This window comes from Saccopteryx bilineata, chromosome 1, assembly GCF_036850765.1.
Source record: "Saccopteryx bilineata isolate mSacBil1 chromosome 1, mSacBil1_pri_phased_curated, whole genome shotgun sequence".
NCBI lineage: Eukaryota > Metazoa > Chordata > Mammalia > Chiroptera > Emballonuridae > Saccopteryx > Saccopteryx bilineata.
This window is the reverse complement of record NC_089490.1, coordinates 98429625-98543919: the sequence shown is the minus strand read 5'-3', so window position 1 is coordinate 98543919 and position 114295 is coordinate 98429625. Positions and strand designations below refer to the sequence as shown.

General features: G+C 37.6%; 1 protein-coding gene, 1 non-coding gene and 1 pseudogene across 2 annotated transcripts; 1 reads left to right on the top strand and 2 right to left on the bottom strand.

Moving 5' to 3' along the window:
* LOC136319271 (pumilio homolog 1-like) overlaps nt 1-6204 on the bottom strand; it is a 7913-nt pseudogene extending 1709 nt beyond the window's left edge.
* Nucleotides 6205-7299: 1095 nt separating this feature from the next.
* Nucleotides 7300-110305, top strand: CDK17 (cyclin dependent kinase 17). Its single transcript, XM_066262072.1, has 17 exons — nt 7300-7568; nt 60128-60274; nt 69139-69303; nt 73191-73324; nt 77946-78071; nt 90516-90572; nt 91987-92101; nt 92830-92924; nt 93174-93236; nt 95729-95852; nt 99328-99448; nt 101811-101908; nt 102436-102541; nt 105191-105233; nt 106225-106315; nt 107993-108070; nt 108597-110305. Exons 2-17 carry the CDS (start codon nt 60157-60159, stop codon nt 108632-108634), a joined length of 1572 nt encoding a protein of 523 aa, XP_066118169.1. The 5' UTR covers nt 7300-7568; nt 60128-60156; the 3' UTR covers nt 108635-110305.
* Nucleotides 91296-91371, bottom strand: TRNAS-GCU (transfer RNA serine (anticodon GCU)). The gene has a single exon. It is a non-coding gene; the product is annotated as a tRNA-Ser (tRNA).
* Nucleotides 110306-114295: the final 3990 nt, after the last annotated feature.

Below are 114295 nucleotides of genomic sequence, written 5' to 3'. Positions count from 1 at the left end.
CAATACTACTGCCGGGCTAGAACTCTGACCTGCTTAGCTCTGTGTATTTCTACACTTTCTTTTTATTACTGTACCTGACACTTAATACTATTAACATCTGTGGCTTCATTGTTGCTGAAATAAAAATATATTTGCAGGGCTTAATTTTTCTCCTTCTCCTCTGCCCCTGCATTTTACCTTACCTTTCTTCTTGTTTTTTTCCTCTTCTCATTTTTTCATTTTTCCAATGTTCAATACCAAATATTTGCTCTAGTCTCTTCTTCACAGGTCCTGTCAACTCGAAAATGATCCTGGGGTGATGATGGCTTTGGCAAAGCAAAGTTAGTTTACTGAAAAACTTGCCCTTCTGATTAATAGCTAAAGACTAGAAAGAAGGATTACATCTATAAATCAGTCTGATAAATTTCCCTAAAAACAAATTACTGGGCCAGATTTCAAAGATGACAAAACCAGAGGGCCACTGTTCCTCTCTTCCTTCTCTCACGAAGGATGAAAAGAGTGCAATGATCATTTCAACAAGCCCCTGGGAAAATGGCTAATTGCTGCATCTTTTTCCTTAAGAAATTTAAAAACCCTTACTGCCTTAGCTCCCACTTTTTAGCACTATTTTCTTAAAAAGGGAGGAATAAATCTTAAAGTTGGCTTCATGTTGAGCTTCATTTTTCAGGATGCTCAAATAAGCTTTAAATGTATTTTATTTGATTAAGAGCCTACCACTGCTTTTTTCTTTTTCAATAGACAGAACATTAATCTAGTTAAGAGCAGTTAATATCACAAGGTTTAAAAGAAAAGAAAGAAAAATGATTTAATCCCTTCTTAGTCTCTTAATAGAGCCTTGTGTGGAGGCTTCCTGGAAGCCAGGAGACTAACTAGAAAACAACTTCATTTTTAAATGAAATGTTTGAAAATTATGTCTTCCTTAACTGCCAAGGCTGAGTTTGGTTCCTGGATTCATTTCCTTTGTAAGGACACATGACATAGTTTCCTGAAATCTTCTTACAATGCTCCCTGGACTGTACCAAAATCTCACATGTTATCAGCCCTCTCAGTTAAATCCAATCCTGCAAATTGAAATTTGATATGCACACAAGGAAGAAATTTCCCTCCCCAAATTTGTAGCTAGTATGTCTCTGAAAATATTGATTTTCAATATATCTGGCTTATGTAAAATCTCTATAGTTTAACCTTTAAAGTGATGGGCAACAACTGTATCGTGCAATGGTATAAAACTAAACTATTCTATGTTGGTCAAATAAGTTTGTAATAATATATATGTTTGCTCACTTATAGTTTGCGTTGACAGGCTATAAGCAGGCAGGGTCGTTATAGCCTAAGGCTTAGTTTTAAGACTAAGCCTTTCCCACCCTTTTGAGGAATCCCATTTTGCCTCAGATAAGTGACTTTGTATCAGAGACTTCTTTGTTTGAATATTGGATTAAAGGTTTTGATTTCTACACTATAAAATGGGGCACAGAAGCCCATGCTAGAGGAGAGCAGAGAAAGGCCATGTGGAGGAGAGGAGAAGCAGCCAAGATGGCGGAGTGCTGAGGGAGAAGCCAGTTTGTGTAGAGTTTGTGCAGAGAGAAGGAGATGAGAAGTGAATAAGGCTGGTGAGGTACAAACCTTTGATTCTAGGAAACTCGGATAAGTCAGTGGCTTTGAGAGCCCTGAATAGAAAGGGAAGTGTTTTCCCACTGTGTGTATTTCTTGCCCGCCAGGTGCAAGCTAGGATTAAAGCTAATGGCCCACCAGTTCTTGACTCTGTTGTTTCATTACCGTCTGTTCAAATCAGATTCGAACCTGCATGGGCCAGGTGGTTATAATGGTGGCCATGGCCAGCAAATGTTGGAATGGCATAAAATATTTATTAAAAAAATAAATGTTAGGGTGAGACTAGCTGTTTTGTTTATAAAGAAGGTTTAAAAAATCCTTTGACAATACTTTTTTTATTACTATATAGGCATACGCCATTTTATTGTGTATCAATTCATTGCACTCCACAGAGTTTTTTACAAACGGAAGGCAAGACCCTCCACCAACAAAAAGATTACAACTCGCTTTATTGCTGTGGTCTGTAACCAAACCCACAAAATCTCCGAGGTATGCCTGTCATTTTTACCAAATGTAAAATTATTTATTCAAGTAACATTAGGGGAAATATAGCTGATTGTTGCCTTCAACCTTGAAATTTTTGTTGCAAAAAAAAAAAAAATAGTTATTACATGATTTGGCTTAGCAAAATAGAGAATAAAGCCAGACAAAAAGCCTTTTTTATTTTCAATTTGGTAAGTTAACTAATTTCTTTGAGAATATTCTTATGATTACTAATAATTGAAAATGGTTCAGAAATTCAGACACATGGAAAATTGTTTTGTAAAATGGTAAAGCTATGTATTGATGCTGTGTGGGCAGTGGTTCTCAAATTTTATTGTGCTACAGAATCCTAGGGGACTTGTTAAAAAAGTTCGCTAAACTCCATCCCAGGGTTTCTGATTCAGTTCATCTAGGGTGGGGTCTGAGAATTTGCAATTCTAAGAATCCCCACATGACATTGCTGCTGCTGGTTCAGGGAACTTCACTTGAGAACCACTGATACAGAGAACTGAAAACCAGCCCAGTGTCTCTTTCCTCTGTCTTATTCATTTTTGTTTCACATTTGTTTCCTAAGCTATGTCAATTTCAAAGTGTAATCACAGCAAAGACTGTCTGATTTCATTCCCTTTTATTCTCTCTGTCCAAAGTTTAATGACCTTCAAATTCTTCCCTTCAAGGGTTGCCTTTCCTCAGGCTAAAGAGTAAAATGCCTAAAACTCCAAGAGAAGTTTCCCGAACTGTCCTCATCAGCACACGTGTGTCCCTCAATATTCTCATATATGTCCTGTGATAAAGCTATTCTGTGGTCAAAACATTTTGGGATATACTGACTTAACTGGAAAAAATTATACTTATGAAAACTTTTTTTTTTTTCTGAAGCTGGAAACCGGGAGAGACAGTCAGACAGACTCCCACATGCACCCGACCGGGATCCACCCAGCACGCCCACCAGGGGTCGACGCTCTACCCACCAGGGGGCGATGCTCTGCCCCTCTGGGGAGTTGCTCTGCCGCCACCAGAGCCACTCTAGCACCTGGGGCAGAGGCCAAGGAGCCATCCCCAGCGCCCGGTCCATCTTTGCTCTAATGGAGCCTTGGCTGCGGGAGGGGAAGAGAGAGACAGAGAGGAAGGAGAGGGGGAGAGGTGGAGAAGCAGATGGGCGCTTCTCCTGTGTGCCCTGGCCGGGAATTGAACCCGGGACTTCTGCACACCAGGCCGACACTCTACCACTGAGCCAACCTGCCAGGGCCGTTGTGGCACTTTAGTTGTTCATTGATAGCTTTCTCATATGTGCCTTGACCGTGGGCCTTCAGCAGACCGAGTAACCCCTTGCTCAAGCCAGCGACCTTGGGTCCAAGCTGGTGAGCTTTAGCTCAAACCAGATGAACCCGCGCTCAAGCTGGCGACCTCGGAGTCTCGAACCTGGGTCCTCTGAATCCCAGTCCGATGTTCTATCCACTGCGCCACCGCCTGGTCAGGCTATAAAGGCTTTTCCACTTGTGAATTTGATTCCTTTTTTTGGAGATGGTAATCCTGGTGCAACCATTTACTTATTACAGATACGACACTAGAACATTTTTGGTCGCTGGTTAGATTCACCAGAGGGCTAGTGAGAACCGTGGAAATGAGGAGAAAGGGTGACATTGCCTCAGATAATAGCATTTAGTGGAGCTACAGGTGAACCCTATGTAAGTACCATTCTCCATGTAGTATTCCTCCAACTTGGGCAGAATGTGCTTGCCATGGGTAGTGGTACTTGCAAAGAGTTGCAATATGGAACCAGATTATACACATGACTATCTTCCGCTGGGTTGGCTCTGCCACATTGGTCATCTTCTGGACTGTGTAGTTGCTGTAGTGGTCCTTCATCATAGTGTAGAAGGCACTGTGCAGACCGCTGTTCATGGTGCATAGCTCATTGATAAGCACAGCACACTCTCTAAGGGAGGCGCGAGTACACACTGCTCCACAGCATTGCTTGCAAATTTATGCTGACTCAATACAAGTCCATTGCCTTGAATTTCTGCTACACTTTTATCCTCAGGATAACCATGCTCCAATACATATTAGATTATATAATTTCCATATTGATCCTGCATACGTTGCTTTGTGTGCTTGCTGGTGAAGCTCCTCTAAAATAGGGAGTGCATAATTAGGGAGGCAGTGCTCCAGGATCCTCTGAATCACTCGGCAGCCATAAAGATGCATGGACAAAACAAACACTCGTCCCTTAAATACATCGATGATAACTGCAAAGATTGAGACTGCACACGTTCAGTGAATTTCTGAACCATGTAATTGCCATTCTGGCCTTTCACACATGTTAGGAGATGGCCATCTAGTTCCTAAACCATCTCAATCTGCTGATCTGAGGGAATAAATTCAAGAGTTTTCTGGATAACACCACAGCCATACATCTGCAGTGCCAATGACAGGACATGACCTCGATTCTGTTCCAGCAATGCTGGCTTCTGTTCAAGGCTGCCAAATTCAAAGAACTTCTGAATGATGTAATTTCCAAATACATCCACCATTAGCTGGTTAGGTGCCTTGGAGGATTTCATTGAAGTCAAGCCGTCACTCAGCTGGTGTGGCACGCTCTAGCTTCAGCTGAATGAATCTGGACCCATGCTAGTCTTGGGAAAATTCCATTCTATGCCCAGCAATTTCCTACATTTGTAAATTAGGATATCAGTTATTTCAGGGGTCCCCAAACTTTTTACACAGGGGGTAAAAGGTTCACTGTCCCTCAGACCATTGGAGGGCCGGACTATAAAAAAAACTATGAACAAATCCCTATGCACACTGCACATATCTTATTTTAAAGTAAAAAAACAAAATGGGAAGAAATATAACATTTAAAATAAAGAACAAGTAAATTTAAATCAACAAACTGACCAGTATTTCAATGGGAACTATGTTCCTCTCACTGACCACCGGTGAAAGAGGTGCCCCTTCTGGAAGTGCGGTGGGGGCTGGATAAATGACCTCAGGGGGCCGCATGTGGCCCGCGGGCCGTAGTTTGGGGACCCCTGAGTTATTTCAAAAATCTTCAAAAAGTCTGTTTCTGACAGAGGATGTGACATTAAACACTCCCTCCTGCAAATGGGCGACAGAGAGAGACACAAGAATGCTGCTGAGGCTGAAGAGGCTGGAGGCTCTGCTTGCACTGTGATACTTGGCTTCAGCCCCTGGAGCAGCAGAGATATATCTTCCACTGCCACCTGTGAGTGCTCCTGATGTTCCCCAGGCATTGTCCTCCCATTCATCACCCAGGAATAAACTTTTTGGTTCATCTTTGCTGGATTCATCTGTTTCCCAAAACTTTTTACCTGGCAAGAGTAAAAACGCACATGGTAGACAGCCAGGGTAGTAGTGGCCATGCGACCATTGTAACAGCAGCAAGTCTGGTGGGCCATGATACTGCTGTCCCTTCTTCTGAGCCGCTCTCGCTAGTGTTTCTTCCTGCTATATCATAGGATGCTTCTTCTTGCTATATTGTAAAGTTCTTTGACCTAGACATATTTCAGAAGCATCATTAAGTGCTTTTTAAAAAGAGCACACTTCTTCTAAAGGAAAGCTTGTGCTAACATTTGCATTCTTGTATGATAAGCAATTGTTAAATATGGGTAGAGAATAAATGTTGCTAATTTATGGATCTTAGTAATTTTAGAGGCATGGTAGAAGTCTGATTGAAATGTATAACTGTTGGATATTACAGTAGATACATTCAACTTTGCCCAACAAAATAGGAGAAGTCAGCAGGCATTATTTTAGTGGGAAAGGATTCGTCTAAGAACCCAAGAATATAACGGTCAGGTCTTTAGAATATAATGTGATTGGAAATTACATTAAAATTTACTAAGTCTATTTTCTGTTATTAAAATGGAAAAATATTTATATCTCATTTCACCAGGCCCTTTATATGGTTAATTTTTTTTTTCTTGTTTAGGTTATCTACATCCGGTCCCCATTCTCTTCTTTTCAGTTTTCTCATTATCTCCTCCTAGGCGTTTATGTTTGTTTTTACTTTATGTTTTCATCCTAATTAGTGGGAAAAAGTGGGTCGGTATTACTTTGGTTTGTCTTCACTTTCAATCTGCTGTTCATTGCTGAGCTAGCTTTTAGCCTCTTTAAAAGAAGAAAGTAAAAACATTTACAGAAACTGGGGCAACCTCTCCCCAGACTTCTTCCTTCAAGAAAACAAAACCTAACCAACCACAGCAGTAGTTCCTCTGTTCTCATAGCACCTTGTACTTCCCTTCTCATAAGGCTCAGATTTTTATTTTAATCGTTTATTGAATATCTTTCATCCCAGCAGGACTCTCAGTCCTTGAGGACCTAGTATATTGCCAAGAATAAACTATAAAGAAATTTGTAGTTTAAATTAATAAATGCTGCGTGCGGGAATGACTGCTGCATTGGTACCCACACATAATAAAGGAGAAAAGTTGCAGCAATCAATATACTCAAGTGTGGGTCCTCGACAGCAACTCTATAGAAAGTCAGTGGTGAACTGTGGCACGGGTATCTTAATTACATAATTACTAGGATAATTTAGTCAAGTTTTTGTTTTGTTGGGGGTGGGGTGGGAGGAAGATGAAGGGGTTGAAGTGTTCCGATAACTTCTTCCCCAGCCTCTGTCGCTGCGGACAGACACTGCCTGAGCTTCCTAGTCCTGTGGGGCCTCCTCACCCCTCCTACCCACCTCCACCTCTCCAGAAGGCAGGCCTGGGAAGAGGAGGCCCCCGTCTCCCGGCTGGGGTTTCCCGGGGATACCCCGCCCCGCCCCCAGGCTCCGCCCCTGGCCCGCCAGCCCCGCCTCCCCCCGCCGCCGCCAGCAGGGGTCGCGCTGCCCCCAGCGAGCGGCTCAGGCGGGGGTGGGGAAAGCTCCGCGGCCGGTCGCTTTTCTCCGCCGCCGCTGGTTGGATCGTTTCAATAAAAGTCTTTTTTCCCCCCTCTCTCTTGCTCTCGCTCTCCTCCGGGAAACAGGCGGAGGCGTCAATCCGCAGCCGCCGAGAGAGCAAGCGACGCTCACGCAGCGAGCGAAAGCGCCAGCCCGCGGTCTCCTCGGCTCCTCACCGTCGGGCCCCGGAGAGGAAGGAGCCCGCGTTCGGCCGGGCCGTCTCAGCCGGGCGTCGGCGCCAACCTGCCCGCCTCGCTCCCGCCCCGGGTCCTCCGAGGGGATTAGTGGGCCGCCCGCGCGGCTCGGCGGCCCGGGAGCCATGTTGACCCGGGGACTTGGCAACGCGTGAGGGACCCGAGCGGCCCCTCCCGAGGCTCCGGACACTTCAGCGAGAGTCGGAAGGCGGCTGCGGCGGGGAGGCCTGCGCCTCGGAGACGCCGCGGGTCGTCCAGCCGCTGGGACCCGGACCTGCATCCGGTCGCCGCGGGCGTCGGCGGAGCCGCTTTCCCTGGGCGCCGCGCTTCGCCTCGCCTCGCCTCGCCGCGGGACGCGGCCCCCGCACTTGCTGGTGAGTTGGCGGCGGCGCGGGGCTCGCCCTGCTGCCCGGCCCACCCGGGCTGAGGGGCGGGCGGCTGGCGGGGGCGCTGGAGTCTCAGGCCGGGCTGGCAAGTTGCGAGAGGGAGGCGCGGCGCAGGGGGCTCGCGGGTGCCCGTCGCCTCTGGGGTCCAGCGAGGACCCCGGGTCGCCGACCCATTTCGGGGGGTGGGATGTCTTGTCGCCGCCGCCGCCTCCGCCTCCGCCTCCGGTGCTTGCTGCCGTTTTGGTCTCCGGGGGAGGCCGGTGTCGCCGCGAGGCCGAGGAGGGGGAAGAGGTTGAAAGTCCCCCGAGACACAAAGGTCCCCTGGGCGAGGGTGGAGCTGCGGGCGCGGGCGGCCAGCTCCGAGGCAAAGGAAGGGACGCGGGTCCCCGGGAGGTGAGCGACGAGGCGGCGACCGCGGTGCTTCCAGCTCCTTGGAGACGCCGGGGGTGTGCGCGGGTGGGAGCGCGGGGGAGGAGGGGGAGGAGCAGCCCGCGCGTGGGCGCGGGGCGAGACAAAGATCAGGGCAAGCTCCCGCCGGTGGGCACACCCCTGAGTGTTGGTGTCTAGAGCAGGGCTGGAGGGAATGTGGGAAACCCAGGGAACCGATCAGGAGAGGGAAATGGGGGGCTGCCAACTATTGTCTCCGGCGCAGTCGCTTTTCTCGGCGTTTTGTGCCTGATGCGTTTGCTCCCCAACTCAGCTGGAGAGCTCCAGATTGTCTTCCTCCCTTCACCCCCTCACTGCCACATTGACTCTCCCTTGGTTTTCCCCTCATTCTCCCTCTACTTTTCACCCATTCCTTTTCGGGTAAGCAGTATTTTGCCTTCAGCTCGAGGAACGTTTGCTAATGACAGGATGCCTGCGCTTGTTCTGACCCTGAACTGCCTTGAACTCCTTTCTTCCTCCCACCCTTTCCTTTCTGGGATCTTGTAATGTCACATGGCCACTAACAATTAGCTTTTCTTCTGCAAAAATGGCAAAAGCATTTAGCTGAAATCTGTGGCGCTCGTCCTTTATGTGTCCACCAAAGACACGTCGTTGGTCCTGGCTTAGCACCTCTTTAGTTAGCAAGTTCATTTCCTAGATACAGAAGTGGCCAATTTCGCTTGGAGTTTTGGCTATTTCTAGGGTCAGCTAGAAGCCAGACCTGTCATTTATCAGGAAATGCTTGAGACAATTCTTTCCTCAAACTTTGTTTTCTTTCTTTCTTCAAGGTTTCTTTAAGAGAAGCTTGTGTAAGAAGGTCAGAGTAACAAATCTGAATTACTGTATGTTAGACTTATTTGGTTAACCATTGGGCAGAAGAAAATGAATGGGATCTTAGACCTTTGATGCCTTGAGTAGAAGGAAATCTTCCCTTGAAGCTAGAAATAAGGTTCAACCGAATTTTAAGGGAAAAAATTAGCTAGTTGTAATATCACTGGTTTTGTTCTTTTATGAGACTAGGTAGGTAGCTTATTAAATGTTGGGATGTTGTTTGGTTAATGAAGACATTTTAGTCTTTGTAATTCTACCATCTGTAACTCTAACATTGTTTCATAAACAACAGTTGGAACAAAAGAAAAATCTGTGGCTAGATTTAAGGAATATTCTTGTTTTATGTTATGAGAGAGAATATTGGAATATAAAAAAGTGCTGTTTTGTCTGGTAAACTATATTATAGGCCAGAAACATTAACAGTTTAAGTGCTGGACTTCAAAGAAAATAGCTGAGTCTTTAAATTTATCTGTTTTAGAATTACTATGCAAATATATTATTGATTTGTTTACAGCAAAAAACCCCCAAAACAACTCATTGAAATATGGAGAGGAAATAAAAGTAAAGCCTGTTTGATGTAGGAACTTTTAGCATTAGTTATTTGAAATAGTGTAGCCTGCCAAATGTATTCCGGTTACTAGTAGGAAAAAGAGATACCAAGTAAGGAGGGATGAAATTGGAAGAATTGACTCAACGTAGCTTTGTATACCAGTAATCTAAATAAGTCATTGGCTTTACAAAAAATAGAGAAATTAAATTTTATTTTGTCAATAGCAGATAGCTGTGTTGACTAAGCAGATTTTAATGTATATATTTGCTAATCTCTTTACTTTTCAGATATTGACTCATTCCAACAATTAATAGTGGAAAGAGGTGGCATATAAAATACTTTATTATGTCAAGGCTTTTGTTTTTTTCTTAATTTTCAGTGATGTTAACCTTTCCCTTACTGGTGAAATAAATAACTAAAAAGCTGCAAATATTTTGTGAACAATGGAAGCTATAACAGCATAAGAGCAACTGCGTTAAATATTCTGCAATGAAGATGTTCGTGGCCCTTAATATTAAAAAAAAAAAATCTGTGAACGTAAAATTTTTTTTCTGATATTTTCTTTGTTATTGCTTAATAGTGCTGAATATTTATAAGGCACTACATTTTGAATCATTATTACTATTCTCTAGTCTTTATAAAAAGTATTGCATCATGTCATGGCATTCTTTAAATAGCTTTTATACTTCCTCACCATGGATAATTACTTAATGAATTTATTGCTGTAAAAAACGGGGGGGGGGGAGGCATGTTAAATACAGCTTAAGACTATTCTTTAGAGTGTTTTATCTGTTTTAAAAATTGCCTCGTTTCATACGTTCAAAGGAAGAATAATTTTATGTTTTTTGAATTTTGAATGTGTTAAGTTTTCACATGGGAAAGTTATTTAAAGTGCATTTTACAGATTATGGCATTTTGCATTTTAAATAAAGATAAAAAACAGGTTTATGGCATTTAAAAATTAGCTTTATATAGCATCTGTGAAATTAAAAAAAAAAAGTCTTCAATAGAACCTGATATAGCTTACTAGCATTTGACATATAATGTTGGTAATTTCTTTGAACTGGTGGGAAGAGGACCTGTTAGGGTCACTTTAAAAAAAGAATTGTGAGATGTTTGTGATATTAAGCCAAGAATTCTGTCATGAGTGGATTCTTTGTTATTATTTTGTTCCCAGGCTTTTTAGTTAGTAATTGCTTTGATATCTGCAAAATATTGACCTGGAAAGAGGAATTGCCAAGGCCCAGCAAAATGTATTGGATATATCTGAGTGTAGCTTACCTTTCCTAATCTGTTTTTCTTTCTCTGTTGGCCAATTTGGAAGATCAATAAACATCTACCTCTAAGTCTAATGGGGGGATGCTACTATAAATGTTATATTCTGTAGCGACATATGATACTAAATACTGTGTTTGAGGTGGTTTACAGACCCATGGCATATTGAGATGAGTGAAAATTATCTTGCTCTCCTAAGTCTCCTTTTAAACATATATTTTGATATAAGCTATGTGAAAGTAATGAACCTTATTTCATACCTTTTGTTGGGTTACTATGCCTAGTGTTACTTTGTTAAATCCTCACGATAAGCCCATCCTAACAGATATTGTGCCACCTTTTTTTTTTAACCCTTTGAGCAGTGGATTTTTTTCATGCTTGCTGACCCCTGGGAGTGAGTTTTTTTTTTTCAAAAAATGAAATTAGTTCCAGTTCCAGTTTTATTTAACTTAAAATCATGTTTGTTTGATAACCAATTTATAGAAACGAGAAGAACATACATTTACTACTCCAGCTTTTACTTTTACTGCTCCAGCTCAAAGTTTAAGGACGTACATGTACGGTGGTACTCTGGATGGTCAGGAGGCACGAGGACATACACGAACATTTGTACTAAATTACTGCCAAATACTTTAAATTTCTTAGTAAGAAGCAAAATACATTCTTTTAAAGCTGTGCTTTAGGTCCTTCGTCCTCCATTGATTGTGCCTCTTTTTCAAATGAGGAAACAGGAGCTTTAGGTTAAGTAATTGTCTCCAGGGTGAAGGCTTCTGTTTAGGCATTCAAACCATGTCACAGTGCCTGCGTAGGGATGAGATGTTAAAAATTCAGTGTTGAGTGCTGTAGAGTTCATCAAAATTAGATTTAAAGTCCATTGAATCAGTTTTACTTCCTAAAAAATAGATTTATACAGAATGTATAAAGGAGGATATATTTATAATTCAAAATGAATTGAAACCAAGATGTGAAAATGATATTTCAAGTATTTGTAGATTTATTTTTAATTATGAATTTATCAATTAGTCTTTGGGCATAAAATGAATATGGGTGCTGAATACACCTGGTTTTGTGATACAAATATGTTTATTTTCATTTTTACTTATATGTTTACTTCTTTTGATTTTTCATGTGTTAAAATTATTTTACATTCTTTGAGCATATGCTATAAAAAGGAAGACAGCCCAGATGCATGCTGTGTAGGTTGCTTCAGAATTGGGTGAAAATTTTGCATTAAAGTAGATAAATTCTATGTCGATCTAAAGATGTATAATTGCCTATTGGTTTTGGTATTGCTTAAGTATTAAATTGTAAATTTTGATCTTGTATTTTTATTGATATGTAGCTACCACTGAAAACTGGAAATATCAAAGCAGGTTGTACATTTTAGGGCATAACTTTTTATATTGCAAACCAACCCTTATGATCCAAAATTGCAAATTAGTTTTGTTGATATGTATCTTATTGTTCAAATTTAAAGAACAGAACATTTTATTGACTTGACCTGATAGTCCATTAAAGTGAAAAACAATGGAAGATCTGGGTTCTTTTTTGTGTGTACATTAAAGAAAAGTTGATTAAAGCCTTACCAGGTGGTAGCGCAATGAAGAGAGCATCTGACTGGGACACAGAGGACTCAGGCTCGAAACCCTGAGGTCGCTGGCTTGAGCACAGGGTAGCTGACTTGAGCATGGAATCATAGACATGACCCTATGGTCTCTGGCTTGAACAAGGGGTCGCTCGCTCTGCTTTAGCTGCCCTGCCCCCCCATCAAGGCATATATGAGAAAGCAATCACTGAACAATTAAGGAGCTGCAATGAAGAATTGATGCTTCTCATCTTTTTCCCTACCTGTCTGTCTGTCCCTATCTGTCCGTCTCTCTGACTCTCTGTTTCTGAAATAAATAAATAAATAAGCAACAAGCTTATTAACAAAAAAAAAAGTTAATTAAAAGGATCTGATGGCCCTGCTGGTTGGCTCAGTGGTAGAGCATTGGCTCGGTGTGTGGAAGTCCCAAGTTCGATTTCTAGCCAGGGCACACAGGAGAAGCGCCCATATGCTTCTCCACCCTTTTCCCTCTCCTTTCTCTCTCTCTCTTCCCCTCCCGCAGCAAGTCTCCATTGCAACAAAGTTGGCCCAGGTACTGAGGATAGTTCCATGGCCTCCACTTCAGGAGCTAGAATGGCTCCAGTTGCAAGGAGCAGCGCCCTAGATTGGATGGGCAGAGCATTGCCCCCTAGTGGGCTTGCCGGGTGGATCTCCATCAGACATATGCAGGAGTCTGTCTCTCTGCCTCCCAGCTTCTCACTTCAGAAAAATACAAAAAAAAAATTGTCAATCTTTGAATAGCACAGGCTTGTTTTCTTTTATGTAACTTGTTAGTGTAAATATTTATACTTTCAAGAATACTCTAAGTCTTGTATGGATATTTGTAAAGAATTGGAAAGGACTCAAGAATAATTTATCTTTTACTATATTCTAGGTTAGTTACTAATTCACTTTGTTCTTCTTAAATGGTAAATGAGATACAGCCATTCTTACAATGGGTGGTTAATATTTGTTATTAGTGTGTATTAATGTCAAAAATAACATAAAGTTTGGTAAGAATTGATAATATTTGTGAAAAATTACCCAGTAATAACATTGAGACTCTAAACATTTCAAATTTAGAGGCATTGTCCTTTAAATTAGTTAATATTTAAGTGTTATTTTAAAAATAGACTTTAAAAAAATGTAACATAATTTTCAGATTTTACTATTTTAACAGATTTGTATTGCTATTTTTGACGAGGAGGCGAACTTTTCATTGATTTTTTGAAGTAAATTTTGGATTCCTTAAGCAGTCTTTAGCCTCTTGAGTGTTTTTGCTGAATTATATTTAAGACTTGATATTTTATGGCTTTATTTTTCTTAATAAATTTGATTTTCTAATTAGGGGTATAATCAGTACTTTTAAAGTATTTGCTGTGTCCATGGCATTGTGTTTAGTCATTGTAAATGTTATAAAATAAAATTTAATGTGGTGGTAATGTAACATGAAATAACAGCAATATTGATTGTCTGGATTGTTCTGTAGTTAACCCAACTCTTTTGTTTTACATGTTCCTTGGACAGTCTCATCCATACTTAGTGCTTTGTTCTTTCTACTTCCCAGATATCACCTCTTAGTGCTCCCTTACCTGAGCTAAACTTTTTATTTTCTGAAGTTGGAAACGGGGAGGCAGTCGGACAGACTCCCACATGTGCCCGACTGGGATCCACCCGGCACGCCCACCAGGGGGCGATGCTCTGCCCATCTGGAGCATTGCTCTGTTGCAACCAGAGCCATTCTAGCGCCTGAGGCAGAGGCCATGGAGCCATCCTCAGCGCCCAGGCCAACTTTTTACTCCAATGGAGCCTTGGCTGCAGGAGGGGAAGAGAGAGACAGAGAGGAAGGAGAGGGGGAGGGGGAGAGAAGCAGATGGGCACTTCTCCTGTGTGCCCTGGCTAGGAATCGAACCCGGGACTCGTGCACACCAGGCTGACGCTCTACCACTGAGCCAACTGGCCAGGGCCCTGAGCTAAACTTTTATTAGCCTCGATCTCCATTTCCTAATCACAGTGAATGCACCACAGTCAGCCTGACCGTTCGTAGCTTCTTATGTTTTTCCTGCCACTACCTAGTCCATTTAGTCATGCCAAATCCTGTTAATTTTATTTTCTAAATATCTTTTAGATTTATCTTTTCTTATTGTCATTTTCATATGTGAGGATTTTGGAATGCTTCATCTGAATTACTGCTTCCAATTTTGCCCCATTTTAAACTAAAAATTATTTAGTCTTTCTGTATATTTAGATGTCTTTTTATCCCTCTGTCCTTCCTAGATATTCATCCATCCATCCACCCACCCAGCCATCTATCTACCCACCTGTCTGCCCACCTGTCCATCCATCCGTCCATCCATGCATTCGTCTGTCCATGCATGCATATGCATGCATCCATCCATCCATGTATGTCTCAAGTGCCCTCCATATTTGGACTGGCACTGGTCAGTGCTAGAATGCGAAGACGAGGAAATGTTGATACTATAGTGCTGTGACAGTTGGAGAGAAATTATTAGTTTTTTTTTGTTTTTTGTTTTGTATTTTTCTGAAGTTGGAAACGGGGAGGCAGTCAGACTCCCACATGTGCCCAACTGGGATCCACCTGGCACGCCCACCAGGGGGCGATGCTCTGCCCATCTGGGGCCTTGCTCTGTTGCAACCAGAGCCATTCTAGTGCCTGAGGCAGAGGCCATGGAGCCATCCTCAGCGCCCAGGCCAACTTTGCTCCAATGGAGCCTTGACTGCGGGAGGGGAAGAGAGAGACAGAGAGGAAGGAGAGGGGGCGGGGTGTAGAAGCAGATGGGCGCTTCTCCTGTGTGCCCTGGCTGGGAATCGAACCTGGGACTCCCGCACACCAGGCCGACGCTCTACCACTGAGCCAACCGGCCAGGACCGAAATTCTCAATTTTAAGGATAAATGTCACTTCCTTCAAACTCTTCCTTGACCCATTTTGGCAGAGTTTTGGTGTTTATTGCTATAGCATTTATGTTTACTATAGTACTTAACACATTGCATTGTAATTAATTATACATCTCTCCCACTCTCCCATTTGGCTGGTTTTGTGCTTCACAGAGACCATGCTGTTTTTACTTTCAGTATGTCCCCCAAATTATTTTGTATTTAATTGTATTAATGAATTGATGCAATTAGGAGAAACAACAATGTATTAGTAAATTAGGGTTAGATTAATCATATCTTATAAAATCCCAAGAATTAATTTCGATAGTAGAATAAAAAGCCATCAAGAATTGGGGGGTATTGGAGCTACTCATACATGTTGTTTTAGAGTAGACTGGAAACAGTTTGTGAGCCAACTTAGAGGTAGAGGGTCAATAAGTTGGCATTATTGGACCTTTTTACATGTGAGCTGTACTAACTTGTTATTATATTTTTAGTTTTTAATTGTTGATTTAGCAAGATAATAAGGGAGAGATTAAAGAGACAGGAACATCAATCTGTTACTGTATGTGCCCTGACCAGGGATCACACTGGCAACCTCTGCACTTCTGGGCGATGCTCTAACTGAGCTATCCAGCCAGGACTAACTTGTTATTTTTTGACAAATTGGAAATATAAAATTACAAATTCCATGTAAAACCGATTTCCAAAGGTCTGAAAACATTGGTCAGTAATCAAAAGTTAAAATTTGGTGTAATTGATAAAATTTTATTCTTTTCATATAAATTTTTTATTTTTATTTATTTATTTTTATTTGGTGAGAGGAGGGGAGGCAGAGACAGACTCCTGCGTGCACCCTGACCTAGATTCACCTGGCAAGCCCACTAGAAGACTATGCTGTGCCCATCTGAGGCCCTTGCTCTGTTGCAACCAGAGCCATTTCTTAGTGCCCAAGGCAGAGGCCATGGAGCCATCATCAGCGCCTGGGGCCAACTTGCTCTAATCCAGCCATGGCTGTGGGAGGAGAGGAGAAGAGAGAGAGAGAGCACAGGTGAGAAGCAAGGGGGGAGGGGTTGAGAAGCAGATGGGCGCTTCTATGTTCCTTGACCAGGAGTTGGACCCGGAACATCCACACACCAGGCCAACATTCTACCAACTGAGCCAACTGGCCAGGGCCAAGATAAAATTTCATTCTTAATGAAATCTAGCTGTTTATCTGTATAGTACCAGACTTAATTGTGGACTTGACAATTGCACTCAAACGAATAGAACAATGTATTTAATGTTTTCCTGTTATCCTGATTGTTTATATATACAGTTGACTGGGAGCCTTGTTTTTATTAGGGTTAATTAAATAAAAACTCATCTACTTTTTAAATTGAAGATGTTTTATTGAGGTTTATAATTGAATTTTAAATTATACCCATGTTTAGGTTATTACAGAACTAGATTTATTTTAGAAATCAGATAGTATGGCTTAATAACATTTAAGATGTGATATTTAAAAGTGACTTTTTATAATTTGTGAGATTTGGTGCTTTAAAAAATATTCTTCGGCCCTGGCCGGTTGGCTCAGTGGTAGAGCATCGGCCTGGCATGCAGAGGTCCCAGGTTCGATTCTCGGCCAGGGCACACAGGAGAAGCGCCCATCTGCTTCTCCACCCCTCCCCCTCTCCTTCCTCTCTGTCTCTCTCTTTCCCCTCCCGCAGCTGAGGCTCCATTGGAGCAAAGATGGCCTGGGCGCTGGGGATGGCTCCTTGGCCTCTGCCCCAGGCGCTAGAGTGGCTCTGGTCGCGGCAGAGCGACCCCCCCCCCCAGGGGCAGAGCATCGCCCCCTGGTGGGCGTGCCGGGTGGATCCCAGTTGGGCGCATGTGGGAGTCTGACTGTCTCTCCCTGTTTCTAGCTTCAGAAAAAAATACAAAAAAAAATATTCTTCAACTTTTGTATGGTCTTAAAACATTACAATCTTTTATATTGGTTAAATTTTCAAGGTCAGGATTTATTTACCCACCTTTTATCATTTCAGGAACAGTGGAGTCAGCTTTGTATTTTGCAATATTTTGTTCATAAGTTTGTAAGCATGGATTTTTGCCCCCCCTACTTTCTCCAGATACTCTTATTATTTACATTTACATTTTCCTCCAATTCCTTGTTTTCTTAAATCTGTAACTCATTTTTATTATATAGTTATGTTTTCATTTTTTCCCTATAAGGACTACTGTAATAAGTGATATCCATGTGAACTTGAGCTATTTACTTCAATTCTTAAGGGTCAGATTCTTCTATAAAATTGAGAAATGTCAGAATCTGCTTCATAGGATTGTGGGAATTAAATGAAATGGTAACAGGTAAAGCACTTTGCAAAGTACTTGGCACCTAGTAAGCACTCACCATTAGCAACTATTTTTATTGCTCTTGAATATAATGGAATGAACTGTTGGTGATAGAACTGGAATTGTTTAGCTGATCCATTCTTCAGGTTGATAATTGTCTAAATAAGTGGCTCACAAGGACAACTGAGTCAATATAAAAACAATTTCTCTGGCTTTTTAAACTACATACTTCCTAGCATTTCTAATATGCCTCCCTACTCTCACCAAATTTGAGAATCAATGTATTAGTGTTATTAATAGGTGGATATTTCATCCTTTAGGTATATTGGGGGGAGGGGATAGTATAGGCCAGTGAGCTAAATAATGTAGGCTATTTATTGCTTCTTACCTAATGACCAATTAGAAATAAAATTGTCATAATCTTCCTGATTACACTTTTCCTCGGGCTAACCAAATTTTCTTTGTAACTGTTTGCCGTCTCTACCGCTTCCTTAGGCCTGTACTGTGCCACTTTTTTGACATCTTCACAGCCTAGGCAGTATTTGCTTTCCTTAATGACTTTTGCTTGTGACTCAGGGTTTTCTGAAGTCAAAGCAGAATAACACATCATATAATGTATCCATCAAAAGAAGAAACTGGTTTTGCATTTTATCCTTTTGTCATAAAATCTATTTGGATGCTTACTGTTTATTATCTTACATTTTTGTTTGTTTTTCTAGGTCAGTGCCTTGAACTTCAGAGGTACTCTTGTTGATTTTAAAATAAAGAAAAATAGCTAGGTGTGTTTGTGTAAAATCTCAAGCTTTGCTCCAGTACAACTGAATTGGAATCTCTTGAGTTTGGATTTTTTTAAATATTCCAGGCAATTCTTAGGTTTTAGAAATACTTCTAGGGTTTAGCAGTCTCAAGGGGAGGAACCACTTACATATAAATTAATTTTAAAGTATGGCTAATTGAGTAGACCTTTATCATTCCATCTTATTTTTTCTTTTTCTATTTTGAATTTTCTAGTTTTATTATGTTTTGGGGGAGCTGTTCTTAGATTTATGTATAAAAGTCGAATTAGGAAGTGCCAAGCCAAAGTTTGTTAAGAGTAATACATCAATAGGAGATGGGAGGAGGTTTTTATATAGAAGTAGAAGCAAAGCAAGGATATTATTTGATTGGCTCCATAGCTTAAGCAGTTGCCCTATTTGTGAAAGCATACCTGGCTGTTTGTGATTGGTTGTTTCATTTTCTCAGATTCAAGTGGCTTAGATTTTGGTTTGCTTAGATAGGCTCCTAAGGCAACAGAGCCACCTGACTCTCATACCTTCTTGTTTAGTTACTTCAAAAGTTTCTTACTAGAGTCTTACTGTTTTCTACTGCATGGTCTCCATTATGTTTTTGAAAATTACTTTTAAAATATAAGAATGTATAATAATGTAGAAAAAGGACCATATTCTAAGTACCCTAGCAGTGATTATCACCTTCAAATACTCCATTTATCTCTTTTTCATATATAGAGTTTAGTATTTTTGTTTAAGAGCCTTTTTATACATTAAAACATAGCAAATCTTTAAAATGTGAAGAGACCTTTTGAAGACAATGCTGAAACTAAATTCTTAATTCTTTTATATTTTCTATGTATACAGTTATATCATCTGCAAGCAGTAAGTTTTATTTCAGACATAATTCTTTTTATATATCGCTGTTTTCAGTTTGGTTGTACTTTGGAATTTTTACATCTAAATTCATGGATGGAATTACCCTATAATTTTTTTCTTATAGTACTGTTATCTGGTTTTGATATCAAAGGTTATGCTAACCTAGTAAAATTAATCAAGCGATGTCCCCTGTTATATTCTCTTAAAGAAATTGATAGGAAATTCTTGGTTTTTTAAAGTTTGATGGAACTCACCAGTAGAATCATCTGACCCTGTTGTTCACTTTGTGAGAATATAGTTGACTACCAATTAAGTTTTTCAATGGTTATATTTAGTTTTTGATTTAGTATTAGTTAGATACTTATTTTTAAGGATTTGACCAGTAAAGCTGAAGGTCAAGTCATGAAGGATATGAAGGATCTTGAACAGATCCTTTTTTTTTTAAGATTTTCAGAAAAAACAGGAACTGCATTATTCCATACGTAGGTGGGACATAAAAGTAAAACTAAGAGACATTGATAAGAGTGTGGTGGTTAGGGGGGGAGGGAGAGGGAAAGGGGGAGGGGGAGGGGCACAAAGAAAACTAGATAAAGGGTGACAGAGGACAATCTGACTTTGGGTGATGGGTATGCAACATAAGTGAACGACAAGATAACCTGGACTTGTTATCTTTGAATATATGTATCCTGATTTATTGATGTCGCCCCATTAAAAAATAAAATTATTAAAAAAAAGATTTTATTTATGAGTTTAGGGAGAGGAGAGAGAGAAGTGGGGAGGAGAGGGAAGCATCAACTCATAGTAGTTTTTTCTCGTATGAGCCTTGACCTGGCAAGCCCAGGGTTTCTGACTGGCAACCTCAGCATTCCAGATTGACACTTTATCCACTATGCTACCACAGGTCAGGCTTGAAGGGGAATACGTGGTCATATTTTCATTTTTAAGAATTACTGTGTACCAAAAAACAAAACAATAAAAAAATGTGATAGCACTGATAAAGTTGATGAAAAGGTTCTCCACCCTTGGGAAACTCACAATATAGTGAGAAAGGCAGTCATAGAAACAAATTACTATACAGCATAATAAAGAAACAAAGTTTATGAGGACAGGAAAATAATCCTTTTTATAAAATGGAACACAAGTTTTTTATGGTACCAAATAATTCTTCTGGTTATCATTCTCATTGGGCTACATCAATCCATCAAAAGAAGTTTAATCATTTTATAGTGGTTGATAATTGTTAAATTATTACTTTTCACAATTTTAGGTTGTGCTGGGACAAACTCTAGCATGTGACACACCATCTTCCTACTTCCATTTTACATTTCCTTGGGTACAAAGACTTACAGACAAGAATTCCCAAATCAAAGCTTATGAACCTTTTCTGGTAAGGTCTGTTGTACCAGTGCCACTAGTGATGTGCCACATTTATTTTTAGTAACACTAATATTTAAGATATTTGCTTTTGATAATTTACTTGTAGAAAGATATCATTGCTTATACAGTGTGTCTGTAAAGTCATGGTATACTTTTGACCAGTCACAGGAAAACAACAAAAGATGATAGAAATGAGAAATCTGCACCAAATAAAAGGAAAACTCTCCCAGTTTCATAGCTATGCAGTGCCATTCGATGTGGGTTCACGCACAGATTTTTTTAGGGCTCCTTAGGTAGCTATCCCGTATAGCCTTTACAGACTCGTCACTGACTGATGGCCTACCAGAACGGGGTTTCTCCACCAAACTGCCGGTTTCCTTCAACTGCTTAGCCCACTGAGTAATGTTATTCCTATGTGGTGGCACTTCGTTATAAACGCGCCGATATTCACATTGCACTTTGGTCACGGATTTGAATTTAGCGAGCCACAGAACACACTGAACTTTCCTCTGTACCGTCCACTCCCCAACTGGCATGGCCGTGGGCTGCTTCAATGTATACATGGTGTTACGTTATCATCTGTGCATGCGCACAGCACATGCTGCCACATCATCCTACAGAAACTGGGAGGGTTTTCCTTTTATTTGATGCAGATTTCACATTTCTGTTGTCTTTTGTTGCTTTCCTGTGACCAGTCAAAAGTGCACCATGACTTTATGGACACACTGTATTTGAATTTCTTGGATTTTTCTCTCTGCATTTTTCCCTCAAATTGCTGAGGAAGAGACTGTTATTCTCGGAATCTTGACAGTCTTATTATTGTCATTATTTTGTTTGTTTTATATCAAATTGATATATAAGGTTTTATTTTTTCTTTTTTTTTAATTTTTATTTTATTTATTCATTTTAGAGAGGAGAGAGAGAGAGAGAGAGAGAGAGAGGCGAGAAAGACAGGTGGGAGGAGCTGGAAGCATCAACTCCCATATGTGCCTTGACCAGGCAAGCCCAGGGTTTCGAACCAGCGACCTCAGCATTTCCAGGTCGACGCTTTATCCACTGTGCCACCACAGGTCAGGCAAGGTTTTATTTTTTTAAATCTGAGAATTTGTTTTGGTGATCCATATACTTTTACATTAGCTCTAGTTTCTTTTAATTTTCACTACTTTATGATATACCTTAATATCTGGCATGGCAAGACACTCAGTTTTTTCTCCCAATAATTTTGATATTTTATACATACTTATACATATATATTATATATAGTCTCTTGACAATAAAACTTCAATCCTAAATATGTCAGCATATCTATAAGAGTTGCATCAAGAACCAGGATAGCCTTATATTTATTTACTCATTGTTCAGGTTGTACTATGTGAATAGCATCTCTGTAAAAATTAGGTAAATTGTGATAGGTTTTATAATTTATTTATGCATTCTGTCATCAAGGGTGAACATTATAGTTGCCCTGTGAAGGCAAGTGACATTTAGCCAGGTAGTTTTCTCAGAGGAGGTGAGGCTAAAGATAATTAGCTTTACAAGTATTCGGAAAGAGAAGAAAGGAAGTAATTCCTACAAACGAAGAGAAGTATGTAAAAAGGAGGAATGAAAAGAGATTTTACATTCTTTTAAAACAATTTCTATTCTTCACCAGCCTATTAAGTATTTTCATATAGTAGGAATAGAGAAATAAAGGTTGCTTGTAGAAGGTAGTGATAGAAGCTGAGATAAACAAGGAAGATACACTAGTAAAGAGTTTGTGTTTTATTCATCTATAGAATTGAGCTTTTGAACATTTAAAGGCAGAATATAATCTTTTCTACAGTGAAGCCATTGGAAAAGTTTTATAAGCATCTACAAAGGAGCTACTTCTGAATATTGAGTGGGCAACCATTTGTGATATGTTAATGTTTCAGATGTGGCTTCAAAGGATTGCTTTCCTACATTGGGAATCTAAAAAGAGCTACTTGTGTCTTTTTCTCTCTGGTTTGGTTCACCTCAGAGACATAAAAATGATTTTACTGTCTCTTAGGAGCACTCAGAAATAACATACTTAATTTGCAGACTCTCTGCCATTTTTCTCTCTCAATAAGGAAATGTTTCCACATGCTAGAAATTGGTTTTACTATTTTGTTGGGAAAATAAGAGGTAAAACTGGTAAATTTATAGTGTATTAAAATAATAGATCTTTTAGCTTAACTGTGTCAGCATACTAATCAAGAAGACAAATAATAATTGTGCCTCTACAAATGATTTTGTACTTATTTACCTCTGCAGGTAGTCATGCAATACTATATAGATTTAATAATAATTCAGTTATTATAAGTTCTGAGAATAGTCCTGTGGTGGTACAGTGGGTAAAGGGTGGAGCTGGAATTCTGAGGTCACTGGTTCAAAACCCTGGGCTTGCCCTGGTCAAGGCACATACAAGAAGCAACTACTATGAGTTGGAGCTTCCCAGTCCTTCCCTTACCCCCATCTCTTTGTCTCTCTCTTTCTGTCTTTCCTCTCCCCAAAATCAATACCTAGAATATTTGGGGAATAGACTAATTTTAGCATCTACAGTGCATTTCAGTACTTTAAAGTCAACTAAGTTCCATTTTACTGAAGTTTTGGTATGTAATTGCCCTTAAGCTAGAGCTACCTTATTTCATAATATATTTACTCTTCAGAAATTATCTCCCCTCCCCTTTTGTAATCTGAACCCTTCAACTCTTAACACTTTTGTAGGCATTTTAGATTCTTTTTAAAAATTAAACTTCAGTTTTTGAAAAGGTAATAATGATTAAAAACTCCAAAGTATGTAGAGAGAGGTACACAAAGAAGTCTTTGTTTATTCCTTTTCTCTCCTTTCAGTGTTTCCTCCCATACCGTTTATAGGTAAACATTTCTTCTGTATATTCTTTCAATGTTTCTGTCTGCATATGTAAAGAAAATTATATTTTATTTTGGAGTTTTTTTTCATATCTAGATAAAGATCTTTATTTTTACTCTCTGAATAGTACTTCCATGGATATACCATTGTTATTCACTCAGTCCTGTGTGGACATTTGGGTTGTTTCCTATGTTTTGTTATTACACTGTTGAATGAATAACAAACATGTAACATTTTGTACTTGCATAAAGAAATTGGATTATATGAACAAGGATCTCTAAGTCAAAGGGTAAATGTTTCTATACACACATGTATTTCCTTGCTCTCATTGCTGAACAGGCCTAGAAGAAATGACACCCCAAGTAACAATGAGCATACCTAGTGCGGGTCTCTGATACCATTCTCCTATGCTGTGTGAACTAAATTTCCCTTGTTGATAAGCCATCCAGTCTAAGGTATATTGTTATAGCTGCCTGAACAGTTTCATTTCTAATACCATTCTCCCATAAAGGAACAGGGCTCCTTAAAGAAATGGCTGACTCCAGGACTGGGACAGGTAGTAAATGTACAAGGTGAACCGAGAGCACCATATAAGGCTGGAAAGTAAGGAAGTACTCAAAAACAATGAATGAGGTTTGTAAAAGGAACACGGGAGCCAACTGAAAGAGCTCCCCATAGCTCATAGCAGAATAATTTGAGCAACAAAATAAGATAGTGTTGGGTTGTGATTCAAATACAAAATAATATTCATGAACCTATACTGTAATAAATAAATGAGTAAGTAAGTAAGTAAATAAATAAATAGATAAGGGAGAATAGGCAAATCTCCTGTGCAGGATAATTCCAAATAATTTATGTAGATAGTCCTCAAGGAAGTATGATAGACTCCCCATTTAAGGAATGGAAAATGGGGAAAAGAGTAACTTGGCATAAGCAATTCCTGACAAGTACTATATCAGCCATGTGACCAAGGTTTAATCCTATAAATATTGTACTTTATATTCTTTTTATATATATTATAAATATTATATACAATAGGTACTATAAATATAAATATGTACTATTAGTATCTAATGTTTGTCCATTCATATGTTGAAACTTAATTTCCAATAAGATGATATTTGGAGGTGTGGCCTTTGGGAGGTTATTGTGCTGTATGAGGGTGGTACCCTCATGAATGGGATTAGATCCCTTATAAAAGACCCCAAAATCTGCAGGGGCCTTGAGTTTAGACTTCTTAGTCTCTGGAACTGTGTGAAATGAATTTCTCTTGTTGATAAGCCATCCAGTCTAAGGTATATTGTTATAGCAGCCTGAACAATCTAAGAGAGTTAATATTAACAGTCATAAATAAATCATTCTGCTAGGATGAAGTGATGAGAATGGCACTTCACCTCTGTGGTCTTCCTTCCAAAAAACTGTTACCCCAGTCTAATCACGAGAAAAAGAAGACAAATCCCAATTGAGGGATAGTCTACAAAATGATGAACAGGGCTCCCCTAAACTGTCAAGGTCATCTACAATAAGGGAAGTCTGAGAAACTGTCACAGCTAAGATCAGCCAAGAAGACATAACGATTATATTGTAATGGGGTATACATATTAAAGGGCATTGGGTAAAAACTAATAAAATCTAAAGAATGTGTTTTAGTTTTGGTTCATTAATTGCTGCAAGATTTTAATAGCAGAAACTAGGTGTGTGGTGTACTATCTGTGCAGTTCTGCAAATTTAAACTTTTATTTTTTATTATTAATAAAAAATAAAAGTTATTTAGAAAAAGTAGATGCTTCTGTATTTCTTTAGCTATATAGCCACATTGTCACTTTGTACTACTACCTGTATGTATGAGAAGCTTGTTTTCCCATAGCCTCAATAGCTGAATGTGTTGTCAAACTTTTGGAATTTTGCCAGATTGATAGATGAGAGCTGGTATAGCTCAGACTATTATACTGCTCTTATCATGAGTGACATTGAGTATTTTTTATGTTTAATGGGCATTTTACTATCCTCTGCCCCTTCTGGGAACTCTCATGTTCTTTATTTTTCTATAGGTTGTTGGTCATTTTCTTCTTGGTTTCAGTTCTCTCTGTAGGGAGACTAGTCCTTTATATGTGATGTACGTGTATTTATTAGATCATTTATGATTTTTCAGTGTAAAATTTTTTCCTTTTTATATAATGGTATAATTTTTTCTTCTGTTTCTGTATTTTGAAATATAGTTAGAAAAGTCTTCACTACTCCAAGATTATATTTTTATTCATATTTTCTTCCACTAGTTGTGGTTTCCTTTTTTACATTTAGATCTTAATATTTGAATCCTCCCTTCCAATCATTGAGACATTTTGAATGCTTAACCCTTTCTTTCAAATTACTATTCTGGAAACATGCCTGTGGCTTGATAGGTGCTTTAAATCAGTGGTGCCCAACCTTTTTTGGGCCACAGACCAGTTTAATGTCAGAAAATATTTTCACGGACCGGCCTTTAGGGTGGACGGATAAATGTATCACATGACCGAGACAAGCATCAAGAGTGAGTCTTGGATGTAACAGAGGGAATCTGGTCATTTTTAAAACATAAAACATTGTTCAGATTTAAATATAAATAAAACGGAAATAATGTAGGTTATTTATTCTTTGTCTGTGGACCAGTACCGGTCCGTGGCCTGGGGGTTGGGGACCACTGCTTTAAATGATTTATTTATAGGAAAATAAGTGCTTATATATTTATTGTTGGTGGATTAGAAGTCTCAACTTTCTTTTTTTAAAATTTATTATTTATTGGCTCTTTAGAGAGAGGAGGGGAGAGAGACAGAGAGAAACATGGATTTGTTGTTCCACTTATTTGTACATTCATTGGTTGATTCTAGTATGTGCCCTGACTCGGGATTGAACCTACAACTTGGTGTATGGGGATGATGCTCTAACAAACTGAACTATCCATAGGGCAGAGTTAGAAGTCTTTTTTTTTTTTAATAAAGACTTTTTTTTTAATTTAACTAATTTTTTTTTTTACAGAGACATAAAGAGTCAGAGAGAGGGATAGATAGGGACAGACAGACAGGAACGGAGAGAGATGAGAAGCATCAATTATCAGTTTTTCGAAGCGACACCTTAGTTGTTTATTGATTGCTTTCTTATATGTGCCTTGACCGCGGGCCTTCAGCAGACCGAGTAACCCCTTACTCGAGCCAGCGACCTTGGGTCCAAGCTAGCGAGCTTTGCTCTAATCTGATGAGCCCGCGCTCAAGCTGGTGACCTCGGGGTCTTGAACCTGGGTCCTCTGCATCCCATTCCGATGCTCTATCCACTGCGCCACCACCTGGTCAAGCAGAGAGAAGTCTTAACTTTCTAGAAAATGTTTTCAGCATATCATGTCTTAATTTCAAATCATGGTTTACAAATAATTTTATAGTAATGAAAACTTTAAAGTTTTTTTCATTAACTAACTTAAAGTATATTTAACAGTACTTTTTTCTTCTAATTATTAGTGTTGTGGATTATTCATAGATCAATTCAATTTCCCCCTATCCTATTTCTCCTAAGATTACTGCTTAGATTAGTAAACTTGTCTGTAATTTATCTCCCATCTTCCTTAGCTAGCACCTCTCACTGATTAATGGCCCCTCTGATGTTATTACTCATTACGAATCTGGAACCAATAGCGTCAGTGGATGCTGCCTAATGTTTGGTGAAGATTTCTTATAACTTTTTATAAAGATATTAATTTTTTCCTCACACTACTTGTGATGAAACTGGTAGTGCTGAATGAATTCTACCAAACATTTGGGAAAATATGTGGTTTGCTGTGGAATGTTGGTTCCTGGAAAATACCACCAAAAATAACCCGATGAGCTTATTGCTTAGCATAGTAAGGAAAATACCAGCTTTACAGAGTTGATAGGCTCTGTTGGGTGAAGGGTGTGTGTGTATGTGTTTGTGTATGGATGAAAGAATAGCAAAGTAGGAAGAGAGAGCAAAGTTGGGACATTTATTGAGGATTTGGAGTCTTTAAGGCAGATACTACAATGCAGGAGCTTGATTAGAATTAGTAATGGCCATGAGATCATAGTTTAGGATTGATAGACATAGCAAAGCAATGGTTTTCTTTCTTTTCTTTTTTTTTAGTGAGAGGAAGGGAGGCAGAGAGACAGACTCCCACATGCACCCTGACTGGGATCCACCCAGCAAGCCCACTAGGGAGTGATGCTCTGCCCATCTGGGGCATTGCTCAACTGAGCCATGTTTTTAGTGCCTGAGGCAGAGGCCAGGGAGCACCTCCTGGGGCCAGCTTGCTTGAACCAATCAAGTCATGGCTACAGGAGGAGGAGAGAGAGAGAGAAGGAGGAGGGGTGAAGAAGCAGATGGTCGCTTCTCCTGTGTGCCCTGACCAGGAATCGAACCCAGGACATCCACACGCTGGGCTGATGCTTTACCACTGAGCAAACTGGCCAGGGCCCAAATCAATGGTTTTGAGGTGAGATTTTCAAAGTCTTGGAAAGTGAACAGTCATTTACTGCTATTTATTGAAAAGTTGATGTTGGTTTATATGGGTTTTTTGGGGAAGTTCCTGGAATGAACAATGAAGTTATTTGCAACTCTTATCTGCCTGGGCAACGGTTTCCTGGAATAGTAGAGCCATGTTGTTGAAGACAGCTGAATAGTGATGTTAACGTAGATGTAAACCCTGGGTGCAGACTGTTTCAGTTCTCAGTGCCCTTTCAGTACCACAGTAAACCTGAAAATGTATTATTGAGAAGTCTAATTCTTAGGCCCGTCTACACAGACAGTACATTCTCTTGATGTAAGCAGTTTGACATTGAATTTTTTCCCCTAAAGAATGAATCTTAGCTTTGATAATTAAGGAGTCTGAGATACCCAAATAGGCAGTTGGTTGGATACAGGCATCTGCAGCTCAGAAAAAGAGTTACAAAGGGTCAGAAATAGAAATTTGGGAGTTGTTTAGATTGAATTCATGTACCTAGGTGAGTTTGCCAAAGGAGGAAAATAGAGTGAGAAGAAAAATACTTGGGCTTTAAGAGTTCTATCTAGTACTTTTAACAGGTATACTGACTGGTGTCTGTCTCTTTGTCTCTGTCTCTGCCCCCTCCCTACCTCTCTCCCCTCCTAACCTCTTTCCCCTCCCCCCCCTTAACCTCTCCCATCTCTCTCCCCCATCCCTTCTCCTCCCCACACCCTTTCTCCCCCCCCCCCATGTGTATATGTGTGTGTGTGAGAGAGAGAGGGGGGGGAGAGAGAGAGAGAAAGAGAGAGTGTGTGTGTGTTTGTGAATAAACCAGCGAAAGAGTGGCCAGAGTGGCTGGAAGAAAACCAGGAATATATGATTACTGGAGATGTGGCTGAAAAGTAGTAGTAGGTTTAGAACACAAAGGCCTTATATGCCTAGGTAGAGAAAGATCTATTGGCTTTAATGTTGATTTTCACTCAATGGTTCTGTGCATGTACAAAATATAGGGTATTTATAGAGCTATTCAGTCTTTCATGACATTCTTCACATAAGAATTGCCTAGTAGGAAATTCTGTTTGCGAGATTGTTATATGAAATTAAGAATATTTTCTTAGAAGTAATTTTACCGACTTGTTCCCACATTACTCCATAAAACTTATTTACTCTCATTTTTATTGTGATTGAGGAAAGGTCAGTGGCATGTAGTCTTCAATTTTATATACAGTACATATATTTGCTGTTCACAGTTTGGAACTGTCCAGTAGAAGTAACATTTGTTGAATGCATTCAGTGTGCTAGGTATAGTACATACATTCTAATTTAGATCTCACTTTAGTTTGAGGTATTGTTTTGTCTCTTTCAAAGAGAAAAGATACTGTTGGCTCTCTCAAAGTCATACTTCTCACTCTCCCCAATGTATATATGAAAGAACCAGGATTTGTACCTGTGTTAGGCTCACTCTCAATTTTGGCTATATCAAATGAATCTTCCATGTGCTGTAAATTCTTTATCAACCAGTTCTAAAGTTGTGTGTAATTAGCATTTCACCATAGGTGTTAATTAAATATAGGAATATATTACCTTAGCTTCTGAGGATTAAGAGTGAACAGATAGTAGTAATAAAGCAAAGAGAGAGACTCTAGGCCCACATACTCAATCTTTGATTAATTAGAATCCACTTAATTCCACTTAAGGGAGACATTCAGATCACAGAACAGTATCTTGTTTGTCAGAATTCTGGGTAATTCAGGTATTATTCTTTTAAAATACTTTTCTCTATCATAGGAAACGCTTGAATATTTTTTTTTAAAGTTTGTCATTTGTAGTGTGTATTCACATTTTACCCTCTTTTTTCTTTGTGTTAATCTAATTTAGTACTTAAATTTTTCTATTTCTAATATGCCAAGTTTTCCTAAATAAGGAATCAGCTGAATAGGAAATCCTAGAAGTAAAAGTGAAAAAATTTGAAAAAACCAGTGTGGCTATGAAGTTTAGTCAGGCACACATTTTCTTAATCTTTTGATTGAAATCTTATACCTTGTCTTCTACTGTAGATCTTATAAAAGTCAATTAAGTGGATTTGTTAATAGGCTCATTGTTATGCCCCCTTCCCTCTTAGATTGGTATGTGAGCCATTTCTAATTTTCCATTTAGCCAATAATGTGGAAAAGGATTAATTTTTTTTTTTCTCCTTCAAAATTGCAAGAGGGCTTTTCTGAAGGTGATGATAGTGTAACATATTTTAGGTAAACTGATAAATGATTCAGCTCTAGAAGACATTTTCTGTGGGAATATTTCCAGATCTTCAAAACTAACTGACCACTTTTTAAGAGTGATTTTCTTTTTCTTTTTTTTTTTGTGACAGGGACAGAGAGGGACAGACAGGAAGGGAGAGAGATGAGAAACAACAGTTCTTCATTGCGGCACCTTAGTTATTCATTGACTACTTTCTCATATGTGCCTTGACAGGGGGGCTATAGTAGACTGAGTGACCTCTTGCTTAAGCCAGTGACCTTGAGCTCAAGCTAGTGAGCCTTGCTCAAACCACATGAGCCTACGCTCAAGCTGGCAACCTCAGAGTTTCAGGCCTGGGCCCTCTGCATCCCAGTCCGACGCTCTATCCACTGCGCCACCACCTGGTCAGGCTACAGTGATTTTCTTTTTCTTAAACAGCCCTTCCCTAACCCAAATAAAAACAGTATCAGAAGGTAGATGAGTGCTGGCATTTTTAACATGTTGCCAAAAGTTGTCCCATGTTGCCAGGGAAAAATTGGCCGCCATCCAAATTTGTGTTATGAAAGCTTTTGATAAAGTGTTAGTTTTTTTTTAATGTGGCAAACTATTATTGTCATAAATTACAGAATGACAAAATAGCATATTCAGTTGTACAGTTCAGAGGTCTACTGGAGTGAAAGTCTAGAAGGTTGCCTACATACTTACTTTCTCTAAACATGAAGAGCAAATTTATATTCTCCATGTGCCACGTGTGCTAAGAACATTCTCAATGTAAACCTGCACGAATATTTAGAAAGTAGATTTTGTGAGACTTGTATTTTAAAAACATGAAAGACAGTGCATAATGCGTAATCCTTTATTTGCTCATAACTGAAAATGTGTCATGTGATATAGGATTAGATTATTTTTGAAGGGAATTGAAGTTTCATTCTTACAGTAGCTATGAGAATGTGACCTTTTAAATATCTATCTAAAATGCTTTTTAAATTTCTTATTGTTGGAGGTAGGAGGTAGTTAAAAGAGTGAATGAGCCTGACCTGTGGTGGTGCAGTGGATAAAGCGTTGACCTGGAACACTGAGAACACTGGTTTGAAACCCTAGGCTTGCCCAGTCAAGGCACATATGGGAGTTGAAGCTTCTTGCTCCTCTCCCCCACCCTTTCTCTAAAGTGAATAATAAAAAATAAAAATTAAATTAAAACAAAAAATGAATAATTAGCTGAGCCTCACAGGATATCTTTACATCACTGGAGTTATCATGGGCCACCATGTGCTGAAGTGTGATCCTTTCAGTTTTGTAGATTGACATTCCTCTTTAGTTCATTTTGAGGTGATGTGGTATAGTAGAATGTTTTATGTAATTTAGGAATAAAGTATAGTGTTAGTTTAGAAATACACAATGAGAAATAATTTGGCTTGATGTATTGATAACAATTTTTTGGGTTAAGTGATGTGATGGGTTTAGGGAAGGACAAAGTTTTTTGGTTATCTTAAAATTTTACTTATTGATATTATCAAGAGAGGAAGGGAGAGAGAGACAGGAACATTAATCCTTTCCTGTATGTGCCCTGACTGGGGATTGAGCCAGCAATCTCTGTGCTTTAGGATGACACTCATACCAACTGAGTTATCTGGCAAGGGCGTAAAATTTTTTTTAAATGTTTCTGTCCTTGAGTTTATGTGTTGAAACTCAGGAACTTTTCATTTGCATAGCTCACTTAATTTTGGTGTATGAACCAAGAAGACCAGATGTTAGATTTGAGGATTGTTTGAAGGATGGCTTTAGAGTAGTGGCTTTTCAGCCTTTTTGGACAGAGGACCTCTTTATAGTCTTAAAAATAACTTATTTAAGAATAACAAGTAGTAAAAATTAACAAATACTTTTAAATGAAAAATAACTATAGATATTTTGAAAGAAATATGGTGAGAAGAGTAGCATTGTTTTACCTATTTGCAAATCTCTTTAATGTCTAGCTTAATAAGAAGACAGCTGGATTTCTCACATCAGTTTTTACATGTCAGTCTGTTGCAATATTCTGTGCACTGCAGTGTCTGGAAAACTCCACTGTACTCTCATGAGAGGAAAGTGAAAAGGCAAATAACTTCTTAGTATTATTATAAAAATAGTTTTGACTTCGGGACCCTTCTGCAAAGGTTCTGTGGACCACACAAGGAGAACCTCTGCTTTAGAGCAAAATGAAATTGGATCCTAATCCTGTCCTTGATCTTCCCCTCTCAACTGGATAGTTTTAGGCTGTTTCTGTTAAGCTGTAGTAACTCATAGAATTCCATTTTTTGAATCTACTCCTCAGTATCTTCTGCTCTGGATAGCCTTGGAGCTGTTCTCTTCCCTCTGATTTTTCTTCCCTACCCTCCTTTTTCTGTCACTTAGTCACCACCAGCTGTGAAAGATAATGCTTAGTGAAATGTGTACACAGAAGGTAAGTACACATTAGGGTTCCAGAAAAAGTTTAATTGTAGTGATATGCTTAAATCAAGAGACTTATGCTGCCATTTAAAAATTTCTAGGTAAAAAAATCAAATGTGTCAAAAAAAAAAAAAAAAAAAAAGGTTTTTCTCCTTGGTAAAAGAACTCATATTTTTGGAAAGAGTTGAAACTACAAAAAGTGGGGAGGATCTATTGGACTCCATGAGAAGCATTTTAAAACCTTAGAAACTTTATTAAATTGAACAATCTCACTCTCTGTAATTAAATGATAGTTTTTCATTCCTCTCAATATATGAGTAATGTTGATTAGAGTAAAATACATTCTGGAATTCAGTAATAATGAATTTATACCCATTTTTACTATATCTTACTACTCATAGTTTTGGAGAGCCTTGTTGAGTACCATTAGGTTTTCTTTCCTGTTGATTGTTTGCATCCCTAATACTTGTATTTTTATCAGATTTTCAGCCTGCTATTATGAAAGCAGTCATATACTGTATTTCCCCATGTATAAGACGCTCCCGTAAATAAGATGTACCTTAATTCTGGGGCCCAAAATTTGAGAAAAAAAATGTGTTACATGAAGTTATTGAATTCAAGTTTATTCATCATAAAATTCATATAACTCCTCATCACTGTCAAAATTCCCATCCATTAGCTTGTCCTCATCTGTGTCTGATAATGAGTCACTGTCTTCAACAATGAGTGCAAAAACAAGCACAAAAAAAGCAGGAAATGCAAGTAAAAAACTACAACCACTGTATAAGACACATCCAGTTTTTTAGACCCCAAATTTTTAGAAATGAGGTGCGTCTTATACATGGGGAAATATAGTAGTAGTATGTACTTAAGTTGCTAGGAGCTTACTATAAACTTTGTCCCAAAGCATAAAAACAAATTGATTTTCTAGCAACAGATCAAATTCTATAATATATATTTATTTTTAATATCTATGGAAGATAATCATCAAATCTTAACTGTTACCACATACTTTATAAGGTATTTAGTATAAGAATTAAATAAGAAAATACTTTTTTGTAATAAAATTTAGGCTTATTTTTTTAAAAAGAAATCACCACAGTCACAGAGGTGAGCTGAGTTTGTCTTTTTCTGTTATCTTTTTGTTTAACTTTTTTCCAGTGTGAGAATATTAATTAAAATTGCTTAGAGCTTTTATCACAGTCCATCAGCAGTCCATGTATTGTGAAGGGAAAATTCAAATTATCTGCTAAACTGTACTATAGTTAAGAAATCTGTTTCATATTTCAAGTATTTTTAAGACAGGGTTGGTGCTTGCAGAGACTACTGTGTATAGGATTTAAGAAAGGCAAATGAGGTATAGTAGAAGCTCTAATTAGTTTGTGCTCTTCATTCTCTCTGTAAGACTACTGATTGATAGCCATGGCATGTTTAATACTAACTGATGGATGGTAGGCTTTTCTTTAGTTTGACCTTTCCAACCAGTTGTTGTATACCAGTTTTGTTATTGTAATTACATAATTTAATTAAATATTACCTAACCAATAAAATATCGGTGCAGAAGGAGAGTTATTCTTGTTAAAACTTTGGGAAGAGGCCTGACCTGTGGTGGCGCAGTGGATAAAGCGTCGACCTGGAAATGCTGAGGTCGCCGGTTCAAAACCCTGGGCTTGCCTGGTCAAGGCACATATGGGAGTTGATGCTTCCAGCTCCTCCCCTCTGTCTCTCTCTCTCCCTCTCTCTCTCCTCTCTAAAATGAATAAATAAAATAAAAATTAAAAAAAAAATAAACTAAAAAAAAAAACTTTGGGAAGATTCAGTAAAGAAGGATTGCTAAAAAAATCTTATGGAGTTAGATGTAAGGAAGACAACTAAAATCCCGGAAAGGTCATACAAATCTAGGAGAGTTTGGCATTCAGCTCTTTATAGGTGTTTTCAAATTTTACCTTTTCTTTAAAGAAATGCATAAGAAATTGTGGCGTGTACTGGCACCTGGTTTATGTGAGGAACTCATACATTTTGTATTCAGGCCATTTCCTTTAAGAAGACTTTGTAGTTAACTAACTTTTGGACTCTCTTATGATCCTTTCTAGCCTTGTTTGCCCTCTTTTAAAAACAGTTTCTTTTAAATTTCTTCTTCCAAGGAATCAGCTGATGTTTCTAAGGCAGACTCATGAGTCAGTAAAATGGTTTCATATATAGGTGTCAGAATATTTCATTTTCTAGTAAATGTTAGGCTAAAATGTGGAACGGAACATTTCAACTTTTAAGAATTAGTGGCCCTGGCCTGTTGGCTCAGTGGTAGAGCGTCGGCCTGGCGTGCAGGAGTCCCAGGTTCAATTCCTGGCCAGGGCACACAGGAGAAGCGCCCATCTGCTTCTCCAGACCCCTCCCCCTCTCTTTCCTCTCTGTCTCTCTCTTCCCCTCCTGCAGCCGAGGCTCCATTGGAGCAAAGATGGCCCAGGCGCTGAGGATGGCTCCATGGCCTCTGCCTCAGGCGCTAGAATGGCTCTGGTCACAACAGAGCGATGCCCCAGATGGGCAGAGCATCGCCCCCTGGTGGGCATGCCAGGTGGATCCCGGTGGGGCGCATGCAGAGTCTGTCTGACTGCCTCCCCATTTCCAGCTTCGGAAAAATACAAAAAAAAAAAAAAAAAAAAGAAAGAAAGAAAAAAGAATTAGTAGCGAAAGGGTTGGCCTGAAGCAGAATCTTACGGGGCATGATGCCCAGAGAGGGCCCCAGAGCTTTTTCCTGGCTGCCTACTCTGGGGCAGCTGATTAACCAGCTGCAGAGCACATTGATCTGGTCATAATTGCTTCCATCCTGGAGCACAGCAAGTTAACACAGTTTAAATCAAGAGCCACATTGGAAGATCCTGACCTGAGGATAACCTCTCATTTCCTTTGAAAGAAGGAACAATTCCAATCATTTCCTAACTTCTAACTTTGGCTTCAAGAACAGTAACAGTTGCCATCGATTAGACCTCAGTACTTGAGTTCTGGCTAAGAACAAATTCAGAATCAAGACTCAAACTATAAGAGACAATTTGGAAAGGTACAGAGGTAGAAGAAGTGAGTCAGCTGGGCTCTGTGTGATCAGGGAACAAGTTACAGAGGCAAAAGAAGAGCTCTTGATACTAAGGAGAGAGAAGCAAGGAAAACATGCCTGAGGGAGAGAAGGGGGTGAAGAGAGGTGCAGGTGTACTTTATAGAGCCCTATTAGGTTCTCTGTCTTGAGCGTATTTATCTGGAGGTCTCGGGAGAATCCTGATAGAATACTCATCAACTTTCCAGCTGTTCATTCAGGGTCATGGTCTTTACTGATTGGTTAGTGCATCACTTCTGGGACCTTTGGCTAAGATCAAGGGTAGTATCTGATTGGTTAGAGCAGGGGGTTATTAGTCAATACAGCTGGTCCTCATGTTAGCCTTGGCCTTGTTTGTCTAGTTTTGCTGTTCTGGGCCTGGAGCTGAAACAACTGAGGCCTAGCTGTATTTCATGCAGTTCAGAACCTCATTGTCTTAGGGACATAATACTTAATGGCTGTTCTCCAGCCCCATTGCTCATTCCTTCTCTAAGAGGATCTAGTGTGCATGGCTAGCAACATGCCAAGGCAGGAAAGGTCAGGGGAGGGTCCAAACTGAATGACTAGTGAAATGAAAGGTCAGGGGTTCTAAACCACATGACCAGTGATATGCTTAGGGAGGAAAGGTCACCCTGAGGGTGAGGTCACAGATTTGCCCTTTGCTAGGCACCTGGGGCTTTCTACCCTGGTGGCTGGCCTTCTATACCCGACCCATTTTTGTTCTGCTCCTGTCTGTGTAACTGCCTGCCGTGTAACCATAAAATTGCATGGTAACATGTAGCCACATCTAAAGATGGTGTCCTCTCACCCTGGCCAGATAGCTCGTAGCTCGGTTGTTCAGAGCATTGTCCTGAGGCCTAGGGGTCACCAGTTTGATTCCTAGTCAGGGCACATACAGGAACAGCTTGGTGTTCCTCCCTCTCCCTCTCCCTCTCCCTCTCCCTCTCCCTCTCCCTCTCCCTCTCCCTCTCCCTCTCCCTCTCCCTCTCCCTCTCCCTCTCCCTCTCCCTCTCCCTCTCCCTCTCCCTCTCCCTCTCCCTCTCCCTCTCCCTCTCCCTCTCCCTCTCCCTCTCCCTCTCCCTCTCCCTCTCCCTCTCCCTCTCCCTCTCCCTCTCCCTCTCCCTCTCCCTCTCCCTCTCCCTCTCCCTCTCCCTCTCCCTCTCCCTCTCCCTCTCCCTCTCCCTCTCCCTCTCCCTCTCCCTCTCCCTCTCCCTCTCCCTCTCCCTCTCCCTCTCCCTCTCCCTCTCCCCCTTCTTCTCTCGCTGAAATTAGTACATTAAAATTTTTTTTTTTAATTAAAGATCGTATCGTGTTAACTTTCTTTCTACAGGTGAATATGCAGGGTCTTTCCAGTTTTTCTTTGGAGTAAAAGGAACAATAGCCTTAATTTACTGTTCTTTGTCTAGTACAGAAATAACTCCTCCCTTCCTCTACTTATTTTTTTTTTTCTATTGAAATCTTCCTAGACCATTCCTATAGATGCAGCATACCCAGGACTGTGTTTGTAACCTCACCCATTTCCTAAAACGCACACCAGAGTGTGACAACTCTTGTCTGTGTTAAATGGTAGACCAGTGTGTCTTGATATATGTATTTTTAGCCCATTGCTTTCTTTTGATAAATCTAGGCCTCCCATTACTCTCTGAATAGTACTAGACACAGAAAGGTTTTATTGAGCATTAGTTTCTAGAGATTTCAATTTTGTTTCTGCTATGACTCGCATGACAGCATAATTTCACATATGGAAAGCCGTAAGTAACTATAGATGAGAGAGACTGAGAATTATGAGCAATGGCTAACTCAAGCTGTAAATCCACTCTTCTGTCCCATTCATTATTGGTGTTATGTTAGTATAGAAATAACACTGAATCTGCTGTCATGCATTAAGTATAATTCAGATGTTTTTTATTTCAATGATTAGTATGAAATTCAGATGTTTACTATTTGAGCACAAAATATTAATTGCAAAAATTCATCACAGAATTGAGAACTGCTCTTTTACGTTGTAAGTCTAGCTGCTACCAAAGGAATTATCACTATGATAGAAGTCTGTTATTGATCTTGGAGGACATTGAGTTAGAACAAAATACGAAGAAGAGCAGAAATCATTAAAAATAACACGAAATGAGAAAAATAAAGTAAAAATATGTGTAGGTGTTTTGCAAGTATTAAAATTTTGTTGACTTATGATTTTAATATTTCTACTCAGAAAAAAGAAAAGGACCCGGATAATTTACCAAATCACCTCCTTTGGCGTTGTGTACCTTCCTGATAATTAATGGCATTGATCTGCCTATAATCTGAGGTAAATCTTCTTAAGACCACTGATACATATTTACCATTTCTGAATGTCCAGAGTTATGGGTACATTATATTCCTGGTATTATAAAGCTCATTTATACAGATCAAATTATAGGTTTAAATCTTAGCCAAATACTTCAAACAAGCATAAGTTGCTTTGTTGTTGTTGTTGTTAGTGCAATTTAAATAGCAGCTCATAATTTCATTTATTTTTCAGAGATGATTTTTACTTTCTTTTTTTGTTGTTGTTATTTTTCTGAAGCTGGAAACGGGGAGAGACAGACAGACTCCTGCATGCGCCCGACCGGGATCCACCCGGCACGCCCACCAGGGGGCGATGCTCTGCCCCTCCGGGGCATCGCTCTGCTGGGACCAGAGCCACTCTAGCGCCTGGGGCAGAGGCCAAGGAGCCATCCCCAGTGCCCAGGCCATCTTTGCTTCAATGGAGCCTAGGCTGCGGGAGGGGAAGAGAGAGACAGAGAGGAAGGAGAAGGGGAGGGGTGGAGAAGCAGATGGACGCTTCTCCTGTGTGCCCTGGCCGGGAATTGAACCCGGGACTTCTGCACGCCAGGCCAACGCTCTACCACTGAGCCAACCGGCCAGGGCCGATTTTTACTTTCTTCATGTCTGTTTATCCTATATATTGTAATGCACTAGATATAATGTTTCAGGTATTATATGTATTATACACAATATAATAAATCAGGGAATGGTGTGGTTTATAGGAACTAAGGGAGCTTTTTGTATGGATATTTATTTTACTTTCCCTTATATGAAGGACTGGGTCATACTGCCCATAATGACAAAAATGGTTTGCTGTGTAGAAAGGGTAACATCCATGCTTATATTGATAGAATGTCTAACACTTGACAACGCTGTTCTCAAAAAGAGTTTATTAATAATTTTGTTTAAAACTACATTGGCTAGTCTAGGAAGGCTGGGTAGCGGTGGAAGGTTTGCTGGAGGCTTTCTGTCCTTCCCTTTGTGTCTGAAAAATCGTCTTAGAAGTATAATTCAACCAGGAGTAATTATTATAAAAATTATTTTGAACCATTTGTAGAATTGAGTTTGGAATTTTTTTTACGATTCTTCCCAAGAAGGAATGTTTATAGGTCTGTTGCAGAGGTATTATCTATTTTGTATAAATACCGTACAGTTTTAAAAATACAAACAAAAAACTATCTGATAAGATACCCTTATTAGGAAATAATTTGTTCTGCACATTTTGGTTAGATGATAAGTGAAATTTGTTAACTTTCAGTTAATTTGATATCACTAAAATTGCTTATAAAGTGTTGAGTTTTCTTTTGAAAAAGATTATCATGAATGCTTTGACTTATTTTACTCAAGAATATAACCCGAGTTCTCAAAAATTAAAAGGAAAGGCAGTTTGTGTTTCACTCCTGTAGGTTAATGGAAAGAAAGAACACATGGGGTTTGAATTTTGGCTTTATCAGGATTTGCTTAGTAGCTTAATGATACTGGTGAGTCACTTATGTTTTGAACTTCTGTTTTCTTATTTGTATAATAGGACAGGCAAATAATAATATCTTTATTATTTATTTATTTATTTATTTTACCTCACTAAATTCTAAGAATCAAATAAGATGATAGATATGAAGATGAGGACTATTCAAAACTGCACAGGGCTAGGAACATAGTGGTGTTATTCATGTTTTGGGTTTTTTTTTTAACGGTATATTGGTAAATTCTCTACGTTGTGGCTATTAATACATATCTCATCTTCAAGGAGGAAAACAGTTTTGTTTTTATTTAACATTGATATATTTAAGGACAATTTTCATGCTTTTTAAGTTTTATAAATACATAAATATTAATACAATACACAGTCTGACCAGGTGTTGGTACAGTGGATAGAGCGTCAGACTGGGATGCAGAGGACCCAGGTTTGAGACCCCGAGCTCACCGGCTTGAGCGTGGGGTTGCTGGCTTGAGCCTGGGATCATAGACATGATCCCATGGTCACTGGCTTGAAGTCCAGGGTTGCAGGATTGAGCAAGTGGTCACTTGCTCTTCTGTAGCCCCCTGGTCAAGGCACAAATTAGAAAGCAATCAATGAACAACTAAGGAGCCACAACAAAGAATTGATGTTTCTCATCTCTCTCTCTTCCTGTCTGTCCCTATCTGTCCCTCTCTCTTTCTATCTCTGTCTAAAAAAAGAAAAAAAAAAGAATACATAAACATTTAGAGGTTTATTACATTGGCAGAGCATATTTGTGATAAAGAGACAAAGGTTTGGTATCTGAAAAAGATTTCATTGTAGCTGCTGCTTTCGCAATTTAACATGTTCCTTATATATCTTGTTCTTTCTTAAATTTTGTGATGACTTCTAAGCCTTTGAACATTGCTTTTTCCTGGATGAGACTGACCGTAGGGCTGAATTTCCAGCCTTCTCACTAAAAGGGAGGAGTAATTTTTACTAATCTTAAATTATTTTTTCAAGGTAGTTTTTTAAGTACATTTGTGAAATATAGAGGAAAATATTTTCATTTCCTCATTTTAGGAGTAAAATAAAAGACCAAGCATACTGAAAGGATTTACCCTAATCTTGCCATTTTTCTTGTTAGTACCCAATGAGAGGGTTGTTGTGAGCATAAGAGAGAAAACAAGATGAATGGAAACAGAACAGCATAAAAAAGAAATGGAACACAGCCAGGTGATTTAACATGTATATTTCAGCAGTACATCTGGACTTAGAAAAATTTTAAGGAAATTGACCAGGCTAATGAAAAAAACTCTCAAATGGAAGCATGATGGAATGAAGAGCACAGAAAAATATGGTGGGTGAGTGTATAAACAATGTCCAGTATGGCAGTGTTATATTGAAACACAATGTATAATGTATTTAGAAGTAATTATATGACAGCAGTAGCAAATGTCTAAAATTTAAAAGATAGTACCAAAGTTTATGAGGATGTGGAACACCTGGAAGGTAAACTTGCTGGTGGGAATATAAAGTAGTACATACAGCCACTTTGGAAAATTGGACATTCCTTAGAGAGTTAAACATAATTATCTATCATATGACCAGCAAAAAATGAATTGTACGCGATGTTCATAGAAACTTTAATCACAATATTAAAAAATTGGAAACAACTCAGTGTTCATTAATAAGCTAATGAAAAAAGGTGGTACTGTATATTCTATACAGTGGACTACTCTTCAGCAACAAAAAGAAACAAACTACTGATATATTAGCCAACATAGGTTAGTTTCAGAATTGCTATGCCGAGTAAAGAAGTCACACGTGTAAGAGTACATTCTTTTATATGATGTAGTTTACACGAAAGTTTAACGAATGTACTACCTTAAAGGGATGCCTGATCACCTTCCATCCAGCACGGCGAGTACTCCTTCAGTTTGCATAATTAAACAATTCATATTTTTAAAGTCATGATTTCTTGAGCAAATAGTGCCTCATGGAACTCTAGGATGCTGCAGAACCCCAGCTGAAAAACTGTACTGAGAGTTCTGATTATAATAATGCTAATTGATGATATATTTACTTTCTTTCAGAACTAGAAATAATGTGACTTTTGATTTCTCACCTTGAGGCCAGTGATAGTATCATCTGTGTCTCTGTCCTTAGTTCCTAACACATGATTCATATATACTAGGTTCTTAATAGTATTTTAATTAACGATCATGCATACTTATAGGTAATGACTTTACAGGGCAGAATTTCTGATAAAATTATCTAATGAAGGAAAGGATCTTATTTTGATAATTTTTGGCATCTGAATTCCTCAGATACTGAGATGTTTGCACCAAATATTAATGTGGCATCAAAGATTATGTGATACCTCCCCCCCAACAGTTACACACTTGAGGCCTGATTGGGCCTTTCTAGTTCAATCCTTCCAGATCACTTGTTTGCGAGATTGAATATGCCTCATTCTCACAGCATATCTTCACCAACCCTTGCATGACTGACTGTTCCAGGGAGGATCCATATCTACCCTTTATAATACCTCTTAGGTTATCAAGCCTATTATATCTCACTTTAGCCTTTAAGTGTCCCTTCTCTTCCACCTTCATTTTGCTAATAGAGCAGTCCCTGGTTCTTTGGCGTACTTTCATCATTATTACTTAAGTATGCTAGATACAGGGCCACCAAAAGAGTTTCCAAGTCTTCTAGTTAATATTGATTCCAATTCTTTCCTCCAGTATTTAGTGGGGTTACCCTGGCCTACATCTTTCAATTCCAGACCATTTCCTTCATTATGCTGCACTTTTTTAGGCACCCATGTCATTCTTAGTGTAATACCCTTTAGTGCAGGCCACCTCCCCATCAGCTTAATTCAAACAATTTAAATCTGTATTTACTATTTTCCAAAATGAGAATTTCAAGGACATTTTTCTGTTCCTATTTTATGTCCTGGGTAGTTTAGGATCTGTCAACTATGTATAATTTAAATATCTTATTCTACAATACTGAAATTTTAGGGAAAAAATAAATGCTTTCTTGAAATTTCTTTATACTTGTTGAGGGATATAGATTGTTTAATCTTTCAGAATTTTGATGAGGAGTTGGTTTGCATTTGACCTCTTTATTTGCTATTTGAGTTATGTTGTTAAACCTTTTAAAAATCAATTATGTTTGTTACTTCTTTTTAATCTTGACTTTTTAATACATCATATATGTTAACATTTCATTTGATGTTTATCTCCAAATGCTAAACATTGTGAAATTGAAAATTATTCACATATATTCTACCTCTTGGAAATATGGTAGGAATTCCTGCTCTTTAAAATTAGGTATGGTCATGTGACTTGATTTAGCCAAAGAAGTGTGAGTAAAAAAAGCATGTGATACTCCTTGTTAAGTCACTCAGATTTATTGGTATTTGTTACTGTAATATAACCTAGTCAAACCTGACTTAATACAGTTAGTGTTAATCAATGTGACTGTTTTGTAGAAACAGCATTTATTGAACAAGCACATGTCAGATAAAAAAGTTGGTCTTCCACCAGGGTATAGTTGTCTTTTGAAGTTCAGCCCAAGTGCTTGTAAATAATCAGTGTAAGTTATGAAGAGAATCTGTCAGAATGATTGGTTAGGTGCCCTATTTGTGGGCAAAATTGTGTAATGACAAGTAATAGATAATATTGGCCAGTCAGGGAAAGAAGGAAAGCCAAGAATGAAATGTTATGTCACCCAAGAGACCAGATCTTATATCTGATACACTAAACAGAAACTATTTGTTTCAGGGGAAAAAAAATTAAATTCATCTGACTATAGCCAGTTTTAGAAACTTATCTGTTAAGTGACTAGCCTGAAATTACATAGCTACTTAATGGCAGGGCTGGGAAAAATAAATTAGCCCTGTTTGACTCTAATTCTGTGTCCTTTTATTATTAAGAGGTCTCACTTATTTTCTGAAGATTTTTAATCCACCCATAATCTTTAATTTAAATCTCTCTTTTCAATCCTTTTTTACCTCTAAATTTAGTAACATCTTTCCCAAAATTTTTAAAGAATCATCTTAATCACAGTTCTTGGCTAATGACACATTTTCCTCACTGGATGATCTGGTCATCTAGTGTGTGTGTATTTATACAACACTAAAATAATTAGTCTGTGATCCAATGTCTCAAACATTGCCAGTTCCTTACATCTTCCTATGTGTTCTCCTTGATTCTCCCTGTGGTAGCTATCATCCTGAACTTTGTATTTCAGTCTTTTGCATTTTATAAATGTTTATTTAAACAATATATTGTTTTATTTTTTCTTTATAAAAATAATATACTAAATGTTAGTCTTCTGGACTTTTTCATGTTACTAATATTTGTTCTTGTTGCTTATGGTTGTAGTTCGTTCATTTTATCACTGTATAATCTTCTGTTCTGCATAATTTATTCATTTTCCTGTCTGTAGACATTTGAGTTGTTTCTAGTACTTACGCTGTTATAGAAATGTTACATTTCTACTCATATATCTGCATAAATGTGTGTTAAAACTTTCTCTTGATTATATATACAGAATAAGAATAGTAAGGCCATAGATTATGCAATGTTTACCTCTATGAGAGTGTACCTGATTAATTTATACTATTGTTATAATAATATTGTTCATTTATGTTATTTTTTTTCTTATCCGGGATTGCCAGAGGTTTGTGTGTTTTATTAATCCTGTGAAAGAACCAGGCTTATTTATTATGAAACTTGCAGTGATTTAGATAAATTATTGTGGTTTAAACTAAGGATTCACAGTAGAGATGGAAGAGGATGGGATTAAGAAATCTGAAGGATGTGAAGTCACCGTGATCTGATTTTTTTTTTTTTAAAGGTAGACACAGTGTTTTAATTTGTTCATCTTAAGAAAAAAATGCTTGAACAACATAAGGCACTTAAGACAGAATTCTTTCTCCAGCTCATAGATAGATGGCTGGCTGTTCCTGCTCTTCATCTTGCACAAGGGCACCGTGTAGTCTCTGCTCTGGCCCTCCAAGTCAGCGTCCAGCAGGGAAGGCACAAGTGGTACGGCTCTGTCCTTGGCACCACGGGAACAGTTTGGGGCCTGTGCCTGCTGAGGCTCTGTTCTTCCTGGGAAAGCCTGGGGGGCATCCGCTGGGCCGGTCAGGGAGGGGGGGCAAGCCGTGATCTGATTTGATAATCCAGTTGGAGATGGCAGTTGAGAAAGTAGAAAGGGGTATAGAATGATTTCTGAGTTTCTGACCTGTTTACCAATCGGGTATAAATGTCGTTATTTTTTCCAATTTTGCAGTTAAAAACTGCCCAAGTCAATTTTGTTTTTCTTTCATTAGTTTCCATGTGTAGGGCCAGGGCCACTATCAAAGCAGCCTTCTGGCCTATGCAGGTTCGCATTGGATTCGGACAGTCGGTAAAGAAACAATGGGGCCAAAAACTGATGGGCTGTTGTTGGGCAGATAAAATGTATTATGCTCACTTTGTTAAAGAGGCCATTGCCCAGGTGATATTAATGTGTGTTGAGAATTGTTGTAGCCTGGGGCTTGGTTTTGGGATTAAGCCTTTCCTACCCTTTTTGCTGTAGGGCGGTACAATCCAATCATGCCTCAGGGAAGTGACTTTGTAGTAGAGACTACCCTGTTTTGTATATTGGATTAAGAGTTTGGATTGCTACACTATAAAATGGGGACGAAGTGGGAGCTTGGCCGCTTGGTTCCTGAGGTTAGCATGAGAGAGCAGAGAGAATAGAGCCAGCAGCAGGAGGAGGCCACGTGGAGAAGGCCAGGAAAAGCAGCCAAGATGGCGGAGTACTGAGTGAGATGCCAGTTTGTACAGAGTTTGTATCTGGGATAAGGAAGGAAATGGGGAACTGAGGAGAATAAGGCTGTTGAGCTAGAAACCTTTGATTCTAGGAAACTTGGATAAATCAGTAGCTTTGTGAGCACTGAATGTGACTGGGTTTTGGAGCCCAGTGTGTATTTTTACTTGCCCGCCGGGTGCAAGCTAGATTAAAGACTATGGCCCACCAGTTTTTGGCTCCATGGTTTCTTTACCGACTGTCCGAATCCAATGCGAACCTGCATGGGCTGGGCTGCTCTGATGCTGGCCCTGGCCGTGCCTCCTGGCTTTACAGCTGTCATCTTTAATTCTAGCTTGCACCCGGCGGGCAAGTAAAAACACACACTGGGCTCCAAAACCCACTCACATTCAGTGCTCACAAAGCTACTGACTTATCCGAGTTTTCTAGAATCAAAGGTTTCTAGCTCACCAGCCTTGTTCTCCTCAGTTCCCCATCTCCTTCCTTATCCCAGATACAAACACTACACAAACTGGCATCTCACTCAGCACTCCGCCATCTTGGCTGCTTCTCCTGGCCACATGGCCTCTTTCCACTGCTCTCAGCTCTGCTCCCTCTGCTCTCTCATGCTAATCATCCCAGGAACCAAGAGAGCAAGCTCTCGTTCTCCCATTTTATAGTGTAGAAATCCAAACCTTTAATCCAATATACAAAACAGGGAAGTCTCTAATACAAAGACACTTCTCTGAGGCATGATTGGATTGTGCCGCCCCACATCAAAACGGGTGGGAAAGGCCTAATCCCAAAACCAAGCCCCAGGCTACAAGGATTCTACCTGCCCACAGAGACACACATTAATATCACCTGGGCGACGGCCTCCTCGTGGGCAGCACAGTCTTTAACAAAGTGAGCATAATATGTTTTATCTGCCCAACACCATGCCATTTTCTAATTTTAAAAATAAAGTATTATTGCTTCATGAAAGTTGGTGGACTACTGTTTTTCTGTACTAATGCTTGGGAAACATTTTATATAAACTACTCCCCTCAAAGAATTTAAAGCTGTTATTCTAATATTACCTTAGTTCACTCTTAACCAAATAAAATAAGCTGGATTGCTCTAGCAAGATAGGTAGGTACTACACAAATCTGTAAACTCCCAACACTTCTTTATTGTCTAAAAGTATTTGTTTTTAAAAAATTAATAAATAATTTGAAGCCAAGAATAACCTATATTCTACTATAATCTTTCTGTAGTTGCACTTTGAGAAACAGTACTTACATGCAAATGCATGATTTAGGAGTTTTCATCACTTAACTGAGATGTAGAATGATAGTTTGAATTTTTTTGATTTTTGAATTTCATTGCAGGAATTTAAATTGTTTTTAGAGTAGTAATGTTTTACTAGCCACTAGAGGTGAGATAATTGGCAAAGCAAGTGTTTTAGAAACAGTTCTTTATATCTTTCAGTGAACTCTCCTGGCTTTACAATTGAAAGCTTATTTTAGAAATCAGAGAATGTAGTAAAATAAATTTAGCCACAGTGAAAAATTAAAAGAGAATTTGATCCATCTACAAAGATAAAAGTTAATGGAGTGTTACATTTTTCACTGTATTTTTCAGATACCAGTTTTTTCCAACTCTTCGCTGCTTTTTCAATGGGCCTTTTACTTTTTGTGTATAACTTGTGTATCAAACTGAGGCATTACCTCAAATCATTACAATTGCTCTCTTGGTTCTGCTCTGAGTAAGACCATTATTATCAAAAAGCATCAGATGACATTTCTAATAGATGACTTTTTGAATTCTCTGAAACAGAACAGCTGTTTCAAACAAATGCCCTTTCTGTGGGGATTTATCATCTGTAAGTCAATTGATTATTATTCATGTTGAAATATCTACATTTGCAGTGATTTTTAAATCAGACTTTAATCATATTTTGTATTTTAACTTATAGCCCAACAGGAATACTGTTTAAAGAAAGTAATTAAAATAACTTAATTTTTAGTGGAAAAATATTATCTTCTAACAGCCAAAAGGATTTGGGGGATCATTTATACCAGGGGGCCCCAAACTATGGCCCGCGGGCCGCATGCGGCCCCCCCGAGGCCATTTATCCGGCCCCCGCCGCACTTCTGGAAGGGGCACCGGTGGTCAGTGAGAGGAGCATAATTCCCATTGAAATACTGGTCAGTTTGCTGATTTAAATTTACTTGTTCTTTATTTTAAATATTGTATTCCCGTTTTGTTTTTTTACTTTAAAATAAGATATGTGCAGTGTGCATAGGGATTTGTTCATAGTTTTTTTTATAGTCCGGCCCTCCAACGGTCTGAGGGACAGTGAACTGGCCCCCTGTGTAAAAAGTTTGGGGACCCCTGATTTATACCAATGAATGTGTTAAGATACAACATTAACATGCCTGTTAGAGGTCCGTTGGTGACTGGTTTAAGTTTTGTCTAACCTCTTTGAATCCGGGGGATAATGAGTTGGCTTGTCATTTCATGTACCTGTAGGGGTTCCAATATAGTGAACTAAATGTCTTAATCTTTCCAGCTTTTTTAAAGTCAGCCAATCAAATTATATTTTACATAAGTTTTCACATCAGTGAAACAGTTTTCAAGAAAGTGCAATTTGAGTATCTCTTTGTTGAGTGAATTGTTTGACTTTGTAACAATTATAAAAAATTTATGTATTAACTTTGAGTTATACTCACTTGCAATACTGCATCTTCATTCTGCAAAATATATAATACCTCCCTAAATTCTTGTAGGCAGAGTTTATAATTTCATTGATCTTTCCTCCTTCGATGCCTTCTATATTAACTGGGACATAGTAGGACTTCTTTGTGAATGTTGAATGAATAAATACAAAACATAAAGGTGAAAACCTAGGCAGTGTTGTCAGAATGAGATGGTGATCTAAAACTTTGCCAGTTAATAGATTGCCTTTAGGTGGGGAGAAAGACCAAATGTTATAAAAGAGGACTGATCTCTATTATTTCCTTCCTTCCCTCCTTCCTCAAGGAGATTGAGTTTTAGTGGAGGGAATCAGCAATAAACCAATTTGTAGAATGTCAAGGATATGGAGAAAATTAAAACAGGTAAGGGAATAGAGTATAAACTGGGTGTAGTTTACACTGTAACTGTTTCATACCAGGTGACCAGCAAAGTGACGTTTGAGTAGAACCCAGAAAGACCAGTTAGGATGTTCTAAATATTACATTTAGAGATAATGTGGCTTGGATCAGGATTTTAGCAGAATCTGGATGTATCAATAATTTGAAGTTGGAGCCTATAAGTTTTGGTGATGCATTGATTGTAGGGTGTGAAAAAAGAGAAGACAATCATAATGGGTGATATGCTAAGAGTTTCCATTTACTGGACTAGTGAAGACTACAAAAGGAGCAGTGTTTGTAGTAGTGGAGATAACCTGTGTTGGTTTTTTTCCCTTGATATCTGTCCCTGATGCTAGACTTTAATTCTTTTGTAATTAGAAAAGAGTTGCTTCTTAACTCTTTGGAAATTTGGTACTATGCAAAGGAAACTGAATTGGGATCCCTGCTGTAGAATTTTAAGACCTGACTCTCTTTCAGAAATCTAGCCAAGTCACTTTATTTTTTGAGCCTCTTAAAACTCTGTTTCCTTAATTGTAAAATGAATTGGTTGGCCCAGATTGTCTCTGACATCCTGTCATTTGTCACAATTGGTTTCTCTATTCATTCTTTTTGGAACTGCTTTAATGACTTCTTTATCCGCTTATTTATTGTAGGTATTCCTCATGTTACTGACTTCCCTCGTATTACACATACTCTTCCTGGCTTCACTTTTATAAGTGTAACTCCCAGACCTACACTTTAGACTTTTACTTTTTTTCTGAGTTCCAGATTTATTTAAATTTGTTCCAATCTTGAATTTATTTTTTTTCCTAAACTTGCTCTTCTTCCTCTGTTCAGCAATTGGTAATTGTGATTATATGATTACACTATTATTAATAGCTGACCATTAACCTTATTGAATTATTAATGTTCAGTTTGCTGAATAGGTTAATCAGAATTAAGTTTGGGAAACTAACCTACCTATCAGATCATAACTAAAACATTTACCTATTTTTTTTATTGTCTTGACATTTGCATATGTATTGGTATTTAAAACTACTAGCTCCTTATGTCAGATCATAGCAATGCCATTCTTTGCCTACATGCATTTACAGGGAAAGACACAGTTTCAACTTAAGGTTTTTGCTGAAGCAGTGAAAGATTGATTTTCTTAAATCTCACCCTTGAATACATTTCTTAATATTCTGTGTGATAAAACATGTGACACAAAACATTTCTGCTATATGGTACAGCTATACAGTGAATAGCAAACATCTATTTAAAAGATAGCTACATGCATTTAAATAAATGGATGTTTGTGACATAGTTGAGAGGGGGAAGCTAAAATATAATACTTGATAGAAAAACAGCCCAATTTGGGTCAGGATTCTGTTACAGCTTTAGTTATATTTAGTTCACTACTGATATCAAATGCTTTGAGTGCAGAATCAGAACTTTACCTTCATTGGGGCTTGGGATTTGAGCACCTGTGAGACTCAGGCAATCTCTTCATGCTTTACAACTCAGCCAACAGTTAGTAAAACTGTAAGAAGTCTATCGCTGTGTCCCAGCCCAGCTGCTGGGATTTTAAGCAGCTGGGACACTTTCTTTTCTCTTTAGCCCCACCCCTGGAGAAAGCATTCACCTAGTACCCTGACTGCTCCCTGTAATGTGCATGGCCTTTCATTTGGTGAAGGCTCTGTGACCTTTGGGGAAAGTTTTCGCTTAGATCTGCTACCCTGGTCCCCCCAGCATTTTGCACTTACCTCCTCACCCCCACCCCCACCCCCCGAAGCTTCTCAGTACTTGGAATCCTTTTGAGAAAGTGCAGGTTTGCTTTATGAACAAGACCACTCAGGATTTTAATGTCTTGCCAGCCACCATACATCTCTTACAGTTCGGTTAAAAGTTGGATTGCTCCTTTTGTGACACCATGGATGGACCTGGAGATTAAACCAGGCAGAAAAAAAGACAAATACCATATGATCTCACTTATGTGTGGAATCTAATGAACAAAATAAATTCATGAACAAAACAAGAGACAAGAGACATGAAAACATGGAGCAGACTGACAGCATCTAAAATATTGGTATCTGTTTACATTGAAATTATTTAGCCAGTTTTGGGGGTTTTTTTTAAGTAAATTCTGCTGAAATGAGGTATTGGCTTTATTTTAGGCTTGGTGAAAACTGATATAAATGCCTGCTGACAAAATAGTTAAAATTTTTTTATTGTAGTGAATATACATAACAAAAATTTACCATTGTAAACATTTTTTTAAAATTTTTATTTATTTATTTATTTACAGGGACAGAGAGAGAGTCAGAGAGAGGGACAGATAGGGACAGACAGACAGGAACGAAGAGAGATGAGAAGCATCAATCATCAGTTTTTTGTTCATTGATTACTCTCTCATATGTGCCTTGACCGTGGGCCTTCAGTAGACCAAAGAACCCCTTGCTGGAGCCAGCGACCTTGGGTCCAAGCTGGTGAGCATTTTTTATTTTGCTCAAGCCAGATGAGCCCTGCGCTCAAGCTGGTGACCTCCGGGTCTCGAACCTGGGTCCTCTGCATCCCAGTCCGATGCTCTATCCACTGCGCCACCACCTGGTCAGGCGCCATTGTAAACATTTTTAAGTGTACAATTTAGTGACTTTAAGTACATTCACAATATGCTGTAGCTATCCCCACTGTCAGTTTCCAGAACTTTTTCATCATTTCAAACAAAAACTCTGTACCCATTAGAAATCTCGTTGTCTCCTTCCTATACTTGGTAACCACTATTCTGTTTTTATCTATTTTCCTACTCTGGATAGCTTATTTCATTTAGCATAATCAATTCAAGGTTCATTCATATTGTAGCATGTGTCAGAACTTTTTTCTTTTTATGACAGAATAATATCCCAATGTGAAATAGATAGACAGGTATCACATTCTGTTTATCCTTTCATCTGTTGATAGACAATGTGTTTTTCACCTTTTATCTGTTAATATGATTAATGCTGCTATTAACATTGGTATGCAAGTAACTGTGTTTTCTTTTCTTTGGGGTATATCCCTAAGAGTGGAATTGACGGGTCATGTGATTATTCTATGTTTAACTTTTTGAGGGTCAGTTTTCCACAGTGGCTGCATTTTTTAAATTCCCACCAACAATGCAAGTGTTCAGTTTGTTTACATCCTCACCAACACTGTTACTTCCTTTTTTTCTTTAATGTTAGCCATCCTAGTAGGTGTGAAGTGGTATATTGTGTTTTTGATTTCTCTGATGAGTAATTATGTTGAGCACCTTTTCATGCACTTGTTGGCCATTTGTATACCTTCTTTGGTGCAATGTTTATTCAAGTCATTACCTATTTCTTTTCTTTTTTTTAATTATTGGGTTCTTTATTTATTTTGGAAATTAAGCCCTTACCAGATTCACGATTTGCAAATATTTTCTCTCATTCTGTGGATTGTGTTTTCACTCTCTTGATACTATCCCTAGATGTACAAGTTGTTGTTGGTTTTTTTATGGATCTTAATTTGTCTACTTTTTTTGTTCCATGTGCTTTTGGTGCCATATTTAAGAAATTGTTGCCAAATTTATTATCATGATATTCCTCCGTGTTCTCTTCTAAGAGTTTTATAGTTTTAGCTTTTAATTTAGGAATTTAGTTCATTTTGAGTTAACTTTTATATATGGCATCGGTAAAGATGCAATTTCTTTCTTTTTCATGTGAATACATTCATTTTTCCCAGTACCATTTGTTGAAAGACTGTCTTTTCCCTATTGAATGGTCTTGGCACCCTTGTCAAAAATCAGTTGACCATAGATAGGTTTGTTTTGCAGCTCTTTGTTCTGTTCTCTTAGTGTATATGTCCAGTCTTATGCCAGAACCATAATGTTTTAATTAGTAAGCTTTGTAGTAAGTTTTGAAATAAAAAAGTGCCAGCCCTCCAACTTTTTGTTATTTAATTTCAAGACTATTTTGGCTATTTAAGGTCCCTTGGAATTTCATATAAATTTTAGGATATGTATTTCTTTTTCTGCAGAAAACACCATTGGGACTTTGATAGGGATTGCATTGAATCTGTAGACATTATTAAGATAATAATGTCATCTTAATATTAAGTCTTCCAATACGTGAATACAGGATGTCTTTGCATTTCTTTAGGTCTTTACATTATTTCAGCAACATTTAGTAGTTTCCAGTGTTTAAGTCTTGCGCTTCATTGATTAAAGTTTTTCCTAAATATTTTACTGTTTTTGGTACCATTTAAATTTCTTTTTAGTATGTTCATTGCAAATATATACACATACCATTGACCTGTGTGTGTTGATATTGTATCCTGCAGCTTTGCTGAATTCATTTAGTAGCTCAAATAGAATTTTATTTGTGGATACTTTAGGATTTTCTACATAAGATGAGATCATCTGTGAATAGGGTTAATTTACTTATCCCTTTTCAGTTATGATGCCTTTTCTTTTTCTTGCCTAATTGCTCTGGCTGGAACTTCCTAGAAGTGGTGAAAGCAGGTATCCTTGTCTGTTCCTGATCTCTGGGGAAAAGTTCATTCTTCACTATTGCATATGACATTATCTGTGGGTTTTTCACATATGGCCTTACTCGTTATTGAGGTAGTTCCTTTCTATTCTTAGTTCATTGAGTATTTATATCATGAAATGATATTACACTTTGTTAAATGCCTTTTCCACATCAATTGAAATGTTTATGTGTTTTTTTTCTCCTTCGTTCTGTTAATGTGGTGTTGTTACGTTGATTATTTTCTCAAGTTGAACCTCCCTTGCCTTCTAGGATGAAATCCCACCTGGTTATAAATTTAATTCTTTTAGTATGCTGCTGAATTCACTTTGTTAGGATTTTGTTAAGGATTTTTACATCTAAATTCATGAAGGATATTGGCTTATAGTGTAGCATTGTTGCCTGGTTTTGGTGTCAGAATAATGCTAGCCTCATAGAATGAGTTAGGATGTGATCCCTCCTCTTCAATTTTTTGGAATATTTTTGGAAGGATTCTTGTTCATCTTTAAATACTTAGTAGAATTCACCAGATGGTAGAAGTCATCTGGTCCTGGGATTTTCTTTGTTGGAAGTATTTTGATTACTGATTCAAACTTCTTACTTGTTGAAGGTCTTTTCAGATGTTGAGTCTATTATTTTAGTAGTTGTGTTTTCTAGGAATATGTGGTACCTATTGTGGTACATTTGATGGTATCCTACAGGTCACTTAAACTCTATTCAGTTTTCTTCATTCTTTAGTTTGTTTGTTCCTCAAACTGGATAATTTTGACTTTTATCAAGTTCACTGATCTCTTTTTTTATTATTGCCTACTTAAATCTCCTGTTCAACACCTCTAGTAAATTTTTCATTTAGTTAGTGTACTTTTTTAGCTCCAGAATTTCCATTTGGTTTCTTTCTATAATTTGTCTCTTTATTGATTATATCATTTTTTAAGTATGTTTTCTGATTTCCTATAGTTTTTTGTCCTTAGTTTTCTTTAGTCCTTTTAGCATATTTAGGACAGTTGATTTAACATCATTGCCTACCTAATTCAAATTCTGAGCTTATTCGGGAATGGTTCTTGTCATCATTTATTGGGTTTTGTTTTGTTTTTTCTTACGAATGGCCACACTTTCTTGTCTGTGTGCTTTGTAAATTATTTTGAGACCTGGACATTGTGTGCTAACTGGAAACCAGACTCTCCCACTACACTGGTGTTTTGTGGCTGCCATTCATTTGTGACTTTCCCAAACTATTTTTGCAAATATATATTCCTTGTTTTATATGGTCACTGAAGATTTTATTCAGTTATCTTTGCAATCAACTAGTGACCTGGCAAATATGTTTTAAAGTACTTTGCTCAAACAACAACAAGAAACTGTTGCTCTCTCTATATATATCTTCCAATAGATGCTGATGCAGGAATCCCTGCAGTCTGAAAGGGCCTAAAGGAAGACAGGTGTCTTTATTTGTTCCAGTCTCATAAGGGATCCGTGAGACTAACTAAAATGTGCAACACACATTCAAAGTTTTTGATATCCAGGTTTCCCACTCTCCATCCTGGCACCAAGCAGCTGTTCTGAGAATGTGAGTTGCTATCTCCATTGTTAGGACTGGACTGAGGAATGGGCAGTGTTAACTGGTTTGCATATGTGGTTTTCCTATCAAGATCAGCAACCTCTTCCTTTAGCAAGCTCTCTCCTGGTTGTTATAAGTGTCCAGTCAGGTTGAAGAGTTCCAAAATAGTTGGTTCTGGTTGTTTTTTTCAGTGTGCTGGTTGTTTTTTTCCAGTTTACTGGTGGTTTTGGTGATGGGAGCAACCCCATAGCTTTCTGTGATGACATTTTGCATCTCAAGTGCCACAATAGTCTTATCTTTCTATAAGTAGAGGAACATCTTTGGTGGGTTTATTTTTTATGGTTTGTGTTTGATTATTCATGCTATCAAAAGAAAAGAATCAGGCTCGATTTCAGCCAAAGGGTTGAGATTTTTAAGTGTTTGGGGGAAAACACCTATAATCGTGATTAAAATTTTAATTCAGTGATCTGTCAGTGTTTTGTACAATAACTTTGTATTTTTTGCAAATATGAAATTTGTGTCTCTAGTGAAAAAACTTAATTTTTAAATGTTAGTTAATTGTCGATAAGTATGGTTAGCTCAGGTGTCCTAAAGAGCCTTACATGTTTATCATGATATAATTTTTGTGGGAAAAATAATAGAAAATTTGCTTACATGACACTCAATGAGATCACCTCATTTAGAACAGATTTAACTTAAAGCCATAGTCAGTGCAGAAAATGTTAGAAATAAATAAAGCTGTATTTGTGATGTCATATTACTCTATTTGATATTTTGAAAAGATTGAACATAGCAGGGTTAAATGGAAAAGTACTGGTCTGCTACTAAGTATTGGATTTTAATTCAAACTAAAAATGCTCAATATGTTGTATATGTAAATTGTTTTTTTACCTAAAGAAAAGTAATTTAGGCATTTTTAAAACTGCCTTTAGCTTTTTCTTTAACTTCTATAGTTATTAACAAGAAATTGTTTTATGATTTTCAAAAGCATAGAAAAGAATTGCCACTCTAATAAGTCCTCTAATATAAGAGAAGTTTGAATTATAAGGTAAATTTACGTCCACATAATTTCTTATTGGAAGTTTCAAAAAGGCCATAATATGGCACCATTTATACAGGTGAATACTCATAGTAGAGGATCTAGTTTGGGAGTGTTTACTGTTTCACAGCTGTTGTCTTTTTTTTTTTTTTTTTTTTTACAGGGACAGAGAGAGAGAGTCAGAAAGAGGGATAGATAGGGATAGACAGACAGGAATAGAGAGAGATGAGAAGCATCAATTACCAGTTTTTCATTGCCGTTGCGACACCTTAGTTGTACACTGATTGCCCTCTCATATGTGCCTTGACCGCGGGCCTTTAGCAGACCGAGTAACTCCTTGCTCGAGCCAGCGACCTTGGGTCCAAGCTGGTGAGCTTTTTGCTCAAGTCAGATGAGCCTCCACTCAAGCTGGTGACCTCGGGGTCTCGAACCTGGGTCCTCCACATCCCATTCCGATGCTCTATCCACTGCGCCACCACCTGGTCAGGCAGCTGTGTCTTTTTTAAGACGTGTATATGTATGTGTGTGCTTCCCATTCCTAGAGCAAAACTCAGTTGGCATACCAGAATGGTTACCTATATTCTGTAGGTAAATAAGATAGTTACATTTTCAGGATAAAAAAAAGAAATAGACTTTTCTAATTGTGTAGTACAGTCCCAGATCAAGTTTAGTCCCAAATGAGTTTCTTTTAAGCACTTGTAGTTGATAACTGATTTTGAACATTTTCAGCTGTAGATAAATAGATAGGTAGATATGGAGAGTTTTATACTGTCTTTCGGAGTATCATTTATTGCCGTTTTTACATATATATATATATATATATATATATATATATATAATTTTTTTTTTCTTTTTCCTCTTTTCCAAGTGAGAGGAGTGGAGATAGAATCCCACATGCACCCAGACCAAGATCCACCAGGCAACCCCCATCTGGGGCTGATGTGCTGCCCATCTGGGGCCATACTCACAACTTAGCTATTTTTAGCACCTGAGGCAGAGGCTCCATAGAGCCATCCTCAGCACCCGGAGCTGATGCGCTTGAACCAGTCGAGCCATGGCTGTGTAAAGGGAAGAGAGAAAGAAAAGGGAGGAAGGGTAGAGAAGCAGATGGTCTCTTTTCCTGTGTGCCCTGACTGGGAATTGAACCCGGGACATCCACACACTGGGTTGATGCTCTGCCACTGAGCCAACTGTTCAGGGCCACCCCTTCACCTTTTAAGATTTGATCTAACTATGACAAAAAAGCTAGAGATATTTTTGACATTAAGAAAAGAATAAAGATTGTTTTGCATTATAGGTGCATACTTATATAGGTGATACCAGCATTGTCTGGTAGAAATGTAATACAAACTCTGTGTTTAATTTTAAAATATTTTACAGATACATAAAAAGTGATATTAATTTTAGTAATACATTTTACTTAACCAGATATTCTTTTTAAATACTATATTTTTAAATTCAGTGTTTATTTTGCATTTTATAGTACAAGGCAGTTTGGACTAACCACTTTTTAAGTGGTAAGAATGGGGCATTACTTTGTTATATGAATTTTTTTCTTGAAGATTTCCCAAGACCCCCCCCCCCCCCATGCTTGGTGATTTGCCAGGACACAGAAATCAGAAAAAAGCTAGTAAACTCATGATTTAGTGAAAAGATACAGATAAAATGAACAAAGGGACTGGCTGTGTAGAGTGGAGTCCAAGAAAAACCATGTGTGAGTTTTCAGTTATCCTCACCTTTTGGCATTGCATGGACAATACTTCATTTTTCCATCCACCTTGTATGATGACCTTGTATATGCAAAATATCAGCCAAGGAAGCTAACCTGAGTTTTAGTGTCCATGGTTTTTATTGGGGGTTAGTTACGTAAAGATAGAAGTACCTACATGAATTGTCCTTAGCTATTCAGTTTCAGCTTCTCTTATCCCTCTTCTACTCAAAAAACAAACTGATACAAGTGTGGCTTGAACACCAGGCATACAGAAACAGCCATTTACCATAATTTACATTGTTAACAAATTATCTGGTGTGGCCACTGTTAGTCTCAATTATCTGGTTTGGCCCAAGATCTCAGGTATACAAAGAGACATTAGGCAGGATATTCGAAGGGCTCAGAGATTATCTCCTAGCAACCTGTCATATGCTAGTCTTTTCTTTATAATTTGCAGAGTTTGAGCCCCCCAAGCTTGAAGAGTTACACCTGTTCTGCACAAAGCAATTCTGGTGTCTTACAATGGAAGGTGTCTCTAGTATAAATTCTTACAGAAACAGAAGGGTAGATGAAATTAGCAATAGTTCAATCACCTTAAATATCTCGTATGCTTTAAACAAATGACATGGATTACTGACTGTCATGGTAGAGGTATGTAAAGTCTATGAGAAGTAAAGAATCTAGTAGTATTTAGAACATCCCTGAAGCTACAGGTTTCTTAGTTGAAATCACCTCCTATAATTTACTGACTGCTTCCTAGAAATTCACCTTGCTTGGTGAAGTACAATACATGTATTATCTCTTCTAATCTTCATCCAAGCCTCCATTTATTGCCTATGATGGAGAAACTTGTATCAGACTAATGAAGCTCCTGCTGAGAACTAGTTGAAAAGCTAATGAAAAAAAAAATGAGTTTGAAGGTATTATAGAGCTTCCGAGTCACTCAGAACTGAAGAATCAAGATTCAAGGAGAAGGGAGACATTCTCTGTGCTGGATTTCCTCTTGTCATGATGCTAGAGGTGTAGACAAATGACTTGAAAAATAGCATTGGAAAAGACATACAAAAGGCTTGCCTTGCCAGTCTTATTTCTCTGCTCCATGATGTCTTTACTAGAAAGGTCAGAATGCTGAAGAAACCCAAGTTTGAATTGGGAAAGCTCATGGGGCTGCACGGTGAAGGTAGCAGTTCTGGAAAGTTCCTGGGGATAAAACAGGTGCAAAAGTTGAACAAGGTGATGGATATGAGCCCCCAGTCCAAGAATCTGTTTAAAATTAAAACTTTTTTTTGCCTTTTTTTTTCTGAAGCTGGAAACAGGGAGAGACAGCCAGACAGACTCCCGCATGCGCCCGACCGGGATCCACCCGGCACGCCCACCAGGGGGCGACGCTCTGCCCACCAGGGGGCGATGCTCTGCCCATCCTGGGCGTCGCTATGTTGCGACCAGAGCCACTCTAGCGCCTGGGGCAGAGGCCACAGAGCCATCCCCAGCGCCCGGGCCATCTTTGCTCCAATGGAGCCTTGGCTGCGGGAGGGGAAGAGAGAGACAGAGAGGAAAGCGCGGCGGAGGGGTGGAGAAGCAAATGGGCGCTTCTCCTATGTGCCCTGGCCGGGAATCGAACCCGGGTAAAATTAAAACATTTAATAGTGACAAAAAGTCATATTTGTTGGGGGGAAAGGAAAGAAGAAAGCTGTCAATTTTATTTTGACATTCTGTTAATTGTGAGATACATCCTGACTTAAGAAATGTTAAATGTGGGGAGAAAGGTAAATGGCAATCCTCATTTTAAATCTCAGTTCTATCATTAATTGTTTGACTTTAGTTGGGGAACTTCTTTGAGCCAGTTTGCTTATTTGCTTCCCAACTCTTTAGAGTTAGGAAGACTAAACAAATTAAGTGAACAAGCCAGGCAGAGAAAGAAAAATATCATATGACCTCATTCATTTGAGGAATCCAATGAACAGTGTGAACTGAGGAACGGAATAGAGGCAGAGGCGGGATCAAAAGGACCAGAGGGAAAGGGGATGAGAAGATGGGATCAGAGAAGGGAAAGAGATTGGTGAAATTATATATACATAACACAGCGTTATAGAGAGCAAAAAGCAAATCGTGGACGGAAGGGGGGAGGGCATTTGGGGGTAGGGGGCAAGGGGGATGTTGAGGGGTACACGGGGGTGAGGGGATGTATTCAGTGGGACACTTGAATCTATGTAAACGCAATAAATTTAGATCAATTGAAAAAAAAAAAGAAATATGAAAGTAGCCCTGGCCTTGTAGTTCAGTTGGTTGGAGTGTCATCCTGATACTCCAGGGTTGTGAGTTTGATCCCTGGTCAGGGCACATGCAAGAATCAACCAATGAGCACATAAATAAGTGGAGCAACAAGTTGATCTCTTCCCCCCTTTTTTAAATCAATAAATAAATTTAAAAAAATTAAAAAGAAATATGAAAGTGTCTAGATTGGGGTAGGCATTTGATACTGATTAATTTGGCTTTCAACTCTTCTTTTTAAAACTTGGCATTGTTATGATAATAGGCAGAGACTCCTGATAGCTGACAAAGACAAAAAACAAAGCAGATCCCCAATAAATTGGCTAAATAAGAATTTACAAAAGAAAATTCCTGTTTATAAAGTGTCAAACATTCATTATTCTCTACCTTGCCTTCTTCACCTCTTCCTATCTAAAGATACTGACTGGTTCCAATATGATGATTGGTATTTATAATAATAGAACCTATGCATCAAAGTAGTGTTGATATTTTCACTATCTTGGTTTTTAAAAAGCACATTTCAGGAAAATTTCCTACCCTAAATTTAATTGTGATATTAAAATGTCAACCATTAGTTTGTAGAATTCCGCTTTTCTGATGATGCTATATAAATATAACATTTATCAGAGGGAGTGATTTTCTCAGAACTGGGTTTGATTTTGTGTTTGGCAGAAGTGGAAAATCCTCATATATTTCTGTTTTGAACATTCTTAGTAAACTCAGAACGACATTTTCCTTGAGCTCTAAAGTATTCATGGATTAATTTTGTGTTCATTCTGTTCTGTTCTTTCAGGATATTTCAAGCCACATTCAATCGATAGGATGAAAAAATTTAAGAGAAGGCTGTCCCTCACACTTCGGGGAAGCCAGACTATTGATGAGTCACTGTCAGAACTAGCTGAACAAATGACTATTGAAGAAAATAGCAGCAAGGATAATGGTAAATATTTGGTGTCGGGGGAGAGGGGAGGAAAGATGCTTCACACTTTTAATTACTTTATAAACAGAATGCATATTTACTTTCCTGATTAGTTCTTAATAGTTTATTTTTATTTATTTTTTCCTTTGGGTCCCTAATTCTTAGGAACAAGACTATACAGCTTTCCTTGCTTGCTTGCTTGCTTACTGGAATGTCCTACTCTTACTCTAAGAGAGTATCTGGTCTCTAATCCAATGAATTCTTTTATCTCATTTATTTTTCCATTGTTATTGGTTCTTAAATAAGAATACCTTGTATAATATCCTAGTTGTTAAGTAACTATTTTTCAATTAACATTTAAATATTTTTGTTATTTTTATAACCTAAATCAATACAGCTTAAAAGTGTATTAGTAAGTTTGTGAAATTTCTGTTTGAAGCTTTATCATAGTTTATAACATTATATATGCATGTTGACTACTAGTGGACATGTTCATCACATGTGTGAATCTTTTTTTTTTCTGTTTATTGACTTGATTGGGGTGACACTGGTTAAGAAAATTATACAGGTTTCAGATGCACAATTCTACAGCACATCATCTGTACACTGTATTGTGTGTTCACCACCCCAAGAGTGAATCTTACTGTTTTCTTGTCTTATCACAGAATCTATCCTGTGATTGAGGACATTTATAGTAGATAGGCATATAATGTTTCAAACAGTTCACAATTTTTTTTTTACAAAGTAAAGTAGTATACAGAGGTTAATATAAAATACAAAGAGCTTATTAAATTAAGTGGATTAAAATGCAAAATTCTGCTGAAATTTATAGAATAAGACTACATATTCAAAACTGAATTATCCCTATAGATGTCATAATAATAACAACCAGGAAAGAGTTTGCAAGAATTGCTGCCAGGCTGACCAGGTAGTGGCAGAGGGATAGAGTGTCGGCCTGGTGGCTAAGGACCCAGGTTCAAAACCCAAAGGTCGCTGGCTTGAGTGTGGGCTCATCCGGCTTGAGTGCAGTCTCATCAGCTTGCTGGCTTGACATGGGATCATCAACATGATCCCAAGGTTGCTGGCTTGGCTGGAGTCCCCTCCCCCCCAACTTCCTCTGGTTAAGGCACATAAGATGCAATCAGTGAACAAATCAAGTGCTACAGCTATGAGTTGATGCTTCTCCTCTTTCTCCCTTCCTCTCTCTCTCTAAAAAAGCAACAACAAAAAGAATTGTTACCAGTGTCATGGTGTGGAGATTCTTTGGCAAGCCTTCTAAGTCTGTGCCTGAAATTCTTCTGAGAGAGAGTTGTGGTAGTGGGTAAAAGCACGGATACCCCTACCTGCTCCAGCTGAATGTAAATGCCCTTATTGGGAGAGACAACAAAACAATGGAAAAGGCGCTTTCTGGGCTTTAAGTTAAAACTTATGGGTTGGAATTTAGGATGCACTTACACACTTATTAATGTATGATTCTGGGTAAATAACTTATTCTACCCAAGATTTAGTTTATCTCTTTTCCTCAGAAGAGTCATTATTAACTCAAGGTTATTTGGCTCTTTGTGCTATGGGAGAACATAGCTGAGTTCTTTAGAAAATTTAAAATAATAATTTGAATATAATTTACTTATATTACAGGAGGTAGACATTTTGTATTTGGGTCAAATCTGAAAGATAGTTTTATAATGTCTTAGTTTTATTTCTCTTGCCAGAAACAAAATTCTTTATATTCTCTCTCAGACCCCCTTTGAATTCTTACTATTAATTAAGCCCAGTGTTTTCATTCTTATGATGGAAGCTTCTTGCTAGCTATTTGCCAGTGATGTACAGGAGTTTTAACTGTTGTAAGATATGCTTAATTTATAACATGGTGAAATGTTGAAAATAAAGTAGTATATATTTACTTTATTAAAACTTTGCTTTATTATAACAGTAGCTTCAACAGACAGTGAAGAAGGAAAATAGGAGCTCTGTAGAGTTTCCTCTTGACCTGAGTTACTTGAAATAGTACTTGAAGATGTCATTAATAGATGCTGAGATTGCTGGTAGCATAGGCTAGCTCTGAGTTATAATCTGCTATTGCTTATTACCAATGTGTAACAGTGCATAGATTCTCACCAAGAGCTTTGACAAAGATTCTGTACCTTTTTAGTCATCTATCAGTTTCTGATAGTTGGTTCCAACATATTCTTTCTTTATGGAGTTTATCTTAGAGCATAAAAAGCTCCTAAGGTAGGTGACACAGTACACTTCTGAACATATTTTAATGAATACTTTTTAAAATACAATGTGGCCAGTTCATGAAGCAAGTGATCTTTGTCTAATAGTTATCTAGTGGCAAAGCTTGCTTAGGGAGGAGGAAGAATTAGTTTATAATTTCCCTATGTAAGCCAACTTTGAACCAATATAAATACAAATATATGAACATATGAATATGTTCAGTCATATTCATAAGCACAATTCTGTTAACTCTTGCGTTACATATAGTCAGGTGGCTCTCATGAATACACTAGAACAAATTGAATGGGGAAGTAAATGTATATTGGGATAATACTGTAAAAATCTTGGAAGAAATATGATGCATTTGATTATACACATATGCACATATACTCTCATGTGTATTCTACTTCTAACCAAATAGAATTCAGTATTTTGATAATTGAGTCATACTGTGAATGTTTTAACTCAGTTATAAATGTGTAATATAACTATAGTTCACATTAGAGTGCCTATCTAGATAAGCTGATGTGTTTGCACATTGATAGGTGGATTGAACCCAGGGAAGAGGAATCTTGAATTTATATTTGATAAGTTAAAAATAAGTTGACAGCTTACAAACTTGGCTGATTTAAGTGTACTGACCTTAATTCAATACAACTTTTCCTAAATATGAAATGAAATTTTTTGCACAAATCATAAAACTTATAAAACTTAAGTATAAACAATATTTTTTAAAGTACCTGCAAGGAAAAAGAAACCTGAGCACATCAGATGTATCATTTTTGGTAACTGAGAAGTTGTTTAATATTTAATCTTTTGAAAACTGCCAAATTAGTTTATCTCATTCTTCAAAAGTTAGAAATAAAATTAACATATAACCCAGCAGTTCCATTTCTAGGGATATACCTGAAAGAATTGAAATGAACTTTCAAACAAAATCTTGGACAAGAATGGTTATATTCAAAGCACCACTATTTAACAATAGCCAAAGGTGTAAACAACCCACATTTCCATCAGCAGATGAATGAATAAACAAAATGTGGTGTGTCCCTAGAATGGAATATTATTCAACCATAAAAAAGGAGTTAGGTACTGATACAGGCTACTATCTGGATGAACCTGGAAAACAGAAAGAAGTCAGACCTAAAAGGTCACATATTCTATGATTCCATTAATATGAACCTTTCAGAATAGGTAAATGTGTAAAGACAAAAAGCAGATCAGTGATTGCCGAGGACTCAGGAGAGGAGGAAATGGGGAGTGACTGCTGAATGAGCACAGGGTCTTCTTTGGTAGTGATGAAAATAGTATTAATATTTTGGAACTAAATAGAAGTGAAGTAATGTTTGCACAACATTGGAAATGTGCCATAGGCCACTGAGTTGTGTACTTTAAAATGATGAATGTTATGTGAATTTCATGTCAGTAAATAACTTAGTTTATGTGAGAAATATCTTTTCCTCATAGATTCTGGATTTGCTTGATAAAAGGCTTAGTACTATGTTAGTCATATTACAGAAAGTTCTGATTTTTCAAGATCTTGTCTTTTAGTGGTTAGCCTTGAACTTAATTTCTTCTGTTATGAAAAGATATATTGAAATTATTGAATTTGATGAGGAGGCTAGGTGACAAATTTAAAATATGGGGGAGAAAATAGATCACAGTTACACTTATAGAAAGGCAAAAATAATGTTTTATATTACATGTACAATTTGGGGCTTCCAGGTGCAGCTATAACAAATGTTATGTCTTGTGACACAACTGAAATTCTTCACCTAAGAACAGGGGTCCCCAAACTACGGCCCGCGGGCCGCATGTGGCCCCCTGAGGCCATTTATCCGGCCCCCGCCGCACTTCTGGAAGGGTCACCTCTTTCATTGGTGGTCAGTGAGAGGAGCATAGTTCCCATTGAAATACTGGTCAGTTTGTTGATTTAAATTTACTTGTTCTTTATTTTAAATATTGTATTTGTTCCCTTTTTGTTTTTTTACTTTAAAATAAGATATGTGCAGTGTGCATAGGAATTTGTTCATAGATTTTTTTATAGTCCAGCCCTCCAATGGTCTGAGGGACAGTGAACTGGCCCCCTGTGTAAAAAGTTTGGGGACCCCTGCCTAAGAAAATGAACTGTTTCTTCATGTTCCCAAAAAGTAAAATGAACATAACAGAATGTTGCTTCTCATGATTTTGGATTAGGATTTGGTTGATACTTCAATTTCTTCCTTCCTTCCTTCCTTCCTTCCTTCCTTCCTTCCTTCCTTCCTTCCTTCCTTCCTTCCTCCCTCCCTCCCTCCCTCCCTCCCTCCCTCCCTCCCTTCCTTCCTTCCTTCCTTCCTTCCTTCCTTTTTAGTGAGAGAGACAGAGAGAGGGCAGACAGGCAGGAAGGGGGGGAGACAGATGAGAAGCATCAATTCTTCATTGCGGCACCTTAGTTCATTGATTGCTTTCTCATATGTGCCTTGACCCGGGGTGGGGGGGCGCTGCAGCTGAGCCAATGACCCCTTGCTCAAGTCAGAGACATTGGGCTTAAGCCAGCAACCTTGGGCTTAAAGCCAGCGACCATGGGGTCATGTCTATGATCTCATGCTTAAGCCAGCGACCCTGCGCTCAAGGCTGATGATCCTGCGCTCAAGCAGGCGACCTCGGGGTTTTAAACCTGGATCTTCTGCATTCCAGTCCAATGTTCTATCCACTGTGCCACCACCTGGTCAAGCAATGTTCCAATTTCTTGTCCTTAGTCTTCAGTCTCTTTACTGGGTCAGTTTACTATGTTATTTGGAGTCAACAAGCCTAGTTTTATTGATATCATGAGCCTTTTTTCTTACTCCCATGTTTCTTCCTTTCTCGTTGATCTAACAGTGGTTGGCAGACTCATTAGTTGACAGAGCCAAATATCAACAGTACAACGATAGAAATTTCTTTTGAGAGCCAAATTTTTAAACTTAAACTACACAGGTAGGTACTTTCCTTATCGAGGTAGCACCCGCACGTGGTATTTTGTGGAAGAGCCACACTCAAGGGGCCAAAGAGCTGCATGTGGCTCAGTTTGCCGACCACTGATAATAAATGGAAGCAGTCACAGTAGTTTTTGACAATAGTGATGACAGAGGGTTGTAAGTAGTTAATTCCTGCCAACAGCTCAAGGTGTAAGTAGTTAATTTCTACCAACAACTCAAAGTGCATGTGAGGATGAGGTTGAAAATACAGACTTCATTGTACGTAGGTACAGTTTGAAATAGGATTAGGTCAGTAAAAGTTATAGAAGAGCAGGATTGGGAACTAGAAATGGAGTGGACTAAGAAATCGCATGTTCCTGATCATAGTAGTTCATGTCCCTGGAAAATCTGAATAAGTAAGATGCCAAATAAATTTCTCATGGCTCCCATTCTTCTCTGTACACACCCTGGGGTGACCTCATCCGTCCTATGATTTCAGTCACTGTGCGTATGTTGACTGATCCTAAATCTCTATCTCTAGTCAGAATTATTAAGTGATCAAATGCCTAATAGGCTTCTGCATACAGATGTCTAATAGAAATGTCAAATGCAATATAACCAAACCAGCATTCTTGATTTCCTTCCCTCCAAAATCTGTTTCTTCCCCAACTCTCCTCACTTAACCTGAATAACCTAAAGCTAAACATTTAGGAATTACTCTTGATTCTTTACTCTCCTCTACCTTTCTGTTCTGTTCTCTCCCTTCCTCTGCCATTCTAACTTGCTATATATTTACTATATAAACAACTTTTAAAAACTCACTATTAATAGCTATTTATTTACTTGATTCATGATTTCAATTATTATCTTTTCACATACCATATTTCACATATTTAACAGTTGCTCTGCTGGAGATTTAAAAATAATCTTTAGATAAATGCTTTTAATATAGATCTTCACTAAAAGTTGGATGGGAGCGTGTATGTAAAAGTAATTTTGCAGCCATGCCTGCTGGCCTTTTGGCTTTGCTTTTTAATATATCCTAAGTCGACCTGCTTCTCTCCGTTTTAGTCCAGGCCACCATTATTTATTGCTTAGGGTACTGTAATAGTCTTCTGTTTCCCTTCTGTTGATTCTCTGCCATCTGTTCTCCAGCAGTAACCAGAGTGAAGTTATACATTTTTATTTTTAATAATTACAGATTCAAAGGAAGTTGCAAAGATAGTACAGAGAGGTTCCTTGTACCCTTCTTTCAGTTCTTCCCTTTGGTTACATCTTCCTTAAGTATAGAACGTTATCAAACCCAGGAAGTTAGCATTGGAATAAAGTGTGAATACGGCTCTTATGTCATTTCATCACATGGGTAGTTTCGTGTAACTGCCACTGTAATCCGGATAGCTATTTCATTGCCAGAGATTCTTCTCATGCTACCCCTTTAACTCATTCCTACCTCCTTACCTCCCACTGTCTCTGACTCCTCACAGTGATATTTTTTAAAACATGAATCAGCTCATATTAGCACCTGCTTCAAAGTTATAACTGCTTTCAGTCCCAGAATAAAATTCAAACTTTTATGTTGATGTACAAACCTACTTATCTCTCTGTCCTCACTTACTAGCACCATTTCCCCCGTAGTTATGTACTATAGCTGCACTTGCCTTCTTTCTGTTCCTCTAATGCAGTGATTCTCAAAGTGTGATCCCTGGACCAGCAGCATCAGTATTGCCTGGGATTTGTTAGAGATGCAGATATTTGGATTTCTTGTCAGACCTGCTGAATCAGGAAGTATAGGGTTGAGGCCCAGCTATCTTGTGTTTTAACAAGTCTTTAAAGGTTATTCCAAAACATTCTAAAGTTTGAGAACCACTGTTTGAAAAAGTCAAACTCTGCCGTGTGTTAGATTTTGCAGTTGGTTTTTTTTTCTGTCTGGAATATTTTATAACCCACCACTCATCCATCTCCCCTTGACTGGCTCTTTCTTGCATTTATATCTGTTAAAAAGACCTCTGCAAGAGGACTTTCCTCAATAGTCACTGTAAAATAGCTACTCATTTGGTTTCTATCACATCTCTTTATTTTAATCTTTTGCATATTGCCTATCAGTAACTAGTATTGTTCTCATTCATTAGTTTCTTAGCTTTCTCTCCATTAGTTTTTATAGTTTAAAAGGGTAGTATCTTCTTTGTTTGTTCATTTCTTGATGCCCTGGGCCTTCAATATTGCTTGTCTCATGGTAGACACACAGTAAATATACCCTGAATAATTAAATGTATTTGTAATCTCCATTTTTTTAGCTATATTCTCTAGGACAACTTTACAGAGTGAATAAAACAAATGCTGTCTCTAGGTAGAATATTTGTAGATTTTTATCATTCCAGATATAATATTACAACCTAGAAAGAGAAAACTTTTCTTACGTGTTCTAACCTGTATCCCACAGTTTTTGTAACTAATTTATGCATTTCTATCAGCTACCCCTCCCCATTTATTATTAAATCATTAATTCTTTTACAAGGCTTATGTAAAGATCCTCAAATTCTTGATCAGCTAGCTACTGCCAAGGAAAGTACAGTCTACTCCATGGGACACTTAGGCCAGATTTTTTCAATAACAAGTTGAGTCCTTCTTCTCCCTCCAGTCTGGCATTCTACCCAGATTAGAGGGCTTGGGCCTGTGTGAGCCTTGAGGACCCTTCTGCCCATCCTCCTCTCCTCTCTTTTTCTTAGGCAGCCAATATCAGTAGACACGCAGGCCAAATGGTCTTCTTGGCTCATTTTACCTGAGCGTGTACCTTGGTTTGTTCTGTGGACCTGAGCCATCTCCTCCTGCCAACTTGTTCTTGGTGTCTGATAAACCTTTATAGGTAGGGGAATCCCTTCATCAGGTGATATCCTTATTCCTGTCAGCTACAAAAGAAGAGCTGGCTTCATTTTAGAGGAGAAGATAGAGAAGCCCATTTCCTTTTTAAATTTCTTGACTGTATCAGTAAAAACATCATTCTAATACAAAAGACTAATGGTGTATCATAGAAGACGTTGTCATGTCCTTAATCTATGTCAGAGATCTTTACTTGGAGGTAAGAAAGGAGTCATGAGATTTCCTGTAAACATTACACTACAGGATTTCCCCTATTTGTAATTAAAATTTTCTGCTTAATTTAAATGTTTCTGCTTAAATATAGATCTGGTTTTTTAAATAATATATTAAAATCCCCAAATTTGGGGTAATAAATTTCAGAACCTCTGCATTGATCTATACTTAAATATTTATGTTTTATTCACCAACTGACATACATTTTTGAATGTTGAGCAGATAGGGATGTAAGTTTCTTCTTTCCAGGGCTGTGTTTTTATATTCTACAGCATGTGTAAGCCTAAGGCATATACTGGGCAGACAGTAAATGTAATAATAGTGTACAAACAATCTATTAAAATAAGCAAATGGATAAAAAATCTGTAGGTTGTAAATACTTTTGTGATTGCTAATCAAATTTTGATTATATAAGAAATGGATAATTACTAAACAAATTTCAAATATGAAAATATTTTATATGGTTTTTTTTGTAGAAATTATTTTAGTTCTAGTACTTTGTATAGCTAGCCATAGAAATGAGGTTAAATGTAATGATTCCTGTTATAACTTTTGTTTTCTGTTTTGCATCCTCAATCCTTCTATGATCCTGGATCTTGGGCTGTTAATGGAATAATTTTTGGACACTGTGAACCACAGAGCCTATTGTGAAGAATGGCAGGCCTCCAACCTCTCACAGTATGCATTCCTTCCTCCACCAGTACACAGGGTCCTTCAAGAAACCCCCACTGCGGAGACCACATAGCGTTATTGGAGGAAGCCTTGGCTCCTTCATGGCAATGCCCAGAAATGGAAGCAGATTAGGTAATTTAATTGTCTTTTTTTTTTTTTAACTTTTTGACTGTAGGTTGTGTACATAGCTAGTAGGTTTTAGGTGTAGGGAAATTAGCCAGCCTTTATTATCTGATTTGTCTTGTAAGATAAAAATCAAGTTGAGAATAAGAGTGCTAGTGAAAGATGGAAGATTCTAGAAAGGTGGTAATGCTGACAGTGCAGAGGAGTAACATTTGAAAACTTGTACATCATGAAAGAGACAAACCCTTGGGAGTTGTATGAAAGATTTCAAGATATAGCAGTTTGAGATGATGGCTTAATCTAAGGTCATACCTTAGTTACTGCATAAAATCGCCACATGATAGCCCACTACAGTGATTAGTGATTACCACCAGATTTGTTGTTTTTATGTCACTGTCATTTTAAAAGGCAAAAGATTTATGCGATCTGAAGAGAAACCAGAATATACTGTCATTTTAAATATCCAGGGAAAATATATACCTTCAAGTTCTGCTTATTTATTTCTCCAGCCTTTTTTTGATGGTCTCTTATTTATCATGTTTAGATTTTTGAATAATTTTAAACATAATTATTTTGTAGTCTTATGACATAATTATATTTACTGAGGTTTTTGAGGGCTTTAGTCTGCTTCTTACTCGTGCCACAGTGTATTATTTCCTTATGTGTTTTGTTAATTTGGGAAATATAAGATTATCTACAGTGGGGTTTTATCTATGGAAAATGTGTATGCCCTTATTCTTATAGGTGTAAATCCTACAGAATGGTGTGTTGGAGTTGACTCACACTAGTTCATGACTATTAAATTTTCAGGAATTTTGTGAGCTGTTTGTTAAACACAGCCGTTATTAAATTTTAAATTTATACAAACTACTATTAAGTAAACTAAATTGAAAACAAAGGTAATGAATACTTACAAGTAATTATTTTCTAATTATTTTATTATATTTTACTAACACCAGTGCTTTGGAGGTTATTTTTATTTTATCTGTATAGTCAAAATACTATGTAATATGCATATTTCTTCCCAAGTACATGTTAAATGATGTTGTGTTGGTAGCTTGAAGTTGGCATGGCAGTAATATTTACCCTGCAGAAATTGGAAAACACTTTAGATCATGGCTTGATTTATTGTTTTTGTTAATTGTCTAGACCAGGAATTGGCAAACTTTTTCTGTCAAGGGTCAGATAGTAAATTTTCAGGTGGGCAACATGTGGTCTCTCTTGCATGTTCCTCTTCTTTTTAAAATAACACTTTAAAGATGCAAAAACCATTTTTAATTTAGGGGTCATACAAAAACAGTCATGTTTGCTGACCCTTGGTCTAAACTTAAGAAAGTGATGTTGAAAATGTTAGTAATGCAGATTAAATTGAAAAGTGCCTTGTCTGTAGCTATTACATTGTGAATTGCACAACATTTGAACAATTTGAGAAGTAAATATTCCTCTAGTACTTAAAAACTCTTAGCAGATTCAGCAAAGAAGTTGTTTATATCAATGGTAAACAAGTGGAATTTTCACATGAGTTAAGCCTGCATTGTTTCACTTTTTTCTTAACAGAAATGAAAATACCAACCAATATTCATGTTGGAACTGCAGTTGTTCATTAATGACATGAGTAATTTCTTGGTTGAGTCGAGATACTCAAGTATTTATTCATAGTCTGAATTAAATATGCTCCTTCGTAGTTCTTGTGGAGTAGAAAGTCCACCCTTTACTGAAGATGTAGCACTTTGTGAATTTTGTCACTTTTTATAGAAGCTCTTTCTTGCAACATGGACACTGAGGCTTCATCTTTTATTCCAATGTGGCAGCTTAAATCCAAGCACCTTCTTACCAAGCTCAGCAGTGCTTCCTAAGAAAGTGATAGTCAATTTATGTATAACAACTTTGGATTTTTAGTTCTGTTTTTGCTTCCTGGTTGTTATGCATACATTCTTACAGACTAAGCTCTGTATTTTGAAGTATTATATTTTATTTAAAAATTTCTTGAGATTTTCAGATTTTGAAGAATAGTAGGCCTCAGATGTTAGATATCAGATCAAGAATCAGTCTGCAATATATTTACTTTTACTGCCGTTAATTTTTTGTTCAGATCTCAGTCTGAAATTTCTTCATAAATCTCTATACTTGAAGTGTATTCTTGTATTACTTGTTAACCTATTAAAGACCGTTGCCATTTGCAACTGTTTCTTAGTGTGAATACATTTTCTCAGTAATGAAAGACAAACAGAAATGTATGAATTCTAAGACTGCTTTGATGAGATTCTTGTTTAATTTTTATTAAAGTTCCTCATATTTATGAGCAAATATTGTTGAAAATATTTCATGAAATCTCAAATTTGTACTTGTACTATATTTTGGTTTTATATATTATTTCATTTGCCAAAAAATGTCCCAGTTTATTTCTCTCTCTCTCTCTTTTTTTTTAAAATTAAGTGAGAGGCGGGAAGGCAGAGAGACAGACTTCTGCAAGCATCCTGACCGGGATTCACCCAATAAGCCTTCTACCAGGCAATCCTCTACCCATCTGGGGCCATTGCTCTGTTGCTCAGCAATTGAGCTATTTTAGCGCCTGAGGGGAGGCCATGGAGCCATCCTCAGCGCCCAGGACCAACTTGCTCAAACTAATTGAGCCATGGCTGCAGGAGGGGAAGAGAGATACAGAGAGAGAAAAGGAGGGTGAGGGGTAGAGAAACAGATGGTCGCTTCACCTCTGTGCCCTCACCAGGAATCAAACCTGAGATATCCACACACTGGGCAAGTGCTCTACCACTGAGCTAATCAGCCAGGATCCAAATTTATTACTTGATTTTTAGTTAACATTTAATTCATTGGAATATTTGTTGAGTACCTTCTAAGTACCAGGCACTTTGTTAAGTTCTGGGAATACAAAAGTGAATAAACCAAATCCTGCACCAGATGATCTCATATATAACTTGGTGTAAAATCACATGAACCAGAAAATGTTCTTCAGTGCAGTGGGTGCAATGTGGGCACAGACATCTGTGTCTGAGAGTAAGAAAAACTTCACCGAGTGGTGACACATGGGCATAGCTTTGAAGAATTAAGTATGACTTCACCAGATTGATAAAATTAGGGAAAGACATTTTTTACAGTTAAGAAAAAAAAGTGTTCAAACGCTGCAATATGAAACAATATGATACTTTTGGGGGATGAATAATTGTATAGAAAGGACTTAGGGACAAGAGATGCATTTGAGATCTAGCAGTTGTTTCTGGTGGGCTGTTCTTGCTAGATGAACAGAGGGTGCTTGACAAATGTAAATATATGTATAAATATACAAATTTGTTTTATTTAGTTCTAGTACAAAGCACATATTTACTGAATAATTTTTGAATTGTTTTGTTTTTTAATATTGAGAGAAAGGGTTAGCTATATTAGCAGTTTTTAAAGAATATTTAAATAGCTAACTCATTTGGCTATGGAGCCAATGGCACATTATTTTAATAAAAACAACACCAAACTAAATAAAAGGCCAAAAGATCAGGTTTCTGTTTTCACTCTGCCTTTAAGGTGCATGACCTTTGAAATCATTTACCCTTTCAAGATCTCAGTTCCCAGATCTTAAAAGTGAAAGAACTGACTTTAATAATTGTCTTTGTTATTTCTGGTCCATAATTTTATTCACCCTCGACAATATCTTGTTAAGTTTTTTTTCATAATCTGGGAGTATAAAAGGACTGCTTACTAGTGCGTTAAGGCATTTACGTTTCTATTTGTTAGCTGCACATCTATGGTACCCAGAATGTACATGACTTTTTATGCAATAATTTTTTATGTATTGGCTATCTACATCTTACTGTAGTGGTAATAAATTATGTAATCCCAGATATAATACATCTTTTATAATATAAATGTTTTATTTTCCAATACAGATATTGTTCATGAGAATCTAAAAATGGGATCAGATGGTGAGAGTGACCAAGCTTCTGGAACATCATCTGATGAAGTCCAGTCACCTACAGGTGTTTGTCTTAGAAATCGTATACATAGACGGATCTCAATGGAGGTAACTGTTAAAAACTGTAAATATGCTTGTGTGTGTGTGTGTGTATGTGTGTATGTGTGTGTGTGTGTTTGCATCCATGTGCACACTTGCTGTCAACACGTACATATCAAACAGAGTAAATGCCTATTTGAAAATTTTTATGAAAGCAAATGAAACTTGTAAGAAAATTGTGTCTTTGAATTAGTGATGAGTAATTTTGTGCCAATTTTTTCTAATTACTTTCCCAAAAAAAGTATGCATTAATTATGTTTAATACTTTTCTAACATTATATAGGTTCTCTATGAGGGAAATGTGAATTTTCAAAAGTTCTGGAAATCAGGATGATACATTAGCAAAGTACACTTTTTAGAAAATATGATTTTAACTATATTTTTCAGATTCATCTGTATACTTTATATTTTATAAATATTTTAAATTTCGGGCCCTGGCTGGTTAGCTCAGTCGGTTAAGAGCATCATCCTGAAACAACAGGTGTTGTGGGTTTGATCCCCGGTCATGCCACACAGGGGAAGCAACCAGTGAATGCACAACTAAGTGGAACAACAAATGGATGCTTTCTTTCCTCTCCCTTCTCTCTCTTCATCTCTCTGTATCTAAAAAATCAACAAAAATTAAGCCATGGCTGGATAGCTCCAGCTGTCCCAGAGCTTTGATCCCTGGTCAGGTCACATACAGAAGCAGCTCCATGTTCCTAACTCTCCCTGCCTCTCTCTTAAAAAGAAAGAAAGAGGGGCCCTAGCCGATTGGCTCAGTGGTAGAGCATCAGCCTGGCGTGCAGGAGTCCCGGGTTCGATTCCCGGCCAGGGCACACAGGAGAAGCGCCCATCTGCTTCTCCACCCCTCCCCCTCTCCTTCCTCCCTCTCTCTTCCCTTTCCGCAGCCAAGGCTCCATTGGAGCAAAGATGGCCCGGGCGCTGAGGATGGCTCTGTGGCCTCTGCCTCAGGCACTAGGATGGCTCTGGATGCAACAGAGCAACGCCCCAGAGGGGCAGAGCATCGCCCCCTGGTGGGCATGCCGGGTGGATCCCAGTCGGGCGCATGCGGGAGTCTGACTGCCTTCCCGTTTCCAGCTTTGGAAAAATGCAAAAAAAAAAAAAAAAGAGAGAAAGAGCCTGACCTGTGGTGGCACAGTGGATAAAGCTTCAACCTGGAATGCTGAGGTCGCTGGTTCAAAACCCTGGGCTTGCCTGGTCAAGGCACATATGGGAGTTGATGCTTCCTGCTCCTCCCTCCCCCCCCCCTTTCTCTCTCTCTCTCTCACCTCTCTAAAATGAATAAAGTTTAAAAAAAGAGAAAGAAAAAAAAATATTCCGCATTTCAAAATGTATACACAAAATAAGCACCAGCTCATTTTTCTTGCCTTATATTACAAATAATGGGGTACATTTCCTCTGTAGATCATTGTACCTACTGACCTCTGTGGCACATAGAAGTTATTTCTCCATGTAAAAGAATGAAAAGCTCATTCCTTTTTCTTTGTCAATGTTATGTGTAACCTTGAGGACAGAAGTTAATTATGAATGTTACCATTTCAGTATATACTGTAGATTAAAATAGATTTCTTTAAAAAAAATTGGGCCATGTTTTTTTTTGTTGTTTTTTTTTCATTTTTCTGAAGCTGGAAACAGGGAGAGACAGTCAGACAGACTCCCGCATGCGCCGACCGGGATCCACCCGGCACGCCCACCAGGGGTGGTGCTCTGCCCCCCAGGGGGCAATGCTCTGCCCATCCTGGGCGTCGCTATATTGCGACCAGAGCCACTCTAGCGCCTGAGGCAGAGGCCACAGAGCCATGCCCAGCGTCCGGGCCATCTTTGCTCCAATGGAGCCTTGGCTGCGGGAGGGGAAGAGAGAGACAGAGAGGAAAGCGCGGCGGAGGGGTGGAGAAGCAAATGGGCGCTTCTCCTATGTGCCCTGGCCAGGAATCGAACCCGGGTCCTCTGCACGCTAGGCCGACGCTCTACCGCTGAGCCAACCGGCCAGGGCTGGGCCATGTTTTAAAATGAGTATTGTTAACTTTTTTTTAGTGCTGTTGAATTAACGATTAGGGTATCTGTCCTTTTGGTTGATTGCGTTTTCATTTATAAAAGGTTGCTTCTGAATCAGTTAAGGAAAAGCAATATCAGTTTCCTAAATGATGAATTAACATTTTCTCTCTTAAAATCACCTTGATATCAGTTTATATCACTGTTTAACTTATATCACAATAATAATAAATATTCCCTGTTTTCTTCACCATGTAGATATATGATTTTCTTTGTTATATGGTTAAAAGTTTTATTTACTATTAGGATCTATATCTAGACTTTCTCATTCTTCTAGTGAGCTATATTTATTTTTTTCCCTAAAGGTGACAGTGTGTGTGTGGGTGTGTGTGTGTGTGTGAGAGAGAGAGAGAGAGAAAGAGAGAGACAGAGACGGACAGATAGGAACAGACAGGAAGGGAGACAGGTGAGAAGCATCAGTTCTTCATTGCGACTCCTTAGTCTTCTTACTTCATTGATTGCTTTCTCATATGTGCTTTGACGGGGGAGGGGGGCTCAGCAGAGCGAGTGACCTCTTGCTCAAGCCAGTGACTTTGGGCTTAAGCCAGTGAACATGGGGTCAGGTCTATGATCCCACGCTCAAGCCAGCGACCCTGTGCTCAAGCTGGTGAGCCTGTGCTCAAGCCGGCAGCGACCTTTTGGTCTTGAACCTGAGTCTTCTGTGTCCCAGTCTGACACTCTATCCACTGCACCACTGCCTGGTCAGGCAGTGACACTCTTGATTATATTCTTTTTTATTGTATATTTTAATATCTGAAAAATACTTTTTTCTCAGCATCCCTTCACCCCACACACATATTTTCCAATTTATTTTAAAATGTTTTTGCATAGTTCTGCTTATTCTTCTAGGTAAGTTTTAAATGTTTTGTTTTGTTCCAAGAATAATCTTGCCTGATCTATGGTGGCGCAGTATATAAAGCGTCAACTTGGAACACTGAAGTTGCCGGTTCAAAACCCTGGGCTACCTGGTCAAGGCACATATGGGAGTTGATGCTTCCAGCTCCTCCCCCTTCTCTCTCTCTCCCTCTCTGACTCTCCACTCTCTAAAATGAATAAATAAAATAATCTTACTGTGATTTTTATTATCCTTACTTTTCTATTGGGTTTTCTGTGATTTGCTTGGGATTATATAAAATACAAAACTAACATGGAAGAGCCACTATTTTGATTATTTAGCCTTACCATTTGGAAACATGGTATATTTTTATACTTAAGTTATATATCTCTCAAATATTTATACAGTTCCTATACACCTCAGTTTTGTTCTGTGGTTTGTTTACTATTATGAATAGTTGGAATTTATTTTTGTAGGATTTATGTTTTTTGTGTGTGACCATATAAGCAAGATTTTCTTTCATGTTTCTTCTAGTTCACATTCTACAATTAAATGCAATTCAGACAAATGCCTTGTCCTTACTTTTGTCCATTGACATATCATTAATAAAATATTTCAGTTGTTTTACTGTGTTGTACAAAATCATACAGTATCTACTTGGTTAATTCATTCACACCAGTCACATTTTGTGACTCTGCCTATTCCGACTGTATGATAGAATAATGTTGATAAACTCCATTTGAAAGGAGTTCAGCCTGACCTGTGGTGGCGCAGTGGATAAAGCATCGACCTGGAAATGCTCAGGTCGCTGGTTTGAAACCCGGGCTTGCCTGGTCAAGGCACATATGGGAGTTAATGCTTCCAGCTCCTTCTCCCTTCTCTCTCTCTCTGTCTCTCTCTCCCTCTCTGTCTCTCTTTCTCCCTAAAAAAAAAAAAAAAAAAAGAAAGGAGTTCAGAAATAACTGGATGCATATATGTTTTCATTCAGTATACAATGTGTCCGTAAAGTCATGGTGCACTTTTGACTGGTCACAGGAAAGCAACAAAAGACAACAGAAATGTGAAATCACCAAATAAGAGGAAAACTCTCCCAGTTTCATACCTATTCAGTGCAGTTCGATGTGGGCTCACACACAGATTTTTTAGGGCTTCTTAGGTAGCTATCCCATATAGCCTCTACAGACTCATCACTGACTGATGGCCTACCAGAACAGGGTTTCTCCACCAAACTGCCGGTTTCCTTCAACTGCTTATCCCATAGGGTAATGTTATTCCTATGTGGTGGTGCTTCGTTATAAACGCGCCGATATTCACGTTGCACTTTGGTCATGGACTCGAATTTAGCGAGCCACAGAACACACTGAACTTTTCTCTGTACTGTCCACATCTCGACTGGCATGGCCGTGGGCTGCTCCGTTGTATACATGGTGTTATGTCATCATCAGTGCATGCACACATGCTGCCACATCATCCTTCAGAAACTGGGAGGGTTTTCCTTTTATTTGGTGCAGATTTCACATTTCTATCGTCTTGTTGCTTTCCTGTGACCGGTCAAAAGTGCACCATGACTTTACGGACACACTGTATTATATATAATCAACATAGATAACTTTGCAATTGCAATAAAACTTGAGTTAACTTATCATTAAGAAATAATATAGCCCATGAATTCAAAACTCAAATTCCCTTATCTTTTTCGTTTGTAGTTAACCTATGAAATGTTTGTTCTTTTTTTTTAAGGATTTAAATAAGCGGTTGTCACTGCCTGCAGATATCAGAATACCTGATGGATATCTTGAAAAGTTTCAGATAAACAGCCCACCATTTGATCAACCAATGAGCCGAAGATCTCGTAGAGCTTCCTTAGTAAGTTCTTAGTCTCCTATATGTAATACCATCAGATGATCAGATGTGCTTTGTTTGCTTTTTCTGGGTGTAAACATTTTACAGTATATTCTTACATTTAGGTTTTTTGGTTTTTTTGACAGAGACAGAGAAAGGGACAGATAGGGACAGAAAGACAGGAAGGGAGAGTGATGAGAATCATCATTTCTTTGTTGCGGCACCTTAGTTGTTCATTGATCACTTTTTCATATGTGCCTTGACCAGGGGGCTCCAGCAGTGCAAGTGACTCCTTGCTCAAGCCAACAACCTTGGGCTTCAAGCCAGCAACCCTTGGGCTCAAACCAGCGACCATGAAGTCATGTCTATGATCCCACGCTTAAGCCAGTAACCCTGCACTCAAGCTGGTGAGCCTGTGCTCAAACCGGAGACCTTGGGATCTCAAATCTGGGTCTTCTGTATCCCAGTCCAACGCTCTAGCCACTTACCACAGCCTGATCAGGCACATTTAGTTTTTGAATAACTAAATTTTATTACATTTCTTTCTGGATTTTATTTCCATTCTTAAAGGTTTAAAGATGTATGTTAGAGTAGGACTCAAGCTATGGTTCTATTTTATTTTTGGTAAATTTTATTGATATATGCTAGATGTATAGAATATGTACTATGTACTAGATATATAAATAGATATGTATTAATATATACTAGGTATAACTAAAAGTACATAAACCATAATTGTATAGCTCACTGAATTTTTGCAAAGTTAACATACCTGTATAACCAGTACCCAGATTAATAAAAGAAAATTTCAGAAATTCAGAAACACCCCTCCTGCTACTTCTCTGTTTACTTTATACCCCCATTTCCTCAACTGTAGCCATTATCTCTGCCTTCTAATGCCAAAGTTTAATTTTACCCAAATGTTTTCTGTTTGATTACATTATGTTTACATTATATTTTAATATCTGGAGAGACTTTGATATCCTCATTTATATGTATGCTCTCATTGCTTTTGATATATTTTCTGACTTACTTAGATTTTTTAATTTTATAATTATAAATATACAAAACACTAAAGTACATTTAATACAAATATATAAATATGTGTATTTATATAAGTTTGTGCATATATTTTGCAGTATTTATTCTTTTTGTGGTTGGCTTCTTTGGCTCAGTGTCATGCTTGTATTTATCTAGATTGTTGAATGTAGTTATAATGATTTGTTTTCATTGTCACATGTTATTCCACTGTCTGTGTGTATACTATACTTTATCCAGTCTCCTGTTGATGGACATTTACATTTGGGTTGTTTTAGTTTTTGGCTATTACCAAACAGTTTCTATCACCATTTCTATACATGTGTTTTGGTTAACATCTGTAAGCATTTCTGTTGGGTGCATACAAAGGAGTGGATTTGTTGGATAAGATTATGTGTATATGTTCAGCATTCCTAGATACTGTCAAATGTTTCCCAAGTGGCTGTACCAATTTATACTTTCATCACTAGTACATGATAGTTCTAGTTGCTCCCCTTGCCTGTTTTGGTAGTGTTCCCTTTTAAAATTTGACTTTTCTGATGTTATCTCATTGTGGTTTTATTTTGCATTTTCTAAAAAATTTTTCCCAAAATTAAGTGGAACACTTTTTAAAAATTCTTTATTTTAATCATATTGTCTTTTTTGTTGTTGTTACAGTTAATGTTCAATATTATTTTATATTAGTTTCAGGTGTACAGCTAGTTAAACACTTTTTAATGTTTATTGATGTTTACTGGTCACTTAGAGATCTTCTTGTGAATTAACTTCAGGTCTGTTGTTTCTTTTCTGTTGGGTTTTCTACCTTTTTCTTATTGGTTTATAGAAATTCTTTATGCATTTTGTATAAAGGACCTTTGTCAGTTACATGTCTTGCAAGTATCTTCAGGCATGTAGCAAGAACAATTACCCAGCACTCTTTTTTGAGAGGGCAACTTTCATTGTTGAAGTGTCATCTCTGACAAAAAATCAGGTAATTGTATATGTGAGGATTTCTTTTGGATGGTTATAGTCCTATAGAAGAGGTACTTATAAAGTGCTATGAGATAACAAAAGAGATAGCCAGTAAAATGTCCTTGCACATCATCAGCTTATAAAGGAGATGGTGTTTCAGCTGGTTCTAGAAGGATGGGTTGGAATTTGTCAGGTTGACAATGGGTAGAATAGTGTTATAAGCAGAGGAAACTTCATGTATTAAAACCCAGAGGTATGAATGTAGGTATTGTTTTAACATATATGAAGTGTAAAGCTATATAAATAAAAATGTAAATGCTCATTTGTTCAAAATCTTAATCTCCGAAAGTTATTCACCGATTGCTTTGAAATTTTGACACAACATTGCATTAGAATATGTGCGTTTTTATATACATGTGTTTTTTTATATACCTACTATTATATATATGTCACACCTGTGACAGGTAAAAACATGCTTTTTTTGAAAAACAACGCCATCTGTTGGACATAAAAACAACACAAGTTCTACTAAATATTTTACGATTCTGTTTCAATGTTTCCAATTTACAATCCATTTACGATTTCCAAATTTCCAATTTTACAATTCCATTTTAGTGTTTCTGATTGCATTGTTAAATTGAATTTTCATAGATTTCGATTTATTTTTATTTTTATTTAATTATTTCGTGTGACATTGCATTGGAATTGAGCTGTGTTGTTTACATAGCATTTATTTTGTGAGTATAGTTAATTTTTTTTCGTGAACAAAATTACAACACAGGTGATCTTTTGTCATATGTGCAATCAAGTATTCCTAAGCCAATGCTTGAGCAAAAAGGCATTTACAATCAAATAATCCAAACTGTCAATAATAGGGATGGAGAAATCTTCATCTTAGATGCGCTAGGAGGAACTTCTTCTTAGATGCGCCATGAGGAACTTAATTAAAAATGTTCCTAATTAGATTGATTCTGGCAGCAATCGATCCCAAAATGACAGCCTTAGCTCTTGCGTCATCCAAAATAGCTGCAACATTGCTACCAGGTGGAAGAACTGCTCATTCCGCTTTGAAATTCCCATTGAACATGCAATTCATTAAAACTCCCACGTGCAACATTTGCAAAGCATCTGGCATGGGAAAAGTTGCAGAAATGCAAATTTATTGTTTGGGATGAATGCACAATGGCGCACAAAAAATCACTCAAGGTTCTTGATCGATCATTGCAAGATTTGTGTGGAAACATCAGACCATCTGGGAACGCATTAATATTGCTTGCAGGAGATTTCAGGCAAACATTACCTGTAATTCCTCAATCGACACCAGTGGATGAAATAAATGCTTGCCTGAAGTACTCTACTTTGTGATGACTCGTAAAGACGTTAAAATTAACTACAAATATGCATGTCCAGCTGCAAAACGATCGATCAGCTGAGATATTCTCACATCAATTGCTGGAAATTGGGAATGGAAAGGTGCCGGTTGATCTGACCTCAGGATGAATTTCATTGCCTCATAACTTCTGCAATTTAGTGACGTCAAAAGAAGAATTAGTTGAAAAAGTATTTCTCAATATTCAAACCAATTAAAGAATCACAATTGGCGGAGTGAACGAGCTATTCTTGCGGCCAAGAACAAAGACGTCTACGAACTTACCAATATTATTCAGTCCAACATTCAAAGTGAGGCAGTCACATACAAGTCCGTCGACATTGTTGTGGAAGCAGATGAAGCAGTTAATTATCTGACAGAACTTTTGAATTCACTCAATCTGCCAGGGATGCCACCGCACGTACTACAATTGAAAATCGGCATGCCAATTATCATGTTGCGAAATATCAACCAGCCAAAGCTTTGCAACAGCATGCGGCTTGCAGTAAAAAAATTAAGAAGCAACAATCTTGACAGGACCTTTCAAAGGTGAAGATGTCCTCATTCCCTTTTTTTTTTTTTTTCATTTTTCTAAAGCTGGAAACAGGGAGAGACAGTCAGACAGACTCCCGCATGCGCCCGACCGGGATCCACCTGGCACGCCCACCATGGGGCGACGCTCTGCCCACCAGGGGGCGATGCTCTGCCCATCCTGGGCGTCGCCATGTTGCGACCAGAGCCACTCTAGCGCCTGGGGCAGAGGCCAAGGAGCGACCCCAGCGCCCGGGCCATCTTTGCTCCAATGGAGCCTTGGCTGCGGGAGGGGAATAGAGAGACAGAGAGGAAAGCGCGGCGGAGGGGTGGAGAAGCAAATGGGCGCTTCTCCTGTGTGCCCTGGCCAGGAATCGAACCTGGGTCCTCCGCACGCTAGGCCGATGCTCTACCGCTGAGCCAACCGGCCAGGGCTTCTCATTCCTTGCATTCCTGTGATTCCAACGGATATGCCATTTCAGTTTAAGAGATTGCAATTCCCAATTCAATTGGCGTTTGCAATCACCATCAACAAAGCTCAGGGCCAATCTTTAGAATTATGTGGTTCAGATCTAGACACTGACTTCTTCTCACATGGACAATTATATGTTGCGTGTTCTAGAGTCGGCAAGCCAGACAATCTCTATATCTGCACAGACAATAGAACAACAAAAAATATTGTATACCCACAAGCATTGTGAAATTAAACATATTAGAAACGTGCGCTTTCTCTTTTCTTTCTTTTCCATTTAACCAGACCGAGCCACAGCAACGCGTGGCCAGATACACCTAGTATGGAATAATATTTAAAGATAGGGCTTAAAAGGATAGAATGGCTCCAGACTGCAAAAAGCCTGAGATGTCAGGCCAAGGAGTCCGGACTTTATCTCTTGTAATGGAAGGGGACCTCAAAGGTATTTATTTAAGTAAGGGCTGACATCACACCTTTGTTTCAAACAATAGCTTCAGGAAAAAGGTAAATGAGGAAGTAAAAGGAGTGAAAAACTAGAGAGAGGTGAGTTAGGACTTTATTCAAAATTAGGGATGATGTGCCAGTTATGTGGGAATGGAAAGTAGTTCGAACACAGATCCTAGGGACCAGGAGAGGTAACAGAAGCAGGATGTGGTACCCAGTTGGACTTTGTGTCAGAGGAAGGAGCAGTTGATGAGGATTCCTGGGTTGCTAACAGTTATTAGATTTCCTTTTTTATATAGTATGTTGTGGAATGTTTTATTTACCAAAACTGTTTTTGGTGACATCTTCTATAGAATAAAATTTTTTTATGCTGTATACAATATGAGCACTGTGTTATATAATATTAACCAATATACAATAAAGTAAAAGTATAATGCCCACTTGATTTTGTTAAGGTTTATCATCATCATAGTGTTGCATCACTGCTTAAAACATTTTATTCAAATAACTTTGTCATTTAATTATTGGTTAATGTATTCTCTGGCTATCAATTTTTTTTTTTTTTTTACAGAGACAGAGAATCAGAGAGAGGGATAGATAGGGACAGACAAACAGACAGGAACGGAGAGAGATGAGAAGCATCAATCATCAGTTTTTCGTTGCAACACCTTAGTTGTTCATTGATTGCTTTCTCATATGTGCCTTGACCGGGGGCCTTCAGCAGACTGAGTAACCCCTTGCTCGAGCCAGCAACCTTGGGTCCAAGCTGGTGAGCTTTTGCTCAAACCAGTTGAGCCTGCGCTCAAACTGGCGACCTCAGGGTCTCGAACCTGGGTCCTTCCACATCCCAGTCCTGCACTCTGTCCACTGTGCCACTGCCTGGTCAGGCTCTGGCTATCAATTTTTATCAAACATTGGTACTTAGACTAAGTTTGGGAATTATTAAATGTTCAGATTGGGACTAAAAGTATGATTCAATCACCATGTAATTTACAAAGCTGTCATTTTAAGAGCAATCTTTTTCAGTCTACATGAAATTAAGGAAAACAGTGCTTTCTAATGAATGTTAAAAGTGACTGGAGTTTTTGTGATTGTGTATTTCTTATCCACCTCTCGTTTTTTTATCTGAAATGACTTATGGATAACAGATTGATCATGCCAGCTGTGTTTGGGTTTCTATCAGTGCATTCTTTTCATTATTTATCTAACTTACTAAAGCATGGTTTCTTTTGAAATATATTAGAAAATATTCTTTAATACCCTAGGTTTATGTATGAAAAAACAGGTTAGGGAAAGATGGAAAGGAGATGGGAAAAGAAAAATATTCTTCACATGTGTTAGAGCTTAAGTTTCGATGGGTAATAGAGACTTTATCTAAAAAATAAAATTTTTTTCAAGATAAAATATTAAATTTTAGTTTTGTCTTTCTAGTTGTATAAAACTTCACATTTTTGGCCTGACCAGGTGGTGGCGCAGTGGATAGAGCGTCGGACTAGGATGCGGAAAGACCCAGGTTCGAGACCCCGAGGTCGCCAGCTTGAGTGCGGGCTCATCTGGCTTGAGCAAAAAGCTCACCAGCTTAGACCCAAGGTCGCTGGCTCCAGCAGGGGGTTACTCAGTCTGCTGAAGGCCCGCGGTCAGGGCACATGTGAGAAAGCAATCAATGAACAACTAAGAAGTCGCAACGTGCAACGAGAAACTGATGATTGATGCTTCTCGTCTCTCTCCATTCCTGTCTGTCTGTCCCTATCTCTGCCTCTGTAAAAAAAAACTTCACATTTTTGTATTTTCAATAGCAGTATATAATAACTAGAATAGTAAAAATAACAAATCCTTTGAGTAAGAAGAAACAAATCACACAATTCATTTCTGATAGAGAAGATATACAATAGGGATTATTGGCTTTTTAATAAATTTATGATTGTCAACCTCAGATAGACCCTCAGTATTTATGTGGCTACCCTAATGTCTTTCTCTGTTAACTCTTCCCCTGTTACTCTGAGCTGATAATCTCTTTTCCTACATAAGGAAGAAAGAACCCATTAATCAAAAGCCCTTTTATAGAAAAATTTTAAATATACTATAGAGTTCTCAGATACTACGTACCAGTTATCCCTGTTATTTAAAAAAACTTTTTTTTGGAGAGGGAAATAGGGTGAGAAGCATCAACTCGTAGTTGCTGTCACTTTAGTTGTGCATTGATTGCTTCTCTTACATGCCTTGACTGGTACTGAGCCAGTGCCACCTTAAGCCAGAGACTTTTGGGATCAAGCTGGTGAGCTTTGGGATTGTGTGGATGATCACTACTCAAGCCAGTGACCCCATGCTGATAAGCCCATGATCCTGAGGCTTTGAACCAGAGACCTCAGTGTTCTGGGCTGATGCTTTTATCCACTGCGTCACCACTGGTCAGGCTATTCCTATTAATACTTTACATTTAGTTCATTTGTCACATGTACAGAACTAACGTCGGTATAATACTATTAGCTAAACTCCTCACCTTATTCACATTTCCCTAGTTTTTCACTAAGGTTCTCTTTTTGTCCCAGAATCCTATTAGGATGCCCCATTTCATTGAGTCATCATGTCTCGTGTTAAAGAGACTGGTTATTGGATTGGCAAAATGCTATTTAATACTCTTTTATGTTTGATATAATAAATGAAATATTCTCTTAACCTATATAGTATTTAAACATTAGACTAATGGGTATTCCCACATGCAAATAACAAGTTATTAGAGCATTGTTGAATTACAATGAGGACATACCCATTGGAAGTTTGAGACTGTTAAGCATAACTTCAGTAGACTGAAAATCTGTATATGAAAATTTGTCTCATTGTATTGAAATGATAGGTTATACATATTTTTAGAATCTCCTTTCTAAACAGCAAGTGTTGGATTCCTCATTCATGGCGTTACTGATACAGGTTGTTAAGTAGTCCTTTTTATTTCTAAGAATAGGTGAGAAAGTAACGTATCAGTCCTGGTGTCTTTCAGAAATAGTAAATATATTATGGTGAAAGTGAGGTTCAGAGTCTGCTCAAAACTTAATTTACCATTGCCATATTCTATATAGGGTTAAGACAGTGTCATGATGATGGTAACAGCAATTTTTCTAAGACAAAATGACCCAGTAGAATAGAGGTTCCCAGTCTTCTTTCTGCCTCCCACATATCTAAGAACACATTTCTGTCAATAACAGTAACTCAGTAATTCTTACAGGAGGAAAATGGGGTGTTTGAAAAAATCTCTTTGTCCCTAGCATCTCTAATGTACACATTCACTTTCAAAATGGCATCTATAGAACTTTTGCTCATACTTCATTTGTTTTCAAGTTCAGTTAGAACTGCATTGCCAGCATGCTAATACATCATTACAGCTGTGATACAGTGATTACATTGCCACAGCCAAAGTAATCAAGAAACCTCCCATAACGCTCAATACCACTTACAGTTATACTGAATTTTAGGAAGGCTGTTATAAATTATAATTTGTTTTGCATTTTGTAAAAATGTGCTTATCCTGGTAAGGGCTTTCTGAACAGGAATTTGCTTGACGTTACCGAAAAGCCAAGTACATATTCTGGTAGAGCAATGAAGTATCAGAAAACATTATCTTCATTTCTTTAGAAAGCAGGATTAAGGAGGTTTCTATATTATGTTAAAATACAGTTTATTGTTCCATTCCTTAGCTTTTCTGTTTTTATGAAATTTTAAAAATATTCCATTATGATCTAAGATGGAAGTCATAAAAACAGGAATCATATCTGTCTTCTTCACTGTGCCCTCAGTACCTAGCACTGTGCTTGGTAATGTTGGATAAATGAGCTTTGTCCTCTGTCCTCTGAATAATTTCTGTGGGAGAGCATGACAACAAGCTAGTCATTATATCTATTGTTTAGTCTTGTCATGTTCAGCAGATAAAAATGCAAGCAAAATTTTCTAAAAATTCCATTTAAATATTCAGGAAGTAATATTTGGACATAACTGTTAAATCCTAAGGGTTTGAAAGTATTAAAATGGGTGGTGAAGTAGATATGCTTTATTCTTTGAATTAAGTTCTGACAGTTACTGGTAAACTGCCTTTTGTCTGAATTCTGCCTGAATTCTCTGGCTGCCTGCATGTGTAGAATTCAGTTATGCTGTTTATTTTATAGATCAATTATTAAAATTTAAATTTAACTTCATAATTATAATATAGTATTACTTTCTTTTTAAAAGGCAGCCTTTCAGCATATTTTAATGATCTTACTAAATTTTATTCTCTGAAGAGGGACTCATTGCTATGTTACTTCTTGTAACATATAGTTTATTCCTCATATACTTTATATAACAGTAGTCTTTGTATTATTTTAGCTTTACAGTCTTGAATTTGTGATTTACTAACACATTCTTAAAAGCAAACCTCAGTATTATTGTCATAGCCACACCTGCACCAAAGTGTATTTGATGTTTTAAGAGCGTGCTATTATTTATTCACTTAAGAGAATGAGTAAGAAAATATTTCAACTTCTGATAAGAAAGAGTTCCTAGCTTGCAGTCATATTTGTCTATGTGCTTCTTATTGTTATAGATAGTGATTTTTACCCCCAGGGACATTCATTGTTTTGTTCATACCAGTTTTTATTTATTCTCAATGTAGTTTTTTTCTTTATAAAATGTCTGACAATATATTTATATATATGATAAGACTTAAAATTCATATTTGTGAATTAAGGACTTGAATTCCAGAGGTGGGTATAAAAATAATAAATACATTCTGTCGGTTTCTGTGACCTTGACAATTAACCTTCTTTTTAAAAAGTTATGGTCATCCTGACCTGTGGTGGCATAGTGGATAAAGCGTTGACCTGGAAATGCTGAGGTCGCCGGTTCGAAACCCTGGGCTTGCCTGGTCAAAGCACATATGGGAGTTGATGCTTCCAGCTCCTCCCCCCTGTCTCTCTCTCCTCTCTCTCTCTCTCTCTCTCTCTCTCTCTCTCTCTCCTCTCTAAAATGAATAAATAAAATAAAATAAAAAAAGAAGCAATATGGAAATAAAAAAAAAGTTATGGTCATATGTAAATGGGCTGTACAAATCATACATAAACTAAAAGATTGTTCAGAATCAGGCTTTCATGTACCATATTTTATTTGCCACATTTTCCATATTAGAGTTTAAAAACTCCATTTCTATTTAGAAAGTGTTATCTATTATAGCTTTACAGTCATCCCTCACCATATTGTGTTTCACTCTTGGTGGTCTCACTGCGTTACGGATTTTTAAATTGTATATATCTAATTTTGTATCACGGATTTTTCACTATATTGCGGGATTTTGTGGTATATAGGTATTTTTATATATTTTAATTATTTTTGAGGTAAAATAAGCAAAATAAGTGTGGGAAAGGTTAATAACAGTGTGGGAAAGGTTTATAAGAGTGTAGGGAGGGCCTGAACAGGTGGTGGCTCAGTGGATAGAGCGTCGGACTGGGATGCGGAAGGACCCAGGTTCGAGACCCTGAGGTCGCCAGCTTGAGCGCGGGCTCATCTGGCTTGAGCAAAGAGCTCACCAGCTTGGACCCAAGGTCGCTGGCTCCAGCAGGGGGTTACTGGGTCTGCTGAAGGCCCACGGTCAAGGCATATGTGAGAAAGCAATCAATGAACAACTAAGAAGTCGCAACGCGCAACGAGAAACTGATGATTGATGCTTCTCATCTCTCTCCGTTCCTGTCTGTCTGTCCCTATCTCTGCCTCTGTAAAAAAAAAAAAAAAAAAAAAAAGAGTGTAGGGAGGGTTTATAAATCCTTAAGATATATATAAATTATAAAATAAATATAAGGTTGCTACTTCATGGTTTTTCGCTTGTCGTGGGGGTTCTGGAACCCAACCCCCGTGATAGACGAGGGACCACTATACTTTATTATTCTGTATAGTTGTTCATAGAAAGCAAGGACTTAATATCTGAATTATATACAAAATAGTACATGGATGGATGATTTATGATGGTTCCAAAACATTTTTTAAATAAAAATTTTTGAAACACTATATATAGGTCTTAAAAAGTACAAAAAGAAGCAGTTTTTTAGTTATTCAATGATAACACCTGTGACCAAAGGTTTTATTAGTTTACCAAAATTGAATTAAATGCTATTGGCTTTTTAACATATATATATCCTTGTAACAAAAGGATAAAAATAGTTTCTTTGAGGGTCCTCTGCTACTTGTGGTAATTCAACTCATAGTGGTGAGGGATGTTAAAAGTCTAATTGTCAAGTTTTATTCTGCACTTTCAGAAAAAAATTACATATTTTGAACCTTCAGAATTTTACTAAAATATACTTTTTAGTGATCTAGCATAATTGATACACTTTTTAGTGATGAGTTTATATGTAAAAGAATATTATTTCCTTTCATGGATATTTACCTAAGGATATTAGTACCATTCTGAGTGAGAAGCCTGTCATTATTATAGTCTTTTTCATTGTCTACAAAGGGGAATAGAAAGTAATTTTAAGAAAATTCTTATTTTCCTCTTCTGATTATTGACTTTTTTCTGTTTTTGTTCTCAATCCCTAAATTTTTATCTTTCTTTTCCCTAAATCTTTTGTGTTAGAGCTTTTTGTTTTATTTTTAGTTTTTAAATATTGAGTTTGCATTACATATTTGATTGCATTCCATTTACCTCATTTATTGACTCCATACAAAATAAGCAAACAAGTTTAAGGTTTTAAAGTAGTGGTTTTGAGAATTCAATTTTAAAGCCTCTTTTTTTTGTTTTTTGGGTTTTGTTATTTTTTCCCCTAATTCAGGCTTAAATTGCTTCTTTTGTGTCAGCCATTTCCTGATCCATACTAGAGTGTGACTTGCAGTTGTCTTTTTCATTATATTTGGTTGAAAAATGTGAAATGTAATTTTTTGCTCAAAGACATTCCTAGGGAACACAAAAATCAATGAAGGAAAATATGTAGAAAAATTATTTGTATTGTATTATTGTTATAAAGAAAATGATGTTATCTTTTAAAAATTTTCTCGATATCATAAAATCTTAGTCTTAAACAAAAATTTTTATTGCCTGGCTTGCCACAGGAACAGTTTTTCCTCCGCTAGGATCTCCGTGCCACAGCCTGGTTCGGCCTTTTGTGTGCGGCCTGGATGTATTCACCCCCTTTGCCCGCCTCAGTTTCTATATTCACAGTTACCAGAGAAAGCCGCCCTGTTTAGGTTAGTGAGGAAGGCGGAGCATTTCTTACTCCCTATTTCCTTCAGGATTTGGTTATATATTTAGCCAATTTTTCACTCGACCATACCTTCGGGTGTATTGTGAAGCATCTGGAGGCTCCAAGTATAGGTTTTTCTGTTTCTGGTTGAAGATCTTGTTGAGTTTTGGGGGAGATTTATCGGTATCGCTTCCTACTCCGCCATTACTCTTAAAACAAAAATTTTTTATAGCAGAATGTTTACTAATCTATATAAAAGATGGGTTGACAATTTTAATTGTGAACTTTAATGTTTTTGAATCTTTAATATTCTGACTTCAGGTACATTGCAAAACTTGACAGATGTTCAACAGTGTATGACAATTCTATTTCAAGATGCTGTTTAGAGCAGGAGGGTTTCAGAAATTGAGGAAGAGATAAATTGAAATTTTAAGAATACTAACTTTATAATTGTTTGCTTTTAGTCAGAAATTGGGTTTGGGAAAATGGAAACCTACATCAAATTGGAGAAACTTGGAGAGGTAAGTAAATATTATTTTAAAAATATGACTTTATTCTTGTTTATCATCAATACTTTTCTATTAATCTACAGTTTTTGTTAGGTTGGGGAAAGAAGTGTAAGCACTGTTGTCTGAAAGTTCCACATCATGTTCTGAAAAGACAATAGAATGTTAAGAAGGAGAAAGCCTTAAATTCTTGAAATTACCCTGTCAGTTTGAAGTATAAAATATTGAGTGATCTTGTTAACAAAAGCTGTCTACGTGTTACTTAGCTTCTTGGCAATCTGCTGTGGAAAAAATCAAACCTATGGAAAATCCAAAATAGTATCTTTAAGATAAGGACACATATCGCAGAAGGAAATTCTTGGTTAATAAGACCTTGGTTTTCTTGAATGTGCTATGACTACTAATTTTGTTTTTTTTGTTTTGTTTTGTTTTTTGTATTTTTCTGAAGCTGGAAACTGGGAGAGACAGTCAGACAGACTCCCGCATGCGCCCGACCGGGATCCACCTGGCACGCCCACCAGGGGTGACGCTCTGCCCACCAGGGGGCGATGCTCTGCCCCTCCGGGGCATTGCTCTGCCATGACCCGAGCCACTCTAGCGCCTGGGGCAGAGGCCAAGCAGCCATCCCCAGCGCCCGGGCCATCTTTGCTCCAATGGAGCCTTGGCTGCGGGAGGGGAAGAGAGAGACAGAGAGGAAGGGGGTTGGGGATGGAGAAGCAAATGGGCGCTTCTCCTATGTGCCCTGGCCGGGAATCAAACCCGGGTCCCCCGCACAGCAGGCCGACGCTCTACCGCTGAGCCAACCGGCCAGGGCCATGACTACTAATTTTGAAATGGTTTCTCTCCCAAAGTGCGAAAGGGTAAAGAAGATAATAAGACTTAATTAACAAGAAATCCTTATGAGAGTTTGAGGACTATCCAGGCAATGATAGAAGAAATTTCCTATAGAATATGTTTGTTTTTATGCAAGTCAATGTTTAAAAATTCTGAAAAGTCTAAAAAAAAAGTAAATTTTTAATAATTTAACAATGTTATAGTTTTAATTTTCAGTTAATAGGATCAGTTTGTTCCTTCAATCTTTACATACTATATACTATTGCCAATAAAGTACCTTTGATTTTAAAGCTACTACTGATCCAATTGTTAATCTGATACAAAATAAAAAGTAAATTAATTTTTTTAATATATTTTTTACTTTTGAGACACTGTAGGATTTTAAGTGTGGAAGCTGTGTTGTGGAATTGAGTGTCCTTTTAGATATAAGAAAATGAAGGCTAATCATTGTGGCATTTTCCTTGCAAGGTAGAATTTAACATATACATAGAACTTAGAAATTTGGTTAGGGCTGTTGATTGTATAGGTGGTATAGATACATCCCGTGATACTTTTGATATGTTTTTCAAAAATATATTTTATATATATTTTATAGGGTACATATGCTACAGTATATAAAGGAAGAAGTAAGTTGACCGAGAATTTGGTGGCATTGAAAGAGATCCGGTTGGAACATGAGGAAGGTGCACCCTGCACAGCAATAAGAGAAGGTATAATTTGATCTTTTGTGCATATCAGATTTATATAGGACATTTTAAAACCAAAGCTGCTTAATGAGTTAATTTTTTATAAATAAAAAGTGCTCAGATATAGAAATGATAGATGACTAGAAGATATACTTAGGCCTTAAAAAAGCTAGTATCTAAAGCCAAAATATTCAACAGAAAGGCATTAGTTTCTTATTATATAGTCTATAATGAAATACTGTGAAGTCATTAAAAATCATTGTGATAGACAAATATTTGACATTGGGAAATGTTATATAATGATGGCACTTCAGGAAAAGCTGACTGGAAGTTATTATATACAGAATGTAAATATACTTCTATTGTGATACCATTTTTTTAAAATGGTAGATTATCCAGAAAATGGTTTGAGGTTCTGATGAGCAATTTGGAGAAAAAAGGTACCTTGTACTTCATATTTAATTAATCTTAGAAGTCTTATTAAGTTAGTATTTGAGAAAAAAGCCAGAAGATAATTTAGAGTATTATTATAATATTGAGGACAATTTTAAGAATTAAAAATGTCAAACCCAGAGTCATAAAAGAAAAGAAAAAATTTGACTCTTAAAATGTCTACTGTAAGTCCCCTTGGTTAATTATTCTTTTAAACTCAGGAGAGTCTTAAACTCAATCAATTTAGGTTAAACTTGCTTCAGGTTTTTATAAAGACTGGCTACTACAGACTGAATAATTGACTCTTTTCTGTTTTGCAGTTTCACTATTAAAGGATCTAAAACATGCAAATATAGTTACCTTACATGACATTGTTCACACAGATAAATCTTTGACTCTGGTCTTTGAGTATCTGGTAAGCATTTAATAAAAATTTAGTATTTACTTTGGCTTCAATAAAACAAAGCAAATTGGATTTTCTAACAGACTCAGGACATTATTGCTTAACTGTTGGTATTTAATTAAATTATGTGTGGTGTATTTAATAGCTTTCCTCAAAAACCAACTTATTATTAAAAATTCATAGTATTAATAGTATATAAATTAATCAACTATACCATCTGAAAATTATGTATTACATAGTAAAGTGCTATGTTTTTTTCAGGATAAAGACCTAAAGCAGTACATGGATGATTGTGGAAATATCATGAGTATGCACAATGTAAAGGTATGTTTTAGTGTGTAATTTTAAATTTTATTTAAAGTAGAGATAAACTCTAAGCATAGACAAACTACATTACTTCATTAAATATCTAGATACTATCTTGATAACTATTTTGCTTCACAATTTTCTGTTTGGCATTTTGAATAAGTTATTGTCTTATGAACAAATTTAATCAGAACTTTTGTTAACTTCAGTTTAGTATGTCTTAAGATCAGACCTTTTTGTAAGGACTTTGTTTTAAAAATCTTAAAAACCACTTTTGATGTTTCTTTTCACATTATAACACTAATTATCTTAACTATAGAATACATTTACAGATGTAATTTCCTTTAAAAAAAAATAACCAAAAAGCCTATTACGTCAAAATCCAAATATTTAAAATAAATACAGATGATTATTGCATTATGCAAATTTTGCCTTCTTTAAATGACACACTCCTCTTACATATTTTAAATAGTATAAAACACTGACTAATTTTCAAGTTCCTAAGCTATAATGAGTAAGACCAGCAATGTACACAAGTATTGTGAATACTAGGCTGGAAATACCATTTTGTATTGTCAGGTGGAAAAGTAAGGTAATTGTTGTTTTCTTCCCTGTATATCTAAAGATGAAAGTAATGACAGAAAAGTTTGGCATAATAATCACTACCAGATATAACCTAAAAGTAAGATAAAAGGAAAATCAAGTAGAAACATTTAATACAGCTGTGTTCTTACAGTAGGTTTCTTTGACTTGAGTGGTATACTCCATATTTAGCAAAGATTTATTTATCCCAACTTAGCTGACAGTTTGTGAGAAAGTATTCTGGAAATAGGCTGTCCTGGCTGTGTGTTTGAGATAGTTCCAATTCTGTATATAGTAACTTTAAACTTACCTTTTTAAAAAAATTATAATTTTGGTAGATATAAAGGAGAATCAGTTTCTTTTTCTAAAACATAGCTCAGAACATATGGATGCTACATTGCTAAGAACTTTAGACTAGGGCTTTAAGTGTATTTTCATATACATTCTCTGAGAATGATTTTCATCATATTGTACATTTTGTTTTGTAAGTTGTGAAACTCATTTGTATATATTTCTCTTTGTGATTTTGTTTTATATTTTTATTTATGGTTTCATATTACCAATAATTTGGAAAGAAAATAAGTCCTTAGTTATAATTTGACAAAAGATTTGAGAAATTTTCATCTTTCAAGGCAGGTCTATGTTGCTGGCTTAAAGTGTAAAATATTTTGTTTAAATAGCAAATTTAACTCTGTACTTGTATTTTCCAAACATAAAAAGTAACAGGAATATATGGAAATAGTTATTTGAGAATATTCAAAAAACATAAATATGTAGTGTAGAAACTGCTGCCTAGAGGTCTTTAGGCCTGTTGTTCATCTGCTGCCTTGGTTGATTCTCAATGTTTTAATGTCGCAATTTTCAATCGGTGTCGCAAGAATTTTTTAAACGTGCTGTACCTGACTGTTTGGTCAGGAGCACTCACCTCTTTTTCCTAAACTTGTCAAATAAGAAGAGGACAACAGCATACACAATAGCCGTGTGAATCAAAATTATACTTTTTTTTTGATAGAGCAGTAGCAAAAAATAGATATTTTGGTGTGCCACATAATTAATTTGTGTGTCATGAGATGGAAAAGGTTAAAAATCACTGCTCTAATGCTCTGTTTTTCACCTGGAAGTAAACCCAGGATATACTCTTCAGACCTCTGTACGTGCTTTTTTTTGTTAACCCCAAATAATCAAAAACCTCCTGTGTTTCACATCCCATTTTCCACTAAAATCAACACAAAAAGTCTACAATTAGCTTTACAGGAATTGCTTCTTTTAAAGAGTCATTCAGAGCTCTACAGTGCTAATTCCCTTTTTGGAATCATAGCAGATTTTGAAGGCTGAGTAGGTGGTGCAGAAAGTAAAATACCCAAGGGAGCTGGGTGATAGAAGCTGGTTTAGCTGGTTTTGGTTATTTTTATAGCATATAATTTGCCAGAGCTATGTGCAAATACCATTCTGTTTTACATCTCAGAATTATCTTAAAACCACAAATTTTAAAGACATGGTCCCAGATCAGGGTTTTTGTTTTTTTTTTGTTGTTGTTGTTGCCATTGTGTTTTTTGGCAGGGTAGAGGTTGTTTGGTTGTCTTGCCAGAATTTCAAGATCAAACTGTAAGCCTTGGTAGGCTATTGGTAGGCCTATAAGTTTATGAGGGTATGTTTATTTTAAATCATTTTCTATAGAAAGTGAACAATTGCTACTAAGACAAAGTTTTATTTTCCATATTTTCACAGATACTATCAGACTAAAAAACAGGTAGATGCTTCAAATAGAAAACAACTATAAAAGGAAAAGGCTTTGTACTTATGGCTGTGGTTCCTTTTTTGTTTTTGATTTTTATGATTCTAGGCCAGTTGCTTTTCTGTTTACCATTACTTATAACTTATGTACTTCATTATCTGTAAGGCTAATTTTTATTTGTTTGTTTCTGTAGCTGTTTTTATACCAAATTCTACGTGGTTTGGCATATTGCCACAGAAGAAAAGTGTTGCATCGAGACTTGAAACCACAGAACCTACTCATTAATGAAAAAGGAGAATTAAAGCTAGCAGATTTTGGTACGAAATGAATGAGATATTTATATATAGTTTCAAGTGGTTCAGTTTAAAAGAACAGCTATTGACATTGGGTAATTGCTTTTATATGGGTGTGGAAAACATTTTTAAGATTTGATTTATTCATTTTAGAGAGCGGAGAGAGAGAAAACGGGGGGGGGGGGGGCAGGAAGCATTAGCTCCCATATGTGCCTTTACCAGGCAAGCCCAAGGTTTTGAGCTGGCGACCTCAGCACTCAAGGTCAACGCATTATCCACTGTGCCACCACAGATCAGACCAGAAATTTTCTGTATAGCCCACAGAATAAGATATTTGACAAAAAATTTGGTAGGTGAGTTATGTTAGTAAATGCTAAAAGGTACATTCTCAGGTGTGATGCATAGATCCCTAAGACCATTTTGGGGGGAGGGTTGCCTCCGAAGGTATAATATGTTATCAAAATTATAGTAAATGTTATTTGCATTTTTTTACTGTGTTATCTGTGCACTGATGATCCAGAAGCATTACTGGTGCCTTAGTGTAAATCAAGGCAGGGACAACAGGCTGTAGTTATTAGTCATTGTATTCTTTTAGTATCAGTTTAAAAATTCACTGTTATTAAGTGGTGAATTTGTTCTAGAAATTCCTATACTTTTACTTACTCATCACTTTACCATTTGTTTGAAAAGTAGGTTGCTATTTTCTTCCTTAAAAAAGGAAATGGGTGGGTGATGTGTTTAAACAAAAAATTATAAGTTATTTGCATGTGCTTACATAGATCATACAATCTTCTGTGCATAGTTTGCTATTTCCCTCATAATTGTTATTTCTCCCCCTCTTTTTTGCCAAGCTGCATTTTCTGTTTCTTATTCCTTAATCCCAACATGAATGACCATGGCAGAGAAACCCAGTTTGGCTATTAGAAATTCAAAAGAAGAATGGCAAGGGCCATCAGAAATTTACCTTTGGGTTTGGTAGGGGGAATAGTATCAGTGCTTGAAATTTTTTTTTTTTTTTTCTTTTCTTTTTCATTTTTCTGAAGCTGGAAACAGGGAGAGACAGTCAGACAGACTCCCGCATGCGCCCGACCGGGATCCACCCGGCTCGCCCACCAGGGGCGACGCTCTGCCCACCAGGGGGCGATGCTCTGCCCATCCTGGGCGTCGCCATGTTGCGACCAGAGCCACTCTAGCGCCTGGGGCAGAGGCCACAGAGCCATCCCCAGTGCCCGGGCCATCTTTGCTCCAATGGAGCCTTGGCTGCGGGAGGGGAAGAGAGAGACAGAGAGGAAAGCGCGGCGGAGGGGTGGAGAAGCAAATGTGCGCTTCTCCTGTGTGCCCTGGCCGGGAATCGAACCCGGGTCCTCCGCACGCTAGGCCGACGCTCTACCGCTGAGCCAACCGGCCAGGGCTAGTGCTTGAAATTTTGCTTCTAACCTTCACAAAACAAGCCAGGCCAAGTCTTATATTCTACAAGCCAACCAGAAATTCTAATTGTTCCACAAGATAGTACAATCAACTTTGTGTTCTGCGTTCAGTTATATTTTATTGATTGCACAGTAGTACATATTAGTTATTATTATTATTGATTGCCAGTAAGGGAGGGTCAGGTAACTGAGGATTTTTTTGTAAATAGTTCTTGATCCCTGTGAAAATTCTACCTTTTTTTTGTGAGCAATGAAATTCAAGTTTAGGAAGTACTAATATAGACATTTTCATTAATAATAGAAAATAACATATAATAATACCATATCACATTTAATTAATTTGCTTTAGAGAAGATTATTATTTAATTTCATGCCAGTTCTGAAATTCTAATTGTGAACCAGGAGCATGTCTGAGTTCTCTGAGGCGCAGGCGAGTAAGTACTGAGGAAACTAGCACTGGCAGTTGCTTTGATGCCATAGGTTGTAAGATGAGTAAAGTGGCGGCCCTGACCTTTGCCCCCATGTAACCCACAAATCAGAAAGAGAGATCAGAAAGCAGCTCTCATCTTGCTGATTACCAAAATTGGTAGGAAAATAATTTCTTGAACTTACTTTTCCAAATTAGAATGGTAGGGTAAAACTTGTAATTAAAAAATAGTATCAACATTGTTCTAGTTACACCACTGTACTAAACAAAAATAGTGTGAGTCCTACCTGTTATTTTATTTTCTGGTTTTATTTGAGTGAAATAAATTTAAATTTCTTTAGACATCTTTTAAAGTTGCTTTTTCAGAATTTCAGTGCTTAGAGGTAGTGAAAACAACTCTCATGCCAGTGGCTCAAGAGGTGAGGTTGTGAATTTCATATAAAATTGACAAAAGAATGGCAGGTGTTTTATGTCATTTACCACAATTAATATGCGAAGGCAGTGAGGTTCATCTTATTTAAAAATTATCCATACAACTTAAAGTTTAAAATAAGTACAGAACAGCTGTGTAAATTATTTTAAGGAAACTTTTTCTGAATAGACTTTTGCGAGGAAATCATCAATAAAACTCAACAGGATGGTGTCAGATGGGTACTGGACTTATCAGGGTGATTTCTTCATAAGTTATATAAATGTCTAGTCACTATGTTGTACACCTGAAACTAATATAATATTGTATGACAGCTGTATTGAAAAAATATAGGAAAAAATGTTTTAGAGACAAAAATAACAGGTTCTGGAACCAGTAACTTCTCTTTTTTGATAAAATTTGGCATAGCAAATGAAAGTTGGAATCAAGCTAAAAGGTGACAGAAGCCTATAGCTGGTAGAAGTAAAATTGTTCACTTCAATATCATTGGCATATTTTTTATTAACTCAAGTTCAGCTAGGATATAATTTTGTTGTCATGATTCATGGATAGCTGGGAAATATCTTAAGTTTAACCCAGATTCTACCAGGTACATTCATACACATAAAAGTAAGCATCATCTGTGATTGTGGAATTACTATTATTTAGTTTAATTACATAAGGATTTGCGGATCCAAGACCAAGGGCTCTTAAGACATTTATAAAACTAGCTCTGGCCAGATAGCTCAGTTGGTTAGATCATGGTTCTGAAGCACAGAGGTTGCCAGTTCAATCCCCAGTCAGGGCTCATACAGGAACAGATCTGTGTTTCTCTCTCTCTCTCTCTCTCTCCCTCCCTCCCTCCCTCCCTCCCTCTCTCCCTCTTTCCCTCCCCTTCTCTCTCTCCCTTTTCTCCCCATTCTTCTTCCCTCATCCCCTTTTCCCCCTCTCTTTCCTTTCCCCCCTCCCTCTCCCATTTCCCCCCTCTCTCCTTCTCCCCTTCTCTCCTTCTCCCCCCATTCTTCTCCCCCCTCTCCTTCTTCCCCTCTCTCCCCTTTTTTCTCTCTCCAAAATCAGTCAATATATATATTTTTTAATTCATAAAACTAATTTTGTTAAGCTTCAAGAGTCAACAGAGTAGCCACCTCAGCCATCCTTGTGATTGGAGTCATGTTGAGGATATGGGCTGGGAAATCCATCATATCTATTTCTTGTTGTTGTTTTTTTCCTGTGAAGGACTGGCCAGGGCTAAGTCAGTTCCCACAAAGACCTACTCAAATGAAGTTGTCACTCTGTGGTACCGGCCACCTGACGTGCTTCTTGGCTCCTCAGAGTACTCAACACAAATTGACATGTGGTAAGTATATGTGAATGTTACTGCCATTTATGATTTTGAAAGGATGTACCCATTAACACAGTACAGTACTGACCTGTTTGACTTTTAAGGAGGTATTATTTTAAAGAGCCACAATATAAGCAATAACTAAGATTTCTGACACATAAGATCACCTAGGTTTGCATGCCATTTCTACCACGTATAACTGTATAATAACTTTATTCAAATTATAAGCCTGTGCCTTAGTTTCCTCATTTAAGAAATGGGAATACTAACAATAATGACTTTAAATGGCTGTTCTGTGGTTAATGTTCAGATCAAATTAACTAATATATATAAAGCACTTAGAAGAGTGTCTGGTACATAGTAGTTTAAAACAAAATTATTGTTTTTTTATCATTTGAAATTCACCAAAATCTACTTGTTTTAAGCTGATCTAAAAATAATAATATATTGTTGCCGTCTTTCTCATACACCACTTTGATCATGATACTCCTTCACTCAGACGCTTTTGCTCCTTCCTCATTCATTACCTGTAGGAAAAGGTACAGTTCTTCAACTGGACACTTAATAGTGATATCCATAAAATGCTTCTAAACTACTTTTTTCAGCGCACTTTAGATGATTCCTCTATACCAGTGGTCTCCAACCTTTTTTGGGCCACAGACCGGTTTAATGTCAGAAAATATTTTCACAGACCGGCCTTTAGGGTGGGAGGGATAAATGTATCACGTGACTGAGACAAGTGTCAAGAGTAAGTCTTAGACGGATGTAACAGAGGGAATCTGGTCATTTTTTAAAAATAAAACATCGTTCAGACTTAAATATAAATAAAACGGAAATAATGTAAGTTATTTATTCTTTCTCTGTGGACCGGTACCAAATGGCCCATGGACTGGTACCGGTCCACAGCCCAGGGGTTAGGGACCACTACTCTATACAGATGTTCCCTTTTAACCAAATAGGCTACTCATTGTGTCTCAAGGATAACCTGGGCTTTCCTACCTGTGCTCACCCATCCCTCTGGAATGCCTGCTCTGTTTCTCTGGCTGGGGCCTGGACCTAGGCAACTTTGAAAACAGTTTTCCATAAACCCTTCCTGGATATAGCCTAGCCACTGGCTGCACATCTTCTCTGAACTGTGGTTGCCTTTAAACGCCTCTACCCTTCATGTGGCGATAAATCATATACTTCCGTTATCTTGGGTTGAACAATTGTTTATAATTTTGGTTTGTATAACATTTGTTTTAAACTTATTTTCTAAATTGTAAAATATACATAAAATTTACCATTTTAACCAATTTTAAGTGTATAGTTCTCTGGGATTAAGTGCATTCACATTATTGTACAACCATCACCACCATCCATTTTCAGAACTTTTTTCATCTTGCAAAATTGAAACTCTGTACTCATTGAACAACCACTATATCTTCAGCCCCTGGCAACCATTACACTGCTTTCTGTCTCTTATGAATTTGACTTTTCTAAATACTTCATATTAGTGAAATCATATACAATCCTTTGGTGACTGACATATTGCACTTAGCATGTCTCCAAAACTCACCCATGTTGTAGATACTTGACTTTTATATGTGTCAGAATTTCCTTCACTTTTAAGACTGAATAATCATTGCGTGCTTGTGCCACATTTTATTTATCCATTCGTCTGTCAGTGTACACTTGCATTGCCCATTGACTATTGTGAAGAATGCTGATATGGACATAGGTGTACAAATATCTCTTTGTGGCTTGCTTTTGGTTCTTTTGAGAATATATGTAGGAATGGAATTGCTGGCTTGTAATTCCATATAAGGGTTTTTTTTTTGTAAAACTACCATATTGTTTCCCATTATGGCTTCATCATTTTCTCTCTATATAACATTTTAATATATAAAAATAAATTTTATATATAATTGCTAGATTGTGATTCCTTTAATAGGAGGACTGTATTCACACATCCTAGAGAGAATATCCATTTGTTGAACCTCTATCCATTTCTCTTCATTCTCTTATACCCATACTCACACACTCTCCACTTTGCCACCCACCTGCTTTTTCTGCATAAACACATCTTGAATCAACTGCTTCTCCCTATCCCTACTGCCCACTATCTAACCCATAGTAAATATTAAATCAATATTAGCTCTTGTTATTGTTATTCTCCAAGGGTCATGCTGAGGAAAGCTGGACATTTAACTCGGAAGAACTGGATACATAGCATTATCGACATTGAGACAAATAGGATAAATATTAGTGTCTCTGCGGGAGGTTTTCTAAAAGCAGGCTAGTACAAAATTCTTCAGATAGGTGATCTTTAGGAAAATATATTTGTGTGCCATATATGTAAATGGATTACTCATCATTTTTATGCTATATTTTAAAGGGGCGTTGGTTGCATTTTCTTTGAAATGGCTTCTGGAAGACCTCTATTCCCAGGATCAACTGTGGAAGATGAACTGCACTTAATTTTCCGACTGCTAGGTAACAAGAAATCTTTTTCCCAGTGATTTCTTAACTACAGCTGACTAGCTAGACTTCTTTTTTAAAACTGTCTTTTAAAAATACATTTAAAAATTGGATGCTGAGACTAGCATAGATGTTACCATGTGACTTATAATTAGCATAATTATGATAAAGATAGATCCTTCTAGGTAACTTTTTTTATTTGCTGAGTTCTACTTTTGTGAAAGAGCAGAGAAGAGAAACATTATTGAAAATTGACCTTTAGCATATGATTAGGAACTCTTTTTAGCTTAGATGGTAACTAGATAGGAACTCGTTCTAGCTTAGGTATCAGCTGAGCATCATCATTTTTATGACATTATTGCAAAGTCCAGAAAAAGTTCATATGTTTAATATTTCTATCATGTCTTCTTCAGTTGAAAGTCATATCATCTACAAAATAGCAAATTATTCCGTAAAACTTTTTTTTTACTTATGCCTACTTATATATTTTTATGTATACATAAATTTTGACATATTTATATAATTTTTTTTTTTTAATTCAGGAACTCCATCTCAGGAAACTTGGCCAGGTGTTGCTTCAAATGATGAGTTTAAGAACTACAACTTTCCAAAATATAAACCGCAGCCTCTAATTAACCATGCACCCAGGTATTTTTTTTTTTAAGTCAAAGGGGGGAAACCAGTGCGATTCTTTTCCTCTCGTGAAGCACTATGCACAGTAAGGATTCAATATTTAATACACATACACAGTTCATAAATATTTTAGTATCTAATTTCATTAAGTTCCTTCAGTGACTAACGATTACCAGAGTATGGTGAATAACAATTGAGCTATTTGAAAAATGAATATAGAACACATGTATTAGAATTCTAGAGTTTATATAGACTGTTCCCTTTCCCAGAAAGAAGATATTAATTAAAGCCTTATTCAATGCCATGAAGAGTGTGATGTAATTTTATAAAGAATTATTCTATATTTACTTTAGAAAAAAAACCTACAGAATTATTATAAGTAAAATCCTGACTCTGACAAAAGGTGACTCAACAGTTTTTAGTCAAAGTTAATGACGTAGGCCCTGGCTGGTTGGCTTAGCAGTACAGCATCAGCCTGGGGTATGGAAGTCCCGGGTTTGACTCCCGGTCAAGGCACACAGCAGCGCCCATCTGCTTCTCCACCCTTCCCCCTCTCCTTCCGCTTTATCTCTCTCTTCTTCTCCCGCAGCCAAGGCTCCATTGGAACAAAAGTTGACCCGGGCACTGAGGACCGCTCCTTGGCCTCCACCTCAGGCACTAGAATGGCTCCGGCCACAACAGAGCAACGCCCCAGATGGGCAGAGCATCGCCCCCGGGTGGGCATGCCGGGTGGATCCCAGTCAGGCACATGCGGGAGTCTGTCTCTCTGCCTCCCCGCTTCTAACTTTGGAAAAATACCAAAAAAAAAAAAAGTTAATGATACAATTTGTATTTGAAGAATATAAACTCTGATCTCTCAGATCCTCAATGTTGGCCATTCAATTATAGTTTTTTCTCAAGCCTACCTCCAGATCCATCTAACACTCCCATTAAAATTTGGCTTGCAGAATGTATTACATTTTAGTAAATAACAGAATAACTAACCTCTTCAACTGTATTTTTTCATCTTTCCTTAAAAAAAAAACAACACCAATGATACTAAGTAAAGCCAATACCTGTTTTACTCAAAAGACATTCACATTGCTCACAACATAATACACTTGCTCTAGTTTCATTTATTCTGCAGCTATGAAAAGGTTAGCAGTACACTTCTGATACCAAAAATGTCTTTAAAGTGTTTATATGAATAGATGTTCTTATTGTTACCGTAGCAACTAATAACATTCTAAATAGACTTGTTTAGGAAGAGTCATATTATTTGTTAGACTTTTTGTGTGTCTTTCTCAAGTAGCATAAATCTTATTTTGTCATTTATGTATTGCTTGCTATTGTAATGTCCAGTATAGAAGGTTGAAGCTCTTCTTTAAAGCAGAATCTCTGTGGCCTGAGCTCCGAGCTTGTCTGTGTCCAAGGAGCCCTGTGTATTTGTCAGAATAAAGAGTCTGGAGAATGTCTAGGTCACAGCATCCACAGTACTCATGTACTCACTATGAGCCCTCAGATGGTAAAATATTCTTTATTAATAAGTGTGCTTTTGGAAGTGAAAGGCAGCAAGATAGAATTTGTGATTTCTGATCAGGAGATTATCCCATTAAGATAATCCCTAATCTACTTCCTATTATATTAAATTCATCACAATAATTATCTGTCTTTATTTACTATATCATTGGTTGTTCTTTTTTATAACTTTTTTATTTTTTAAAAAATTGATTTTAGCGAGAGACGAAGGGGGAGAGAGAGAGAGAGTGAGAGAGGAATATTGATGTGTTCCTGTATGTGTCCTGACTAGGGATCAAACCAGCAACCTCTGCACTTCAGGACGTTGTTCTAACCAACTGAGCTATCTGGGCAGAGCTATCATTGGTTTTATGGCCCTTTTAAATTAAGTTTTATGAAGTTATTGAGGCATATTTAAATTGAATTTATAGTTTCTATTACCCCGTACTTAGCAGACTACCCTGTAAAAGTTTGGTGAATGACTCATCCATGTTTATCTTGACCACAGTGATATACATTGGGTCACTTTTCCTTTTGTTTTCACCTGTGTAGTGGGAAATGGGAAAATGATGCTTTTGTACTCTTGCTTTCTTTGGACCACTGTGAAAATTGATGGAATTTACTTAAGCCTTCCTAATAAATAGAGGTTACTTTGTTTTGATACAGAATGGTGATTTTAAAACTTACATAGTTTTTTATTTTTTTTTAAGACTTTATTGATTTTACAGAGAGAGCAGGGATAGCGGAGTGAGAAGTATCAACTCATAGTTGCTTCACTTTAGTTGTTCATTGCTTGCTTGTTGTATGTGCCTTGTTGATGGGGCAAGCCCAGGGTTTTGAACTGATGATGTCAGCAATCCAGGTCTATGCTCTACGCCACTGTGCCACTACAGACCAGGCAAAAATTCTGTAGTTTTTAGTAATCTAATATTCTTGAATATTGGAAATTTGAATGGAAGTCCAGTTATTTATGGTTTCTTCTTAAAACAAGCATGATTAGTCTTTTGAGGGTAAAACGTTTTCGAGTCTATTTGAAATCAGCAACAAGAGGGGGTTATTTTAAGGCACTATATTTCATAGATTAAAACACTTGGGAAATGGTTTTATTTGCAAAGTTGCTGTTAGCTAAGGTAGAATAAACTGCCACTTGTTTTCTGTTGTTTCTAGGTTAGACTCTGAAGGAATTGAATTGATAACAAAATTTCTTCAGGTAAGTTGTATGTTATTTTGTCATTTTAAATGACTTCTCTGAGCCTCAGTTTTTTATCTATAGAATGGGATCAGTAATATCTCTTTAAAAATTTGTCTTGCAAATTAAATAAGATTATTTATTATAGTATCTAGCATGCTTAGGGTATGTGCTTAAGTAAAAAATATTATGGTTTCTCTTCATGTGTTTTATGGGTCTCCTATTGCGACCCAGAACAGTCTGAGGTAGTCAACTGCTGGCAGTGACTAACTAGGTCAAGGCCGAGTTCTCTGCAATCTTGTTCTTTTTCTCCGTTATACTTGCTGTTGTATAGGTTGCTGCACCTCAAATAACATTCATATTCTCATTCAGAGCAAGACAGAGAGTATAGGGTTTCGTCAGCCACGTTAGTCCTCTTGTATCTGGAAAGCAAAGGCTTTTTCCAGAAATCCCTGTAAGGCTTTTTCAAAATTAAGTCTTATTGGCCAGAACATGAATTACAAGGGAGTCTGGGAATTAGGGAGAATTATCATAATTAGCCCAAACTTATAATAGTCATGATTCATGATCCATCTGTTGGAGTTGGAAGCATGAATACCTTAAATAAATCTAGCTTATCAAGGAAAAAACAGAAGTGGGTATTGAATAGGTAGGTAATTTAATAAAGACTGTCATAAAGATTTTGGGTATATCTTCAGTGATCCATTGTTGTTCATGAAGAAAAGTAACACAATAGTTCAGATATTTTAATTTCAATCACTTCAAAAATACAAGGAATCTAAACTTGTAGTTAAGATCCATCTTCATCTTGGAAATTTGGTACTGAGGTATACTCTTGACTACATAATCTCAATAGCAACTCAAATTAGAGTGTATCTAGAGAACCTCCAGATTGATTCTTTAAAAATGGTATTGTATTTATCAAGTAATCAAGATAAAAGTAGTGCTAATATCCCTCCTTTTACAGTATCTAGAGAAAAAGTTAATGAAGCAACTCTTTGCTCTTTCACAGCATGAATCTAAGAAAAGGGTTTCAGCAGAAGAGGCCATGAAACATGTATACTTTCGAAGTCTGGGACCAAGAATACATGCTTTACCCGAAAGTAAGAGAAATTTTAGTGTTCTCCTCTCTGTCTCCGCACCCTCTTTATTTTCATTCATGCAGGGCTCGAGACTGGGATGAACTAGGGGTTTAGGAAGACATTGCTGTTGGTTTTTAGCCTAAAATTCTAATCTTGTGATTAGATCATAATTTCTTGAAAGGAGTTCATTTGTCTTGTTTGCCTGTGTTTTAATTCATTTGACAGTGAGCACATTGCCACTACTCTGTTTTTGTTTTTGTTTTGTATTTTTCTGAAGCTGGAAATGGGGAGAGACAGTCAGACAGACTCCCGCATGCGCCCGACCAGGATCCACCCGGCACGCCCACTAGGGGGCGATGCTCTACCACTCCAGGGCGTTGCTCTGTCGTAACCAGAGCCACTCTAGCGCCTGGGGCAGAGGCCAAGGAGCCATCCCCAGCGCCCGGGCCATCCTTGCTCCAATGGAGCCTCGCTGCGGGAGGGGAAGAGAGAGACAGAGAGGAAGGAGAGGGGGAGGGGTGGAGAAGCAGATGGGCGCTTCTCCTGTGTGCCCTGGCCAGGAATCGAACCCGGGACTCCTGCACGCCAGGCTGACGCTCTACCACTGAGCCAACCGGCCAGGGCCTTTGCCACTACTCTGTAAGAGATCAGTAGGACTTTAGGCATGGGTAATTCGTCTTATACTGGACTTAAGTTGGAACATGCCATCTGATGATAGACAGTATCGTTAGTCCCAGACTGTATTGCCGATTCCTAGTTGTTAAAAATGGATTTCATGCATAAAATATGAAACACAGCCAAACATAAGATTGTTTTCTTGAGAGAGTAGAGTTCCTTTTCAAGATATAAAGATTTCCTTTGCTGTTGCGCTGACAGTGGTGAGCAGATTGCCCATCGCTAAACCAGCCCATTTCTCATGCCTGATGGAACTGCTTGATTTCACTCATAATATTCTTTTTTTTTTATTACCTCAGTGTTTTACTTTAAAATTGAGTAAGGTGAGTACAAAATTAGGAGACTCTTTGGGAACTGAACTTAAAGGCTTGCATTGATTCCCCGTTCTCCTTTACTAGACAGTGTTGATTCATCCACGTGTGTTTGAGTGGAATCTAAAGAATGTAAGACTGTTCTCTTAAAACTTACTATATATTTTTCAATGAAAGGTTACTTCTCTGGCAGAGATTGCAAATGAGAAAGGTGAATTACAGGTATTTTTAAGGTGATGGTTATATTTCATTATTAATATCAAGTTTCATAGTTTGAGGTAGGCAGTTAAGTACAAACCTAATCTTTGTTTTTCTTTTAAAAATCTGAGGATAGTTTGAGGACCTACCTGATACCTTCATGCCACCATTGGGAGGGAGGAAAAAAGACAGAGTTAAAACCAAGTAACATTTTGATTAGGTCTCCCAACCACAGTAAGTCCTAGACAATGTATATTCTCCTTAGAGAAATGCATACTTGAAGCATCATTTAAAGCAGAGTCGGTGGGGAGGGAGTTCTGAAGGGAGATTATTTCCTTCTCCTAAAACATTGGGACCAAAGGGAAAATATTTCAGCAGGGCTATAACCTTATAAGTGTAGTATAAATATTTCATGCTGAGTCAGTATTTACTTTTAAACATTTGTCTATAGTTGGGTTTATTTATTTTAATAATGTTAGACCTTCACCTGATAATTTTTGTCTATGCATTTTAGGTGTCTCAATATTCAGTTTGAAAGAGATTCAGTTGCAAAAGGACCCGGGTTTTCGAAATTCTTCTTATCCAGAGACAGGTGTGTTTGTCATAAACCATTTCACGTGTCGATCATGAAATTTTGTGTGGAACCCAGTTTTTGGTTTACAAATTGATCAGTAAAATTATTGATGTAAAAACCAATGTACAGTGTTCCACAACTCTCTATGTTTAGCATTGCACATACTCACTTTTCTGTATGATGTGGGCAGCTCAGTAATTCTTCAGAGAAAAATCTGACTCAGTCAAGTCAGGGAGCCTGACAGCTGCAGATGGCACAGAGACCTTTTACAAGTGACCTGGCTTGATCACTGCACACGTCATCCCTGGCACCTGAGGCAGAAGACACATCTTGTGCTTCCCTAGTCATCAGGTTCATCACTTCGAAGCATAGAAGCTGTAGACTGACCCATCGACAAAGGGTCATTTAAGACAGTGCTGATCACTCTTACCATGGAAAATTAGCTTTTGCTGGTGGGAAGCTAAGCTTCCTAGAGTCACCAAGTACTATATGTGAGATAAAAACTGAACCTTGAACTGCCTCATAAAATGACTTTATATTTTAGGACATGGGAAGAACAGAAGACAGAGCATGCTCTTTTAAGTCTGATAACATGGTTTCAAGCCCAGCCCCCAGCCTTTCTTGTCAATCAAGGACTCAGATCTGAAGGCGATTATTTCTTTTGATGGACTTGGAATCTCCGTTTGTCTACACTGTCCTCTTCACAGTGGAGTCTTTTTATTTCAGACCTACAGATTGTTTTTATATTTGTTGTCACAGTGTGACAATTTTTTGTACAGTTGGTTTAAAGTCTTCTCTGCCATTAGAGCCAGTAGGTTACAGCTATTGATGTAACTGTAGCTGCAATTTTTGTGCAGGACTGAGAAACACAGTGCATTATTTATTGCGGAATCATTGCTGCTAAATAACTACTGTCTGTTTATTTAACACAACAGTTGAATGCCTGAAGAAGTTGCAGTGGCTTTATTATGTGAATGCATCTGTTTCTCCTCATGAATTGTTTTACTGCTGCATTTTTTGTTTGTTTTTAAAATTAAACTGCGGTGTATCCTGGAATGTAAATTCAGCTTTGCTTAACAGTAAAATAAGTGAGCCATCTTGAACACTCTAAGTTCATGCTATATGATCTATATAATTTTTTTATTGAACATTGGCAAATAGAGTAGCTAGGAAATTGATAAGCACATTATGTTTAGGAAAGCATGTGATGCAGTTGATTCAGCAAGTGAATACGTGACATTTTGGGGATCTCACATTAGAGACCAATAAATTAAAGCACCAAAATTATTTATTTTTACTTTTCCTCATTTCAGAACTATTTACTGCATATTATTGGATATTTGTATACTAATACACTTACCTGTTTTATACATTGTGCTTTAATTTAGTTAAAACGAAACCATACAAGTCCAGTCAAACATGAGAGGTCATGTTTTTGTTTGTTTTGAAAGATGATATATCATTGAGGAACAACTTACATATTTCATTTGGAGGCTGTCTATATGCGTGTGTTTTAAGAACATTCACTTGGAATCAGCTGAAAGCTGAAATATGTCTATGAAATGAGCCATGATAAATACAAATGGGAAAAGTGAGAATTGTTTTAAAGCGTTGTAGGTATTCTCTGTTTACCAGAAATAATTATTACAGTTTTAATTATGCATCTCTTTGAACATCATAAACACACTTTGGTGTAGGTAACAGTGTTTTAAGCATTTGTGTTAACCTTTAAGGTATTTTTGTTTAGTGCATCTTACAAACTACAAATCTTAATTGGTATATTTTGAGATTGTCATGTAAATTTTTGGCTTATATTCATGAAAATAGTCATAACTTAATTTTTTTCCTGACATTCACTGTAAAACATTCAGGGGTCCTACCATTTCTGTTCAGGAAATCTTGTAGTTTATTGTTATTTAACAGTATTAAGTGAATTTTTGTATATTTCATTTTAACTTTATTTGTGAATAGAGATTGTGGCATGTTTAGGGTGTTATTTTAATATTTCATGATACTGAAATTTTAATTTTTTAAAAAATTTCTGGAAGAAACAAATTTATGTGTAATGGTGAATATTGGACCACTACTGCTTTTCACGTTTGTAAATTAGTTTTATGTTAAACCCTGTAGCCTAACAAACTGCTGTTATTTCTAACTGACAGACATGTATTACTTTGAAGGTTATAAATATTATGTGGAAATTTCTCATTTTGTTTTGAAATTTATAATAACAAAATCTTCATGTTGTTAAAATGTGGTTTTGTTGTCACAGTTCTTTTTGGGGGAAAGAAGGTCTGTGCAGAATGGGATCTTTACTTTTATGGGACTCACTCTTAAGGTAATAAAGTCTCATTGTGCCAATATTTAATTTAGATTTGTGCTGGCCCAACTACAGTCATCTGTAGTTTTACAGGATAGCACTCAATTATAAAGTCATATTTTTGATTTCATAAGTTATAGATTTGATTTGTTGAAAATTTGAGTTATTCATAAGTTTGATTTTTGCATATAAAAAGTGGATAAATGTAATCTAGTACTTACCTAAAATTCTTCTTCCTAGGAAGTCCTAGGAATGTTTATTTACTTCATTAAGGAATTTAGTATTTGTGTGTGTGTGTGTGAGAGAGAGAGAGAGAGAAAGAGAGAGAGAGAGAGACAGCGGAACAGACAGCCCAGAAGGGAGAGGGATGAGAAGCATCAATTCTTTGTGTGGCACCTTAGTTGTTACTTTCTCATATGTGCCTTGACTGGGGGGCTACAGCAGAGCAAGTGACCCCTCGCTCAAGCTAACAACCTTTGGGCTCAAGCCAGCGACCATGGGGTCATGTCTGTGATCCTATGCTCAAGCCAGTGACCCCATGCTCAAACTGGTAAGCCTGCGCTCAAGCCAGTTAGCTTGGGGTTTCGAACCTGGGTCTTCCGCATCCCAGTCCAACACTCTATCCATTCTGCCACTGCCTGGTCAGACAAATTTAATATTTTTTTGATGCTTGAGTACCATTCAGATCCTGGAAATTTTTCAGTGAAGAGAACTGAAACTCGGAAATGTTGAAAAATGTTTTATTGAATTTATTGGGGTGACATTGGTTAATAAAATTGTTTCAGGGGTACAGTTCTAGAATACATCATCTGTGTATTATTGTGTTCACTACCCAAAGTCAAATCTCCTTCCATCACCATTTATCGCCCCTTTACTCTCATAAACCTCCTCCACCCTTTCCCTTGTAATCACTATACTGTTGTCTGTATCTATGAGTTTGTTTGTTTTTGCTTAATCCTTTCACTTTCTTCACCCAGCCCTCCAACCCCCATCCCTTGTAATAGCTGTCAGTCTGTTCTCTGTATCTGAGTTTACTTTGTTAGTATATTTTGTTCATTAGATTCCATATGTGAGTGAAATCATATGGTTCTTGTGTTTCTCTGACTGGCTTATTTCACTTAGCATAATACTCTCCAGGTCCATCCATGCTGTTGCAAAAGGTAAGAGTTCTTTCTTTTTTTATTCACAGCTGAGTAGTATTCCACTGTGTAATGTACCACAGCTTTTTTAGTCTACTCATCTACTGATGGGCATTTTGGCTGCTTCCAAATCTTGGCTATTGTAAATAACACTACAGTGAATATAGGGGTGCATATATTATTTCAAATTAGTGGTTTGGGCCCTGGCCAGTTGGCTCGGTGGTAGAGCATCTCCCCGGCATGTGGATGTTCCCAGGTTCGATTCCCGGTCAGGGCACACAGTAGAAGCAACCATCTGCTTCTCCACCCTTTCCCCTCTCCCTTCTCTCCATCTCTCTTCTTCCCGCAGCCATGGCTCCATTGGAGCAAATTTTGGCCTGGGCGCTGAGGATGGCTCTGTGGCCTCGCCTCAGGCGCTAAAATGGCTTTAGTTGCAACGGAGCTATGATCCCAAATTTGCCATTTGAACTCATTATAAAGAATTCAATCAAATTAATTAGATTTACAACATTAAGTAATTATCACTATTTCCAAAAATTTTCACCACTCCAAACAGGAACTCTGTACCCATTAAGAAATAGCTCCTGTTTTTCCCAAACCCCAAGTCCCTGGTAACCTCAAACATACTTCTTATGTTTCTGAATTTGCATAGTGCAGATATTTCATATATGTGGAACCATACTATATTTGTCTTGTTCTGTCTGGCCTGTTTCATTTAGCATAGTGTTCTCAAGGTTTACCGATGTTGTAGTAAGTGTCAGAAGTTCACTTTTTTCCATGGTTGAATAATATTCTATAGTATGAATTGGGTTTTTCCTACATTTTGGCTATTGTGAATAATGCTGCTGTGAACACTGATGTACAAGCTTCTGTTTGAGTCTTTGTTTTCCAAATTCTTTGGATTTATAAGAGTAAATTGTTGGATTATTGAGTAATTCTATGTTTAACTTTTTGAGGAACTACCAAACCATTTGCCAGAGCAACTGCACTATTTTACATTCCCAGTGGTAATAGATCAGGGTTCCAGTTTCTCCTTGTCATCACCAACAGTTTCCTTTTTTTATTATATTCATGCTACTCAGTGTAAAGGGGAACCTTGCTGTGGGTTTTTCCCCACCCCCCATTTCCCTAATAACTAAGGATGTTGAACATCTTTTCATGTGCTTGCTTATTGGCTATTTGTATATCTGCTTTGGAGAAATGTCTGTTCAAGTTCTTTGCCTATTTTAAATTGTGTTGTCTTTTGTTGTTGAGTGTAGGAGCTACTTGTGCGTTCTAGATATTAGACCCTGATGAGGTATATGACTTGCAGTTCCTTCCATCTGTGAAATGTTCACTTTCTTGATGGTGTCATTTTGATAGACAAGTTTTAATTGTAATGAAGTCCATGGTATCTGTTTTTCTTTTGTTGCCTCTGCTGTAGGTGGTATATTTGCCAAATCCAGGGTCACAAATATTTTCCCATTTTAAGAGCTTTATACTTCTAGTGCTTACCTTTAGAGCATTGATCAATTTTGAGTTAATTTTTGTATATGGTATAAAGTGAAGGTCCAACTTCATTCTTTTGCATGTAAGTATCTAGTTTTCCCATCACTATTTGTTGAAAAGACTATTTTCCCAATGGTTTTGGCACTCTTGTTGAAAATCAGTTGACCATAGATGTGAGAGTTTATTTGGGGGATCATTCTATTCTGTTGATCTATTTCTGTCCTTCTGCCTGTACCACAATGTTTTGATTTCTTATAGCTTTGTAAGTTTTGAAATCAAGAAGTAGGCCCTGGCCGGTTGACTCAGCAGTAGAGCATCAGCCCAATGTGTGGAAGTCCTGGATTCAATTTCCAGTTAGGGCACACAGGAAAAGCGGCCATCTACTTCTCTACCCTCCCCACTCTCTCTCCCTCTTTCCCTCTCCCACAGACGTGGCTCATTCAAGCAAGTTGGCCCCAGACACTGAGAATGGCACATGGCTCCTCAGGCACCAAAATAGCTCGGTTGACGAACAATGGAGCAACAGCCCCAGGTGAGCAGAGCAACGCCCCATAGGGGGCTCACCGGGTGGATCCTGGTTGGGGCACACACAGGAGTCTGTCTCTCAGCCTCCCTGCCTCTCAATTAAAATAAATCAAGAAGTATGAGTTTTATTTTTTGCTATTGAGGTCCATTGAAATTTCACGTAATTTTAGGATGAAATTTTTCTTATTTCTGGAAAAAGAAAATGTCATTGGAATTGTAATAGGAATTGCACTGAATATGTAGGTCATTTTAGGTAGTACTGTGTGTGACCTTAATATTATCTTCCAGTCCATGAACACAGGATGTATTTAATGTCTTCTAGGAATGTTTTGTGGTTTTTAGTATATAAGTCTTGTACCACCTTGATTAAATTTATTCCTTTTTATTTTTTTTATACTGTAAAGTGGTTTTCTTAAAATCAAGGTTTTTTGGCTAGTGTGTAGGAATAACAATTTCTACATGTTGATTTTCTATCCTATAGTTTTGCTCAGTTTATTAGCTCTTTGGGGGGGGGCATAGACTCTTTAGGGTTTTCTACTTGTAAGACATCATCTGTAAATATTTTTTTCTTTCTAACCTGGATGCTATATATTTATTTATTTATGTCTTTGCTCTGGCTGGGACTTTCACTGCTATGCGGACTAGAAATGGTGGCAGAGGCTATCCTATCTTGCTCCTAATGTTAGGGGGAAAGCTTTCAATCTTTCACCATTGCATAAGATACTAGTGGCTGAGTACGTGGTAATTTACCCCCCTCCTTACCTCCTCCAT

Coding starts and splice junctions, on each gene's coding strand:
- CDK17 (XM_066262072.1), top strand. CDS start 60,157: ATGAAAAAATTTAAGAGAAGGCTGTCCCTCACACTTCGGGGAAGCCAG. Junction 93,237..95,728: donor TGAGTATGCACAATGTAAAG/GTATGTTTTAGT, acceptor TTGTTTCTGTAG/CTGTTTTTATACCAAATTCT. Junction 106,316..107,992: donor AATACATGCTTTACCCGAAA/GTAAGAGAAATT, acceptor TATGCATTTTAG/GTGTCTCAATATTCAGTTTG.